Source organism: Phyllobates terribilis, unplaced genomic scaffold, assembly GCF_046119375.1.
Source record: "Phyllobates terribilis strain yellow unplaced genomic scaffold, ASM4611937v1 Scaffold_234__1_contigs__length_3078370, whole genome shotgun sequence".
Lineage (NCBI taxonomy): Eukaryota > Metazoa > Chordata > Amphibia > Anura > Dendrobatidae > Phyllobates > Phyllobates terribilis.
The window spans coordinates 1101928-1246106 of NW_027362994.1; positions in this window are offsets into that span (position 1 = coordinate 1101928).

Sequence of the window (144179 nt, forward strand, 5' to 3'; positions counted from 1 at the left end):
CCATGTGAGGCCGGTGTGGGGACTCGCCTCCTCTCCTGCCTGGAGGGCGCACATTAGCGGCCGCTGTAGGCGGATTAGGATGAACGGCTGGAATGTGCCGGATTATAGGGCCCCGGCTCTCACCGCTCCGGGCTGAGACAATAATCGTCTGCGCACTGATTCCATCACTCAGAGGCGAACGCCCAGTAACCCTGTACGGCCGGGTCTGCCAGTCACTATAGCGGCAGGATGGGCCCTGAACACTGTCAGGAGTCAGTCATAGCAGGGGTCCTCCAAGTCACAGCTGCTACCTACAGGGCACCAGGTCCAAGCCCAGAGGCCGGTAACTGACCTCCTCCCAGCGAGTGAGGCCGCACCCAGCGGAGGCCATACAGGAACAGAAGGGAGGCCATTGTAGAGCAAGTGCCCGGAAATGTGGCATCCAGAGAAGTCACCGCATACAAGCGCCCAGAGCTGAGCCCTCATCTAAGCCCAAAACAGGTTTAAGACGAGGAGGGGTTAATGCAGGACAAAAACAGCGCAAATAATGATGGCAATACCGCCACTCATACCAGTATCATAGCAGTTATATTCTTATACAGGGGCAGTATCATAGCAGTTATATTCTTATACAGGGGCAGTATTATAGCAGTTATATTCTTATACAGGGGCAGTATCATAGCAGTTATATTCTTATACAGGGGCAGTATATAGCAGTTATATTCTTATACAGGGGCAGTATATAGCAGTTATATTTTTATACAGGGGCAGTATCATAGCAGTTATATTCTTATACAGGGGCAGTATTATAGCAGTTATATTCTTATACAGGGGCAGTATTATAGTAGTTATATTCTTATACAGGGGCAGTATCATAGCAGTTATATTCTTATACAGGGGCAGTATATAGCAGTTATATTCTTATACAGGGGCAGTATTATAGCAGTTATATTCTTATACAGGGGCAGTATCATAGCAGTTATATTCTTATACAGGGGCAGTATCATAGCAGTTATATTCTTATACAGGGGCAGTATCATAGCAGTTATATTCTTATACAGGGGCAGTATTATAGTAGTTATATTCTTATACAGGGGCAGTATTCTAGTAGTTATATTCTTATACAGAGGCAGTATCATAGCAGTTATATTCTTATACAGGGGCAGTATCATAGCAGTTATATTCTTATACAGGGGCAGTATCATAGCAGTTATATTCTTATACAGGGGCAGTATTATAGCAGTTATATTCTTATACAGGGGCAGTATTATAGCAGTTATATTCTTATACAGGGGCAGTATCATAGCAGTTATATTCTTATACAGGGGCAGTATCATAGCAGTTATATTCTTATACAGGGGCAGTATCATAGCAGTTATATTCTTATACAGGGGCAGTATTATAGCAGTTATATCCTTATACAGGGGCAGTATCATAGCAGTTATATTCTTATACAGGGGCAGTATTATAGCAGTTATATTCTTATACAGGGGCAGTATTATAGCAGTTATATTCTTATACAGGGGCAGTATTATAGCAGTTATATTCTTATACAGGGGCAGTAATATAGCAGTTATATTCTTATACAGGGGCAGTATCATAGCAGTTATATTCTTATACAGGGGCAGTATCATAGCAGTTATATTCTTATACAGGGGCAGTATCATAGCAGTTATATTCTTATACAGGGGCAGTATTATAGCAGTTATATTCTTATACAGGGGCAGTATCATAGCAGTTATATTCTTATACAGGGGCAGTATTATAGCAGTTATATTCTTATACAGGGGCAGTATTATAGCAGTTATATTCTTATACAGGGGCAGTATTATAGCAGTTATATTCTTATACAGGGGCAGTATTATAGCAGTTATATTCTTATACAGGGGCAGTATCATAGCAGTTATATTCTTATACAGGGGCAGTATCATAGCAGTTATATTCTTATACAGGGGCAGTATCATAGCAGTTATATTCTTATACAGGGGCAGTATCATAGCAGTTATATTCTTATACAGGGGCAGTATTATAGCAGTTATATTCTTATACAGGGGCAGTAATATAGCAGTTATATTCTTATACAAGGGCAGTATCATAGCAGTTATATTCTTATACAGGGGCAGTATCATAGCAGTTATATTCTTATACAGGGGCAGTATCATAGCAGTTATATTCTTATACAGGGGCAGTATCATAGCAGTTATATTCTTATACAGGGGCAGTATCATAGCAGTTATATTCTTATACAGGGGCAGTATCATAGCAGTTATATTCTTATACAGGGGCAGTATCATAGTAGTTATATTCTTATACAGGGGCAGTATCATAGCAGTTATATTCTTATACAGGGGCAGTATCATAGCAGTTATATTCTTATACAGGGGCAGTATCATAGCAGTTATATTCTTGTATATAGGGAGTTGTATTATAGTAGTTATATTCTTGTACATAGGAGCTGTATTATAGTAGTTGTATTCTTGTATATAGGTGCAGTATTATAGTAGTTGTATTCTTGTACATAGGGAGCAGTATTATAGTAGTTACATTCTTGTACATAGGATGCTGTATTATAGTAGTTATATTCCTGTACATAGGGGGCAGTATTATAGTACTTATATTCTTGTACATAGGAGCAGTATTATAGTAGTTATATTCTTGTACATAGGAGCTGTATTATAGTAGTTGTATTCTTGTATATAGGGGCAGTATCATAGCAGTTATATTCTTATACAGGGGCAGTATCATAGCAGTTATATTCTTATACAGGGACAGTATTATAGCAGTTATATTCTTATACAGGGGCAGTATAATAGCAGTTATATTCTTATACAGGGGCAGTATCATAGCAGTTATATTCTTATACAGGGGCAGTATTATGGCAGTTATATTTTTATACAGGGGCAGTATTATAGCAGTTATATTCTCATACAGGGGCAGTATCATGGCAGTTATTATTATACAGGGGCAGTATTATAGCAGTTATATTCTTATACAGGGGCAGTATCATAGCAGTTATATTCTTATACAGGGTCAGTATCATAGCAGTTATATTCTTAGACAGGGGCAGTATCATAGCAGTTATATTCTTATACAGGGGCAGTATCATAGCAGTTATATTCTTATACAGGGGCGGTATTATAGCAGTTATATTCTTGTACATGGGAGCAGCATTATAGTAATTATATTCTTGTACATAGGAGCTGTATTATAGTAGTTATATTCTTGTACATAGAGGGCAATATTATAGTAATTATATTCTTGTACATAGGGGGCTGTATTATAGTAGTTATATTCATGTACATTACAGACCAAAAGTTTGGACACACCTCATTTAAAGATTTTTCTGTATTTTCATGACTATGAAAATTGTGCTTTCACACTGAAGGCATCAAAACTATGAATTAACACATGTGGAATTATATACTTAACAAAAAAGTGTGAAACAACTGAAAATATGTCTTATATTCTAGGTTCTTCAAAGTAGCCACCTTTTGCTTTGATGACTGCTTTGCACACTCTTGGCATTCTCTTGATGAGCTTCAAGAGGTAGTCACCGGAAATGGTTTTCACTTCACAGGTGTGCCCTCTCTGGCTTAATAAGTGGGATTTCTTGCCTTATAAATGGGGTTGGGACCATCAGTTGTGTTGTGCAGAAGTCTGGTGGATACACAGCTGATAGTCCTACTGAATAGACTGTTAGAATTTGTATTATGGCAAGAAAAAAGCAGCTAAGAAAAGAAAAACGAGTGGCCATCATTACTTTAAGAAATGAAGGTCAGTCAGTGCGAAAAATTGGGCAAACTTTGAAAGTGTCCCCAAGTGCAGTTGCAAAAACCATCAAGCGCTACAAAGAAACTGGCTCACATGAGGACCGCCCCAGGAAAGGAAGACCAAGAGTCACCTCTGCTTCTGACGATAAGTTTATCTGAGTCACCAGCGTCAGAAATCGCAGGTTAACAGCAGCTCAGATTAGAGACCAGGTCAATGCCACACAGAGTTCTAGCAGCAGACACATCTCTTCAACAACTGTTAAGAGGAGACTTTGTGCAGCAGGCCTTCATGGTAAAATAGCTGCTGGGAAACCACTGCTAAGGACAGGCAACAAGCAGAAGAGACTTGTTTGGGCTCAAGAACACAAGGAATGGACATTAGACCAGTGGAAATCTGTGCTTTGGTCTGATGAGTCCAAATTTGAGATCTTTGGTTGCAACCACCGTGTCTTTGTGTGACGCAGAAAAGGTGAACGGATGGACTCTACATGCCTGGTTCCCACCGTGAAGCATGGAGGAGGAGGTGTGATGGTGTGGGGGTGCTTTGCTGGTGACACTGTTGGGGATTTATTCAAAATTGAAGGCATACTGAACCGGCATGGCTACTTCAGCATCTTGCAGCGGCATGCTATTCCATCCGGTTTGCGTTTAGTTGGACCATCATTTATTTTTCAACAGGACAATGACCCCAAACACACCTCCAGGCTGTGTAAGGGCTATCTGACCAAGGTGGAAAGTGATGGGGTGCTACGCCAGATGACCTGGCCTCCACAGTCACCAGACCTGAACCCAATCGAGATGGTTTGGGGTGAGCTGGACCGCAGAGTGAAGGCAAAAGGGCCAACAAGTGCTAAGCATCTCTGGGAACTCCTTCAAGATTGTTGGAAGACCATTTCCGGTGACTACCTCTTGAAGCTCATCAAAAGAATGCCAAGAGTGTGCAAAGCAGTCATCAAAGCAAAAGGTGGCTACTTTGAAGAACCTAGAATATAAGACATATTTTCAGTTGTTTCACACTTCTTTGTTAAGTATATGATTCCACATGTGTTAATTCATAGTTTTGATGCCTTCAGTGTGAATGTACAATTTTCACAGTCATGAAAATACAGAAAAATCTTTAAATGAGAAGGTGTGTCCAAACTTTTGGTCTGTACTGTACATGGGAGCAGTATTATAGTAGTTATATTCTTGTACATAGGAGCAGTATTATAGTAATTATATTCTTGTACATAGGAGGCAGTATTATAGTAGTTATATTCTTGTGCATAGGGGCTGTATTATAGTAGTTATATTCTTGTACATAGGGGGCAGTATTATAGTAGTTATATTCTTGTACATAGGAGCAGTATTATAGTAGTTATATTCTTGTACATAGGAGCAGTATTATAGTAGTTATATTCATGTACATGGGAGCAGTATTATAGTAGTTATATTCTTGTACAAAAAGAGCAGTATTATAGTAGTTGTATTCTTGTACATAGGAGCTGTATTATAATAGTTATATTCTTGTACATAGGGGGCGGTATTATAGTAGTTATACAGTTAGGTCCATATATATTTGGACAGAGGCAACATTTTTTCTAATTTTGGTTCTAGACATTACCACAATGAATTTTAAACAAAACAATTCAGATGCAGTTGAAGTTCAGACTTTCAGCTTTCATTTGAGGGTATCCACATTAAAATTGGATGAAGGGATTAGGAGTTTCAGCTCCTTAACATGTGACACCCTGTTTTTAAAGGGACCAAAAGTAATTGGACAGATTAAATAATTGTAAATAAAATGTTCATTTCTAGTAGTTAGTTGAAAACCCTTTGTTGGCAATGACTGCCTGAAGTCTTGAACTCATGGACATCACCAGACTCTGAGTTTCCTCCTTTTTGATGCTCTGCCAGGCCTTCACTGCGGAGGTTTTCAGTTGCTGTTTGTTTGTGGGCCTTTCTGTCTGAAGTTTAGTCTTTAACAAGTGAAATGCATGCTCAGTTGGGTTGAGATCAGGTGACTGACTTGGCCATTCAAGAATATTCCACTTCTTTTCTTTAATAAACTCCTGGGTTGCTTTGGCTTTATGTTTTGGGTTATTGTCCATCTGTAGTATGAAACGACGACCAATCAGTTTGGCTGCATTCAGCTGGATCTGAGCAGACAGTATGGCTCTGAATACATCAGAATTCATTCGGTTCCTTCTGTCCTGTGTCACATCATCAATAAACACTAGTGACCCAGTGCCACTGGCAGCCATGCATGCCCAAGCCATCACACTGCCTCCGCCGTGTTTTCCAGATGATGTGGTATGCTTTGGATCATGAGCTGTACCACGCCTTCACCATACTTTTCGCTTTCCATCATTCTGGTAGAGGTTGATCTTGGTTTCATCTGTCCAAAGAATGTTCTTCCAGAACTGTGCTGGCTTTTTTAGATGTTTTTTAGCAAAGTCCAGTCTAGCCTTTTTATTCTTGATGCTTATGAGTGGCTTGCACCGTGCAGTGAACCCACTGTATTTACTTTCATGCAGTCTTCTCTTTATGGTAGATTTGGATATTGATACACCTACCTCCTGGAGAGTGTTGTTCACTAGGTTGGCTGTTGTGAAGGGGTTTCTCTTCACCATGGAGATTATTCTGCGATCATACACCACTGTTGTCTTCCGAGGGCGCCCAGGTCTTTTTGCATTGATGAGTTCACCAGTGCTTTCTTTCTTTCTCAGAATGTACCAAACTGTAGATTTTGCCACTCATAATATTGTAGCAATTTCTCGGATGGTTTTTTTCTGTTTTTGAAGGTTAATGATGGCTTGTTTCACCTGCATGGAGAGCGCCTTTGATCGCATGTTTACTTCACAGCAAAACCTTCCAAACGCAAGCACCACACCTCAAATCAACTCCAGGCCTTTTATCTGCTTAATTGAGAATGACATAACGAAGGGATTGCCCTCACCTGTCCATGAAATAGCCTTGGAGTCAATTGTCCAATTACTTTTGGTCCCTTTAAAAACAGGGTGTCACATGTTAAGGAGCTGAAACTCCTAAACCCTTCATCCAATTTTAGTGTGGATACCCTCAAATGAAAGCTGAAAGTCTGAACTTCAACTGCATCTGAATTGTTTTGTTTAAAATTCATTGTGGTAATGTCTAGAACCAAAATTAGAAAAATGTTGTCTCTGTCCAAATATATATGGACCTAACTGTATTCATGTACATGGGAGCAGTATTATAGTAGTTATATTCTTGTACATAGGGAGCAGTATTATCGTAGTTATATTCTTGTACATAGGAGCTGTATTATAGTAGTTGTATTCTTGTACATAGGAGCTGTATTATAGTAGTTATATTCTTGTACATAGGGGGCTGTATTATAGTAGTTATATTCTTGCACATAGGGGGCTGTATTATAGTAGTTGTATTCTTGTACATAGGGGGCTGTATTATAGTATTTGTATTCTTGTACATAGGAGAGTATTATAGTAGTTATATTCTTGTACATAGGAGCTGTATTATAGTAGTTGTATTCTTGTACATAGGGGGCTGTATTATAGTATTTGTATTGTTGTACATAGGAGCTGTATTATAGTTATTATATTCTTGTACATAGGGAGCAGTATTATGGTAGTTATATTCTTGTACATAGGGGGCAGTATTATAGTAGTTATATTCCTGTACATAGAAGCAGTATTATAGTAGTTATATTCTTGTACATAGAAGCAGTATTATAGTAGTTGTATTCTTGTGCATAGGGGGCAGTATTATAGTATTTGTATTCTTGTACATAGGAGCAGTATTATAGTAGTTGTATTCTTGTACATAGGGGGCTGTATTATAGTAGTTGTATTCTTGTACATGGGAGCAGTATTATAGTAGTTATATTCTTGTACATGGGAGCAGTATTATAGTAGTTATATTCTTGTACATAGAAGCAGTATTATAGTAGTTATATTCTTGTACATAGAAGCAGTATTATAGTATTTGTATTCTTGTACATAGGAGCAGTATTATAGTAGTTATATTCTTGTCATAGAAGCAGTATTATAGTAGTTATATTCTTGTACATAGAAGCAGTATTATAGTATTTGTATTCTTGTACATAGGAGCAGTATTATAGTATTTGTATTCTTGTCCATAGGAGAGGATAGACGTGTGCTTGAGAGCTCTCAGCAGGGCGGAGGCATGGCTTCTGACCCAGGTGGAGGGGAGGGGAGCTGGGCAGATGATCCAGGGAAAGCCCCTGGTCTGGAGTCCGGCCTGCAGCATGCACCTGATGGTAATGGAAAGCTGGAGATGGTGGCTGGTGAGTCTTCTAAACCTGCTTGTTATGTTGGAGGATTAAATGCTAAAGTTACAAGGCAAAGTATATTTAAGCTGGAATTGCATATCAGCAAACTAAAAGAAGAAATTAAGAAAGAGACTGATCCTAAGGTAAAACTGATGAAGTGCGAGTGTCTGGATGATTGCAGCCGAGAGCTGCTGATCAGGAAAGAAAAACTGGAGAAAGGTTTAAACTCTGTGCCCAGAAAGGAGACTTGGGCTAAAGAGAGAAAAAAAGAATCCAGAGCCCAGACTGTGAGCAGAAAACGCTTTATTGGGAATAAGGACATTAAATATAAAACTGTGTACAGCATTGTGGAGCAAGGAAGCCCAGTGAGAAGTGCAGCGCTGATATCAGGGGCACAATGTGAGGGGTTCGAGACACCAGAAAGTGCTGCAGAGGAAAGTGTGCCAGCAAACGAGGGGTTAACTGCAGTGACCTCTCTATGCAGCAATGAAGTGAGCTCAGCTGCTGAGAGTGAGAAAGAAAGTGCACCCTGTACTGATACTGTGAGTGAGACCCCCCTCAGCGCTGTGAGTGAGACCCCGCTCACTGGTGCTAGTGAATGTCTGTCTGCAACAGATAATACAAATATTATAATGGACTCTGAACCCTCCATGTCAGTGAATGGAGATAATACTGTGCAGCAATCAGTGGTAATGGACTCTATGTCATGTATGTCAGCGGATGGAGACCACACTGCAGTGGTAATGGACTCTGAGCCCTCCATGTCAGTGAATAGAGACAATACTGTGCAACCATCAGTGGTAATGGACTCTATGTCAGCGGATGGAGACCACACTGCAGTAGTAATGGACTCTCAACCCTCCATGTCAGTGAATGGAGATAATACTGTGCAGCAATCAGTGGTGATGGACTCTATGTCATGTATGTCAGCGGATGGAGACCACACTGCAGTGGTAATGGACTCTCAACCCTCCATGTCAGTGAATAGAGACAATACTATGCAACCATCAGTAGTAGATCTGGGTGTTGTTGCAGCACAGTCAGGTGTCAGTAATCATGGAGCTAGGGAGAGCTCCAGCACTAATCCTCCAGCAGCGGTGGAGATTTCCAGCACTGATCCACCTGCGGCTGGTGAAAGCTCCGGCACTGACGCATCTGCGGCTGGTGAAAGCTCCGGCACTGACGCATCTGCGGCTGGTGAAAGCTCCGGCACTGACCCATCTGCTGACCATCAGTTCAGGAGACTGTTCTCTAATGTCACCAGACCAGTGAACCCCCCGCCTCAGAGGAGAAACGCAGTCAGGATAAAATACACAGGACCAGAGGAGAACATCCCATCCAGAATTTACATTGGGAAAGTTCTCCTAAAAGACTTCATGAAGTTCAATGCGTCTGAGGTCTACGCTCTGATCCATATCCCATCCAGCAGGATCTATGACATCAGCTTTAAGCTCCAGTGTGATCTGGATTTGTTCTGGAACATCTATAATGACACCAGAGAAGATGAGATCTGGGATCACCTCCATTGTATCCAGCTGTCTAAGCCGCAGGAGATAACGGCCACTGTCCTGTTCCAGTCTGAGGTGGTGGCGGTGGCGGATCTGCAGCACTGGCTGAACCGGCAGTGCATAGTGAGAAGTCATCCTGACAAGATCTATGATGAGGAGCAGATATGGAATGGAGGATATACACTGAAAATCCAGCTGATACAAGAGAGCGGTGTGACCAGACATCTGCCGCACTCCTACCTGGGCTCAGAGAGGGGGATCTGCTACTACCCTGGTCAGCCACGTCTGTGCCATAGATGTGGGGGCCGGCATCTCGCCATAAACTGCTCTCGTATCACATGCTCATTATGTGGACAGTCAGGTCATACAAAGGACAACTGCACAGGACCCGTCATCTGTAATCTGTGCTCAGAACCAGGGCATACGTTCCGGGATTGCCGGCATGCAGAACACAATAAATATAATGGCCAGACCTCCTCAGAAGTTGTACAGGAAGATGTCACCAGAGGTTCTGATGTCCCAGAAGCTGGTATGGATGAGGACAGAAGTCACAGTATCAGTGAACCTGCTCCAGAGTCTGAGGTACTAACGGATGCTGCACTACTAGGACCACCAGCCACTGAAGAACCACCTAAAGGCCCACCAGCCACTAAAGAAAGACCTAAACCGCCATCAGCCAATATAATAAGACCTAAGCTTCGATCAGCCACTAAAGTAGGGCCTAAAATGCCAGTTGTTAAAGAGAGGCCTAAGGGGTCCAGAAAGCCTGCCACCAAACCAACCAAACATCAGCCCAGTACATCTGTGGAAGCAGTTAGTCCGCCTGCACTGTCCAGTGTGGATGAGGAAGGCTTTGTGACCGTAAAAAGAAAAAATGCATCTGTGGATCCCACCAGAAAAGTCACAACAGTACAGAAAACCTCTGAGCCTCCAGTGCTGGCGATAAGTCCTGGACGTTACAATGTGCTGGGAGAAGACCAAGATGAAGAGTCACAAATGGAGCAAAGTCCTTCATGCGTCCTCGAAAACGTCTCTGATGAGGGGGATCCTGACCCTCCCGTGTCCACAAAGAGATGGGGCACTACAGGTGACAGCAGTGGAAGGAGGAAGAAGACCAAAAAGTCTAAGTGATCAGGATGCGGCTGAGAATAAACTCCATTAATGTGAACAGTGTGAGGACTGTGAGCCGGCGGCAGACGATTTACCAGCGTTTGTCTGACGAGAGATCTGATGTCTTCTTCTTGCAGGAGACGTATTTGAAGAGCAATGCTCATGTGTATGCAGCCAAGAGAGACTGGAGACTTGGGCCGTCATACTGGTCCTTCGGTCTGGAGAGAAATGACGGTGTGGGGGTCCTCTTTAATACCATGAATGTCCAGGTGGACAGAGTCCTGGAGATCTGTCCGGGTCGCTGTCTGATGCTGGACTTTACATTGGACTCCATCCATTATAGAGCGATAAACATTTATGCTCCGCAGACCAGGAAAGAGCGGAGGGAACTATTTGACCACATGAAACCATATTGCTTTACATCTAAAGTATTTATATTGTGTGGGGACTTTAATAATGTGTCCTGTAATGTGGACAGATCCAGCAGTCATAAGCAACTAAGATATGATGAGACGTTCCTTAATAATATAGTCCAGCAGGCCCACCTAGTAGACCCCTATGGGTCTCATCATACCAGTAAGACGTACACTTACCATAAGGGTGGTAATGCCAGTAGGATAGACCGGGTGTATATAAAGAGGGAGGTGAGATGCTCTCAGTACAGGATCAGCCCCCTGGAGTATTCGGACCATTGTATGGTGAGTGTGACGCTGGATCTGGCCCAAGCTGTGGTCTGTGGAAAGGGGTACTGGAAGGTGAACAGCTCTGTGGTCCAAGATCCTCGGTTCAGAGAGGCCTTCACCACATTCTATAATAAACGTAGGACCACCCAGTGTATGTGTGATGACACAGCCGAGTGGTGGGAGATCATGAAGAGTGACATCAAGCAGTTTATTATACGAGCAGCCAGGAGACGTAGTAATATGGATTATATGAGATACACAGCCCTGAGACTGCACCTCAGCCGGCTATACAGCAGGATGAATGGTGGTGAGGAGGTGGACGGACGGAGCGTCAGCCATATAAAGCAGCGGATGAGGGAGCTGCAGTACGATCGCCTCAAGTCTCTCAAGGCGGAGGGACAGTTTGATAGTTGGGGCATCCATAACCCAGATCCCTTTATTGCCTGTAAGAACAGGGTTAGTAAGAAGCTGATCACTGGCTTGTTAGATGAGAATGGGGTGGAGCAGTCTGAGCCAGAGAAAGTCCACAGGATCATTGGGGATTATTATAGAGATCTGTATAAAGGGGCTCATATTAATAAGGATGACATTAAAGCTTATCTGAAGGGGGTGTCCCTACCAACGTTAGACCTGGTGCAGGCAGATAGTATGGCCGATCCCATAACTGAGGATGAGGTGAAGAGGAGCATTGACTCCTTAAAGGCCAACAAGAGCCCAGGACTAGACGGCCTGACCAGCGGGTTTTACAAAGAGTTCAGGGACTTGTTGGCTCCGGACCTGGTGCAGGTCTATAATGATTGCCTCTCTGCAGGGAAGCTTCTACAGTCCCAGTATAGATCTGTTCTGGTTCTCTTAGCAAAGAAGGGAAATCTAAAAGATGTAAGGAACTGGCGTCCACTGTCTTTGCTAAACACTGACTATAAAATCCTGGCCAAGATCTTGTATTATCGGCTGAGTGAGGTGGCGGGTGAGCTGATCATCGCCAACCAGACGTGTGGTGTGAAGGGTCGGACGATAGAGGACTCATTGCTGCTGGTGAGAGAAGCTGTGACGTACATTAACCCCTTAATAACATCTGACGTACTAATACGCGTCTGTGCCCTGGGACTTAAGAGCCAGACCCGTATTAGTACGTCATCGCGATCGCCGCCGGGTGTCAGCTGATTGTCACAGCTGACACCCGGTACTATGTGCAGGGAGCGGTCCTGCACCGCCTCCAGCACATTAACCCCTGCGATGCTGCGATCGAAGTCGATCGCGGCATTGCGGGGGCAAGGGGAGGTGATCGCCGATACTCACCTTCTCTTCCGGCTTCCAGCGCAGTCTGCAAAGGCTTCCCGGGTGTTGCCATGACGACCCGATGTCGTCATGACAACATCCGGGTCACCAGACAGCAGGAAGATTGTTTGGACATGCGCAGTGCATCTCCAAACAATCTTCACACTGTGCACCGCTGATAGCCTGCATGGCATAGGGATGGTGCTGCATTCCTGTGCCATGCAGGCGATCAGAGAAAAAAAAGTGAAAGTCCCAGAATGGGACAAAGTAATAAAGTGTATAAACTGTCTGAAAGTGGAAAAAAAAAAAAAAAAAATTGCAAAAATATAAAAAAAAAATAAAAAAAATAATCCACCAAAAATAAAAATATAATGTACCCATCAATAAATATTATTATAAAAAAAAAACAAAAAAAACAATAACAGTACACTTATTTGGTATCGCCGCGTCCGGAACAACCTGACCTATAAAACTGTCCCACTAGTTAACCCCTTCAGTGAACACGGTAGAAAAAAAAAAAAAACGAAGCAAAAAAACAATGCTTTATCACCATACCGCCAAACAAAAAGTGGAATAACACGCGATCAAAAAGACACATATAAATAAAAATGGTACCGCTGAAAACGTCATCTCGTCCCGCAAAAAACAAGCCGCCATACAGCTCCATCAGCCGAAAAATAAAAAAGTTATAGCTCTCAGAATAAAGCGATGCTAAAAAATATTTTTTTCTATAAAATAGCTTTTATTGTGTATAAGCGCCAAAACATAGAAAAATGATACAAATGTGGTACCGCTGTAAACGTACTGACCCGAAGAATAAAGCTACCTCATCAATTTTACCACACGCGGAACAGAATAAAAAAAAAAAAAAAAAAAAACAATTCCTGAATTGTTGGTTTTTGTTTATTCTGCCTCCCAAAAATCGGAATAGAAAGCGATCAAAAAATGTCACGTGCCTGAAAATGGCACCAATAACAACGTCAAGTCATCCCACAAAAAACGAGCCGTCACATGACTGTCTGCCAAAATCTGGAAAAATTATAGCTCTCAAAATATGGCGATGCAAAAACTAGATTTTACAAAAAATGCGTCTTTTAGTGTGTGACAGCTGTCAGTCATAAAAACCCCATTTGATTCTGGCATTGCTGTAATCACACCGACCTGAAGAATAAAGTCGTCTAATCACTTATACCGCACAAGGAACGGCGTCAAAAATAAACTCTTGGGCTGGGTTTGGGGCTAGGGTTGTGCTGGGGCTAGGGTTGTGCTATGGTTAGGGTTGTGCTAGGGTTAGGGCTGGGGTTGGGATTTTTTTCAAAAGTAAGAAAAAAAGATGACGATATGGCGACTAGTGTTGAGAGCAAGTGCTCGCTACTTGAGTTTGCATCGGGTGCTCTGGTATGCATTGAGTATCATGGGTATTTGAGTGACATGCTCGAGTCTCTGCCCCATATGCTTCGCGGCCAAAAAAACTTTACGGGGATTGCCTGCCATGCACGAGCGATCCCCGCATGTTTTTTTTTGGGTGTCTAATAACCGTGAAACATGCGGAGCAGGGACTCGAGCATGTCACTCGAGCACACGCTGTACATGGTGCATACCTGAGTACCCGATGCAAACTCAAGTAGCGAGCACTTGCGCTCAAGAATAATGACAACTTATTCAATATGATGACCTAATGTAAACAAATTCTGTGCCGTACCTCTGGGTTCAAAATGTTCACTATACACCTTAATAAAATCCTTGAGGGGTATAGTTTCCAAAATGGGGACACTTGTGGGGGAGCTCCACTGTTTAGGCACATCACGGGCTCTCCAAACGCGACATGGTGTCCGCTAACGAATTGAATGGAAAATCGGCTCAAATTGTTAGCGGACGCCATGTTGCGTTTGGAGAGCCCCTGTGTGCCCAAACATTGGAGCTCCCCCACAAGTGACCCCATTTTGGAAACTAGACCCCCAAGGCACCTATCTAGATGCATAGTAAGCACTTGGAACCCCCAGGTGCTTCACAAATTGATTCGTAAAAATGAAAAAGTGAAAAAAAAAACAGATGGTAATCTCGCCTGAAGAAGGAGCCTCTGTGCTCTGAAAGCTTGCATATATATATATTTTCTGGTTAGCCAATAAAGGTATCACCCCAAGAATACTTTTGTCATTTTTGGCATACAAGTATTTACATCGATTTTTCTGGCTAGCACGGTGCCACAATATAACTTTGTATTGTACATCATGATAATGGAAGATACCCCAATGTATCGATCACAGATGGATCTGAAAAACCTCCTGAAGAAACTGGCACAAATGAACAGCGACATTTTCTTTCTATCCAGATGCAAAAAAGAAAACTTAATCCCCAAAGGCCTCATAATAAGGAATCCGACTCAGTTTACCTACAATACTCATTTTTCACAGAAACTTTGCTACAGATCATCTGAGAGACTGCGGAATCACCGCATTGGATTTTTCTACAACAAGAAGAAGAAGAGGACCATCCATAAAGAGATAACTTCTCTACAGGGCCGAATACAAGGACCAGATTCATGTCTAATCAAGGAGACATTACAGGATTTTTACAAAAAATTGCAACATCACCTTATTATCAATAAGAAAAAGAAACTTGACAGACTGAGGAAGAAAGCAGGTCTCAATGTAGTTGAAGGTAAGCCCAATTTACAAAATCATTTTAATACATCGTCCTCTGTTGTGAACCTCTCACAGTATGAGCCAAACGCAGGAGAAATGAATGTTTTATCAAAGGGACTAACATTCTGTCCTACAAAACAACTTGATACGGCTCAATTTTGTAGTGATATTGAGGAATTCTTCCGCAGATTACGGCTTAAAGAATTCTTTCACAACCATGCAGATATCACACCACAAGATAATCTGAACAACACATCAAAAAAGAAAAAGAGGACAAACTGGACCCCCCAACCTGGGCACAACCAAACTCTAGATCACTACGTAGACTGTTTCCGTAAAAAAGTTAAATCTGACATTTTGGACAGATGCCACAAAGTGCCGCACAATATCAGTATGGAGGAAAGAAAAGCCATACAGTCTTTAAAAGCAAATAACAATATCATCATCAAACCAGCAGACAAAGGAGGAGCTGTAGTCATTATGAACATGTCAGATTACATCCAAGAAGCACACAGACAACTCTTGGATATAAAATACTACACTCCACTTCAGGAAGATCCCACCAAAAAATACACAGAGGAACTAACACATATCATCAATGGGTTTGATTCTACTTCATCCTCACTACTGGAACTAATACCAGACAATCCCCAAACAGGTACCTTCTACATGTTTCCTAAAATACATAAAGGAGGTAATCCTGACAGGCCAATCATTTCTGGCATTGGGACATTAACGGAAAATATCTCAGGCTGGGTGGAGAACATTCTGAAACCCCTGGTGAGACGCACACCCAGCTATATCCAGGACACCACGGATAGCCTCTGCAAACTGTCAGCTCTCGGCCCACTTCCGGAGGACACAATACTAGCCACCATGGATGTAGAGTCTCTCTACTCCAACATTCCTCATGAGGATGGGATTGTAGCAAGCAAACATTTCCTACAAAAAAACAATCTGGCTACAGAACCAACTCTGCAATTCATCAGGTTTGTGCTCCATCACAATTATTTCTCCTTTGGGAACAATTTATACCAACAATGTATGGGTAGCGACATGGGAAGCAAAATGTCCCCACAATATGCTAACCTATTTATGGCTAAACTACAGGAGGAGTTTTTGTCATCTTGCTCTATTAAACCTCTAGCATACTTCCGCTACATTGATGATCTGCTAATAATCTGGACAGGCTCAAAAGATGATCTGCTGACCTTCCACGATAACTTCAACAGGTTCCACCCAACCATCAAGCTCACCCTCAACTTCTCAAAATCCCAAATACATTTTCTGGACATGACCATATACATCAAAGACAACACCATACAGACATCAATTTACCATAAGCCCACAGGACTAGAGATGAGCGTTGTTCTACTCGAACTGTTCGCCAATCTCAAATTCGAGCTGTTTTGGGCGGTGTTCGAGCCGTTCGGCGAACACGAACAATTTGAGAAAAATTCGGCTGTTCGAGGTTATGTTTGATAACTGTTCGTGCACCAAAATCATAACTGGATTTTTTCTCAGTAATGATGAAAATTAATGTTAATACGCAGTTTGAGTGTACAGCAGGGCGGGGGGAGGGGCAGGGGATGGATCTCTGCAGGAACAATGAAGATCTCCATTTTTTTTTTCTCTTTCCCGCATTTACAGTGGGGAGGTGCAATCTGTCAGCCTATCAGCAGCGCACACACGGAGCGAAGTGCTTTTTTTCACACAAGCAAGGGCATGTGTCATTGGCAGTGTATGTCACATGTCCTTGCCCTATAAGACCAAGCCATTTTCCCCGTCGCCACCATTTTCTCACTGCTGCAGCTGCGTGTTAGACGGCACCGCTGTTGCTGTGTGTGCTATACCTTGTTAATTTCAAGCCAATTTTCGCACAAATCTACAGATAGCTTGGGAGTAGGGAATAGTTGTGATTGCAGTCCTTTTAAGGACTAGGTTACAGCATTTCCTACGACTTTTATCAGGCAGGTCTGTGCTCTTAAATAGATAGATTGTGGGAGTAAAGACTAATTGTAATTGCAGTCCTTTTCAGGACTAGGTTACATCAGTTCCTATCAGTTTTTGCCAGGCAGGTCTGTGCCAGTGCTGTGCAAGTTTTTTTCACAGCATTTGGCTGAATCTAGCAAAGCTAATCCTTTTTGGCCTATTGCAGAGTGTGTTAGTCAGTGGAGTAGCCTATCTGTGTTGCAAGATATACCACCTGTGTATAGAATACCAATTTTTTTACTGCACCTAGTGAAGTAAAATCTTTTCGCCATAGCATCATTCTATTAGTCCATCTATACTGACCTCCATCAGGTTGCAAATTAAATATAATTTTTTTCTGCATCTAGCTCTGAAAAAATATTGGGCTTCTAGCTGTGTGTGGGACTTGTTGTATTAGTCCATCTATACTGACCTCCATCAGGTTGCAAACTAAATATATTTTTTTCTGCATCTACCTCTGAAAAAATATTGGGCTTCTAGCTGTGTGTGGGACTTGTTCTATTAATCCATCTATACAGACCTCCATCAGGTTGCAAACTGAATATATTTTTTTCTGCATCTACCTCTGAAAAAATATTGGGCTTCTAGCTGTGTGTGGGACTTGTTCTATTAGTCCATCTATACTGACCTCCATCAGGTTGCAAATTGAATATAATTTTTATCTGCATCTAGCTCTGAAAAAATATTTGGCCTTCTAGCAGTGTGTGGGACTTTCTCTATTAGTCCATCTATACTGACCTCCATCAGGTTGCAAACTGAATATATTTTTTTCTGCATCTACCTCTGAAAAAATATTGGGCTTCTAGCTGTGTGTGGGACTTGTTCTATTACTTCATCTATACAGACCTCCATCAGGTTGCAAACTGAATATATTTTTTTCTGCATCTACCTCTGAAAAAATATGTGGCCTTCTAGCAGTGTGTGGGACTTTCTCTATTAGTCCATCTATACTGACCTCCATCAGGTTGCAAACTGAATATAATTTTTTTCTGCATCTAGCTCTGAAAAAATATTTGGCCTTCTAGCAGTGTGTGGGACTTTCTCTATTAGTCCATCTATACTGACCTCCATCAGGTTGCAAATTAAAAATAGTTTTTATCTGCATCTACAGTACCTCTGAAAAAATATTTGGGCTTCTAGCTGTGTGTGGGACTTGTTCTATTAGTCCATCTATACTGACCTCCATCAGGTTGCAAATTGAATATAATTTTTATCTGCATCTAGCTCTGAAAAAATATTTGGCCTTCTAGCAGTGTGTGGGACTTTCTCTATTAGTCCATCTATACTGACCTCCATCAGGTTGCAAATTGAATATAATTTTTATCTGCATCTAGCTCTGAAAAAATATTTGGCCTTCTAGCAGTGTGTGGGACTTTCTCTATTAGTCCATCTATACTGACCTCCATCAGGTTGCAAACTGAATATATTTTTTTCTGCATCTACCTCTGAAAAAATATTGGGCTTCTAGCTGTGTGTGGGACTTGTTCTATTACTCCATCTATACAGACCTCCATCAGGTTGCAAACTGAATATATTTTTTTCTGCATCTACCTCTGAAAAAATATGTGGCCTTCTAGCAGTGTGTGGGACTTTCTCTATTAGTCCATCTATACTGACCTCCATCAGGTTGCAAACTGAATATAATTTTTTTCTGCATCTAGCTCTGAAAAAATATTTGGCCTTCTAGCAGTGTGTGGGACTTTCTCTATTAGTCCATCTATACTGACCTCCATCAGGTTGCAAATTAAAAATAGTTTTTATCTGCATCTACAGTACCTCTGAAAAAATATTTGGGCTTCTAGCTGTGTGTGGGACTTGTTCTATTAGTCCATCTATACTGACCTCCATCAGGTTGCAAATTGAATATAATTTTTATCTGCATCTAGCTCTGAAAAAATATTTGGCCTTCTAGCAGTGTGTGGGACTTTCTCTATTAGTCCATCTATACTGACCTCCATCAGGTTGCAAATTAAAAATAATTTTTATCTGCATCTACCTCTGAAAAAATATTTGGGCTTCTAGCTGTGTGTGGGACTTGTTCTATTACTCCATCTATACTGACCTCCATCAGGTTGCAAACTGAATATATTTTTTTCTGCATCTACCTCTGAAAAAATATGTGGCCTTCTAGCAGTGTTTGGGACTTTCTCTATTAGTCCATCTATACTGACCTCCATCAGGTTGCAAACTGAATATAATTTTTTTCTGCATCTAGCTCTGAAAAAATATTTGGCCTTCTAGCAGTGTGTGGGACTTTCTCTATTAGTCCATCTATACTGACCTCCATCAGGTTGCAAATTAAAAATAATTTTTATCTGCATCTACAGTACCTCTGAAAAAATATTTGGGCTTCTAGCTGTGTGTGGGACTTGTTCTATTAGTCCATCTATACTGACCTCCATCAGGTTGCAAATTGAATATAATTTTTATCTGCATCTAGCTCTGAAAAAATATTTGGCCTTCTAGCAGTGTGTGGGACTTTCTCTATTAGTCCATCTATACAGACCTCCATCAGGTTGCAAACTGAATATAATTTTTATCTGCATCTAGCTCTGAAAAAATATTTGGCCTTCTAGCAGTGTGTGGGACTTGTTCTATTAGTCCACCTATACTGACCTCCATCAGGTTGCAAATTCAAAATAATTTTTTGTCTGCATCTAGCTCTGAAAAAATATTTGGCCTTCTAGCAGTGTGTGGGACTTTCTCTATTAGTCCATCTATACTGACCTCCATCAGGTTGCAAACTGAATATTTTTTTTTCTGCATCTACCTCTGAAAAAATATTGGGCTTGTAGCTGTGTGTGGGACTTGTTCTATTAATCCATCTATACAGACCTCCATCAGGTTGCAAACTGAATAAAAAATTTTTCTGCATCTACCTCTGAAAAAATATTTGGGCTTCTAGCTGTGTGTGGGACTTGTTCTATTAGTCCATCTATACTGACCTCCATCAGGTTGCAAATTGAATATAATTTTTTTCTGCATCTAACCCAGCCAATAGTTTTGGCCTAATACCACAGTTTGGCCACTCAGCTCTGCTCGGTTCCCATCCATTGTTTTTTTGTGCAAACAACTCCAGAGTTGTGAATTAGTTAACCACCAAAATGAGTGGAAAAAGGCCTGCTGCTGGTGGAAAGGGGAATAGGCGTGTTGGGAAGGGGAAAAAAGGTTGTGTCCGTGGGGTAGGTGTTAAAGCAACAGTAACATCTGCAGAAGAAAGACCATCTTCCAGCCAAACTAAAATGTCTACTTTTAGCGGACAATGTGATAAGATCCCTTTCTTACGGCCACGCCAATCGCTACAAATTCCAGATGAGGCACAAAAACAGCAGGTGCTTCAACGGATATCAAGTGCTCCTTTAAGTGGGCTCTCCTCCACATCAACTTCAACATCACAAATACTCCAGTCCTCAAAGGTGTCACCCCAATCGCACTTGCTTCCTCACAGCTCCCAAATCTCCAGCTGCCCGTCTGAGTATGAGGTAGAACAGATGGTTGAGTCTGCAGAGCTGTTTACTCATACTATAGCCTGGGAATCAGAGGTCGACTCCAGCGCTTCTGTGAATCCAGACGAGGAAATAATCTGCACTGATGCCCAGAATCTTTATGAGTCGGATCCAGGACCAGACGCAGAAGGTTCTGACCATAATGTAGACCCTCATTCCCAAACTGTAACTCCTGTTGGTGGAGACAATGAGGAAGACGATGATAAGACTCAAATACCTGATTGGAGCGACAACTTTAGTTTTTTGTCAGGGCAGGAACAGGTTGGCTCTGAGGACGACGGGTGTGATAACGCACAGGGTGATGATGATGAGGTTGGAGATCCCACTTACTGTCAACCCACAGTCAGCCAAGAGATGAGGTCAGCAGAGGAGGTGGAGGAAGATGCTAGTGACGACGAGGTCAGGTTGCGCCTTCCTGGACAGAGACGTAGTACTGGAAGCACGTCAACAACTGCATCCTCAAACACAACTCTGCCTCTCACCACAAGTCGTGGTGGCTCTTCAGGTCGCATGGGTGCTAAGCCTTGCATAGCCTGGGCATTTTTTCAGATCGATAAAGATGACCCAACTCGTGTTATCTGTAACATTTGTCAGCAAAAGCTAAGTAGAGGCCAAAAAATACATAGTTTGAGTACTTCATGCATGAACCGGCACATGGACATGAAGCATAAGTTGCAGTGGGAAGCTCAGTGTGCTACAATGCGGCCTAGCCGGCCGGGCCAACCACCGTCTGCCATATCTTGTGCATCCGCAGCCTCTTCATCCTCTGTGACTGGGGGGACAGCAGTCACACCTGTTTTGGGGCGCAGACCTGCCACCTCTTTACCCGCAACAGCCAGCGTGATTGGCAGGTCATCATTTTCTTTGGAGGTGGTAACACCAGCTGGTGTTGAGCGCTGTCCGACATCGATAGCACCACCTTTGGATCAAGGCAACCTAACATGTCCGTCTGCATCTTCCTCACAGACCGGCAGTTTGCCGGGGACACCCTTATCAACCCCGTCTAAGCACAATAGCCAGCCCTCGGTCCCTCAGATGTGGACAAGTAAAAGACCATTTCCTCGTAGCCATGAGAAAGCTAAGAGGTTGAATTTCACCATCTGCAAGCTCTTGGCTACAGAAATGCTGCCTTTCCGCCTGGTGGACACAGAGGATTTTCGAGACCTTATGTCCGTCGCAGTGCCCCAGTACCAGATGCCCAGTCGGCACTACTTCTCAAAGAAAGGTGTGCCTGCGCTCCACCAGCATGTCGCACACAACATCACCGCTTCTTTGAGAAACTCTGTGTGTGACAGGGTGCATTTCACCACAGACACTTGGACGAGTAGGCATGGACAGGGGCGTTACATGTCGCTGACTGGGCACTGGGTAACTATGGTGACAGCAGGACAATGGGCTGCTGTCCAAGTCTTGCCGTCCCCACGAGTTGTGCGTCAATCCTCTTTATGTCAAAGTTCCTCCACTGCTTCTGCCTCCTCAACCTCCTCTCGGTCTTCCACCTGCACCCAAAGCCTGTCTGGTCATGCCACAAGCTTTCTAACTGCGCAGAAGGGATCCTGCACACCTCCTTACTATGCTGGCAGTAGGGCTCAACGTCATCAGGCGGTTTTTACATTGAAATGTCTGGGAAATGTGAGTCACACAGCTGAGGAGTTGTGGTCAGCTCTGGAGAACCAATTTCATGAATGGTTGTCTCCACTGGACCTGAAACCAGGGAAGGCCGTGTGCAACAATGCTGCAAACCTGGGTGCGGCCCTTCGCCGGGGCAATGTCACACACGTGCCTTGTATGGCTCACGTGTTGAACCTGGTTGTCCAGCAATTTTTAGCCCACTATCCCAGACTAGATGGCCTTCTGCAGAGGGCACGGTCGCTGTGTGCTCACTTCCGCCGTTCGCATCCCGCAGCTCAGCGACTTACATCTCTACAGAAGTCGTTGGGCCTGCCACTTCACCGGCTAAAATGCGATGTGCCTACCCGGTGGAATTCAACTCTGCACATGTTGCAGCGACTGTGACAGCACCGACAAGCCCTGGTGCAATACGTTCTGACGTATAGCCTGGGCCAACGAGATCCAGAGGTGGGGCAAATCATGCTGGAGGAGTGGTCTCAGATCAGGGACCTATGCACCCTTCTGCACAGTTTTGAAATGGCGACGAAGATGTTTAGTGCTGACGATGCCATTATCAGCATGACTATTCCGGTGATTTACATGCTGGAGCACATGTTAAACAGAATTCGGAGTCAGGTGGTGGCACAAGAGGAGGTGGAGGAAGTAGAGGAGGAGGAGTTGTATGCGGAAGGGCTAACATCTGCAAGGTCCAGACGGTCGGCAGCACCAAGGCGGCAGGCATGTGAGGGTGGGGGAGATGGTTTTACCAGGGCGCATGGTAGCAGCCAAACTAGTGAGGAAGGTGCAGGAGCCCAGGAAGAAGTGGAGGACGAACTGATGGAAGACTCATCAGATGAGGGAGACCTTGATCACATTTCTGTTGTGCGAGGTTGGGGGGAGAGGACAGAGGAAGGAAGCATGATTGTTACCTCGCCACCAACACAACAGGGACTTGGTGCTCCTGGATGCGCAACACACATGAGTGCCTTCTTGCTGCACTACCTGCAACATGACCCTCGAATTGTGAGAATTAGAAATAATCCTGACTACTGGGTTGCACACTGTTAGATCCCCGGTACAAAAGTAAATTTGCAGAAATTATTCCTGCCATAGAAAGAGATGCACGCATGCAGGAATATCAGCAGAGACTGTTGCAGAATCTTACATGTGCTTTTCCACAAAATACCAGTGGTGCACGTAGTGAATCTCACAGTTCCAACTTGCCAACCGTGGGACCGTCAAGTGTTCAGCACTCAAACCGTAACAGAACCACAGTATCTGCTGGTAACATCAATTTTGCGGAATCATTTCACCACTTTTTTAGCCCATCCTTTGCAAGGCCACAGGAGACAAGAAGTCTGACACATAGTCAACGCCTAGAGACGATGGTACAGGAGTATCTCCAAGTAAACATTGAAGCCACGACTGTGTCACTGGACCCTTGCTCTTTTTGGGCTTCCAATCTGGATAAATGGCTGGAGCTAGCCACTTACGCCTTGGAGATCTTGTCATGCCCCGCAGCCAGCGTTCTGTCTGAACGTGTGTTCAGCGCTGCTGGTGGTGTGCTGACAGATAAGCGCACGCGGCTCTCCACTGATAATGTAGACAGACTCACGTTCATAAAGATGAACAAATCATGGATCCGAAACGACTTTTCTACCCCTGTGTCATCCCGGGGAGAGTAAAAGCTTGATGATTGGTTAAAATCACCCTACCAACCGTTTTAAGCTTTCAAATTACTAAGCATGTTTATCTGTATCTTGGCTGGAAAATAATTTGGGCTTTGTAGCAGTGTGCAGCACTGATTCTATTAGGCCATCTATAATAAGCTCCACCAGATTTAAAATTACTAATCATGTTTATCTGTATCTTGGCTGGAAAATAATTTGGGCTTTGTAGCAGTGTGCAGCACTGATCCTATTAGGCCATCTATACTAAAGCTTCACCAGATTTAAAATTAACAATAATTTTTAGCTGCATCTAGCCCGGAAAATAATTTTGGGGCTCCGAGATGCGCAAGACACATAAGTGCCTTCTTGCTGCACTACCTGCAGCATGACCCTCATATTGTCAGAATTCGAAGTAATCATGACTACTGGGTTGCCACACTCTTAGATCCCCCAAACTTTTCGATCAACCTTTTCATTTTAATAAAGACCAAAAAAATGGTCATTTTTGAAATTATAAGCATTAGCAGGTTGTTAGAAACTGAAATCAAACAGTTTTCAACTCAAAACTTTATTCTAGGTGATGTTACATTTTCACATAGGACCCCTTGTTCGAAAGGAGCTTCTGAACTCTCTCGTCCATTGAATTTGTCAGGTTTTGGATGGTTTCTGCTTCAATTGTTTTGCATGAGGACAGAGTACCCTCCCAGAGCTGTTGCTTAGATGTGAACTGCCTCCCGCCATCATAGACACTCCTTTTAATGATGCTCCAAAGGTTCTGAATGGGGTAGAGGTCAGGGGAGCATGGGGTCACACCATAAGTTTGTCCCCTTTTATGCCCATATCAGCCAGAGATGCAGATGTTTTATGTGCAGCATGAGATGGTGCATTATCATGCAAAAAAATGATCTTGCTGTGAAATACACGGTTCTTCTTCTTGAACCATGGCAGGAAGTGCTGTTTGAGAAAATCCACATACATTATGGAGTTCATCTTTAGCGCCTTCAGGGATCCTAAAGGGGCCGACAATCTCTCTCCCCATGATTCCAGCCCAAAACATTACTCCACCTCCTCCTTGTTGGCGCTGTAGCCGTGTTTACGTGGGGTGTCCATCAACCAGCCATCCTCCACTCCATCCATCTGGACCATCGAGCGCTGCACGGCACTCATCCGTGAACAAAACAGTTTTGAAATCAGTCTTCATGTAATGTTTGGCCCACTGGAGCCGTTTCTGCTTGTGTGAAGTGGATAGAGGAGGTCGACAGGATGGCGTATGCACAGCTGCAAACCTCTGAAGGACCCTGCATCTTGTTGTTCGGGGGACGTTGGAGGCACCAGCAGCTTCAAAAACTTGTCTGCTGCTATGACAAGGCTTTTTTGCCGCTGCTCTTTCAACCTGACGTAATTGCCTGTAGGAAAGAGTCCTCAATTTGCCCTTATCAGCACGCACACGTGTGTACCGTGAATCAGCTACATACTTCTTGATTGCCAAGACACTTCATCCTGATCATCGCACAATGTTGATTGTAGTCATGCCTTGACCTAAACACTCCACAATTTGTTGCTTCTCAGCAGCCGACACATCCTTTTTCTTTCCCATTTTGGCAGAAAATGTAGGCTGCTTAATAATGTGAGACAGCCTTCTTAAGTAGTCTTGCCTTTCATTGGACACACCTGCCAAACTAATTAGCACAGGTGTCTGCAATTGCTTACAGTGATATAAAGAGCCCTGACACACATCACCATCAATGAGTTTAACTGACAAACAAACAAATTCTTCCCTTATCACTCCTAAACACTTTTTGCATAATAATTTGGAACACAGTGTACATGTGCTTTTCCACAAAACACCAGTGGTTCACGTAGTGAATCTTACAGTTCTAACTTGCCAACCGTGGTCTGTATGGAGTTGTTCAATAAAGGGCCCAAAATTAAGATAACATAGATGGGAGAGGTCTCTATGAATAGGAATTCCTAAGTATTTGATACCCTGTGAGGGCCAGGCAAAGGGAAAGTTGAACTGGATGGAATCCTATATGGATTTGGGGAGGGAGACATCGAGGGCCTCAGACTTCGCTGCATTGATTTTAAAATTTGACCATGTAACAAAGTGATCTATTTCAGCCATAACAGCATGGATGGATATATGTGATTGAGTGATATATACTAGGACATCATCAGCAAATAGAGAGCACTTGTACTCGGTGCCTTCCACCTAATATTGGGGTTATGACGAATTGATGAGAGCAGGTGCTCCGTCACTAGGATGTATAAGAGAGGGGACAGAGGACATCCCTGCCTTGTCCCATTGGTGATTGTGAAAGGTGATGAAAATGTTCTGACGCGCCCCCTGGGCCTTGGGACACCCGGAGCCGGACCCTTTTTGGTGGATGCTGGTGGTTGTAGTCTCCGTGGCGGCGACCCGGTTCCGTGGCTCAGGGCGGTCAAACCAGTGGCGGAACTATTTATGTGGTTTTGATGTTTAAATATCCGACTACGCCACCCGTGGATTGCGGTCAGAGTGAACCGCCGCTCCAGGGCAGACCGCTGAGGCTGGTGTTGTGGGTGCAGCAGAGCGTAGCATAACTCCCCACGGGAGGAGTATAGCCTCAGGGCAGTGTATGCGGAGGATGGGGGTGATGGTGCAGGGCAGCAGCAGTAACGACACGGAGTCAGTGATGCAGTCCAGGGCCTTTACTCACAGTTCTTATTATCCAGACCACGTCTGCAGGTAACGGCTGCCCACGTCGTACTGTGCTCACCAGGTGAGGGGCTCAGACAACTCCCAGATAACTTTGGAGCGCTTCACAGGACCCCCTTTGTGTGTCCTTTGTCTGGCCTTTCTTACCAACCCTTCTGTCCGGCTGCCTCGGGCCTCCTCTTGGTAAACTTGGCGCCAGTTTCCCTGACCCTATGTGGTGCCTTCCTAGCGGGTGTAGCGAGGGGCTGCGCCACATAAAATGTCACAGCCTCCTGTTTCTAGCTGAGGGTCGTTTCCTGCCTCCACTAGTTTCGGGGACCGGTCTCCCCCTTTGGCCTGACCCCTCCACGCAGGTGGATTCGGGCGTGCGGTGGCGACTGACTCGCCCGTCCGCACCCCTGGGATCCCTTCGTTCCTCGTTCCTGGAGCCTTCTCCGCTCCTCTTCCTTCCTTCTCCCTCTTCCAGGCCTGGGCCTCTGTTACTAGGCCCGCCTCCGGAGCAGAGCTCATGCAGAGCCCCTGCTCCCTGCCACTTCTGCTCAGACTTCTCTGCACTGAACTAAGATGGTGCCCACCTTTTATACTCCCTTCTCAATGCACCCAGGAACTGCTTCCTCCCTGCTCCTGCACTACAGGGTTCCCCTTCCTCAGTGTTCCCTCCCCCCACTCCAGCCAGGGACAGGGACTGTCGTGCCCATCTCAGGGGCATATTGGTCGCCCTGCCCCACGGCAATGTGGTGTAATGCATGCAGGTGTCGGGTCCTGATCCACACTACATCCTTACCTGAGAGTGAGATATCACACCTCTGGGTGAGGTGCAATACCTCTGTAGCAACCGAGCCCTCAGGGTGCTACAGTTCCATTTATCTTCAGCCTAGGTGACGTATTGCGATACAGGGCCGTGATTTTGGCTATAAAAGGGTCCCCTAGACCCCTACCCCAAGCTTTTTAAGAGAATCATATATGGCGTGCCAGGAGACTCTATGGAATGCTTTCTCAGCATCCAACGAGAGTATCTAATTACAAATTTTTAATTGCATCTAGCCCAGGAAATACTTTGTGCCTAGTAGCAGTGTCTGCTAGTCAGCGGATTATCCTGGCTGTTAAGCAAGCTACACCACCTGTAGTTTGGACACTTATTTTTTTCAAAGGAAATGCTTCGGGACCACGGGATACTCAGTGAAGAGCATCAGGAGGCACCCCAAGGCATAGGGGCTGGGACTGGCAGTAGGATACCTTGCGGTGGACCGCCGAGCTCGATCCTTATAAAAGCTTTTTAACTGCAGCAGCTTTAGTGGACGCTACTGGAGCTGGAATTACGCGGCTGCTTGCATGAGACTTGCCCTCCAATAGATCCTTGTAAATGGATTTAAAGTGTATTCATTCAAATTAGAGAGACAATTTAAATTAAAAAGCTTAGAGCTGCCTCCACCACAGGGGGGCTCGCTCGACCCACCAGCGGACAGGCACCAGTATTGGGAGAGGGGGGCTGGCCGTCAGGGTTCACCGCGGCTCTGGCACAAACCCGGCGACGCGGAGGTGGCATGGGCAGGAGCGGACTGAACGTGTCGGCTTCTCACTTTTTGGATTTTAGAAGGGCATGACATGCCTATATCTGTGTCTCCCCCTCCTTTTACTCCTCCACCTCTTTTCTTTTCGCATGACTATATGTACTTGTCACTTTTCCATGTGTTAGTTGTGTCTTCTGAGCAGTTTGTCAGCTTTTGGACACCTTTGAAGGTGTTTTCTATGTGTTTCTATGTGTTTTTGTTTGCCTGCCATTGGTTTTAACGGTGTTCGAAGGTGTTCGACGAACAGTTCGGCGAACACACGGGTGTTCGACGAACCGAACCGAACTCGAACACTACGGGGGTGGCTCAACACTACACAGGACGTCCAGCATATCTTAGATGGAACAGCTTTCATCCAAGACACACAAAAAAATCCATCATCTACAGTCAAGCTCTGAGGTACATTCGAATCTGTTCAGACAGCAAGGACAGAAAACTGCAGCTACTATCCCTGAGGAATACATTCCTACAACAAGGATCCCATCCACTGGTAATAGATGAACAAATTCACAGAGCTACAAGGATACCAAGAAGTAGCCTCCTGGATTACAGACAAAGGGAGGACAACAACAGGCTTCTCTTGTGGTCACATACAACTCCCACATGAACATCCTAAGGAAAATTGGTGCTGATCTCCAACCCATATTCCACAGAGACCACAAACTGAAAGAAATATTCCCAGAACTACCACTTCTCTCCTACAAACAGCCCCCTAACTTAAGGAATCTCCTTGTCAGAAGTGTCCTCTGATCACCATCAGTGACGGGCACATTCCCATGTAAAAACAAAAAATGCAAAACTTGTACCCACATATCACCATCAAATACAGTCTGTATACCTAACACAAATCAGGACTACAAAATCATGGATGTCTTTTCATGTACATCCTCCAGTGTGGTGACATGATACAATGTACAAGGTGTCCGGAAGGAGTTTATATTGGAGAAACGATGCAAAAACTGCAAACAAGAATGAATTTACACAGACACACAATTAAGAATGAACAGGACACACCTGTGGGAAAACATTTCTCTGGCCGGGGACACTGTATGAAAGATCTAAAAGTTTTAATACTAAAAGGTCACTTCAAGGGCAACAGAGAAAGAAAAATTTGGGAATTCAAATTGATAAGGATGTTCAATTCACTGACAACAGAACTAAATATAACACCTGGCTTTATGACTCACTACATGGACACAATTCACACCTCCAGATAATTAAACATTCCCAAGGCCTCTCATTTTGCAAAAAAAAAAAAAACAACTAATTTGCTCTCCCTAACTTATCTGTAGGAGACATCACAACTTACACCTCATGAACAAATGTCTTGTTGTAACATCTCTCAAATGCTGTGCCTTTTGTCTCATGAATTCATTTGTAATCTTGCCTGAAGAAGGAGCCTCTGTGCTCTGAAAGCTTGCATATATATATATATAATTTCTGGTTAGCCAATAAAGGTATCACTCCGAGAATACTTTTGTCATTTTTGGCATACAAGTATTTACATCGATTTTTCTGGCTATCACGGTGCCACAATATAACTTTGTATTGTACATCAAACAGTGTTAGAAAGTTCAGAAAATTCCATTTTGCAATGATTAAAGTTCCGTTGTGAATTTTAGCGTGACTGGACCGTTCTTACGGAAATGTTTCCTGCCTCCTTCACTTAGATTCAGATCATACAGATAGTCAGACACCGCATTATCTCTGATACTATGGCCGATACAGCGCACATATAGATTATACTATAGAGTCCAAAAGTTTTGCTTTTTTTTTTTTAAAATGTGATAACTTCTGTCTGGTTGTTGTGATGTAATTTCCCTGGTGAGGAATTGAAAGTGCATGAAGTTGTCATCATACAAGACCTTAATTGTAACCAAAATGCTTTTGAATATCATTCATATTCTCTGAAACAAGACCAAGAAAGGAAAAATTCTGCTGGGGTATGTAAACTTTTGAGCACAACTGTATCCTTGTTCATGGTAGCATTCATATTTCCATCAATTCTATGCCAAGGGCCAATGGCAGATGCAGAAAAGCAGCCCAAAACCATGAGATTGCCACCACCATGTTTCACTGTATGCGTTTGGTACCTTACATCATTACGTTTTCCAACTCTGCAGTATATACAGTGCTGCCATCACTACCAAACAGATTGAACTTGGATTCAACCGACCCCAACACCTTAGACCAATCTGTCTCTTTCCGTTGGCTGTGTTCTTTGGCAAACACAAGTTGGACCTTCCGGTTCTTTGCAGAGATGAAAGGCTTCTTGACTGGAACTCGTGCATTCAGCCCTACTGCTTAGTCGTCGCGACTCACTTTGACCCCATATTCTTTGTTCATTTTGTGGACATCAGATACTGACTTTTTCTTTATAATGTGATCAACTCTGGAGGAAGTTCTCCTTGGTCGTCCACTTCTAGGTTTGCCGGCTGTTCCAGAACCTTCTTTTTCTTTCTTTAATATACCTGACACTTGACTCTGAGAACAGGTGAATTCCATAGCTGCCTCTTTATGGCTTTTCCCTGACTTCACTCCCAGAATAATAAGCTTCCTGACATCTGGTGATAAATTTGGCTTTGTCTCTGCCATGTTTTTAACCTTAAAACGCAAAAAAAAAAATTTAGGCAAAATTCGACTGCCCATAACAAAATATGCAAAACATTTGGCCCAGCAAATGTTGAAAACTAACACATAAAGGGATAAAACAATGTCCAACACAATTTTTGTCCTGATAGCTGACAATCATTTGCTTCCAGTTAACTAAAATCACCAGAAAAATGGCCTCACAACAACCAAACAGAAGCAATCACAATTTAAAAAAAAAATGCTAAACTTTTGGTGGCTACTGTATTCATACAGTCAGGTTTAGCTGAGCTGCCTTTATCATTTGGCACAAAGTACAGTATCACAACATTTAATGTGGCTGCAGGGAAACTAGGCTGTACTTTTGGAGATGCATATAAAAATATTTTTGGTTTTGTCACTCGGCCTCAAAAAATTTAGTTACATATCTGGTAAAAATCCCTGAGCTCTCCTGAACCCTGCTGCTTTTTTGCCGTTTTGCACTGCGTCGCTCCATTGCAGAGATACTCACATTTGTTGCTTTCGGAGTGCAGTATGTGAAATCTCTGCTTTGCAGTCCAACTTTGCATTTTTTCAGTCTTATTTGGGAGTGCGCACTTTCAGCCCTCCCTCCAAGACGCTGCCAATGATCACATGCTCGACTACTAGATCTTCTCCTGATCTGTGGAAGCAGAGAAGAAACAGCCCGTTGCACTACAAGCAGAGATTTCACATGCAGTGCTCCAAAAGACGCAAATGTGAATATCTCTGCAATGGAGCGACGCAGCGAAAAACGGAAAAGAGCTGCAGAATCAGGGGAGCTCAGGGACTTTTACAAGGTATTTAAGGAATCACCCTGTAAGAATTGAATTTTATCGTTCTGGGTCCAATTACTGGAAAGTGGATTGTATTATGTGTTGTGCACAGATATTACTCAGTATTGCAGGGTCTGATTACTGCACACTGGGGTCAGGTGGCTTTAGTGGTCCTATCACTGTCTTATTACAGTTTTTGTGGAGCATTATATGGCGGCACACGCAGTTTGGTACATGTGATGGGTCTCCTAACCATTTTCCTTCTGTATTTTTTTACAGAGAAGGACGGGAAGGCTTTCCATCCAACCTACGAGGAGAAGCTGAGGCTGGTGGCTGTGTACAAACAAGTCCTCCTGGGACCGTACAACCCCGACACGTGCCCCGAAGTCGGCTTCTTCGATGTCCTGGGCAACGATAGGAGGTAACGAACGTCGTGTGGTTTGTTTCACTGTATCACATTCCTATAAAAAAGTAGCCACTTTGTAAATAGCCTAACGTTTTCTTACCGTTTTGTATACACAGCACTGATGCAGATCTGTGTGTCTCCATGGTTACAGACTACACTACATATGTAGTCTGATCCTGCCATTGTATATTTTTCACCACTAAAGTAGCCGTCAGTGACTGCAGGGTGAACCTCATTACCATGAGCATTTATGGGAGCTGTGTACGCAAAACGGCAACAGATTTTCCATCATGGGCATGCATCGATCTGATGTGTCCAAAAAAAAAAAATAGGAATTGAAATGCAAAGTTTAATAGAAAACTGCAGACTGTTTCTTGCATAAAACTGAACGACGATGCGTTTCTAACCTCTTCATAGAAGCCTTTGCTCCCTCTGAGTGTCGTTCACACACTGTCGTCTTTCTCACAGGAAAGAATGGGCGGCCCTGGGCAACCTGAGCAAGCAGGAAGCCATGACGGAGTTTATCACCCTCCTGAACAGATGCTGCCACCTCTTCTCCACATACGTCACATCCCATAAAATAGAGAAAGAAGAGCAGGAGAGAAAAAGGTACTAATCCCTACAATCCGTACATCCGGCATCGGTGGGGCACGGTAACTGCTGGTTTCCTCCAGAAACAGCGCCACACGTGTCCACAGGCTGTGCCTGGTATTGCAGCTCAGTACTATTAAAGTGAGTGGGGCTGAGCGGCACGGTGACGCACAACCTGCAGACAGGTACCTGAAAACAACTCCAGCACTAATAGTTACTGGAGACGTTCTTAAAGGGACCGCTCTGCAGATTGTGCAGTGAACCCACCCCAACTCTACCAGAAGAGGCGCTGGTGATGCTGATAGATAGGAGATGGTTTGCAGCGGTTTTCTATGGATGCCGGACCTGGGTCCTGCAAATCTTTCTGCTCCAGTCTATAGCAGAGGTTAGCGGCAGTCGCTATCTCACAAGATAGATGATGATCGACATCTGGGTCACGTTTTTCCACACTTAAAGGGGTTGTCTGTTAGTTTAAAGGAGCTTTCTGTTTCCTGCAGGGATAACGTCACGTCACTCTATCAGATTGCTGCAGCCAATCACTGGCATGTACAGCATGAGACCGTAGAAACCAGTGATCGACTGCAGCAGTCACATGGATTATACAACATCATCGCTGCAGGAAAAAAAGTGATGGCCGCCAGAGTGTGAGCACGGGAGAAGCGAAGGAGTCATCAGGCGAGAAATATTTGTTTTTTATGGGTCAATTTTGTAAAATTTCCAACTGCCTTAAGTGGTATCAAATCCCTATCATATCACTAACTTAAAGCCGCAGCAGTTCTTAAACTTTGACTAAGTTTGATACATAGCATCCAACCTGCAGTGTAAAGCATGGGGGACAAAACAGCAGTATGAGACTGACAGGACATGAGGCATCTTTCAGGTTACCTCCTACTCCAGTACTAATTGCAGTATAGCTGGAGTCAGTGATTATGGATTTACGGAGCAGTCGGTATGTAAGACCGGAGGGATCATGGACCGGACTTCTGCTTTAAGTCCCAGGAAGTGAGAACGGTTGACGCTGCTGCAAAAATCATGTCCGACATAGTTCAGTGTAAAGCGTCATCTGCTGACTTTACTGGAGAGAAGAGAAGGAGCGGAGACGGCGGGAAGAGGAGGAGCGGCAGCGGCTGCAGCGAGAGGAGGAGAAGCGGAGGAAAGAAGAGGAGCAGAGGCTGCGGAGAGAGGAGGAAGAGAGGATGCGAGCGGAGGATGAACGGTTTAGAATGGAACAGCAGAAGTAAGTACTCCCATCGGAAGTCACTCATCTTTCTTAAAGGATATTTTTGGGTGGGTCACTCATTCAGGACCCTCGTAGTATGAGCCATAGTGCAAGGAGCAGTCTGTTGTATGCAATGCTGGTGACCGGTTGGAGGGTACATGCGCTGGGGTCACCAACAATGGGGTCCACGGAGCCCTGTCACATTCATTTTAATGGAAAATTACTAAAGCTCTGCCGGCCACAGGCAATGGCGGGTGCAGCAGTCATTAGGGCAGGATCGTGCATTTGTGTTTCAAATCTTAATTCTATTTTTTTTTTTTTGCAGGCAGCAGATCACGGCCGCCCTGAACTCGCAGACAGCGGTGCAGTTTCAGCAGTACGCAGCGCAGCAGTACCCGGGGAACTTCGAGCAACAGCAGCTCCTGATCCGGCAGCTGCAGGAACAGCACTACCAGCAGTACATGCAGCAGCTGTACCAAGTGCAGCTCGCTCAGCAACAGGTAGACGCAGCGCACAGACCCCCGAGCCTCGCTGCTCTGAGCTGCATTTACCTGTCGGACCATGTTCCCACGTAGCATAAATGCTGCAGGGTTTGGTTTTTTTTGCAGAAAATCCCCTGTGTTTAAAACGGTGTTTCCCAAACTCCAGTCCTCACGGCCCCCATAGGTCATGTTTTCAGGATTTCCTTAGTATTTCCATCACCTGTGTAATACTATCAAGGCATCAGGAATTCTCTCACCTGTGTAATACGAAGGAGATCCTGAAACATGACCTGTGGGGGCCGTGAGGACTGGAGTTTTGGAAACACTGGTTTAAAAGTTTGAGGAAACTTCTTGTGCTTCCCGGAAAACTCCTGGCCGCTGTGCATCTAAAGACGTTGCTGAAATTTGTGTTTTTTTGGTTTGTTTATTTTTTCCTGTGGAGCCGAAAAAATGCATGAAAAAATGCCCTCGCTTCTTGTACAGAATTAATAAAACCTTCAGATCTTCAACAATAAATGGGGTAAAAACACCTGTAAAAATACGATAATCAGAGTAGATTGCTATTGCGGGTTTTGATGTAGAAAATAAACCCTGCACTTTACGCTCCCTGGAACCTGAACTAATTAACTAATTGTTTTTAGTAAGAAAAAAATAAAAAAATTGCGCGGCTGAGTCTTGCTCTTGATGGTGGTGGTGCGCTGAGTAGCTGGTTGATTAGATGCAGCGTTTATAAGTGGAAGACAGTGGGATTTGTGTGCAGCGTCTATTGGAGCCTGTGGTTGTCTGAAACGCTGCCTCATTAGAAGTTAAGCTTCTTTGTTCTTCCCCTCATGCTTTACACTGCAGTTTTGCTTTGCAGCATACAAGAAATGAAGAATGCTCATAAATGACGTGGTGTTACCCTCTCCTTACCCTCTCGGCCTTACAGAAACAGCAGGAGGCACTTTCGGCTGGAACCAGCTCCCCTGTCAGTTCTCCATCCAAGATGAACATGGGAAGCATCACCGGCTCCGGAGAAGCCCCCTCGGTCAATGGACAAACCCACCCACACATAGACAATGCTGAGAAAGAACTGGAGGCCGACCCCGCTGGAAGACCTGCTGGAGAACGCGCCTAAAGGTGCGTCCTATTGACCCCAGTGGGGTTGGGGTCTGTTGGGTGGACAAACAGACGATACCTGGACATTGGCTAATGGTTTATGTTTGCTCATTATTTTTCCACTTCCTTCTCTCTACAGAGTCCACGCCGGTCATTGCTGCCCCATCCATGTGGACAAGACCCCAAATTAAAGACTTCAAAGAGAAGATCCGGCAGGACGCGGATTCAGTCATCACCGTCGGAAGAGGAGAGGTGGTCACAGTCCGGGTCCCCACACACGAGGAGGGCTCCTATCTTTTCTGGGAGTTTGCCACAGATAACTTTGACATTGGTTTTGGGGTTTACTTTGAATGGACAGACTCCCCAAACACGGCTGTGAGCGTGCACGTCAGCGAGTCCAGCGAGGACGAGGACTAAGGTACTTTGTACAATTTTCATACTTCATTCCTGTACAATAAATACTGTAGCAGGTCTTCACTGCATCTCACCCCCTCTTCCTGAAGAGGTCGGGGGTCTCTCGAGAAGCAGCATCTTACCCCCTCGTTTTAAGGAGGTTGGGGCCTCTCGAGAAGCAGTGTCTTACCCCCTCGTCTTAAGGAGGTTGGGGCCTCTCAAGAAGCAGTGTCTCACCCCCTCGTCTTGAGGAGGTTGGGGCCTCTCGAGAAGCAGCGTCTCACCCCTTTGATTTGAGGAGTTTGGGCCTCTTGAGAAGCAGCATCTCACCCCTTCGTCCTGAGGAGGTCGGGGGGTCTCTCTAGAAGCAGCATCTCACCCTTTCGTCCTGAGGAGTTAGGGGGTCTCACCCCCTCGCCCTGAAGAGTTCTGGGGGTCCTATTGAAGCAGCGTCTCACCCCCTCGTCCTGAGCAGGTTGGGGGCCTGTTGAGAAGCAGCGTCTCACCACCTCATCCGGACGAGGTAGGGGGCCTTTCGAGAAGCAGCGTCTCACCCCCTCATCCGGACGAGGTAGGGGGCCTTTCGAGAAGCAGCGTCTCACCCCCTCATCCGGACGAGGTCGGGGCCTCTTGAGAAGCAGCGTCCCACCCCCTTGTTCCGAGGAGGTCGGAGGCTTCTGGAGAAGCACCAGCTGGTCATGGATGTTCACCTCTGCAGGAGATCAAAAACCAACAATGTGCTCTCTGGGGCGTTACTGTGGTCTCTCTTGCTTTCCGTAGGTTAAGATTGACCTATCAGACTGGCGGGATGGTTGAGTCGCTGCCTAATTTATCCTCTCCCCAATGCCAGTAGTGGAGGAGCTGTGCCTCTGCAGAGGGAAAACGGGCCGCATCTAGCGTCAGAGAGGCTCATTCACACTTTAAAGTAAAAAGCTTGCGAGCGTGCTCTCCTTGCCAAGGAAACCAGTCACCACTGATAGTTTGTAGAGGTGGCCGGTATCCTAGGCAACCAGCTGTAAACTATAGAATTAAGAATACCTCCATATTTGACAACAGAGATACTTTTTAATAAAGAGTGAAATGTAAAGTTGCTGGTGTTTACAAGCACTTTGCAATTTTACCCAGCGAAGATGGAGGAAAAACCGCACCAAAAACGGATCAGATCAGCATGAGTCGCCCTGTACTCTCTCTGCGGGATTTCTGTAAGACTGCTTGTTTCCGGATTATTCCCGGAAGACCCCTTTATGCTTCTGTTTTAGCTCCGCGCCCATGACTTGTCCCACTCTGATATCCTGGACTCACTCCTGACTTGTGTCTGTTCTTTACAGAGAATCCCAACAACGAAGAGAAAGCCGAAAAGACGCCAACAAGCCTCAGCTGGAGGAGATTGTGCCGGTCTACAGGCGGGATTGTCACGAAGAGGTGGACGCCGGCAGCCACCAGTACCCCGGCCGGGGGCTCTACCTGCTCAAATTTGACAACTCTTATTCCTTGTGTCGTTCAAAATCTGTGTACTACAGAGTGTATTATACTAGATAAAGGAGGGGCCTGCGGTCAGGGGGAGGAGCCGGCAATCAGGGGGAGGGGCAAGTGATCATGGGGCGGGGCCTGCAATCAGGGGGAGGGGCCAGGGCAGTAAGTCGCTCACATGACCTGGATCCTTTTCGATAAGTGTCGCCTCCTCATCGCTCCTCGTGGCGGCCGACACTAATTCAGAGTGCTGTGATTTAACCCGTTCTTTGCCACTACGATTGGTGGACATGAAAGGGGTTAAACATAATTTGGCTGTGCCTGCACTTTTGTGTTTTGTGTTTTTTTTCGCACTTGTTTGGGATTTTTAATTCTATTCTATGTGCGCCCACTCGGGGGCATTTCATGATCTGTTCAGAAGATGAACGCGCATGAGAAGCGTCATGGAGGAGGGGGCACCTTTGTGTTGGGTACCAGGGTAGTGGGCGCCCCCTCAAGACTGGTGGAAGGGTAAAGGTCCCATGCGTTCCCCTCGGTCTGCCCTATTCTGTACCACGCGCAGGTAGCTCAGCGCCATCGCAAACAGCAACGGTTTCTCCTCCACTATAGGTCAGGGCAAATCCGAAATGTGCTGTTGCCTCTCTGGTATCAGCCGTCTGTAGCGGGCAGGAGAGGGTAGTGGGGAAAGTTTCTTATCTCTTCTCTCATCAGTCTGATTTGTCTGATCTTGTACCATGTAAAATATGTAACAAATATGAGAAATGGTTTATAATAATAATAATCATATGGAATAATCTGTCCTGTGTGATCTGGTGGAAACACTGCACCTCCCCCAATGCCCCGCAGCAGAGCATGCGCTATGTGAGACCACCAGGGGTGGGCCGCAGGGCGGAGGGGGGGGTTCACGAAGCCTGAGAAGCTAGGAGGAATCTGGCAGACTTGCGATTGCTGCTCTGGAGGTGATAACAGCATTTCCTATAGATTTTACCTGTATGATGCTGCACTACGCCTTGTTGCCGTATAAGGGTAAGTCACAGGGCAACGGTCTCTGGTTGTTGTGAAACTACAACTCCCAGCATGCCCGGACAGCTCCTTGACTTTAGTCTGACTTGCACTAATACATTATGTAATTTCGGTTGTTTTCTATGAAGGCGTCGCTTTTCTATATCGCGTCCAATGAGCTGGATGAGGGCAGAATACGGCCGCCATACATTTACCATGGGAGATGGCTGATCGGCTCTGTGTATCGCTCAGTGCACCTATGTGGGAGCAGTCAGGGCGGCCATATTGCTCATCACTCAGCTTTCCCAGAAACTGAACGGAGGGATAGAATTTGCCCCTGCAAATGATACTATGAGCTGTAGGGATTAATGGCCAGACATTTAGATCCAGACTGTAGAGATTGTGGACGGTGGGGATCAGGCTGGTCACAGGACAGGGCCGTGCAGATGGTTTCCGCTCTGCATTGGGGGTGGCCGGTATCGTATACGGCTCCTATTATAAGGCGCTATACAGGTCGGGTGTTGGACTTTGCTGCCAGCAGCTGCACTTCTCCCTGCAGAAATGAGACCACCCATCCCCTTCAGCAGAGCAGTGATCAGAGCTATGGACGGGTGGGCTGTAACATTAGGGGCCCCTGGTACTCAACTTTCAGCCTGGAAGCAAGAAAAATCTCAGGTGCCAGTTTCTGATCATGTGGTTCAGTGTGATGTGAATGTTCAGGAATCTGCACCAATTTATTTACTATGTCTAAAGTCTGTCTTCTAATACAAGAATTAAGGTGCTGCCAGCAGCCACCACTAGAGGGCACCAGTGGTGTATGCACTGAGCTCTGCGCTGGCAGCAGCCTCCACTAGAGGGCACCTGTGGTGTATGCACTGAGCTCTGCGCTGCCAGCAGTCTCCACTAGAGGGCGCCTGTGGTGTATGCACTGAGCTCTGCGCTGCCAGCAGCCTCCACTAGAGGGCACCTGTGGTGTATGCACTGAGATCTGCACTGCCAGCAGCCTCCACTAGAGGGCACCTGTGGTGTATGCACTGAGATCTGCACTGCCACCAGCCTCCACTAGAGGGCACCTGTGGTGTATGCACTGAGATCTGCACTGCCAGCAGCCTCCACTAGAGGGCACCTGTGGTGTATGCACTGAGCTCTGCTCTGCCAGAAGTCTCCACTAGAGGGCGCCTGTGGTGTATGCACTGAGCTGTGCGCTGCCAGCAGTCTCCACTAGAGGGCACCTGTGGTGTATGCACTGAGATCTGCACTGCCAGCAGCCACCACTAGAGGGCACCTGTGGTATGTTGAATGCACTGAGCTCCATACCACCATCAGCCACCACTAGAGGGCACCTGTGCTGTTGTATGCACTGAGCTGTGCCTTTCCTGTGCTGTTGTATGGACAGAGCTCTGCGCTGCCAGCAGCCACCACTAGAGGGCGCCTGCGGTATGTTGTATGCACTGAACTCTGCGCTGGCTGCTGCCACCACTGGAGGGCACTTTCGTTATGTACTGAGCTCCATGCAGCCAGCGGTCACCATTAGAGGACGCCTGTTGTATGTACTGAGCTCCGCACTGCCTGCAGTAACCACTAGAGGATGCCTGTGGTGTATGCACTGAGCTCTGCGCTGCCAGCAGCCTCCACTAGAGGATGCCTGTGGTGAATGCCCTGAGATCTGCGCTGCCAGCAGCCACCACTAGAGGGCGCCTGTGGTGTATGCACTGAGATCTGCACTGCCAGCAGCCTCCACTAGAGGACGCCTGTGGTGTATGCACTTTGATCTGCGCTGCCAGCAGCCACCACTAGAGGGCGCCTGTGGTGTATGCACTGAGATCTGCGCTGCAAGCAGTCACCACTAGAGGGCGCCTGTGGTGTATGCACAGAGATCTGCGCTGCCAGCAGTCACCACTAGAGGGCGCCTGTGGTATGGTGTATGCACTGTGCTCTGCGCTGCCAGCAGCCACCACTAGAGGGAGCCTGTGGTGTATGCACAGAGATCTGCGCTGCCAGCAGTCACCACTAGAGGGCGCCTGTGGTATGATGTATGCACTGTGCTCTGCGCTGCCAGCAGCCACCACTAGAGGGCGCCTGTGGTATGGTGTATGCACTGTGCTCTGCGCTGTCAGCAGCCACCACTAGAGGGCGCCTGTGGTGTATGCACTGAGCTCTGCGCTGCCAGCAGCCACCACTAGAGGGTGCCTGTGATGTGTTGTATGCACTGAGATCTGCGCTGTCAGCAGCCTCCACTAGAGGGCGAATGTGGTGTATGCACTGAGATCTGCGCTGCCAGCAGCCTCCACTAGAGGGCGCCTGTGGTGTATGCACTGAGATCTGCGCTGCCAGCAGCCTCCACTAGAGGGCACCTGTGGTGTATGCACTGAGATCTGCGCTGTCAGCAGCCTCCACTAGAGGGTGCCTGTGGTGTATGCACTGAGATCTGCGCTGCCAGCAGCCTCCACTAGAGGGCGCCTGTGGTGTATGCGCTGAGCTCTGCATTGCCTGCGCTGTTGTATGGACAGAGCTCTGCGTTGCCAGCAGCCACCACTAGAGGGCGCCTACGGTATGTTGTATGCACTGAACTCTGCGCTAGCTGCAGCCACCACTGGAGGGCACCTGCTGTATATAATGAGCTTCATGCTGCCTGCGGTCACCACTAGAGGGCGCCTGTGGTGTGTTGTATGCACTGAGCTCCCCCTAGTGGTGGCTGTGAGTAATCAGCATTTTAAAGTCTTATGTAAAAAGATAAAATAAATTAAAATTGTGTACAACTTGGAAAGGTGGACAGGTCACTAATGGGCTCCAATATTGAATTTGCCCTGAAAAATCAGCTATTCCCATCAATGAGCTCTCGCTGAGCAGCACATATGTGCTTAACCCCTTATTAGTCAATCATTCCTGAAAACCCCCCCATTACCCTGCAGTAACCCTAAATCCCCGTAGCCTTTGCAGGGCGTCCGTGTGTTATACCTGCACTGAATCTGTATTTCAGCCTCTCGTCCTTTGGGGCCTCAGGATCTTGACGAGTTCCCCTGAAGACCCCCAGATGCAGAATGTCCCCATGATGGAAGGTTTCCCAGCATATAGCATCCATCGCCCCTTGTCAGCGCTGCCTGCCGGGGCCGGACGTTAACCCTTTCTTTCCCCGTGAGCCCCCTCTCGTCTCGTTGCTGCCTTCCAGCTCTTCACCAATCAGCGAATCGTATTGGTGAGGACCGGGGAGCGCCGCTGCCTGTGCGGATACTTCCACTGCAAGAAGCCGAGAGATGAGCGACTGCTCGCAGCAGAAGTATCCCGACCCGCAGCGCCGCTCCCCGGTCCTCCCTTCACACCCTAGCCGCTGATGTCCCCACAGTATCCGCATGGTGTTACAAAGGTCCGGACATTTGTGTTAAAAATCGCTGATTGGTCGCTGGCGCTGCCCGCGACCAATCACCGATTTGGGCGCCAAATTTAAATATCGGCCGCGACCAATCACCGATCTTGGCTCCACATTTAAACACCGCTCTCGGCTTCTCGGAGTGGAAGTATCCGCACAGGCAGCGGCGCTCCCCGGTCCTCACTAATACGATTCCGCTCCCCGCTCCTCACCAATACGATTCGCTGATTGGTCGCGTGCGGAGAGCGCGACCAATCAGTGATGTTGGCGCTAAAGTTAAACACCACTGTGCTGATTGGTCGCCGACGCTGTGCGCGACCAATCACCGATTTGGGCGGCACATTTAAATAGCGTCCGCGACCAATCAGTACAGCGGTGTTTAAATGTGGAGCCAAGATCGGTGATTGGTCGCGGCCGATATTTAAATTTGGCGCCGAAATCGGTGATTGGTTGCGGGCAGCGCCAGCGACCAATCAGCAATTTTTAACACAAATGCTGACATCCATGCGGCTAGGGCGTGAAGGGAGGACCGGGGAGCGGCGCTGCGGGTCCAATTGGTCGCGGCCGCTATTTAAATGTGCCGCACAAATCGTTGATTGGTTGCGGACTTGGCCCGCGACCAAGCACTGATCTTGCGGCCAAAGTTAAACACTACTGTGCTGATTGGTCGCGGACTCTGCCCGCGACCAATCACGGATTTGGGCGCCAAATTTAAATATCGGCCGCGACCAATCACCGATCTTGGCTCCACATTTAAACACCGCTGTGCTGATTGGTCGCTGCCGATATTTAAATGTGGCTCCCAAACCGGTGAGTGGTCGCGGGCGGCGTCGCCGACCAATCAGCACAGCGGTGTTTAAATGTGGAGCCAAGATCAGTGATTGGTCGGGTCCGAAGACCGCGACCAATCATCGAATCTTCTTGGTGAGGACCGGGGAGCGCTGCTGCCTGTGCGGCTACTTACGCTGCGAGAACCCGGGACATAGTGGGCGCTGGCAGCAGAAGTATCCCGACCCGCAGCGCCGCTCCCCGGTCCTCCCTTCCGCATGGAGGTCAGTGGCACCGGCGGTCCTTCCGCTGCTACCAGCCGGGAGATGAGCGCCTTGCGCCGCTCATCTCCCGGCTGCATCTCCGTCCCGCAGATGGGTCCGGCGGTCGGGTTCCTTCTGCTGTTGCTGGCCGGGAGATGAGCGCCTCGCGGAGCTCATCTCCCGGCTGCATCGCCGCTCAGCTCCGTCCCCCAGATGAGCCGCTAACGGCCGCCATCTTTTTTCAGAAATCCCACAGCGCTGATTGGCCGCTGCCGGACCAATGAGCGACGCGGGATTTCCTGGACAGACAGACAGACAGACAGACAGATGGGATAAGACGATTATATATATATAGATAATTTACCTTTCTCCTCATTAAAGATGGAATTAGCGGCTTTTTGATTTTCTTATGATGTAAAAACTGCGCCTGAGATGATTCATTACGGTGTAATACAATCACCCCACGAGGAGCTTTTACAATCTGTTATAGAGACCTGATGCTTAAAGGGGTTGTCTACTTTTATATACCCCCCCCCCTATAAGGGGATGGGGGGCAGTGATGGCATTTAATGGGGGTTGGTCATGCTCCCTTTATTAGTACGACACCAGCTTGTCTGTTCTGCTTAAAAGCCTCTCTATATGCCCTATTACTTCCTATGGCTATCATGCAGAATATTTGTAACTTTTAGGTTGTTCTGTGCTATATTATTTTTTAATAGCATCAAAATTCCCCATGTAAATTATAAATTTCTTTCTGCTTTGCTCATAGCCACCACTAGAGGGTGCCACATGCATACAGATTTGTGTTCCTTATATAAACAGAATGCAAAGAACTCCCCCTAGTGTTGGCTGCAGGTACCTAGAATGTAACATCAATGACTTGGGTTGAGGAAATAAAACGTACAATTATGTACTAAATGGTAAAACAATGGGTAAAATAGTCGCTATAGACTTGCGTGTATGGGCGGAAGTTGAAGTCCACTTTAGTGACCAGTGGCCGGCAAATAAAATGATGGGATGCATTAAAAGAGGCCGAGCTGCTCCTGAGGAGAACGTCCTTCTGCCTTTATACAAGTCCCTATTGCGGCCACACAGGACTGGGGACAATTTTGGGCTCCAGTCTATAAGGAAGATATAGATGAACTAGAGCGGGTGCAGAACAACCAAGGTGATGAAGGGAATGAGGGACTGCAGAGGACGAGGGATCAGACTGGGGGTTATTCAGTTTGGAGAAAAGACGGCTGACGGGAAATCTCATTACAATGGAGAAATGGATGAGGGGACAGGACCCAGATTTTCTGATGATCTTTCTACACCTTGATCTGCAACAATGACAAGGAGGCGTCCTCTCCATCTTCTATATATATAATTCAGTCAGTCAGTCAGTCAGTCAAGGAAATCCCGCGTCGCTCATTGGTCCGGCAGCGGTCAATCAACGCCGCGGGATTTCTGAAAAAAGATGGCGGCAGTTAGCGGCTCATCTCCCGGCCGGCAACAGCAGAAGGAACCCGACCGCCGGACCCATCTGCGGGACGGAGATGCAGCCGGGAGATGAGCGGCGCGAGGCGCTCATCTCCCGGCCGGTAGCAGGGGAAGGACCGCCGGCGCCGCTGACCTCCATGCGGAAGGGAGGACCGGGGAGCGGCGCTGCGGGTCGGGATACTTCTGCTGCGAGCGCCCGCTATGTCCCGGGTTCTCGCAGCATAAGTAGCCGCACAGGCAGCGCTGCTCCCCGGTCCTCACCAAGACGATTCGATTATTGGTCGCGGTCTTCGGACCCGACCAATCACTGATCTTAGCGCAAAAGTTAAATACCGCTGTGCTGATTGGTCGCCGACGCTGCCCGCGACCAATCACCGATTTGGGCGCCACATTTAAATATCGGCCGCGACCAATCAGCACAGCGGTGTTTAAATGTGGAGCAAAGATCTGTGATTGGTCGCGACCGATATTTAAATTTGGTGCCCAAATCGGTGATTGGTCGCGGGCAGCGTCCGAGACCAATCAGCACAGTAGTGTTTCACTTTGGCCGCAAGATCAGTGATTGGTCGCGGGCCAAGTCCGCGACCAATCAACGATTTGTGCGGCACATTTAAATACCGGCCACGACCAATTGGATGTCAGCGCCGCTCCCCGGTCCTCCCTTCACGCCCTAGCCGCATGGATGTCAGCGGCGCTGCCTGTGCAGCTACTTCCGCTCCGAGAACCCGGGACATGAGCAGGCGCTCGGAGCAGAAGTATCCCGACCCGCAGCGCCGCTCCCCGGTCCTCCCTTCACACCCTAGCCGCTGATGTCCCCACAGTATCCGCATGGTGTTACAAAGGTCCGGACATTTGTGTTAAAAATCGCTGATTGATCGCTGGTGCTGCCCGCGACCAATCACCGATTTGGGCACCAAATTTAAATATCGGCCGCGACCAATCACCGATCTTGGCTCCACATTTAAACACCGCTGTGCTGATTGGTCGCGGTCGATATTTGAATTTGGCACCCAAATCGGTGATTGGTCGCGGGCAGCGCCAGCGACCAATCAGCGATTTTTAACACAAATGTCCGGACCTTTGTAACACCATGCGGATACTGTGGAGACATCAGCGGCTAGGGTGTGAAGGGAGGACCGGGGAGCGGCGCTGCCGGTCGGGATATTTCTGCTGCGAGCGCCCGCTCATGTCCCGGGTTCTCGCAGTGGAAGTAGCCGCACAGGCAGCGGCGCTCCCCGGTCCTCACTAATACGATTCCGCTCCCCGCTCCTCACCAATACGATTCGCTGATTGGTCGCGTGCAGAGAGCGCGACCAATCAGTGATCTTGGCGCTAAAGTTAAACACCGCTGTGCTGATTGGATGCGGACGCCAGACGCGTCCAATCACCGAGATTGGCGCCAAATTTAAACAACGCTCTGCTGATTGGTCGCGGACTCCAGCTGCGACCAATCAGCGATTTTGGCGCCAAATTTAAACACCGCTCTGCTGATTGATCGCGGTCGCTGGCCGAGATCAATCAGCAGTATTGGGGCCAAATTTAAACCTCACTCTGCTGATTGGTCGCAACCACCGGCCGCGACCAATCTGCGTTATTTTGTGCCAAATTTAAACAACGCTCTGCTGATTGGTCGCGGCCGTCAGCCGCGATTAATTAGCGATTTTGGCGCCAAATTTAAACATGCTCTCCAGTCCTCACTAACACGGTTTGCTGATTGGTCGCGGCCGCCGCCCGCGACTAAGCGATTTTGGCGCAAAATTCAACCACCGCTCTGCTGATTGGTCGAGGCCACCGGCCGAGATCAATCAGCAGTATTGGTGCCAAATTTAAACACCGCTTCGCTGATTGGTCGCGGTGGCCGGCCGCGACCAAGCAGCGAAATTGGCACCAAATTTAAACGCTCTGCTGATTGGTCGAGGCCGCCGGCCGTGACCAATCAGCCATATTGGTGCCAAATTTAAACACCGCTTCGCTGATTGGTCGCGGTGGCCGGCCGCAACCAAGCAGCGAAATTGGCGCCAAATTTAAACACCGCTCTGCTGATTGGTCGCGGTTACCGGTCTCGAATAATCAGCATTATTAGTGCCAAATTTAAACACCGCTGTGCTCATTACTCGCGACCAATCTGCGATATAGGCGCCAAATTTTAACACCGCTTTGCTGATTGGTTACGGTTGCCGGCCTCGACCAATCAGCGATTTTGCCGCAAAATTGAAACACAGCTCTGCTGATTGCGCCCGGTCGGCCGCATACCTATTCTAGAATACCCGATGCATTAGAATCGGGCCACCATCTAGTCTAATCATAATAACAGACGGGGATTCTTTACTGTAAGAGCATTAAGACTATGGATCTCTCTGTCACATGATGCTGTCATGGTGGATTCACTACCAGTATACAAGGAGGGCCTGGACACCTTTCTTGAAGAATATAATCTTATAGTTTCTAGATTGTGTGATGATGGTGATCCAGGGAACTCGCCTGATTGCCGTTTGTGGAGTCAGGAAGGAATTTTCCCCTGATATGGGGCAATTAGCATCTGTCTCCCGGGGTTTTTGTTTTCTTTCCTCTAGATCAGTGTTTCCCAAACTCCAGTCCTCATGGCCCCACAGGTCATGTTTTCAGGATCTCCTTAGTGTTACACAGGTGATGGAAGTATCATCAAGACATCAGGAATTCTCTCACCTGTGCAACACTATGGAAATCCTGAAAACGTGACCTGTGGGGGCCGTGAGGATGGGGTTTGGGGAACACTGCTCTAGATCAACGTGTTATTGTACTGGTTGAACTTGATGGACTTGTGCAGTCAACCTAAAAGGGAGTCAGCACAGAATGACTGTTCAAACCAAGCGCAGGCGCTTAGTGCATCATGGTGCAGCCAAACATTGAAGGTCGCCTTCCCACGTGCTTGTTTTCTCTCCATTTGCACACCTCGCCCCCCCCCACCTTTGATGATAGCTCTGGCTTCATAGAGCAATGTTTGGCCAAATCACGGTGCACCGAGGGCCGGTGCTTGGTTTAAACAGTCGTTCTGTGCTGTCAGACTCGTTTTAAATGTTTGGCCTCGCCAAAGGTGCACTAAGCGCCTGTGTTATCACAGAATAGTGAGGACCGGTGTAGAGCGTGAGGCGTGGACATGGTGGTATCACAATAGTGAGGACTGGTGTAGAGCGTGAGGCGTGGACATGGTGGTATCACAATAGTGAGGACGGATGTAGAGCGTGAGGCGTGGACATGGTGGTATCACAATAGTGAGGACGGGTGTAGAGCGTGAGGCGTGGACATGGTGGTATCACAATAGTGAGGACGGGTGTAGAGCGTGAGGCGTGGACATGGTGGTATCACAATAGTGAGGACGGGTGTAGAGCGTGAGGCGTGGACATGGTGGTATCACAATAGTGAGGACGGGTGAGATCGTGAGGCGTGGACATGGTGGTATCACAATAGTGAGGACGGGTGAGATCGTGAGGCGTGGACATGGTGGTATCACAATAGTGAGGACGGGTGTAGAGCGTGAGGCGTGGACATGGTGGTATCACAATAGTGAGGACGGGTGTAGAGCGTGAGGCGTAGACATGGTGGTATCACAATAGTGAGGATGGGTGAGATCGTGAGGCGTGGACATGGTGGTATCACAATAGTGAGGACGGGTGTAGAGCGTGAGGCGTGGACATGGTGGTATCACAATAGAGAGGACGGGTGTAGAGCGTGAGGCGTGGACACGGTGGTATCACAATAGTGAGGACGGGTGTAGAGCGTGAGGCGTGGACATGGTGGTATCACAATAGTGAGGACGGGTGAGATCGTGAGGCGTGGACATGGTGGTATCACAATAGTGAGGACGGGTGTAGAGCGTGAGGCGTGGACATGGTGGTATCACAATAGTGAGGACGGGTGTAGAGCGTGAGGCGTGGACGGGTGTAGAGCGTGAGGCGTGGACATGGTGGTATCACAATAGTGAGGACGGATGTAGAGCGTGAGGCGTGGACATGGTGGTATCACAATAGTGAGGACGGGTGTAGAGCGTGAGGCGTGGACATGGTGGTATCACAATAGTGAGGATGGGTGTAGAGCGTGAGGCGTGGACATGGTGGTATCACAATAGTGAGGACGGGTGTAGAGCGTGAGGCGTGGACATGGTGGTATCACAATAGTGAGGACGGGTGAGATCGTGAGGCGTGGACATGGTGGTATCACAATAGTGAGGACGGGTGAGATCGTGAGGCGTGGACATGGTGGTATCACAATAGTGAGGACGGGTGTAGAGCGTGAGGCGTGGACATGGTGGTATCACAATAGTGAGGACGGGTGTAGAGCGTGAGGCGTAGACATGGTGGTATCACAATAGTGAGGATGGGTGAGATCGTGAGGCGTGGATATGGTGGTATCACAATAGTGAGGACGGGTGTAGAGCGTGAGGCGTGGACATGGTGGTATCACAATAGTGAGGACGGGTGTAGAGCGTGAGGCGTGGACATGGTGGTATCACAATAGTGAGGACGGGTGAGATCGTGAGGCGTGGACATGGTGGTATCACAATAGTGAGGACGGGTGTAGAGCGTGAGGCATGGACATGGTGGTAGCACAATAGTGAGGACGGGTGTAGAGCGTGAGGCGTGGACATGGTGGTAGCACAATAGTGAGGACGGGTGTAGAGCGTGAGGCATGGACATGGTGGTAGCACAATAGTGAGGACGGGTGTAGAGCGTGAGGCATGGACATGGTGGAAACACAATAGTTAGGACGGGTGTAGAGCGTGAGGCGTGGACTCTGTGTTGTCACACAATATAATCACATCTAGTAACAGAACCTTTAATGGATGTTTTATACAAAAGTGAACATTCGCTCTGAAGTCTTAAAACCCTATAATTCAAGAAACTATTTCCTCCATACGAAATGCACGTGTAGATAGTGAGTCGTGGACACGGTGGTATCACAATAGTGAGCACGGGTGTAGAGCGTGAGTCGTGGACCCGGTAGTGTCACAATAGTGAGGACGGGTGTAGATCGTGAGTCGTAGACGCGGTGGTATCACAATAGTGAGGACGGGTGTAGATCGTGAGTCATGGACACGGTGGTATCACAATAGTGAGGACGAGTGTAGATCGTGAGTCGTGGACGCGGTGGTACCACAATAGTAAGGACGAGTGTAGACCGTGAGTCGTGGACGCGGTGGTATCACAATAGTGAGGACGAGTGTAGAGCGTGAGTCGTGGACGCGGTATCACAATAGTGAGGACGGGTGTAGATCGTGAGTCGTGGACGCGATGGTATCACAATAGTGAGGACGAGTGTAGATCGTGAGTCGTGGACGCGGTGGTATCACAATAGTGAGGACGGGTGTAGAGCGTGAGTCGTGGACGCGGTGGTATCACAATAGTGAGGACGGGTGTAGAGCGTGAGTCGTGGACACGGTGGTATCACAATAGTGAGGACGGGTGTAGAGCGTGAGTCGTGGACGTGGTGGTATCACAATAGTGAGGACGGGTGTAGAGCGTGAGGCGTGGACATGGTGGTAACACAATAGTGAGGACGGGTGTAGATCGTGAGTCGTGGACACGGTGGTATCACAATAGTGAGGACGATTGTAGATCGTGAGTCGTGGACGCGGTGGTAACACACAATAGTGAGGACAGGTGTAGATCGTGAGTCGTGCACGCGGTAGTGTCACAATAGTGAGGACGGGTGTAGATCATGAGTCGTGGACGGGGTGGTAACACACAATAGTGAGGACGGGTGTAGAGCGTGAGTCGTGGACATGGTGGTATCACAATAGTGAGGACGGGTGTAGATCGTGAGTCATGGGCGCGGTGGTAACACAATAGTGAGGACGGGTGTAGATCGTGAGTCGTGGGCGCGGTGGTAACACAATAGTGAGGACGGGTGTAGATCGTGAGTCGTGGACGCGGTGGTAACACACAATAATGAGGACGGGTGTAGATCGTGAGTCGTGGACCCGATGGTATCATACAATAGTGAGGACGGGTGTAGAGCGTGAGTCGTGGACGCGGTGGTATCACAATAGTGAGGACGGGTGTAGATCGTGAGGCGTGGACATGGTGGTACACAATAGTGAGGACGGGTGTAGATCACGAGTCGTGCACGCGGTGGTAACACACAATAGTGAGGACGGGTGTAGAGCGTGAGTCGTGGGCGCGGTGGTATCATACAATAGTGAGGACGGGTGTAGATCGTGAGTCGTGGATGTGGTGGTAACACACAATAGTGAGGACGGGTGTAGAGCGTGAGTCGTGGGCGCGGTGGAGTCACACAATAGTGAGGACGGGTGTAGATCGTCAGTCGTGGATGCGGTGGTATCATACAATAGTGAGGACGGGTGTAGATCGTGAGTCGTGGGCGCGGTGGTATCATACAATAGTGAGGACGGGTGTAGAGCGTGAGTCATGGACGCGGTGGTAACACACAATAGTGAGGACGGGTGTAGATCGTGAGTCGTGGACCCGGTGGTATCACAATAGTGAGGACGGGTGTAGGTCGTGGGCGCGGTGGTAACACACAATAGTGAGGACGGGTGTAGATCGTGAGCGCAGTGGTAACACACAATAGTGAGAACGGGTGTAGATCGTGAGTCGTGGACCCGGTGGTATCATACAATAGTGAGGACGGGTGTAGAGCGTGAGTCGTGGACGCGGTGGTATCACACAATAGTGAGGACGGGTGTAGAGCGTGAGTCGTGGACATGGTGGTATCACAATAGTGAGGACGGGTGTAGATCGTGAGTCGTGGGCACGGTGGTAACATACAATAGTGAGAACGGGTGTAGATCGTGAGGTCGTGGGCGCGGTGGTAACACACAATAGTGAGGACGGGTGTAGATCGTGAGTCGTGGACGCGGTGGTAACACACAATAGTGAGGACGGGTGTAGATCGTGAGTCGTGGACCCGATGGTATCATACAATAGTGAGGACGGGTGTAGAGCGTGAGTCGTGGACGCGGTGGTATCACAATAGTGAGGACGGGTGTAGATTGTGAGGCGTGGACATGGTGGTACACAATAGTGAGGATGGGTGTAGATCATGAGTCGTGGACGCGGTGGTAACACAATAGTGAGGACGGGTGTAGAGCGTGAGTCGTGGGCGCGGTGGTATCATACAATAGTGAGGACGGGTGTAGATCGTGAGTCGTGGATGTGGTGGTAACACACAATAGTGAGGACGGGTGTAGAGCGCGAGTCATGGACGCGGTGGTAACACACAATAGTGAGGACGGGTGTAGATTGTGAGTCGTGGGTGCGGTGGTAACACAATAGTGAGGACGGGTGTAGATCGTGAGTCGTGGGCGCGGTAGTGTCACAGTAGTGAGGACGGGTGTAGAGCGTGAGTGGTGGGCGTGGTGGATTCACACAATAGTGAGGACGGGTGTAGATCGTGAGCGCGGTGGATTCACACAATAGTGAGGACGGGTGTAGATCGTGAGTCGTGGGCGCGGTGGATTCACACAATAGTGAGGACGGGTGTAGATCGTGAGTCGTGGGCGCGGTAGAGTCACACAATAGTGAGGACGGGTGTAGATCGTGAGTCGTGGGCGCGGTGGTAACACACAATAGTGAGAACGGGTGTAGATCGTGAGTCGTGGGCGCGGTGGTAACACACAATAGTGAGGACGGGTGTAGATCGTGAGTCGTGGGTGCGGTGGAGTCACACAATAGTGAGGACGGGTGTAGATCGTGAGTCGTAGGCGCGGTGGTAACACACAATAGTGAGGACGGGTGTAGATCGTGAGTCGTGGGTGCGGTGGAGTCACACAATAGTGAGGACGGGTGTAGATCGTGAGTCGTGGGCGCGGTAGTGTCACAGTAGTGAGGACGGGTGTAGAGCGTGAGTGGTGGGCGTGGTGGATTCACACAATAGTGAGGACGGGTGTAGATCGTGAGCGCGGTGGATTCACACAATAGTGAGGACGGGTGTAGATCGTGAGTCGTGGGCGCGGTGGATTCACACAATAGTGAGGACGGGTGTAGAGCGTGAGTCGTGGTCGCGGTGGATTCACACGGTGAATATGCACTCTCTTTAGTAGCGGGCACTGTCAGCAGGATCTGCGGCTCAACGCTTCTCTGTGTCCGCTACTAAAGAGAATGAATATTCATTCTTCTCCACGCCCATGGGAGTGGAGAAGAGGGAATATTAATTTCTCTTTAGCGCGGGCACACGTGGTAGCTGCAGCAGCGGCTACTGCGTGTGCCCCGCTCCTCCACCGTCGCAACCTCCCCCAGCACTATCCACCACCAGAATTTCTATATACTCGAGTATATACCAGAGTATAAGCCGAGAGGGGCTTTATCAGAACAAAAAATGTGCTGAAAAACTCGGCTTATACTCGAGTATATACGGTATATTAAAAATCTGGTGAATTACATGATGATTGGAAGAGATGAGATCAATCATAACCTATGCAGCGGATACCACCACTGGCGGCCTCAGTATTCCTGTAGCCAGAAGACCACCGCCAGGAGGAGTTAACAGAGCGGCCGGTCATACATGCACCCTGCCTCCGCCAGGAGGAGTTAACAGAGCGGCCGGTCATACATGCACCCTGCCTCCGCCAGGAGGAGTTAACAGAGCGGCCGGTCATACATGTGTAGCACCCTGAGGGCTCGGCTGCTACAGGGGTATTGCACCTCGACCCAGAGGTGTGATATTCCACTCCCGGGTAAGGATGGAGTGTGGACCAGGACTCAGTAAGCTGCATACACCACACACACCCCATTTCCGAGGGACAGCTCTACGGGGCTCCCATTTATATATATATGTAGGCACAACTGACCATGTCCCTGGCTGGAGTGGGGAGGGGGAGGAAAACCCAGTGGTGTAGGAGCAGATAGGGGTGGCTCTCTGGGCATAGGTAGGAGCCCATTGGTTGCTAGTCACCTGGGCTCACACATAGAGGGAGGTATATAAGGTGGGCACCATCTTAGAGTAGTCAGTTCAGTCCAGTCAGGAGGAGAAGAGAGAAGGAGAGTTCAGCCAGAGAGGGCTGACAGGGAGCTGTGGCTCAGTCTGGGCCCAGCTCCACGAGGCCGGCCTGGAGTGGAGGCCAGAGCCAGAGGAGAGGAACAGAAACAGCAAGGAACTGGAACAGAAAGGAAACAAGGAACAGCACATTAAGAGAGGCTCAGAGACACCAGAGAAGAAGGGACCCCATAGGCCCAGGAGAGTGCGGGTGAAGGGTTGGCAGAGCAGGGTACCGGAACCCAAATTGGTGGAGGCAACAAATTCCTCAGCCAAAGACCGAAGGTTGTGACCACATCTTGGTGCGACCCCTCACTACATCCACCAGGAAAGCATACCACATAGGGTCAGGGAAACCGGAGAGAGGTTTCGCCAAGAGAAGGCCCGAGGAAGCTGGACAAAGGTGGGTCACTGGTGGGGACGGCCAGAGCAAGAAAGAGAAGGGAGCCCTGTGCCACGCTCTGGAATTGCCTGGGAGTTGGTCGAGCCCCTTGCCTGGTGGACGCAGCACGGCTTGGGCAGTCACCGCCGGTACAGACGTGACTAGGACCAGTAAAGAACTGTGAGTAAAGCATTGGAAACTGCAACCACACGTCTCTGTGTTTCATCGCCGCACCAGCACCATTAGTACTGGGACGCTCACACCATCACTCCCATCATGCACACTAGCTGCCCTGAGGCAATGCTTCTCCCGTGGGGAGTTATCCCATACTTGGCTGCGCATACAACATCAGCAGTCTGCGGCACAGCGGCGGTCTCCACTGACCGCAATCCACGGGTAGCGTAGTCGGACACTTATTATTACACTAAGACTGCCACTGGCTTGAAAGCCCTGGGCACGGACCGGGTCACCGCCACTGAAGACTACAACCCCCAGCGATAGTCTTCCGTGGCGATAGGTGATATTACAGCTCACCTCCTCCTCCTGTACAATGACTGATAACACCTCTATATATAGTAGATTACACAGGATCCACCATTCACAATAGGTGATATCACAGCACACCTCCTCCTCCTGTATAATGACTGATAACACCTCTATATACAGTAGATAACACAGGATCCACCATTTACAATAGGTGATATCACAGCTCACCACCTCCTCCTCCTGTACAATAAATGATAACACCTCTATATACAGTAGATAACACAGGATCCACCATTTACAATAGGTGAGATCACAGCTCACCCCCTCCTCCTCCTGTACAATGACTGATAGCACCTCTATATACAGTAGATAACACAGGATCCACCATTTACAATAGGTGAGATCACAACTCACCTCCTCCTCCTCCTCCTTTATAATGACTGATAACACCTCTATATACAGTAGGTAACACAGGATCCACCATTCACAATAGATATCACAGCTCAACTCCTCTTCCTGTATAATGACTGATAACACCTCTATATACAGTAGGTAACACAGTATCCACCATTCACAATAGGTGAGATCACAGCTCACCCCCTCCTCCTCCTGTACAATGACTGATAACACCTCTATATACAGTAGATAACACAGGATCCACCACTCACAATAGGTGAGATCACAGCTCACCTCCTCCTCCTGTACAATGACTGATAACACCTCTATATACAGTAGATAACACAGGGGACCCACCATTCACAATAGGTGATATCACAGCTCACCTCCTACTGTACAATGACTGATAACACCTCACCTCCTCCTGTACAATGACTGATAACACCTCTATATACAGTAGGTAACACAGGGGACCCACCATTCACAATAGGTGATATCACAGCTCACCTCCTCATCCTGTATAATGACTGATAACACCTCTATATACAGTAGATAACACAGGATCCACCATTCACAATAGGTGAGATCACAGCTCACCCCCTCCTCCTCCTATACAATGACTGATAGCACATCTATATACAGTAGATAGCACAGGATCCACCATTCACAATAGGTGATATCACAGCTCACCTTCTCCTCCTGTACAATGACTGATAACACCTCTATATACAGTAGATAACACAGGATCCACCATTCACAATAAGTGTCATCACAGCTCACCTCCTCCTGTACAATGACTGATAACACATCTATATACAGTAGTTAACACAGGGGACCAAACATTCACAATAGGTGATATCACAGCTCACCTCCTCCTCCTGTATAATGACTGATAACACCTCTATATACAGTAGGTAACACAGGATCCACCATTCACAATAAGTGATATCACAGCTAACCTCCTCCTCCTATACAATGACAGATAACACCTCTATATACAGTACATAACAAAGGGGACCCACCATTCACAATAGGTGGTATTACAGCTCACCTTCTCCCCCTGTATAATGACTGATAACACATCTATATACAGTAGGTAACACAGGATCCACAATTCACAATAGGTGATATCACAGCTCACCTACTCCTCCTCCTGTACAATGACTGATAACACCTCTATATACAGTAGTTAACACAGGATCCACCATTCACAATAGGCGATATCACAGCTCACCTCCTCCTCCTCCTGTACAATGACTGATAACACAGGATCCAACATTCACAATAGGTGAGATCACAGCTCACCCCTTCCTCCTCCTGTACAATGACTAATAACACCTCTATATACAGTAGATAACACAGAGGACCCACCATTCACAATAGGTGATATCACAGCTCACCTCCTCTTCCTGTATAATGATTGATAACAAATCTATGTACCGCAGGTAACACAGGATCCTCCATTCACAATAGGTGATGTCACAGATCACCTCCTCCTCCTGTACAATGAATGATAACACCTCTATATACAGTAGATTACACAGAATCCACCATTCACAATAGGTGAGATCACAGCTCACCTCCTCCTCTGTACAATGACTGATAACACCTCTATATACAGTAGATAAAACAGGATACACCATTCACAATAGGCGAGATCACAGCTCACCTCTTCCTGTACAATGAATGATAACACCTCTATATACAGTAGATAACACAGGGGACCCACCATTCACAATAGGTGGTATTACAGCTCACCTCCTCCCCTGTACAATGACTGATAACACCTCTATATACAGTAGATAACACAGGATCCACCATTCACAATAGGTGATATCACAGCTCACCTCCTCCTCCTCCTGTACAATGACTATTAACACCTCTATATACAGTAGATTACACAGGATCCACCATTCACAATAAGTGAGATCACAGCTCATCTCCTCCTCCTGTACAATGACTGATAACACGTCTATATATAGTAGATGACACAGAGGACCCACCATTCACAATAGGTGATGTCACAGCTCACCTCCTCCTCCTCCTGTACAATGACTGATAACACCTCTATATACAGTAGGTAACACAGGAGACCCACCATTCACAATAGGCGATATCACAGATCACCTCCTCCTCCTGTACAATGAACGATAACACCTCTATATACAGTAGATTACACAGGATCCACCATTCACAATAGGTGATATCACAACTCACCTCCGGCTCCTGTACAATGAACGATAACACCTCTATATACAGTAGATTACACAGGATCCACCATTCACAATAAGTGAGATCACAGCTCACCTCCCCCTCCTGTACAATGAATGATAACAACTCTATATACAGTAGATTACACAGGATCCACCATTCACAATAAGTGAGATCACAGCTCATCTCCTCCTCCTCCTGTACAATGACTGATAACACCTCTATATATAGTAGATAACACAGGATCCACCATTCACAATAGGTGACATCACAGCTCACCTCCTCCTCCTGTACAATGACTGATAACACCTCTATATACAGTAGATAACAGGATCCACCTTTCACAATAGGTGATATCATAGCTCACCTACGCCGCCTGTACAATGAACGATAACACCTCTATATACAGTAGATTACACAGGATCCACCATTCACAATAGGTGACATCACAGCTCACCTCCTCCTCCTCCTCTACAAGGACTGATAACACCTCTATATACAGTAGATTACACAGGATCCACCATTCACAATAGGTGATATCACAGCTCACCTCCTCCTCCTGTACAATGAATGATAACACCTCTATATACAGTAGATAACACAGGATCCACCATTCACAATAGGTGATGTCACAGTTCACCTCCTCCTCCTGTACAATGAATGATAACACCTCTATATACATTAGATTACACAGGATCCACCATTCACAATCGGTAAGATCACAGCTCACCCCCTCCTCCTCCTGTACAATGACTGATAACACCTCTACATACAGTAGATAACACAGGGGACCCAACAATCACAATAGGTGGTATTACAGCTCACCTCCTCCTCCTCCTGCACAATGACTGATAACACCTCTATATACAGTAGATAACACAGGATCCACCATTCACAATAGGTGATATCACAGCTCACCTCCTCCTCCTCCTGTACAATGACTGATAACACCTCTATGTACAGTAGATAACACGGGATCCACTATTCACAATAGGTGAGATCACAGCTCACCTCCTCCTCCTTTACAATGACTGATATCACCTCTTTATACAGTAGATAACACAGGATCCACCTTTCACAATAGGTGATATCACAGCTCACCTCCTCCAACTCCTGTACAATGACTGATATCACCTCTATATACAGTAGATGACACAGGGAACACACCATTCACAATAGGTGATGTCACAGCTCACCTCTCCAACTGTACAATTACTGATAACACCTCTATATACAGTAGATAACACGGGATCCACAATCCACAAAAGGTGATATCACAGCACACCTCCTCATGCTCTACAATGACTGATAACACCTCTATATACAGTAGATTACACAGGATCCTCCATTCACAATAGGTGAGATCACAGCTCACCTCCTCCTCCTCCTGTACAATGACTGATAACACCTCTTTATACAGTAGATAACAAAGGGGACCCATCATTCACAATAGGTGGTATCACAGCTCACCTCATCCCCCTGTATAATGACTGATAACACCTCTATATACAGTAGGTAACACAGGATCCACCATTCACAATAGGTGATATCACAGCTCACCTCCTCCTCCTGTACAATGACTGATAACACCTTTTTATACAGTAGATAACACAGGATCCTCCATTCACAATAGGTGATATCACAGCTCACCTCCTCCTCCTGTACAAGGACTGATGACACCTCTATATACAGTAGATAACACAGGTTCCACCATTCACAATAGGTGGTATTACAGCTCACCTCCTCCTCCTATACAATGACGGATAACACCTCTATATACAGTACATAACAAAGGGGACCCACCATTCACAATAGGTGGTATTACAGCTCACCTTCTCCCCCTGTATAATAACTGATAACACCTCTATATACAGTAGGTAACACAGGATCCACCATTCACAATAGGCGAGATCACAGCTCACCTCTTCCTGTACAATGAATGATAACACCTCTATATACAGTAGATAACACAGGATCCACCATTCACAAAAGGAAATATCACAGCTCACCTCCTCATGCTGTACAATGACTGATAACACCTCTACATATAGCAGATGACACAGGGGACCCACCATTCACAATAGGTGATGTCACAGCTCTCCTCCTCCTCCTGTACAATGACTGATAACACCTCTATATATAGTAGATAACACAGGACCCACCATTCACAATAGGTGATATCACAGCTCACCTCCTCATGCTGTACAATGACTGATAACACCTCTATATATAGCAGATGACACAGGGGACCCACCATTCACAATAGGTGATGTCACAGCTCTCCTCCTCCTCCTCCTCCTGTACAATAACTGATAACACCTCTATATACAGTAGATAACACAGGATCCACCATTCACAATAGGTGAGATCACAGCTCATCTACGCCGCCTGTACAATGAATGATAACTATATATACAGTAGATTACACAGGATCCACCATTAACAATAGGTGAGATCACAGCTCACCTCCTTCTCCTGTACAATGACTGATAACACCTCTATATACAGTAGGTAACACAGGATCCACCATTCACAATAGGTGAGATCACAGCTCACCTCCTCCTCCTCCTGTACAATGACTGATAACCTCTATATACAGTAGGTAACACAGGATCCACCATTCACAATAGGTGATATCACAGCTCACCTACTCCTCCTCCTGTACAATGACTGATAACACCTCTATATACAGTAGATAACACAGGATCCACCATTCACAATAGGTGGTATTACAGCTCACCTCCTCCTCCTCCTGTTCAATGACTGGTAACACCTCTATATACAGTAGATAACACAGGGTCCACCATTCACAATAGGTGAGATCACAGCTCACCTCTTCCTGTACAATGAATGATAACACCTCTATATACAGTAGATAACACAGGATCCACCATTCACAATAGGTGGTATTACAGCTCACCTCCTCCTCCTCCTGTTCAATGACTGGTAACACCTCTATATACAGTAGATAACACAGGATCCTCTATTCACAATAGGTGAGATCACAGCTCACCTCCTTCTCCTCCTCCTGTACAATGACTGAAAACACCCCTATGTACAGTAGATGACACAGGGGACCAACCATTCACAATAGGTGATATCACAGCTCACCTCCTCCTCCTGTATAATGACTGATAACACCTCTATATACAGTAGATAACACAGGATCCACCATTCACAATAGGTGATATCACAGCTCACCTCCTCATGCTGTACAATGACTGATAACACCTCTATATACAGTAGATAACACAGGATCCACCATTCACAATAGGTGAGATCACAGCTCACCTCCTCCTCCTCCTGTACAATGAATGATAACACCTCTATATACAGTAGATGACACAGGGGATCCACCATTCACAATAGGTGAGATCACAGCTCACCTCCTCCTCCTCCTGTACAATGACTGATGACACCTCTATATACAGTAGATAACACAGGATCCTCTATTCACAATAGGTGAGATCACAGCTCACCTCCTTCTCCTCCTGTACAATGACTGATAACACCTCTATATACAGTAGGTAACACGGGATCCACCATTCACAATAGGTGATATCACAGCTCACCTCCTCCTCCTGTACAATGAATGATAACACCTCTATATACAGTAGATAACACAGGATCCACCATTCACAATAGGTGAGATCACAGCTCACCTCCTCCTGTACAATGACTGATAACACCTCTATATACAGTAGATAACACAGGATCCACCATTCACAATAGGTGATATCACAGCTCACCTCCTCCTCCTGTACAATGAATGATAACACCTCTATATACAGTAGATAACACAGGATCCACCATTCACAATAGGTGAGATCACAGCTCACCTCCTCCTGTACAATGACTGATAACACCTCTATATACAGTAGATAACACAGGATCCACCATTCACAATAGGTGATATCACAGCTCACCTCCTCTTCCTGTATAATGCGGATTGCACATTTTCTGTACAATAAACCTCATTTCAAGGCAGAAACATTACTGTGTCCAACAGTTATTACATAGATCAAACTGAAATAGCTGTTGCAAAAACACCAATTTTAAGAAAGCATTAAGCTTAAGATTAATAGGGGTGCCCAAACTTTTTCATATAACTGTATATATAATTATATACACAGTGGGGGAAATAATTATTTGATCCCCTGCTGTCTTTCTTAGTTTGCCCACTGACAAAGACATGAACAGTCTATAATTTTAAGGGTAGGTTAATTTTAACATTGAGAGATAGAATATCCCAAAAAAAAATGAAGAAAATCACATTGTATAAATTAGATGATTTTTCTGCATTTTGCAGTGAGAAATAAGTATTTGATCCCTCTGGAAAACAACACTTAATACTTGGTGGTAAAACACATGTTGGCAGCACAGCAGTCAGACGTTGTTTGTAGCTGATGATGAGGGTTGTGCACATGTCGGGAGGAATTTTGCTCCACTCCTCTTTGCAGATCATCTCTAAATCATTAAGATTTTAAGGCTGTCGCTTGGCAAATCGGAGCTTTAACTCCCTCCATAAGTTTTCTATGGGTTTAAGGCCTGGAGACTGGCTAGGCCACTCCATGACCTTACTGTAGTTCTTTATGATCCACTCCTTTGTTGCTTTGGCTGTATGTTTTGGGTCATTGCCTTGCTGGAAAGACCTAGCCACGACCCATCTTCAATGCTCTTACTGAGGGAAGGAGGTTGTTGGCCAAAATCTCGCGATACATGACGCCATCCATCTTCCCTTCAATACGGTGCAGTCGTCATGTCCCCTTTGCAGAAAAGCACCCCCAAAGTATGTTTCCCCCACCATGCTTCACGGTTGGAACAATGTTCTTAGGGTTGTACTTCCTTCTTCTTCCTCCAAACACGGCCAATTGAGTTAATGCTAAAGAGCTCAATTTTTGTCTCATCTGACCACAGCACCTTCTCCCAATAACTCACAGAATCATCCAGGTATTCATTGCCAAACTTCAGATGGGCCTGCACATGTGCCTTCTTAAGCAGGGGGACCTCGCGGGCACTGCAGGATTTTTAACCTTTAAAGCGGAATGTGTTACCAATGGTTTGCTTGGTGACTGTGGTCCCAGCTGCCTGGAGATCATTAGCAAGTTCCCCCCGTGTAGTTTTAGGCTGATCTCTCACCTTCCTCATGATCAAGGATACCCCCTCGAGGTGAGATTTTGCATGGTGCCCCAGATCAATGTCTATTGACAGTCATTTTGTATTTCTTTCATTTTCTTACAATTGCACCAACAGTTGTCTCCTTCTCACCCAGAGTCTTACTTATGGTTTTGTAGCCCATTCCAGCTTTGTGCAGGTCTATGATCTGGTCCCCGACATCCTTAGAAAGCTCTTTGGTCTTGCCCATGTGGTAGAGGTTAGAGTCTGACTGATTAATGGAGTCTGTGGACAAGAGTCTTTTATACAGGTGACTATGTAAGACAGCTGTCTTTACTGCAGGTAACGAGTTGATTAGGAGCGTCTAACTGGTCTGTAGCAGCCAGAACTCATAATGGTTTGTAGGGGATGAAATACTTATTTCTCACTGCAAAATGCAAAAAAAATTATCTAATTTATACAATGTGATTTTCTTGATTTTTTTGGGCAGGGATATTCTATCTCTCAATGTTAAAATTACCCTTAAAATTATAGACTGTTCATGTCTTTGTCAGTGGGCAAACTTAGAAAAACCCGCAAGGGATCAAATATTTATTTCCCCCAGTGTGTGTGTGTGTGTGTGTGTGTGTGTGTGTGTGTGTGTGTGTGTGTGTGGGCAGGTGTGTGTGTGTGTGGGCAGGTGTTTGTGTGTGTGTGTGGGCAGGTGTGTATGTGTGTGGGCAGGTGTGTGTATGTGTGTGTGTGTGTGTGTGGGCAGGTGTGTGTGTGTGTGGGCAGGTGTGTGTTTGTGTGTGTGTGTGGGCAGGTGTGTGTATGTGTGTGTGTGTGGGCAGGTGTGTGTGTGTGGGCAGGTGTGTTTGTGTGTGGGCAGGTGTGTTTGTGTGTGGGCAGGTGTGTATGTGTGTGGGCAGGTGTTTGTGTGTGTGTGTGCGCAGGTGTGTGTATGTGTGTGTGTGTGGGCAGGTGTGTGTGTGTGGGCAGGTGTGTTTGTGTGTGGGCAGGTGTGTTTGTGTGTGTGTGTGTGGGCAGGTGTGTATGTGTGTGGGCAGGTGTATGTGTGTGTGGGGGGGGCAGGTGTGTGTGTGTGTCTGTGTGGGCAGGTGTGTGTCTGTGTCTGTGTGGGCAGCTGTGTGTGTGTGTGTGTGTGTGTATATGTGTGTGTGTCTGTGTGGGCAGGTGTTTGTGTGTATATGTGTGTGTGTGTGTGTATATGTGTGTGTGTCTGTGTGGGCAGGTGTGTGTGTGTATATGTGTGTGTGTGTGTGTGTGTGGGCAGGTTAGAAAGTCTTGCCCTGTTGAACACTACACCTGACTTGAGGCCACCACCTCTTGGTTGTCCAATGTTCTTGCTTCTCTAGGGCTCTTCTCAGATATTCATTATACCAGCTCCCCAGAATACCAAAGTTATGGTGGGTGACCGCGAGCCCTGGTGGTGGTCATAACTGCGGCCACCCAGGGGCAATACTCCATAACAACAATCCCCTGAGGTGGTGTAGGATGTAAGGACCTATTCACACTACATTCAGCGCTGCATTCAGGTCTTTACACAAGGCTTACAACTGAATCCCTGAAATTCAGGATTGTGCTGTCTGAAATGAGACATCTGAAAGCAGAGAAAATGGAGCCTAAAGATTCAGACTTTAGCCTCGGTTTGCCTTTGTTCAAATCAATGGCTATGTCAAGGCACATCTGAATGCCATTTTTCAGGGATTTAGATAGAAGCCTGGAAAGAGGAGATGAATGCATTGCAAAATTCAGTGTGAATAGGCCCTTATATCTGGAGTCTTGATATTGATGCCACAAGCATTTTACTTGTTTTTAACTTAAAAAAAAATACACACACACAAATTATACACACACACACACACACTATACATACACACACACTATACATACACACACACTACACATACACACACATTATACACACACACACACACACTATACATACACACACACTACACATACACACACACACACACACTATACATACACACACACACTATACATACACACACACTATACATACACACACATTATACACACACACACACTATACATACACACACACAAATGTGTGTGTGGGCAGGTGTGTGTGTGTGGGCAGGTGTGTGTGTGTGGGCAGGTGTGTGTGTGTGATGTCTGTCTGTTTGTGTGTGTGTTTGTGTGGGCAGATGTCATTGTGTGATGTCTGTTTGTATGTATTTTTGTGTTTCAAATGTGTTTATGCGTGTCTGTATATGTTTGTGTGTGTGTATGACTGCATGCGGCCTACTGCTGAGTATAGTTGGCGCCGTGCGGCCTCCTGATGTCTCTGGGGGGGCTCCGTGCGGCCTCCTGCTGTGTATAGATGGCTACGTGCGGCTCCCCGCTGTGTATAGATGGCTACGTGCGCCCCCCCGCTGTTTATAGACGGCGCCGTGCGGCCCCCCGCTGTGTATAGATGGCTACGTGCGCCCCCCGCTGTGTATAGATAGCTATGTGCGGCCCCCCGCTGAGTATAGATGTCGCCGTGCGGCCTCCTGCTGTGTATAGATGGCTACGTGCGCCCCCCGCTGTGTATAGATAGCTATGTGCGGCCCCCCGCTGAGTATAGATGTCGCCGTGCGGCCTCCTGCTGTGTATAGATGGCTACGTGCGGTCTCCCGCTGAGTATAGATGGCGCTGTGCGGCCTCCTGCTGTCTCTGGGGGGAGCGCCGTGAGGCATCTATACTCAGCAGGAGGCCGCACGTAGCCAGCTATACACGTATACTCAGCAGGAGGCCGCACGTAGCCATCTATACGGTGCCATCTATACACAGCGGGAGGCCGCACGGCGCCATCTATACACAGTGGGAGGTCGCACGGCGCCATCTATACACAGCGGGAGGCCGCACGGAGCCATCTATACACAGCGGGAGTCTCAGTGTTTTGCAAGAGCAGTCAATAAATTCTGCTTGACTAATTCTGAGCACCATAAAGTCTGGTTCGCTTCTAACCTGCTGTCTTCATTTTCAGCTTGCTGAATTCTAACTCATTTACTGTCATTCGAGACGATGCCTTTGCTGGTCTCTTTCACCTTGAATACCTGTAAGTGCTCCACTTAATGTCATATTTTTGATTCTGTTCTTCTTCATCTTTTGGCATGTGCAATTGTATGAGCAAGTATTCATATGAATTTATGACCTACTTAAATCTTGGAGGACCTTAAATTTTATTCAATCAAGTTTTTTTTCCAGTTTAAAACTATGGGACATATATGTGCCTTGGTCCTCAAAAGGTTTTTAAAGGGGCTGCAAACATAAATACGAAAAAAATAATTCAATTAGTGCTTTTTGTGTTCATTTAATTTTTATTTGAAGTCCATTTTTTTTATATACCTTGAAATTAAGCCCTACCCCGTGGAATGAAGCCCTACCTACATAACATCTGAGAGCTACATGGATCCCGCTTGTGAGGTGCCTGTCCGTCACTGCTATTCAGTTTTAGGGTCCACTCACTAAGCCATATATTCTCTCATGCAAGAGAATAGGGCCAATTATGCTAATGACACTGGGCTCAAACTCTGTCAGAGCTTCAACTGAGTGTGATCCGATTCTCTCGCAGCACAGATATGGAGAAGATGGAGAACTTAATTTCTCCATCTTCTCCATAGTCTCTGTGAGTGTTCATCGGACTGCACTTGGATGACATCCGAGTGCAGTCCAATGTTTTACGTGCACCCATAGACTTGTATGGGTGCACATGGTCCGAATATCGAATGAGATTATTTTCTCATGCCAATAATCGCACTGTCCCATAGTATAACATAGAGCCGAGTCCTATCCGATAAAACATCACATAGCATTCGGCCGTGTTATACGACAGTGTGAGCGAGCCCTTAGAGTCAAGGAATATTTACATGTAGATGATGATATTACTCTCCAAGTGTATATTTTTTTAGGCGAGTTCATAGTAAATGCTTTGCATTTTTGACATGTGATCAACTAAAGAACAAGAAAGATTTAGGACCTCGCCTATAGAGAAACGGAAAATAGTTTGGAGGACTTGCATGTCCTTTTTTATTTATTATGAGAAAATCATAAAAGATCCCGTTTTTTAACCATGCTGTGACTTTCTGCTGAGGGAGAGGGAGAGAGCTGCCCTATTCAGAGTCTGTAATAAGACCTGCTGACAAAAGTGTTGAAGATACAGTCTAATGTGAATTAACAATGAAAAAAAGTTAATTTAACAAATGGCTTGTATTTTTTTTAATACAAACTTTTTTGTCTTTACAGCTCCTTTAAAGGGAATCTGTCATCAGGTTTTTGCCACCTAATCTGAGAGCAGCATAATGTAGGGTTAGAGGCACTGATTCCAGTAATGTGTCACTTACTGGGCTGCTTAGTGTTGTTTTGATAAAATCATTGATTTGTCAGAAGGTAATTATCACTAGATGACTAGTAAGTTCTGTAGGACCCCACCCCCATCACTGATCAGTAGATTTCTGTGTACAATGAGCATGGGCAGAAAGCTGCCAATCAGTGGTGTGGGTGGGGCTATACAGAGCGCAGCATTCAGAGAGCTGCTAGATCTGCAGCAGATAAAACAAAACGGTGATTTTCTCAAAATGACAACAAGCAGCTGAAAAAGTGACACATCGCTGGAATCAGGGTATCTGCCCCAATATTGTGCTGCTCTCAGATGAGGCAGCACAATTAATATTATGCCAAATTAATTTCCCGTGAACTATCACATGATCTATCACAGGGGATCATGTGACATGTCACGTGATAAATCAGGTGTGTGGAGGGGGCCCGCGCCTTCTAAACTGCCCGGGGCCCTTGCTACTCTTAATCCACCCCTGCCTATATCCTCGGAGCGGCCTGGCTGCCCCTGTATGCCGGCGAGTCGCATACCTTGGGCGACTTTAAAGAAAGGCTGTATAGCCTGTTCAAAGTTTATCCCCTGACAGAAGAACAGAAGGTAAGCATACTGATAGGGCAGTTAACTGGTGCGGCCCAGCGGGAGGTAAAGTCTTGGACAGCTGAGGAGAAAAGGACTGTAAGGGGGGTTCTGACCCGTCTACGGGACACCTTTGATACCCGTACCTCAGCAGAAATCAAAATGCGGTTCTATGGATGTAAGCAGCGAGCTCAAGATAGCATCCGAGATTATGCCCTAAATTTACAGGAAGCCTTGGGGGCAATTAAGCAAGCTGACCCTGGCAGCGTGCAGGATACAGATAAACTATTGACTGACCAGTTCATAGAAGGTCTGCTGTCCAGCGCCCACAGAACCCAGCTGCGCCTCATGGCCCTACAGAACCCCGATTTGACTTTTGCACAGTTCAAAGATAGGGCCATCCGGGTGCTCCGAGAACCTGCACCGGGTGGCGCTGTAGCTTCCCGGCGCCCTGCCATCCCTTACCACCAGGGGGCGGCGCCCTATCCCGCAGACCTTGTGGGGGCTGATGCGCAGGCCCTAAATCCATCCCCGCCTGCAAACCTGCACCATCAGGTCCAAGAACTAACAAAGAGTGTTGCTGCATTGACCAGGACCATACAGTCATTACAAATGGACCCGTCAGGACCAATCAAGCTGGCTTCCAGTCCGGAGGATGTCCCGTGGCGTCGACGGAGGAGGATCCCGTCGTTCAGAGGGAGGCCCGCCGATCATTACACTGAGGATGGACAGCCGATTTGCCGCTGTTGCAGCTAGCCGGGACACGTAGCCAGGTACTGTACTTTAAATGGGTCCGACCTGGGGCAAAGGGCCAACCCCCAGGCATAAGGTCATCAGGCCCATCTAATTGGCGTGATAAGTACGTAGGGGGACGCCCGGTTTTACCCGTAGTGCTGGACGGTATCCCCATAAGTGCACTGCTGGACACCGGGTCCCAAGTGACTACCATCCCCTATGTACTTTTCAAGCAGTACTGGAGTGACACTGATATAACTCGTTATCCAGACGATGACTTGAGCATCATCGCCAGCAATGGTCAACCCGTGCCGCAGGTGGGGTTCAGAGAGATGACCATTAAGATTGGTAAACTTGAACTGCCGGCACAGGGAGTGATCATTGTGGACATTGACCGTCGAGAAAGTCACCCTAAAATAACCTTGGGTACTAATGTGATTGAAAATTGTCTTTCAGAAGTAATTGTAATTTTGCAGCAGGTGGCGATGAATGCAAGCTCCAGCCAACAGAGGGTCCTCCAGAAGGAGATAAGAGCCCTGATGAGATGGCAACAGGTAGAACTGTCTGGTGGTGAGATCGGTAGCGTGAGGATGAGCGACCCGTTCCCCATTGCCATGCCCCCCAAAAGTGAAATGATCTGGTGTCGGACTGCAATCGGGTTAAGAGGGAGAGACTACCAAGCCATGGTAGAACCCGTGTACTCAGACAGCAGGCCCACCATTTTGACAGCCCGGGGGGTGGTCGATGTCCGCCATGGAAGGGTGCCCGTCCGGATCTTAAACTTTGGGGAAAGGGAAGTACACTTGCCCCGGTACGCTACACTAGCCAAATTGTATACTGTTGAACACAATGCTGTCAGGGCCATGGAACCCTTGCCTCCATCTCCCCAGGCGGAGGGTAATGGTTCCCAGAAACCCAAGGAGGACTGGTGCCAGAAACTCCACGTGGGTGCTGACTCCACTCCCTTGCACCAAAAACTTGGAGTCTATCGGGTGTTTCAAGAGTACGAGAGAATCTTTAGTAAGCACCCGCTAGACTTCGGCAGAGTGAAAGGGGTAGAACACCACATCCCCACGGGGAGCCACCCACCAATAAAAGAAAGATACAGATCTGTACCACCCCGCACACTATCAGAACGCAAAGGGCATGCTGAGAGAAATGAAGGAAGCCGGGGTCATTAGAGACAGTTGTAGCCCCTGGGCAGCCCCCTTGGTTCTGGTAAAAAAGAAAGACTGTACTATGAGAATGTGCGTGGACTATAGAGAAGTCAATCGTATCACCCATAAAGACGCATACCCGTTGCCTAGAATAGAGGAGTCTTTGGTCGCACTAAAATCAGCTAATTTCTTCTCTACTTTGGACCTTACTAGTGGGTACTGGCAGGTTCCTGTGGCAGAGGCTGATAAGGAGAAGACCGCCTTCACCACCCTGATGGGATTAAGTAAATTCAACTATATGCCGTTCGGGCTCTGCAACGCACCCGGGACCTTCCAGAGGCTGATGGAATGCTGTCTAGGGCACCGAAACTTTGAGACGGTCCTACTTTACCTGGACGACGTGATTGTCTATTCGAAGACTTACGAGGACCATCTAAAGCACCTGGCCGAGGTGTTCGAGGCCCTGGCAGGCTTTGGCATGAAAGTGAAACCCTCCAAGTGCCATCTGTTAAAGCCGAAGGTACAGTACCTGGGACACGTGGTGAGTGCAGAAGGAGTAGCCCCCGACCCTGACAAAATCATGGCAATAAAGAACAGGCCAAGCCCCTCTAACATAAAAGAAGTGAGGCAGTTCGTCGGGTTGGTAGGCTACTACCGAAGGTTCATCCCCAGGTTCACCAAGATGGCAGCCCCTATGCAGGACCTCCTTATAGGACAATCTAAGACCAGAAGCCAAAAGCCACCCTTCAAGTGGGACAAGCCGGAAGAGGAGTCCTTCCGCCAGCTGAAGATGGCCCTCACGGGGGATGAGATCCTGGCATACCCTGATTATGGCCAGCCTTTTATCCTCCACACAGACGCCAGTAATGTGGGGCTGGGAGCCGTACTGTCACCGAACCAACAGGACAGAGAAAGGGTGATCGCGTACGACAGCCGAGAGAAACCCGGAGAATTACAGCTCCTTTAAGCTGGAGTCCTTGGCAGTGGTGTGGGCCGTAACAGAACGTTTCAAGCATTACCTGGCCTCTGTGAAGTTCACTGTGTACACGGACAACAATCCGTAGACACATCTGGACAATGCGAGACTTGGTGCCCTAGAGCAGCGGTGGATGGCCCGGCTAGCAAACTATGACTTCACCATCAAGTACCGGGCAGGCCGAGCCAATGCCAATGCAGATGCCCTATCGAGAATGCCCCACTTGCCCGATGAGGGAGAAGATCCAGATGAGTTGGAGGAAATAGAGCTCCCTGCATTCCACCGGTACGGAAGGAAGGAAGGTACCAGCCAGAAGACGCCCTTGATGCCCATCGTCACCAGGCAGCCTCTTGAGCTGGTAGCTCTGGACCATGTGAAACTGGCTCCAAGCCGGTCGGGCTACGTCTATGCCCTGACAATAGTGGACCACTATTCCCGGTTCCTGGTGGTGGTTCCTGTTAAAGACTTGACAGCCCAAACAGCGGCCAGAGCCTTCCAACAACACTTCTGCCATCCACACGGGTATCCGGAACAGGTCTTGACAGATCAAGGTCCAGCGTTTGAGGCTGAAATCTTCCAGGAGTTCTGCAACCTCTACGGCTGTAAGAAGATTCGGACAACATCTTACCACCCACAAACCAACGGGCTATGTGAGAAAATGAATAATATCGTCATTGATCTCCTCAAAACGTTGCCCCTGGAAGAACGCAGCCTGTGGCCGGAGAAGCTGCCAGACCTGATAGACTTATACAACCATATCCCGGTGAATGCTACAAATTGCACCCCGGCTTACCTGATGAGGGCAAGACCAGGTAAGCTGCCGATAGACCTGGAGATGGGAGTCCTCCCCACCTCCCCAGACGCGGACTGGGATACGGAACGGCGGCTACAGTACAAGAAGGTACAGGAGAATGTGGAGAGGAGTCTGGCTCAAGCGAGAGAAAAGCAAGAGAGGCTCTTCAACCAACACGCCCCTGCTGGTCCCCTGGAACCTGGTGAGCAGGTCCTGAAGCGGAAGAGAAGGCTTCACAAGCTAGATGACCAGTTGGAGAGCGACCCGTACACAGTACTGCAGTCCAACCACAACAACCCGAAGGTATGTGTAATTGCCAAGGATGGAGGAGAAACCACTAGCACCGTCTCCAGAGACCACCTAAAAAGGTGCCCCAAGCAACTACAGAGTGCAGGAGAAGATCAAGATGACCTTGAACCCGCAGAAGACAAGAAAGAAATGATCAGCACAGTTCTTGGAGAGTTCCCCCGGTCCTGGACTCGGATAAATGATGCAATAGTGGTACCCGTCCTACACTTCCTTCAACCAACCCAGCAGGAACCTACAGGAGAGCAGGAGGAATCAGAAGACCAAGCAGCCCTAGAGGCAGAAGAACCCATGCCAGCAGCCCAGGAGAGTCAACCCTCTGCTGACAGTGAGCCTGCCATACCTGCGGTAAGCCAAAGGACCCGCAGATAGCTGCCTGCACTGCCTGTAAACCCAGCTAGTAGCTGTACCCTGAATGCTAGTGGGGAAAGTCAGGTTAGACCACCACCAGACAGTGGGTTACGCAGGTCAACCCGGAGCACTAGGGGGCAAATACCAGCTCGCTGGAAGATCTAAATGCTGTATATTGTAAATGTTTTATGTTTGTTGCCTGGTTGCTAATTATGTTTTTCCAGTCTTTCTAGTTCATGGACTAACAGGTTATGGACGCTGAATAACCGGAACTGTCTTGTTGATAGTTGCACTTGGTGCCCTCTTTCGAAGATGGCCACGGAAGAAAAATCTGTCCGGTGTGGCCTCCTTGTGGCCCAAAGTAGAGAGCTCAGCCTTGTCGCCACGCCCAAGGCGAGGAACTTGGGGTTTATGGAAACAGGTCCCCACACCGTGGAAAACTTCACACCTTGTTGGGTGACATGGACACCCGTCACGGAAGCGCCGTGACCTCAAGGACAAAATATACTTGTATATATGTTATGTTGTCATTTATACCCTGCATTTGTGTTTCCTGTTTAGTCCGGAGTAATACATTTTACTAGGGGAGAATGTGTCACCCCAGGCCTGGATGCCACAAACAATAATCTGTGTCTGAGAGCAGGAGGGAGGTCCCCTGGTTAGGGACAATTAGCATACAGCACCTCCTGTCCCAGGCCAGCAGGGGGAGCTGGCTGCCCCTATAAAAGCTGGAACTGGGGGCAGGGTTAGAGAGAACTGGAAGACCTAGCTCAGGAGTGAGACTAGTCCCAGAGAAGGAGGGACAGTTCAGCTGTAGCTGAGGAGTCCGTGAGGCAGAGGAGAAACTGCAAGCCAGGGACAGAGGTGACGAGAGCCGGTCCTGGAAGAGAACCAATCTACCGGGCATTGGGGTCCGGGGCTGTCAGGGTTACAAGCCCAGCAGCAGAGAACCAACCTGCGAGGGATTTCAGGTCCCTTGGCCTAAGAAGCCTGGAGGCTCCGCCACACAGAGTGACCAGTACAGCGAGGAGCAAGCAACAGGTACCCAAGGCCCTAGTCGCATGCCATACAGGCGAGAAGTACACGGCCAGCTCAGAGACGTGGGCTATTACACCACGAAAAGGGGGATAGTCAGAAAGAGCATAGAGAGAACGGTAGGCCTACACACTCACCCTGACCAGTGGGGCTCGCCCGAATGCTCTCAGACACCCAGGCCCATTCCTAACCGGTACTGTTGGGTCATTAATAATATCTACAATAAAGACCCTGAACTGTTTGAAGCGGACTCTGAACTCTTACTATTGCGGCCTGCACTATCACCCCCAACATCCACCTACACTGCCCTGAGGCTACACTCTTCCCGTGGGGAGTTATCCTACACCTGTGCTGCACACCAACACCAGCCTCAGCAGTCTGCCTCGCAGCGGCGGTTATCCCTGACCGCAATCCACGGGTGGCGTAGTCGGACATTCAAAACACTGATAAATAGACTGCCACCATTTGGTCTGACCACCCTGAGCCACGGGATCGGGTTGCCACTACTACCCCCATCAGCACCGTACACTAGAAGGCCCGGTTCCGTGTACCCCACGGCCCAGGGGGCGAGTCATGTGCATCAAATTATACATACACATATGGGGCAGTGGGGCTTCATACTATATACAGGTGCTTCTCACAAAATTAGAATATCATCAAAAGTTAGTTTATTTCAGTTCTTCAATGCAAAAAGTGAAACTCCTATATTATATAGAGTCATTACACACAGAGGGATCTATTATATAGACTCATTACACACAGAGGGATCTATTATATAGAGTCATTACACACAGAGGGATCTATTATATAGAGTCATTACACACAGAGGGATCTATTATATAGAGTCATTACACACAGAGGGATCTATTATATAGAGTCATTACACACAGAGGGATCTATTATATAGAGTCATTACACACAGAGGGATCTATTTTAAGTGTTTATTTCTGTTAATGTTGATGATTATAGCTTACAGCCAATGAAAACACAAACGTCATTATCTCAGTAAATTAGAATACTTCATAACAACAGCTTGAAAAATGTTTTTAAAATCAGAAAAGTTGGCCTACTGAAATGTATGTTTAGTAAATGCCCTCAATACTTGTTCGGGCTCCTCGTGCATCAATTACTGCATCAATGCGGCAATGTGGCATGGAGGGATCAGCCTGTGGCACTGCTGAGGTGTTATGGAAACCCAGGTGGCTTTGATAGCAGCCTTCAGCTCATCTGTATTGTGGGGTCTGGGGTCTCATCTTCCTCTTGACAATACCCCATAGATTCTCTATAATAGATTCTCTATGGGGTTAAGGTCAGGCGAGTTTGCTGCCAATCAAGCACAGTGATACTGTTGTGTGTAAACCAGGTATTGGTACTTTTGGCAGTGTGGACAGGGGCCAAGTCCTGCTGGAGAATGACATTTCCATCTCCATAAAGCTTGTGGGCAGAGGGAAGCATGAAGTGCTGTAAAATGTCCTGGTAGACGGCTGCGCTGACTTTGGTCTTCATAAAACATAGTGGACCTACACCAGCAGATGACATGGCTCCCCAAACCATCACTGATTGTGGAAACTTCACACCAGACCTCCAGCAGCTTGGATTGTGGCCTCTCCACTCTTCCTCCAGACTCTGGGACCTTGATTTCCAAATGAAATGCAAAATTTACTTTTCATCTGAAAACAACACCTTGGGCCACTGAGCATCAGTCCAGGTCTTTTTCTCTTTGGCCCAGGTAAGACGCTTCTGGCGTTGTCTATTGGTCATGAGGGGCTTGACACAAGCAATGCGACACTTGTAGCCCATGTCCTGGATACGTCTGTGTGTGGTGGCTCTTGAAGCAATGACTCCAGCAGCAGTCCACTCCTTGTGAATCTCCCCCAAATTTTTGAATGGCCTTTTCTTAGCAATCCTTTCAAGGCTGCGGTTATCCCAGTTGCTTGTGCACCTTTTTCTACCACACTTTTTCCTTCCACGTCCATTAATATGCTCGGATACAGCACTCTGTGAACAGCTGCTTCTTTAGCAATGACCTTTTGTGGCTTACCCTCCTTGAGGAGTGTGTCAATGACTGCCTTCTGGACATCTGTCAAGTCAGCAGTCTTGCCCATGATTGTGGAGCCTACTGAAACTGACTAAGGGACCTTTTTAAATGCTTAGGAAGCCTTTCCAGGTGTTTCTTGTTAATTCTAATTTACTGAGATAATGACTTTTGTGTTTTCATTGGCTGTAAGCCATAATCATCAACATTAGCAGAAATAAACACTTAAAACAGATCACTCTGTTTGTAATGACTCTGTATAATATATGAGTTTCACTTTTTGGATTTAAGAACTGAAATAAATTCACTTTTTGATGATATTCTAATTTTCTGAGAAGCACCTGTATGTAGCAGTGCGGCAATTATACTATATACAGTCAGGAGTATAAGTACTTGATACACTGATAATTTCGAAAGTTTTTCCACCTACAAAGAATGAAGAGGTCTGTTTTGTTCTACTTAACTGCTGCAACTTGGACCTTTAACAGGATTTATATTTCACCTATGAGAAAGCATACTATGTGTATTTGGCAGATTAACTCAGGCATGTTTATGATAAACTGAATACCTGGATTGGAGTCCTATTTGTATACAGAATATTGACTATTAATGCTGGCAGAGTAAGTCTTAGGCTATATTCACACTAGGTGTTTTTTTCTGCAGCAAAACATAATCTCTTGGCAGGAAAGAAGTAGCGTCAAAAACGCAGGTTTTGGTGTGTTTTTTTGCAGTGGCTCTTGGTGCATTTTTGGTGCGTTTTTCAGGATCCCAAAGTTCAGCTTTGCTTCCACCATAGACACATGAGAACAGGTCACCATTGCAAGACATATGTTCATGAAAAAGTACACATTACAAATGTAACAGGGGGCGGGTGGGGGGTGAATTGGTCTGGAATGGTTTATCTAAGACCCTGGCAGTGCATTGAATTTGTAGGACACTATTTACTTTCACATTATGGTTTGCCATTGAGTTGCTCAGGCATTGTTCATTTTCACACCTCCCTGGGCCACACGTGTTGTTCAATCTCACACCTAGCTCAACCAATGTTTACTTTGTAGGCATCACTAATTTAATTAAACTGTAATAATCCAAGCTGCTATCTCAGGTGACCAAGACAAGATGGTTTAAACTTGGGAAAATCACAAGAATAAATGTGTGTCACATACTTGCTTTTTTCACTAAAAACGCAGCAAAATGTTCGCACTAGGCTTTTTTTCAGCATTTTTTTCCACCACCCTTTTTTTTAGTGGGTGAAAAACGCTGAAACAAGTGACATACTCTATTGCAAAAAGCCATGGAAAGCACAAAATACTGAGGACAAATAAGCAAGCTTTGTGCATGAGATTTCGGAAATCTCATAGACTTTGTTGGTACTGTAAAACGCAGCTGAAAATTTGCATAAAAAAGCCCGCTAAAAAAACGTCTAGTGTGAATATAGCCTTGTATAACGGTTCGCCAATGAGTTAGGATATATGACCACGATGCAGAAATGCTGCGGATTTTTCCTAAGCGTTTCTGCATCTCCCTGGGTTGTCAAGCGCTTTGCCAAGTGATTTTAGCATCACTTGGAAAAGTGCTTGACAACTTGGTCACACTATATAATTTCATGCAACCGGCATGGATTTATATAGTGTGACCAAGTTACCATGCTGCAAATGCAGCATCAATAATGAAAAAAAAGAATAATAATGGTGAAAAATAAAAAAAAAACATTATACTCATCTTCCGATAGTCCTCGATCTCCTTCTCCGGTGCGTCCGGTGTCTTTGGCGGATCACGGTGCTGTAAAAGGACCTTTCATGACGTCATTTAGTCATGTGACAGGTCACGCAACCGCCGATGTCAGCGGTCACGTGACCTGTCACATGACTAAATGGCATCATGGAAGGTCCTTTTACCACCGCGAGCAGCCGAAGAGCCAGCAGCACCGCCGGGAGCAGACAGGGGCCATCAGAAGGTAAGTATATGTTTATTTTTTATTTTAATTCTATTTTAACTACAGGTACTATGGTACCCGGGTCTGGAGGAGAGTCTCTTCATCTCCAGACCCGGGTACCATCCACGCATTGAGTCGCATAATATCCACATGTGTATTTGTAGTCATGCGGATGTTATGCGTTCCAATGCAAGTCAATGGCGGCTAAATCGCAGCGACTCTGCAAAATTAAAGGACGTGCTGCGGATTTTTCCGCAATGATAATCCGCAGCGGAAATCTCCGCGGCATGTGCATAGCACATGCGGATTATCATTGGGGACCATTGCAGACCTATCACCAAGCGTTTTTTAAGTGTTTCCGCAGCGAAAGTTACGCTGCAGAAACGCCTAAAAAACGCATAGTGGGCACACAGCCTTAAAAGTTCTATGGTGAAGAAAAACACGTGAGATAATAAATGCGAAATATACAATATTTCCCATAATATGACTGAGGATATCTTTAGGGTGTATTCACTGTTTTTTCTTCTGCAGCAATAAATGCTGTGTTTTACAGCACCATCTTAGTGAATGACATTTCTGAAATCTCATTCACATGCTGTTTTTTTTGCATTTTTTTTTAAATCTGCAGCTTGTCAAGTCTTTCAGAGGTTTTGCAGCATTTTTCACCCATTCAAATGAATGGAAAAAAAAACACAAGTAAAAACACCTGAATTTTAAGCAGCGTTTTTCCTGCCTCCTTTGATTTTTGAGGTAGAAAAAAAATACTGCCAAAATACAACTTGTGAACACACCTTTATCCTGGTTGTGTTCTAATTGGATATAAAATAGAACGGCCATGATAACATGGGTAGTTAATTGTATGGTGTTTTCACTTTAAATATTACCAGGCCGCATTCTATTTGCGCAGAGCTGCTCCGTGAAGATTCTATCACAAGATTCCGTGATGACATCACAGGTGATGGTGACATCACTGCTCACAGTCGCTATATATGCAATGCACATAGGCTCACCCGTGCCTTTCTTGGCTCTATAGTGACTGATAGCACTTGCAGTTTTTCACTATGGCTGGAATTGTTTTGGACATTCCTCAGGTAAAAGCACTATTGATGATCCTTATGATCAATCGTCCTAACAGTGTGCTTCTACCACCCGATGGCGTCCTCAGCTTCACTCACCGGCTGGTGATGGAGCTAGTAAAGGATTGCCTGACCAAACACCGACAACGTCGTCTAACGTCAGACTATCTGACGGATTTACTTCAGAACATCAGGACATTACTACACCAGGTAAGTGGCGGACACTCTGCACAGAACATCTCAATATTAACAGATAATAATGGAGGGATAGAAGCTTTTTCTTCTAATATATCGTATTTTGCAGACCATAAGACGCACCAAAATTTTTTGGGAGGTAAATAGGAAAAACATTTATTATAATAAAATGGGGGTCTGTCTTATAGTCCGAATTTTCGGTTGCTTACTGAGGGGGGGTGGTGGCAGTGGAGCGAGGTCACAGGAGGCAGAGTCACTGCTGCAGGAAGTCGGCAGTAGGAGTGGGGCGCTGCTGCGGGCTCCAAGCTGGGAGGAGCGGGGTGTCCAGAAGGTACGAGGCTGCGGGCCCTGGGCTTCAAGGAAATGTTAGCGGTAATTCAGGAGGGGAGGCCCTGCTCTGCTTATTGATTTCTCTGCAGTGGGCTTCAAGAAGTAGGCTGCTGGAGATGGCCAATACGCAGTTTGAGATCTCAGCTCCTCATTGAGCCGAGATCTAAATCTGCACATGCACTGCCTCCAGCGGCCATTTGCCTGAAGCCCACCGCCAGAAATTCAATGGGCAGAGCGGGGACTCCCCTCCTAAATCACCGCTAACATTGCCTTGAAGCCCAGGGCCCGCAGCCTCGCACCTCCTGGACACCCCGCTGGCCCGCAGGAGCGCCCCACTTCTACTGCTGGCTTCCTGCAGCAGTGACCCTACTTCCTGTGACCTCACTCCACCACAGCCACCCCCCTGGTAAGCTACATTCAGACAATTATTATTATTAATAATCTGTCTGATATGCTGGGGTGGAGAGTTCCAGAGTAGGGGGGATGCACGGGAGAAATCTTGTATGCGATTGTGGGAAGAGGAGATAAGAGGGGAGTAGAGAAGAAGATCTTGTGAGGATCGGAGGTTGCGTGCAGGTAAGTACCGGGAGACTAGGTCACAGATATATGGAGGAGACAGGTTGTGGGTGGCTTTGCATGCCAAGGTTAGGGTCTTGAACTGGAGTCTCTGGGTAATGTGGAGCCAGTGAAGGGATTGGCGGAGCGAGGGGAGAAGCCAGGGAATAGCGGGGGGATAGGTGGATTAGTCAGACAGCAGAGTTTAGGATAGATTGGAGGGGTGCGAGAGTGTTAGAAGGGAGGTCAAAAATTTTGGAAAAAAAGGCATCTTATAGTCCAAAAAATACGGTAAAACACAACGAGTCCCCAAATACAGTATGTAGTCATTGTATCTGCAGACAGAGAACCGATGTCACATACAATTTCCGCCTCCATTCTGATCGCTCTCATCTCAAAATTCTCCTTTCCATTTTTCCTTCTTTATAGGCTGAAGAAAGATCTCAGACTGAAGATTTGGCTGTCTTTAAAGAACTGGCCGAAAAAGTCCTGTCTATACTAGAACGCTCATTGGAACGCCCGGTAAGGATCAATATTAATAGACGTATCTTAATCCACCGTATCTGAGGAGACTTTCTGAGAAAAGGTCTGAAGATGGCGCGGGATTTGTATCGTTACAATTGGTGCATCTGTAAATGTTGGTTTAGTCCTTCATGATTTATGTATTTGGTGATTTAGTGAAATCTTCCACATATTAATTATATACATTATATCTATCAGGAAACAACAGGAGGCGACGCCAAATATGGGCAAAATGTGACCCCGAAAATCCCTGACCCTAATAGGAGTCAGCCGGAGCTGAACAGCGATCTGATTACAGGTGAGCGATCACCCGACCTTCTACAAGGAATATCCAGATATTACAGAGGACGGAGGATAATGTTAGATTTACTCTCTACTCTGTGTAATGGGAACCTGGCAGCACATTGTTACATATAGAAGTAGTGGTGTGACGGTATAGGCCATTGTCCCCTAATAATAATTGTTTGTAGAAATCCAATGTGCTAGTCAGGAGAAATGTAAAGTAGACACCATATTCAAATTAGAATGGAAGTGCGCTGGGGGCGTGAAAGAAGAAATCCAAGTGCAGTGACACGCCCCCAGTGCACTTCCAGGCTAATTTGCAAATCTCTCCTATGTTTCAGCTCTCTTACCATCACTCATATGTGCAGCGTGGGTGGGGGCTTCCTCATTCATGTGATGGAGGGTCCATTCTGCAGTGCTATAGCAAGTAACATGAAATAAATTAAATTTAAATTGCATTACTGCTCTAGAAAATGGGAAAAAATTAAGATACTGAGCACATAATTTGGCCAATTCATGAATGCCCAGCAGCCAATGACAAGGCGATCTTTTTGTTGGAATCCTCTCCTAATGTGAATCCTCTCCTAGGCTGAAGCCTACATTTATATGGGTAGGTAGGATCCTGTTGTAATTAAAACCACCCCGGGCTGATGGGTGGAGATAGGTTCCCAGCAAAAAAGGTCGCCTTGCCGTGACTGCTGGGCATGCATCGAGCAAAAGAAGGTCGCCTTGCTGTGGCTGCTAGGCATGCACCCAGCAAAACAAGGTCGCCTTGTCGTGACTGCTGGGCATGCACCCAGCAAAAGAAGGTCGCCTTGTCGTGACTCCTGGGCATGCACCCAGCAAAAGAAGGTCGTCTTGCCATGACTGCTGGGCGTGCACCCAGCAAAAAAAAAGGTCACCTTGCCGTGGCTACTTGGCATGCACCCAGAAAAAGAAGGTCGCCTTGCCGTGGCTGCTGGCTATGCATGAATTGGCCAAATTATGCGCTAAGTATCTTCCTTTTATCCTATTTTATACAGCAGTAATGCAATTCAAATTTCATTTATTTCATGTTTACATGCTATAGCGTTACAGAGTGCAACTTTGTTAGTTATGTATTTGGATGGCTACTCTTAGTATGCACCTGTTCACACCCATTTTCTTTTCGGAAGTGATGGTCAGTCTTTTGTTATTTATGAAGGGGTTCCTCCATCATTTACATTACATTTATCTATGGATTCCCCGTATATTCTCATATTTAGAATCCCCATATAACGAGTATTAATCCCATTTACAGACATCTTGTCATTTCTCCGTTTTATTGCTGTATTATCTATGTAGGAATAATATCCTCTAATACATTTCATTTCTTCATCATTATTTTAGAAACAACTGAGCTGTCGAATCCTAACAATGGAATTTGTGAGATCCCGGAGATCCAAGAATCCGTAAGTATCATAGAGGGGGATGCGTGTGTGTCATCAGATCATGGGGTGTGAATGACTCGTCCAGTATTATCCCCCATACAACCGTGGGACGTCTCTATTCTAAGTGTAGATGACCCTATGGTGTTAATTACATGTGAATTACAGGGAATCTGTCACCAGGTTTATGCTATTTGGTCTGAGAGAAGCATGATGCAGGGACAGAGACCCTGATTCCATGTGTTGATTACTTTACTCGGTGGAGCAGTTGTGATAAAATCACAATTTTTTTCTGCTGCAGAGCTCTGAATGCTGAGTCTTGTATAACCCCGCCCACACCATTGATTGGCAGCTTTCTGTGTACACTGTGCATAGGCAGAAAGCTGCTAATCAGTGGTGGAGGCAGGGGTACAGAGCAATAGGACTACCTGGCTAGACAGATAGTCTTCTAGTGATAATCTACTGATTTTATTGAAACAGCCACACACAGCCTAGTAAGTAACACATCACTGGAATCAGGGTCTCTGCCCCTACATCATGGTGCTTTCAGAATACATAGCAAACACCTGGTGACAGATTACCTGTAAGTCCTCCTCTGTGTGATCTCCCACATTATCCAGAATGTTATAGTAATGTATGATGACCGTTGCAGGACGGCTCCAGGATTTCGTGGGCCCTGGGCGAAAGAGTCTCAGTGGCCCCTTTAACACATACCACGATTCATGATGCACAGATACCGCAGATAAATATATATACATATACATATATGTATATATATATATATATATACATATATATATATATATATAGTACAAGCCCGAAGATTTCACTTCTTACATTACATGAGCGATATCTATTGTAAATTCCACAATAACTCAGAAAGCGGCGAATCCTCACAGCTCACAGTGCAGACCGGACAGTAATGTCCTCCACACAGTATAATGGCACCACATAGTCCTCTATACCGTATTATGAGCTCCATATATTGCTCCATATAGAATAATGGACCCCATAAAATGCTCCACGCAGTCTGTGCCCCCATATAATGCCCCATGCAGGCTGTGACCCCACACATAATGCCACATGCAGGCTGTGCCCCCCACATAATGCCCCATGCAGGCTTTGACCCCCCACATAATGCTCCATGCAGGCTGTGACCCCCACATAATGCCCCATGCAGGCTTTGACCCCCCACATAATGCCCCATGCAGGCTGTGCCCCCCCCCACATAATGCCCCTTGCAGGATGTCCCCCTCCCACATAATGGCCCATGCAGGATGTCACCCCCCATATAATTCCCCATGCAGAATGTCCCTCCCACATAATGCCCCATGCAGGCTGTGCCCCCCACATAATGCTCCATGCAGGCTGTGCCCCCCCACATAATGGCCCATGCAGGATGTCACCCCCCATATAATTCCCCATGCAGGATGTCCCCTCCACATAATGCCCCATGCAGGATGTCCCACCCCACATAATGCCCCATGCAGGATGTCCCCCACACATAATGCCCCATGCAGGATATCCCCCCCACATAATGCCCCATGCAGGATGTCACCCCCCATATAATTTCCCATGCAGGATGTCCCCCCCCACATAATGCTCCATGCAGGATGTCCCACCCCACATAATGACCCATACAGGATGTCACCCCCCATATAATGCCCCATGCAGGATGTCACCCCCCCATATAATGCCCCATGTAGGATGTCACCTCTCACCCCATATATTGGCCCATGCAGGATGTCACCTCTCACCCCATATAATGCCCCATGCAGGATGTCACTTCTCCCCCCATATAATACCCCATGCAGGATGTCACTCCCCCCATATAATGCCCCATGCAGGATGTCACCCCCCATATAATGCCCCATGCAGAATGTCACCTCTCACCCCATATAAAGCCCTATGCTGGATGTCACTCCCCCCCCCCATATAATGACCCATGCAGGATGTCACTTCTCCCCCTCATATAATACCCCATGCAGGATGTCACCCCCCTATATAATGCCCCATGCAGGATGTCCCCCCCATATAATGCCTCATGTAGGATGTCACCTCTTACCCCATATAATGCCCCATGCAGGATGTCACTCCCCCCCATATAATGCCCCATGCAGGATGTCACTTCTCCCCCCCATATAATACCCCACGCAGGATGTCCCTACCTCCCCCCCATATAATGCCCCATGCAGGATGTCACTTCTCCCCCCATATAATGCCCCATACCTCCATACATAAAAAAAAAAATCAAATGCTCACCTCACTGCTCACCAGCTGTGGAGAGGTAAGTATTGTGCCGGCCGTGGTCCTGGGCAAGCATTGAGGTGGGGGGGAGCAAGGCCCGCCTACTCAGGGCCCCGGCACTTGCCTGGGTGTGCTGGGTGCTAGCGCCATGTCTGCCCAGCGTCCGGTTTGTATCCTCCCAACATCATATCAGTGTAAATCATCTGGGACATAATATGGGGGGAGAAGTTTTTGCATCTGTAACTTTTTTCCTGCATCTTCAATAAATCAGTATTATTTCTTATTCTTTTATAGAGCGTGATGGATTCATTGGTTCCGGCGAGAAAGCCGCATATGACCGACTATGAAACTTCCAAACTCATCAGCAGTGGAAATTTTGGGTGAGATTTCTGTTGCCATAATCCACATTTCTCAGGGTTCCCTATGACAATGCTTCTGCCCCTGCACTCTGCCATTCAGTGTTATCATAGGGAAATTATGTGATCTGTAGCAAATCAAACTGCAAGGAAAGTGATTTAAATAATATAATTACATATAATATAATATATAATAATATAATATTATTACATTCGCCTGTGCTAGACTCTCATCTGTTCTTATGCTGCCTCCTCCACCTGAGCTTTTCTGCTCTCCACTCTGATCTTTGTTTTGATGGGGGGGGCTCCATTATGAAGCTGATCAGAGAAGTTGGCTACACATGGTCACATGAAGGGTGACACCATATTGACGTCAATGACATCTACACCCTCCACCATGACCATGTGGGCCCAATCACTGGCCTCAGCAGCAGAAGAGAGACCTGGAGCACATTCATTTTGGACCAATTTTATTTGCACTAAATTGTATTTGGTCAGTTATAGCGAATCTGCCCAAAGAGAATTTCAGTAGATTCTCGTATCTATAATGTGACCTGGGTGATGGCTCCGGCAGAAGTGGCATTGTGGAGACCTCGCATAGGTGATCTATGTAGTGCTATTTTATGTATTTCTAGATGTGGATTTATAGCGGCGGCCAGACTTCTAGTATTAAACATATGCAAATTGTCTCTTCTGAGAGGAAGCAAACTAGAACTCCACCTATAGGAAGTAGCAATCCTAAAAGTCAATATCGACCCTTTAACAAGCCTTGTCACATGACTTAGGATAATAGCCAAAACCAAAATCTCAATTTGCAGGAACTGTGTTCTGGGGTACTGCCCCTCTTCAGTGCAAAGTGTGAGATATGGTTTGACTGGGTGAGAGGTGTCTGACCGGTATCCAAGGGGTTGACATTTCTCCTTGCGGACATGAGGAGACTTTTAAGCCACAATGCTCCTCTGGGAAATAGGATTGCTACTTCCCATAGGTGGCACTAGGGTGCTAGTTCTCTTCCTCTCTGAAAAGAGACAATTTGCATATTTCCCAGAAGAGCATTGCAGCTTAAAAGTCTCCTCACCTTGACATGCTTAACATGGCTTTTTCCGCAAGGAGAAACGTTACCGCTTGGATCCCGGTCAGATGCCTCTTACCCAGCCAAACCATATCTCACACTTTGCACTTATGAGTGCTTGTACCCCAAAACATAATGTCCGAAAATTGAGATTTTGGTTATGGCTATTATTCCATGTCATGTGATAAGGCTCGTTAAAGGGTCGATATTGACTTTTAGGATTACTACTTCCTATAGGTGGCACTAGAGTTCTAGTTCTCTTCCTCTCCGAAGAGACAATTTGCATATTTCCCAGAGGATCATTGAGGCTTAAAAGTCTCCTCACCTTGACAAGCTTAACATGTCACTCTCCGCAAGGAGAAATGTTACCAGGATACCAGTATTAAACATATAATGATTTCTATAGATGGATTATTAATAAGGATTTATTATAACCGATGGATTCTCCTTCTCTCCAGGGCCGTCTACTTAGTGCATCATAAAGACTCACACCAGACCTTTGCTATGAAGAAAATGGCTAAGCGGAACCTAAATACTGCACAGAGATTGGAATGGGCCTTTCTGGAGAGGGACATCTTAACATTTGCTGATTGTCCCTTTGTGGTCTCCATGCTCTGCTCCTTTCCAACTAGATCTCACCTGTGTATGGTCATGGAGTATGTAGGAGGTAAGACACATCTATTGTATTATATTCAGCCCATGTCTGCTTTCATCTTATCACTGCTCATATCATTAGGACATTGTTGGTTACATCCCCGCAGAGCATTTACTATAGGTTATCTATTACCAAGATGCTCGTAAATTCATTGATCTTGGTGCAGGGGCGCTATGGGGCTCATCAGTCGGAGGGGGTCTGTCGACGCTCAGCAGTGGGCAGCATCCCTCCACCTGTCATCACAATTTCAGCGGTATTTGCTTCTTCAAGGAGGTGGGGCTGGTGGGGGCAAAAATACTGAGTAGGTGGCTAGTAGGGGCCAAAATACTGAAAGGGGGCCGTATGACTAGATATGGGGGGACTGTGAATGCTGAGTGGAGGTCATCATATTAAGTGGGGTGCTGTGGGGGTCCTCACTCTGTATGGAGGCCCCCATTCTGTGTGGGGACATCATACTGAGTGGGGAGTTATGCGGACCATTATATTGTGTGAGGGACTGTGGGAACCATTATCCTGAGTGGGAGGGTTGCTGTGGGTGCCATCACACCGAGTAGGGGGTTGTGGCTGGCCTCCTTCTAAGTGGTGGCCTCCTTAGGAGGATTCACTGTGGGGATACCATACTCATTGAGTGTGGGTGTGGGCATTTTTGGGAGCATCATACTCTAAAATGGCCATAAAAGTTGTATTGCTGGTGAGAACACCAAGCTGCTTCAACAGGGATATAAATATATTTCTTTTTTATTTTTTAGGGTGGGGGGCAATTACAACTTTTGATATGGGGTCTTGTGATTTCTATGTACGCCACTATCTGTGTGATCTCCCCAGGATGTTTCCGCTCACTGCTCATTATACATCATGGTTATCTGCTCATGGTATATCATGGTCATCTGCTGTATAAACCCCTCACTGGTCATATTTCCTTTCTTCTATAGGTGGAGACTGTGGGACCCTTCTAAGCACCAGGGGTCCTTTCTCTGTCCCCATGGCCCGCTTGTACTTTGCAGAGGCGGTACTTGCCGTGGAATACCTGCATAGTTACGGTGTGGTGCACAGAGACCTGAAGCCGGAAAAGTAAGTGCCCCCGTAGTATAATAAAGTGGGGAAAGTTGTCATTTATTATCATTCAGTCTGTGAGGCTAAAACCATCTTCTCTTTTGCAGCCTCCTGATTACATCTACTGGACATATTAAAGTTACCGATTTTGGGATTTCAAAACTTGGTCTAATGATACCGAAAACCAACACCTACAAGGAATTAGCAGTGGACATCTCCAGAGAGTTCCAGGACCGTGAGGTCAGCATCACCTACAAGAACTTAGCTTGTTATTTGCAAATCTCATCACACTATTGTCTCTTCTCTACGTTCTTCCTTTCTAGAGAACTTTTCCACTAATATTTTATCTTCTGCATTGTGTTTTAACGATGATATCTTGTCATAATAATTGTTTCATCGATTCTCATCTCTATGTTCTGTTGGTTTCCAGTTCTGTGGCACCCCATGTTACATAGCCCCAGAGATCATCCTGAAAGAAGGCTATGGAAGACCTGTTGACTGGTGGTCATTGGGGATCATCCTGTATAAATTCCTGCTGGGATGTGTACCATTTGATGCTGATTCCCTCACTGAGCTTTATAAAAGGGTTGTCATTGGTGAGTAGAATAATTCGATCATTGCGTTGATTGGTTACATTTGTTTAGTTATTTCCTTTGCTTTATGTTACAGTCCAGTAAAGAGGTTTTATTTTCTGTAATTTTCTATGTAACAGGAGAACTAATTTGGAATTGTGATCGCGCTCCACCCCTGGATGCTCAGAATCTCATCACTGAGCTGCTCAGAAGAAATCCTGTGCGTAGACTTGGGACAGGTAACAGATATACTAGTATTAATATTCCCTTATTAGACCAAGGACATATCGCTCATGTCCATGAAGATCAGCATTTCTCTATCAGCTCATCTACTGTATTTCTAGTTCTCCACACTAAGACTTTCAGTTTATTTCCTTCATGTCGGCTCAGTTTTGTCATTAGTTCAGATTACGATAAACTGTTCAGATATGGAGCCATCCCTGACTATGTCCGCATCACTTTTGTTTTTCTTTTTCTAGGAGGAGCATTTGAGATCAAGGTTCATCCATTCCTGAGTGACTTGGACTTTGACAACATTCTGAGCCAGGAGCTGGAGTATGTTCCTCAGCTTGTTTCAGATGCAGACACCAGCTTATTTATCAGTAAGTAGAAGGAGACGTCATCTAGACTAAGCGACTGTTTGTCTCATCTTCCCTAATATGTGATCATCTGTTCCCATTAATATTAGTGATAAATAGTGACTGTGTTATACTGACAACCTCTAATAATACTTCATTACCTATTTCTTGTAGATCATTCTGATATAAACAAACATCTGGTCTCAAAGGATGAGGAAGGCACAAGTGAGAACAATGAGAGCCTTGACTTCCAAAATTTTACGTCATCTTCTGAAAAGCTTTGTAAAGTAAGTATGTGATTAATAAATCCAAAATATGTAAAAAAAATGTAAAACAACTCTAAAAGTACATAAAAAAAATATTTTATATCTTATTTTTATCCGTATTTAGCTCTGTATCATCGCTACCAGGATGGTGAACAATGAGGATCCCAATGCCCCTCCAGAGTATACACCAGAAACCAACACAAACATCTCAGAAATGTGAGTAGATTATAAAGGGTCATTACTTCATTACTGGGAGTTCCAGGCTGATCTATGTACACAACACCAAATATAGGACATAAATATCAGAATATCAAATGCAGCATTCACCGCTTCATGGTTAACGGTCATTGTACTTTTGGCTTCAGAAAATGCAGAAGATAACAGCCCATAATTGTGGCAGGTCATGCATTTTTAGCACTGCCTACTCTGTAGGAGAGCTGTAGTATTACTTGCCAGCCATTCTTGGTAGTTGTGTTCTGATCCATGGAAGGTAGTTTTGAGCAGAAAACCTTCCCCACTATGACAGTCATATGTCCTATTAGGCCTTATAGTCAGTGTTCTTATAGTGAGACAACCCATTTTATACTGTGTTTACTTACGATTTACATGTTTTTCTTCTTCAAACAGGCAGAAAGAATCTGTTCCTGTATGTAATACAGACGATGCTGTTACCATCTTGCCACCCTCATCCCCATTGCCAGGTATGTACATGTCTACAGCACCAACAATGTGAATGTTGACTTCAAGGCTCAAATATTTCCACATGGTTTTTCTGGTCTACTATGTTATCCATGTTTCATGGATCTCAGCTATGTTGACCATGGGTTCGTACTGTATCCCTATTTCCTTAATTTTGTACAGGAGTTTTTTTTCATGTATTCTGTATATTACGTTGCATCATCTATTAACCTAGTGAGATATAGCGACTGTGTTATACTGACACCCTCTAACAATCCTTCATTACCTATGTCTTGTAGATCACTCTGATGAAAACAACCATCTGATCTCAGAGGATAAGGAGGGCACAAGTGAGGACGATGAGAACTTTATCTTCCGAATATTTGCATCATCATCTTCTGAGAGGCTTTCTAAAGTAAGTATGTGATCGATAAATCCAAAATATGTACAAAAAAAGGATCTATAAAATTAAAAAGTATGTATATTTAATAACTTATTGTTATCCACATTTAGCACTCTACCACCACTAACGGGATGGTGAACAACGAGGATCCCAAGGCCCCTCCAGAGTGTACACCAGAATCCAACACAAACATCTCAGAAATGTGAGTAGATTATGGGGTCATTACTGGGAGCTCCAGGCTGATATATGTGCACAACACCAAATATAGGACATAAATACCATAATATCAAATGTAGCATCCACCGCCCCATGGTTATGGGTCATTGTGCTTTCAGCTTTCGGAATTGTTGGAGATAACAGCCCATAATTGTGGCCGGTCATGCACTTTTAGTGCTGCCCTCACTGTAGGAGAGATGTAGTATGAAATGCCGGCCATTCTTGGTAGTTGTTTTCCTCTCAGCTCTCTATAAAAGGTAGTCTTGAGCAGAAGACCTTCCCCACTATGACAGTCATATGTCCTACTAGGCCTTATAGTCGGTGTTCTTCTAGTGAGACAACCCCTTTTATATGGAGTTTACTTGAGATTTACATGTTTTTCTTCTTCAAACAGGCAGAAAGTATCTGTTCCTGTATGTAATACAGACGATGCTGTTACCATCTTGCCACCCTCGTCCCCATTGCCAGGTATGTACATGTCTACAGCACCAGCAATGTGAATGGTGACTTCAAGGCTCAAATATTCCCACATGGTTTTTATACAATACTATAGGTCTCTTATGTTATCCATATTATGACAAAGCAGATCCTATAAGAATATATTGTTACTGATTTTTTTTTTAATTTTTCATCAGAATTTCCATCTCATGAAGAAAGAAAATCGGCAATAAATCTGAGTATGGAGCAACAAAACTCAGAAAATGGAAAAAATGGGAAAAAGAGACGAGGTAAGTGTGAGAATCAACTCCATGTTGTGTGATGTCAGTGAGAATAATTCATGTGGAGTAGATGTCATCTGTCAGTGATGGGATTGTCACATGTATGATTGCTGACAATGACCCCTGACCTCTGTATGATAATATTCCTCTGCCGTCCGGCCACAGTGACTGCACAGCATTATCATGTAATATGGAGTCCCATCACTTACATTATATTTATTTCTCTTCTCATAGGTTCCATCTTCCGCCGGATCTTATCATCCTGCCGGCGTGGATTATCCAGGGCTGCTCGCGCATTTGCATGCTGTCACTGTTGCCCTAAAACCATCTAAAAGACGGGACACCTAAGCATCCAGCGCCCTGAAGTCCAGCAGATCCATCATCACTGCTGGAGCTGTATAGAAGGACCTTCACCATCTACCTGTGGCCTTCTGACTGGTCAACCTGGACAAGTTTCAGTAACGCCTCTGTCATCGGGCTCCGCGGTATTCATACTGCTCGTCTGACTTGTCATTTACTGATCACCTGGTATCTGACCTCGGCTATCTTCCTGACTTTGATTTATTCTATTGACAATGTTCACGATTTTATTCATCCCATTATTAATTAAAAAAAAGTAAAATCTGTTACTGTTGCTCTGATTCCTTTTTGTCTTGAATTCACAAATACTTGTAACTCACTAATTGCTCTTCTTCCCACTAAATGTATTTCTCATTATCCTTAATGCAGCAGTCAGTCTCATATTTCTGTCCAGCAATTACACTGGTGCATCCACCCTGTACCAGTCATTACACTCATCCACAAACCTCTCCACACTGCTGCACAGTCCTGCATCTCTACCATATCTACACTCCAATGAGCTAAGATTAACATCCTCCATAATCAGGACCTCCCACTCTCATGTCCAAGACATTTTCTCTGCTGCACCAGCTCTCAGGAGTGCACTACTGCAGGCAATCAGGTTCATTCCCACTATCAGAGATTTTAAGTGTGCAGTAGAAACAGATTATTTGTGGCAGGACTGTCAAATCACCTCACTATTCTAAGTTTTTCCTACAGCACTCAGTAGCACTTAATATTTGTACATATACAGATAATGGTTGGTGACTGGTTCATGCAGTGTTAATTCCACAAAGATAGAAATAAAAGGTCAACATGTTTCATACATCCAAACCATCCTTAATCATGGCAGAAAAACATAATTTTAAGTTCCCACTATGAATATTTGGTGAGATATCACAGCTGTGTATTTTCACAGCACAAAGAACGCATCTTACAGATCAGCAAATCACAGTGTGCTGACGCTTAGTGTTGTAGTTTTGAACAACACCATTCATTTTATCATATAATGTGTTGAAAAATGAGAAAAAATGCCAGGTTTGGGCTCCTTCATTTTACAGTGTGTATTGTGTTGTAAAAACAAACTGACAAAATGATTCAGAGTCAGTAGTACGATTACTGTGATACCAAACTTATAAGGTTTATACATATATATATATATATATATATATATATATACAGTACAGACCAAAAGTTTGGACACACCTTCTAATTTAAAGATTTTTCTGTATTTTCATGACTATGAAAATTGTACATTCACACTGAAGGCATCAAAACTATGAATTAACACATGTGGAATTATATACTTAACAAAAAAGTGTGAAACAACTGAAAATATGTCTTATATTCTAGGTTCTTCAAAGTAGCCACCTTTTGCTTTGATGACTGCTTTGCACACTCTTGACATTCTCTTGATGAGCTTCAAGAGGTAGTCACCGGAAATGGTCTTCCAACAATCTTGAAGGAGTTCCCAGAGATGCTTAGCACTTGTTGGCCCTTTTGCCTTCACTCTGTGGTCCAGCTCACCCCAAACCATCTCGATTGGGTTCAGGTCTGGTGACTGTGGAGGCCAGGTCATCCGGCGTAGCACCCCATCACTCTCCTCCTTGGTCAAATAGCCCTTACACAGCCTGGAGGTGTGTTTGGGGTCATTGTCCTGTTGAAAAACAAATGATGGTCCAACTAAACGCAAACCGGATGAAATAGCATGCCGCTGCAAGATGCTGTGGTAGCCATGCTGGTTCAGTATGCCTTCAATTTTGAATAAATCCCCAACAGTGTCTCCAGCAAAGCACCCCCACACCATCACACCTCCTCCTCCATGCTTCATGGTGGGAACCAGGCATGTAGAGCCATCCGTTCACCTTTTCTGCATCGCACAAAGTCACGGTGGTTGAAACCAAAGATCTCAAATTTGAACTCATCAGACCAAAGCACAGATTTCCACTGGTCTAATGTCCATTCCTTGTGTTCTTTAACCCAAACAAGTGTCTTCTGCTTGTTGCCTGTCCTTAGCAGTGGTTTCCTAGCAGCTATTTTACCATGAAGGCCTGCTGCACAAAGTCTCCTCTTAACAGTTGTTGAAGAGATGTGTCTGCTGCTAGAACTCTGTGTGGCATTGACCCGGCCTCTAATCTGAGCTGCTGTTAACCTGCGATTTCTGAGGTTGGTGACTCGGATAAACTTATCCTCAGAAGCAGAGCTGACTCTTGGTCTTCCTTTCGTGGGGTGGTCCTCATGTGAGCCAGTTTCTTTGTAGCGATTGATGGTTTTTGCAACTGCACTTGGGGACACTTTCAAAGTTTTCCCAATTTTTCGCACTGACTGACCTTCATTCCTTAAAGTAATGATGGCCACTCGTTTTTCTTTACTTAGCTGCTTTTTGCTTGCAATAATACAAATTCTAACAGTCTATTCAGTAGGACTATCAGCAGAGTATCGACCAGACTTCTGCACAACACAACTGATGGTCCCAACCCCATTTATAAGGCAAGAAATCCCACTTATTAAACCTGACAGGGCACACCTGTGAAGTGAAAACCTTTTTCGGTGACTACCTCTTGAAGCTCATCAAGAGAATGCCAAGAGTGTGCAAAGCAGTCATCAAAGCAAAAGGTGGCTACTTTGAAGAACCTAGAATATAAGACATATTTTCAGTTGTTTCATACTTTTTTGTTAAGTATATTATTCCACATGTGTTAATTCATAGTTTTGATGCCTTCAGTGTGAATGTACAATTTTCATAGTCTTGAAAATACAGAAAAATCTTTAACCGAGAAGGTGTGTCCAAACTTTTGGTCTGTACTGTATATATATATATATATATATATATATATATATATATATATATATATATATATATACAGTGTTTAGCATAAATCAGTACACCCAAATAGATTTGTCAGCAAACCTGTAGTTTCCTTTCAGAATCATCATTTTATATGGGATACCATACTACAAAATACTCTCGCAAATTTGAGCCATTGAATGCAAACAAGATTTGGTATTTTGCAGACCCCAAAAAAGTAATTTTCTTAACAAACTCATCAAGATCATGTTTCAAAAATGAGAACATCCCAGTAACAGTCTTAAGAGAAAAGCTAAGTTTAGACAACAAAATTCTAATTAACAAGAACTGAACCACAGGTAAGTGTAATTATTCATTAAACAGATGTCCAGCAGACAGGTGTCTGTAAAAGGAAGTTACTTAATAAAGAAAACTCCTTCCCATTTCATGCTATCAGCAATGGCACCACATAGAAGGGAAATGTCACAAAACCTGAGAAAGAAAATAATTTCTTTGCAATAAATGTAAAGTCTACAAGAAGATCAGCAAAACTTTACTTATCAGTCAGAATACTGTAGCAAAAGTGATGCAAAACTATAACAAAGATGGAACTGCAACCATCTTACAGAGACGTCCAGGCCGACTATGGAAGTTAACACCTAAACAAAAGCGTCCTCTGATGAGAAGGGTAAGTGGCACCACATAGAAGAGAAATGTCACAAGACATTTCTGAGAAAGAAAATAATTTCTTTACAAAAAATGTGAAGTCTACAAGAAGATCAGCAAAGCTTTTCTTATCAGTCAGATGGAAGTTAACATCTAAACAAAAGCATCTTCTGATGAGAAGAAAATCGACAGGCAAATTCATTGCTATTAGCTGAAGAAGTAGAAAGCCAAACTAAGGTGAGTGTTTTCCATGACACGACACGGTGTACACTGCAAATGAATGGCATTCATGAGTGTCCTCCACAAAGGAAGCCTCTCTCCCTTAAAGCCCATGAACAATAAAAGTCCGTCTACAGTTTGCCAGGGTCCATGCTTAAAACTATGAGGACTACCGGGACTCTATACTGTGTATGTGAATCTTATGTGTATGTCCGTATTTTATGTTTGTGTGCACTATGTATATGTGACGCGCCCTGGGCCTATGTGACGTAGCGTTGCGCACGCAGGGACTACCCGGAGCCGGATCTGATAGGGGTAGTAGTCTCGTGGCGGTGACCCGGTCCGTGCCCAGGGAGTCAGACTAAGTGGCGGTATATTAGCAGTAGATGTAGGATGACTACGCCACCCGTTGAATGCAGCTATGGAGCTGCCGCTGCAGGGCAGACCGCTGAGGCCGGTGGAAGGATGGTGCAGCGTGGATGGTATAACCCCCAACGGGAGGGGTATGGCCTCAGGGCAGCCGACGTGGAAGATGGGGGTAGCAGGAACCACTCAGAGACGATGCGGTGTAGTTCAGGGTCTTTACTGGTGACAAAGACAGACCCTCCCGGAGTACTTGCTAGCGATCGGGGCCTGGTCAGTCCTTGAGCAGATGGGATCTCCCCTGGCCAGGTGGAGTTGTAGGCCTTCCCAACTAACTGTACTCTTCTGGCTACCTTGCTAGAGGCGGGTAAAAGTAGCCCACGTCCCTGAGTGTACCGTGTGGTGCTCACCCGTATGGCCGGTGACTCGGGGCCTTCTAGTGCCTTCCGCTCCACGACGGCGGTGCTGGTCCCACGCGTGTGACCGTGCCTTCGGGTTTCTGGGCCAGAGGACTTGAAATCCCCTGCCGGACGGTTTCTGCTGCTGGGTAAGGGTTAGTCCCCACAGCCTCGGACTCCGGGTCCGGTGATAACTTCTCAGTCAGGGCGAGCTCTGCAGCTGCTAGCCCCTGACTCCTTGTAGCACTGCTCCCACAGAGCTCCTGTTGTTTCTTCCTATGCTGCTTCTCTTCTCTGTCTCTACTTCTGGCATGGCCCGGGAGCTGGGCCCAGCCGGAGCCACAGCTCCCTGTCCGCCCTCCTGGCTCAACTCTCCCTTTGAACTCTCTAACCCTGCCTCAGCCCCAGGTTTATATAGGGGAAGTCCTTCCCCTCCCAGGACTGGGCAGGAGGTGTGGCATGCATAGGATTCCTGACCAAGAGACCTCCCACCTGCTCTCAGACATAACATTGCTGTTACTGTGGAAACCAGACCCCTGGGGTGCCACATTCCCCCCTAGTGAAATTTAGTACTCCGGGACTGAACATACTTTTGTCAACATAACAAGGCATAAAAAAAAAAATAACATTACAATAAGGAAACACATAAAGACGGTCACGGCGTGTCCGCAACCGGGTGCAGTCTTTGAAGAAAACAAAGGTGTCCATTTCACCAAAACAGGGAGACGTAACCAGGTAGGGGTCTGTCCTGCCCCGAGTCCTTAACAGTCTTTAGTCCATCCTGGGTTACGCTCCACTAACTGTACAAGGATTCCCGGTAAATCCACCAAGGACTCCTAAAAATAACTAGAAACACATAATTATTTACAGGATATGGCCGCTCTCAGGCCTCGGCCAGTGGGGATAAGGATTGGCTGCTCACAGTCCTCAGCCTGGTAAGGGATAGGGACACACGGGGAACAATTCACTAATCCCAACGGGGACCATATTTTAATTAGCAGCAGTCCTTGTACCCTAACGGGTAACTATGTACAGCTCTTTATTCACGCTACTTCCCTTCAGCAGCTATGTCCTCTTTGTGCTCCCTCCTGAGGGTAGTCCTCAGACCCGTCCGGGTCCTCTTGGCTTTCCTCGTATTGGTAGTACTGCAGCTCCTCCTCGGTTAGCCGGGTTAGTATCTCTGCGACAGTCCTCCTCCCAGGTGGCCAGGACTTTACCTCCCTTTGGGCTGCCCCGGTTAATTGGGCCACCAGGATGCTCACTTTTTGCTCTTCTGTGAGGGGGTACACCTGGAAGAGGCTATCCAGCTTTTCTCTAAAGTCATGTAGGGTATGTGACTCCCCTGAGTACTGGGGTAGCCAGGCCGCTCCCGGGATATAGGGCATGGTGAAAGGCATGACTGCAGCAGCGGTGGCGCTGGCGGGGGTTGAGGCAGTGAAGCTCTCCTCCGTATCCGACATCTTCCTCGCCCCTAGTGGACCGTGGCCTACCTTGCGATGATCCTCTTCCGTAGGCCGCGGCTCCGCAGTGGATCGTCAGGGTTGAGGACCTCTCGTCGCGCTCCTGTGACGTCAGCGTCTGCTGGGCTCCTTCCAGGACCTTACGCAACGTCCGGACGTGAGGCGGGGCTTCAGTTCTCGCGGGCTTTTCGGAGTCCACGCCCCTCTTCTTCCCGCGCGGCGTCCTCAAAATGGCGTCCAACGGCGGGAAAACTCCAGAGATGGCGGGAAGAAGGCTGAAGATGGCGCCGGATGGCGGGAAAACTTCACGGATTGCGGGAAGAAGGCTGAAGATGGCGCCGGATGGCGGGAATCTTCACCACAGGTAAGTTTTAAAAGTCTCTCTTTCAGGCACGCAGTACCCGGTGGTTGCGGGCACGAAATCCTGCCGACTACGCCAAAAGTTGACGCGCCCTGGGCCTATGTGACGTAGCGTTGCGCACGCAGGGACTACCCGGAGCCGGATCTGATAGGGGTAGTAGTCTCGTGGAGGTGACCCGGTCCGTGCCCAGGGAGTCAGACTAAGTGGCGGTATATTAGCAGTAGATGTAGGATGACTATGCCACCTGTTGAATGCAGCTATGGAGCTGCCGCTGCAGGGCAGACCGCTGAGGCCAGTGGAAGGATGGTGCAGCGTGGATGGTATAACCCCCAACGGGAGGGGTATGGCCTCAGGGCAGCCGACGTGGAAGATGGGGGTAGCAGGAACCACTCAGAGACGATGCGGTATAGTTCAGGGTCTTTACTGGTGACAAAGACAGACCCTCCCGGAGTACTTGCTAGCGATCGGGGCCTGGTCAGTCCTTGAGCAGATGGGATCTCCCCTGGCCAGGTGGAGTTGTAGGCCTTCCCAACTAACTGTACTCTTCTGGCTACCTTGCTAGAGGCGGGTAAAAGTAGCCCACGTCCCTGAGTGTACCGTGTGGTGCTCACCCGTATGGCCGGTGACTCGGGGCCTTCTAGTGCCTTCCGCTCCACGACGGCGGTGCTGGTCCCACGCGTGTGACCGTGCCTTCGGGTTTCTGGGCCAGAGGACTTGAAATCCCCTGCCGGACGGTTTCTGCTGCTGGGTAAGGGTTAGTCCCCACAGCCTCGGACTCCGGGTCCGGTGATAACTTCTCAGTCAGGGCGAGCTCTGCAGCTGCCAGCCCCTGACTCCTTGTAGCACTGCTCCCACAGAGCTCCTGTTGTTTCTTCCTATGCTGCTTCTCTTCTCTGTCTCTACTTCTGGCATGGCCCGGGAGCTGGGCCCAGCCGAAGCCACAGCTCCCTGTCCGCCCTCCTGGCTCAACTCTCCCTTTGAACTCTCTAACCCTGCCTCAGCCCCAGGTTTATATAGGGGAAGTCCTTCCCCTCCCAGGACTGGGCAGGAGGTGTGGCATGCATAGGATTCCTGACCAAGAGACCTCCCACCTGCTCCTAGACATAACATTGCTGTTACTGTGGAAACCAGACCCCTGGGGTGCCATATATGCATACGTTAAAATGTGTATAGAGTATTAGCATGTGCAAATTTTATATGTGTGCCTAATATAAATATACATGGAAATGTATATGTAGGTGGTGCCTGATGGAGGGTGGGGGGCCCAGATCAGAAGTCCTGATTAAGGGCCCTTCACTGTCATTGTCTGCCCCTTATATAAACAGTAAAATCCTCTTTAATAACTGGACTTCCATTGGGGTGGACTTCTCATAGATGGCCAGTATGCATACTATATTGTGAATCTGGGCATCTCTCACAGAAAATCTGATCTGGATATGAGGGTGGTCTTCTATAAGCGGTGATGTTTTGGAGAGATTTAGGGAAAAGTCCCAATTCTTATCCATCGATCTGGTAATTTGAGTAAAATATTTGTGTTGATAACTGATCACAAAGTCACAAAATATGTAAGATTTGGCATAACCTGGTTCATTTTTCAAAAAGTTATGCTCAATTTTTTTAGCACCAAGTTTTGTTGCTTTTTTGTAGACTTACACTAACTTAGTATATTGTGTGAGAATTAAATGAATTATGAATTAGTTGGCGCATTTTACCACACTCTGGGGGTCCCTGACAGTCCTTCTTTACCGGCCCTGTAGTGATGCCAATGTAAACTTCCAAGTGACCGCGCAGTCAATCACTGTCACGAATGCAGGACAACCTATAATTAGCTAATTTTTGGGAAATCCTTATAACAAAAGGGGATTGAAAATATTTACAATTATTTTAAAAGCATTAAAAAAAAAACAGACCCAATACTTATAATTAGTTTGTTGAAAGTAGTCTAATTAAAGGGAGCTGAAAGGATTAGAGATTATGAACCCGATTCACCAGTGTTTTTGCCAGAAAACTGGCATAAAGCTCTTGAAAAGTTGCAAAGTTTTGTGACTTTTCCCATTTTCACATAATTTTAACTTCTTTAAAGCCCAAGACGTACTGATACGTATCTGCGCCCTGGGACTTAAGAGCCTGATACGTATTAGTACATCTTTGCGATCGCGCCCGCACACAGGCTGTGCGGGCGTGATCGCCGCCGGGTGTCAACTGATTGTCACAACTGACACCCGGTGCTATGTGCTGGGAGAGGTCCCGCACATTAACCCCCGCAATGCTGGGATCGAAGTCGTTCGCAGCATTGCGGGGGCAAGGGGAGGTGATCGGGATAGTCACCTCTCCTGCCGGCGTCCAGCAATGTGTGCCGCGGCTTCCCGGATGTTGTCATGATGACCCGATTCACTGAGGGGTGCAGTTTTAAGAATGGTGTCACTTTTGGGTATTTTCAGTCATAAAGACCCCTCAAAGTGACTTCAAATGTGATGCGGTCCCTAATAAAATGGTTTTGTAAATTTTGTTGGAAAAATGAGAAATCGCTGGTCAATTTTAACCCTTATAGCTCCCTAATAAAAATAAATTTGGGTTCCAAAATTGTGCTGATGTAAAGTAGACATATGGGAAATGTTATTTATTAACTTTTTTTGTGTGACATATCTCTCCGATTTAAGGGCATAAAAATTCAAATTTTGAAAATTGCAAAATTTTCTAAATTTTCGCCAAATATCTGTTTTTTTCACAAATAAACACAAGTGATATCGAAGAAATTTTACCACAATCATAAAGTACAATATGTCATGAAAAAATATTCTCAGAACCAGGGGGATCCGTTGAAGCGTTCCAGAGTAATTACCTCATAAAGTGACAGTGGTCAGAATTGTAAAAATTGGCCTTCTCATTAGCGTGCAAACCACTTTGGGTTGTAAAGGGGTTAAGGACTCTACTTGCATATACAGTCATGGAGGAAAGTGCTGGCACCCTTGAAATTGTTTCAGAAAATTACACATGTTTTATTACACGCATGTTTATTTCCTTTGTGTTTATTGGAACAACACAAAAAAACTGAGAAAAAAAAGGCAAATTGGACATAATTTCACACAAAACTCCAAAAATGGGCCGGAATACATATATATATTTTTGATGGGACAACACTGAAGATGCGACACTTTGATACAATGTACAGTAGTCAGTGTACAGCTTGTTTAACTGTAAATTTGGTGTGCCTGCAAAATAACTCAACACACAGCCATTAATGTCTAAACAGCTGGCAACAAAAGTGAGTACACCCCTAAGTGTGTTCTCAGCTGATGTTATTTGTGGGTTTTTCTTTGCATCCCGAACAATTTTCTTGGCAGTTGTGGCTGAAATTTTTGTTGGTCTACCTGACTGTGGTTTGGTTTTTACAGAGCATCTGATTTTCCATTTGTTAATCACAGTTTGAACACTGCAGACTGGCATTATCAATTCCTGGGATATCTTTTTGTATCCCTTTCCTGTGTTATACTCTTTTTGCCTCCCTTTCCTGTGTTATACAGTTCAACTACCTTTTCCCGTAGATCCGTTGATAATTCTTTTGCTTTCCCCATCTCAAAATCCAGAAACGTCAGTGGCTGGATCCCAGAAACTCACTCAGCTTTATGCACACACACTGATTACAAGCAAACAGGTCATAGGTGAGGATGTTACCTTTAGTAGCCATTCAAACCCATTTGTGTCAAATTCTGTGCATGTTATCAGGCCAAAATCACCAGGGTATGTAAACTTTTTGATCAGGATTATTTGGATGTTTTTGGTTGTCATTAGTGATGAGTGAGCACTAAAATGCTCGAGTACTCGTTGCTCGGGTCGAGCAAATTGAAATACTCGGGTGCTCAACCCGAGCAATGAGCCCAATATAAGTCTAGGGGAAACTTGAGCATTTTTCAGGTGGCTCCCCACGGCGGTCTGCAGAGGGCCTAAAAATTGCCCAAATCGATGGGAACTGTGCTCAAATGACATGTGAACAGCATGGGGAAGACCCCTGGAAGCATCTCTGACTCCCAGATCACTGCTGTCAACAACGTCGTCAGAGTATTACGCCACTTTTACGGCGTAAGGAACATCCTTTCCAGGGTGATGACTTGTATATAAGGCAAAATAAATAAACAAAAACACAAATACTCCTACACACCTTGGGCTATGTTCACACGTAGCATTTTTGACACGTTTTTGCACTTTTGCATTGCTTTCAACCAAGACAAATGCATTCACCAGGAAATGTCATTTTAACATTTTACAACCTTATCTGGCCATGTGGTGTGTGACACATCATCAGACACATGCATACAGTGCTGAAAAGACATGGGAACAGCAAGGGGAAGACCTCTGGAAACATCTCTGAATCCCAGGTCACTGCCTAAATGTGTGCCCATCATAAGTGATCCTTGGCACATGCGAAGATGCCTCCCGCCATGCACCTGTCGTTGCAGACTTGCAACAATCACCGTCCACGTCCTTGTCCCACTGCAGTGTTCAGTTGTCCCTACCCCATTCCTTGGAATGCAAGCACAAGAATGCCGGCAGCCACCCACCCACAGGCTGCAATACTATACTGCCAAATTTTTGACAGCTGCTTGCACTTGAAATGTGGCCTTTTAGGCTCGTGGAGGCGGAAGCTTTTCATAACCTCATGCCGGCGGCGGCCGGGTGTCCATACTCGGTCCCCAGTCGCCACTATATTTCCCGGTATCGCCTCCGCCTTCCACAACCACGGGTCCAATAACATTACCCGTGCCCTCCCCAGTGCACTTACTGGGAAGGACCGCCTAACCACAAACACGTGGACAGGTGAATGTGGCCAGGGACGGTACGGAGCCAGTCCACAACTTTTTTTGCTAAGAGTTGTATTTAGCTCGGTGAAAGGACTGGCATAGAGGGAAACCGTATCTACCCTGCGTGTCATTTCTCCCAGAAAATCCTGTAATTGAGCTTGTTGCAGAAGCAATGGCAGCCCATCCAACATCAACTCGCACTTGTCAATGGTGCTTTGACACACACACATCTTTCTTTGCGCATTTAATTTCTTGAATACAGAATTGGAAAATGGCCTGATCCGTAATGCGTTTTGAGAAATAACATGCATAAGCATGGCCGATCCGCATTAAAAAAGCAGCCATAGAGTGTCCAGGAACCTTCCCCCACACTTTTCTTAGCCAGGGCTGCTTTTCGGCAGGGTTGCACGGGCCCACCAGAGAACCAGAGACTCCTCCGGCGGGCCCTGGCTTCTCCTTCAGGAGAGTTCATAGTGCCGAGGTGAGGCCATGATGATGATAGAGGCCATCATCTGCTTAGTTTTCTGTTACTTGGAATGCAATTGCAAGTATGCAGCCAGCCACCCACCCACCCACAGGCCGCAACACTAAACTGACAGATTTCTGGGCAGCTCTTTGCACTTGAAATATGGCCTTTTAAGCTTGTGGAGGTGGAAGCTTTTCACAACCTCATGCAGGCGGCGGCCGGGTGTCCATACTTGGTCCCCAGCCGCCAGTATTTTTCCCGGTATCGCCTTCGCCTTCCACAAGCACGGGTCCCACAACATTACCCATGCCCTACCCAGTGCACTTACTAAGAAGGACTGCCTAACCACAAACACGTGGACAGGTGAATGTGGCCAGGGACGGTACGGAGCCAGTCCACAACTTTTTTTGATAAGAGTTGTATTTAGCTCAGTGAAAGGACTGGCATAGAGGGAAACCGTATCTACCCTGAGTGTTATTTCTCCCAGGAAGCCCTCTAAAGCTGCTTGCACTTGAAATGTGGCCTGAACATTACTGCTGGTACTTTTCTGTGGCAATTTTCTTGCCTCCTACCAGCCTGGAATATTTCCAGCAAACTATGGTACAACACCATGGTATTAGCACTGCCCCCAGTACCAGCAGCGAAGCCATCCTCAATTTCCTTCTCTGGAATTTTATTTGGTAGACTGAGTGGCTGCCAAAATAAATTTTCTCACAAAGGAGCTGATGATAGAGTGGCAGTAGGTTCAAGTTTCTCCAGCCTGCTAGATATTAGAGGGTGAACGGCAGCACATTGGATCAGTGGTTAGCACTGAAGTCTTGCAGCACTGGGATCCTGGGTTCAAATCCCAGCAAGGACAACATCTGCAAGAAATTTGTATGTTCTCCCACAGGGTTGGACAGTCCCACCAGAGAATTCTCTGGTGTGCCTTGGCTTCTACCTCAGGAGAGTTCATGATAGCGCTAACTTTGCAGCTGCTATGGGGCTCTTGAGCGGGTGAGAAAGGTTAGCCCTCAGAAACAAATCCTCTGGTGGGCAGAATGTTTTTCAATCTGAAACAGCTTCTCAGTGGGAGTTGTATTTCACAGCATGCCATATTCTTTAGCTCTGTGAAAGGACTGGCATATAGGGAAACCTTATTTACCCCGGTTGTCATTTCTCCGTCACCAGGTTCCGCCCATTGTAACACACGACCATGCCTGGCTGTATGTTCAGCGGTGAGAGCCACAGATCAAGCTGCTGTGTTACAGCTTTCAACAACTATGCAGCGCTGGGCGGTTTGTTAATTAAGCATTAAGCATGTTATCTTCAGCACAGCCTGCTGCTGTTTGGCCAAGGCAGTGCAGCAGTGCTGTCAGCTTGTGACTGATGTGGTCATTTCGGAGATGGAGGAGGAGGTGCATGAGCTGAACAATGTGATTACATTGAGGTTAAATTGGTGATGCTGTTTTTTATACTAAAGAAAGATCCTATTGTTATGTTTTTTTATGTTATTTTTTATGACAAATGCATTCACCGGGAAAAGTCATTTTAACATTTTACAACCTAATCTGGCAATGTGGTGTCATCAGACACATCCTGTTTTATTTATGATGGAGGGACTCTGAAAGTCATAAAGCCTATTTTTATAGGAACATCAGACGGCCCTTACTATTCTTAAAAGGCCAGCAGTCGGCCCTAGCTATTGTTAGAGAGCCATCAGAGGGCTATGCTTTGTTGTTCCCATTATTAACAAGTGGGTCTCCTATACTGTTATTGCGCATCCAGTGACTGCAAGGGTTGTCAAAAATTTGGACGCAACCTAATACCCCTTTGAAGAGACATAGAGGAGGGTCTCAGTAAAAAAAATGTTCCCATTATAAAGGAGCGGGTCTTCTATAGTGGTAATGCCCATGCTGTGACTGCAAGGGTGGGCAAAATTTTTGAATAAAACACTAACAATTTAAAGACACAAAGAGCATGGCCACAGTAACAAGGTACGACATGTTCCCGTTAGAAAGGAGAGGGTCTGCTATACAGTTATAGGGTATGCAGTGAATCCAACGGCTGACAAATTTTAGGAAAAACCCCACTAAGAATTTAAGGACACACAGAGCAGGGCCACATTAACAAGGTACGACATGTTCCCATTAGAAAGGAGAGGGTCTGCTATACAGTTATAGGGTATGCAGTGAGTCCACCGGCTGACCAAGTTTAGGAAAAAACCCACTAAGAATTTAAAGACACATAGACCAGGCCACAGTAATGACAAATTCCCATTAGAAAGGAGAGAGTCTCCCATAGTGTTGGACTATGCAGTGACTGCAAGAGCTGCCAAAAATTTGGAGGCACTTCAATGGCCCTTGGAAGAGACGTGGAGGAGCGCATCATAAAAAATTGTTACCATTAGAAAGGAGCGGGCCTCCTATACTTGTAATGCCATGCACTAAGTGTATGGGCTGACAAACATTTACTCCTGGGGGGTATACATGAACATACTGTATACAAATTTTTTTTTAAGGGCATCATAAAAATGTAGCGCCCCGAGGGCTCGACCGCTACAGGGGTATTGCACCTCTGCCAGAGGTGTGATATTCCACTCCCGGGTAAGGATGGAGTATGGACCAGGGTTCAGTTAGCTGCATACAGCACACTCACCCCATTTCCGAGGGACAGCTCAACGGTGCTCCCATTAGACAGAAATGCAGGCACGACAGACCATGTCCCTGGCTGGAGTGGGGAGGGGGTAGGAATACCCAGTGATGTAGGAGCAGATAGGGGTTGGTTCCTGAGCGTAGATAGGAGCCCATTGTTTGCTGGTCACCTGGGCTCATGTTCTAGAGGGAGGTATAAAAGGTGGGCACCATCTTAGAACAGTGTTCAGTCAGAGAGAAGAAGTGACAGAGTGGGGGCCTCTGCAAGGGGCTCTTCTCCGTAGGCGGGCCTAGCCTCTGAGGCCCAGCCAGCACAGAGAGAAGAGAAGAAGAGAAGTTCAGTGAGTGGAGTAAGAGAAGGAGTTCAGCCAGAGAGGGCTGACAGGGAGCTGTGGCTCAGTCTGGGCCCAGCTCCACGAGGCAGGCCTAGGATGAAGGCCAGGAACAGAAAGGAACAAGAACAGAAAGGAACAAGAACAGAAAGGAACAGAAGAGAAAGAGAAAGAGAGAAACAGAAGGGCTCAGGAACAAGACGGCAGAAGGGACCCTAAGAACCAACGAGAATACAGGGTGAAGGGTCAGGCAGATTAAGGGTACCGGATCCCAAGTTGGTGGAGGAGAAACAGCCCTCAGCCAAAGACCGGAGGTCGTGATCATTTATTGGTGCGACACCTCATCAAACCTGCTAGGAAGGCACCATATAGGACAGCGGGGAACGGGAACCACATTTACCCGCACAAGTCCGCGGCAGCTGGACAAAAGTGGGTCACTGGTGAGGCAGGCCAGAGAAAGGATTGAAGGGGTCCTGTGTCATGCTCCTGAACTGCCTGGGGTTGACCGAGCCCCTCACCTGGTGGACGCAGCACGGCTCGGGCGGTCATTGCTGACAGAAGTGACCCGGAGTACATGAACTGTGAGTAAAAGACATTGGACTGCAGTACGTTGTCTGTGTACTCTTTCGCTCCTCCAGCACTAACGGCACTGGGACTCTCTGCACCATCACCCCCACCATCCACTACACTGCCCTGGGGCTGCACTCTTCCCGTGGGGAGTCACACTACCTCAGCTGCATACATCATCAGCCCCAGCGATCTGCCTTGCAGCGGCGGTTCATAATAACCGCAATCCACGGGTGGCGCAGTCGGACATCACTTAGGACGGCTAAAGGACTACCACTGGTCTGACCACCCTGAGCCACGGAACCGGGTCGCCACTACTACCCCCACCGTCTCCCTATTGCCCGGCTCCGAGTGCCCCACGGCCCAGGGGCGAGTCAAACACCCTTAAAAAAAATTATGTGGGTGTTGCATCATGGACCACGGTCACCCTGGTGATATGGTGGTGGAGGATGAGGAGAAGGAGGAGGACAAGAGCAAATAGCCAAAATCAGGAAGCGTATACCCATGTGTGGGTGTGAAAAGGTGCATGGGAATACACCTCCCAAGAAAAGACACTGGATTTGAGTTTATGTTACGCTGCTATTGTAGCACCCTGAGGACTCGGCTGCTACAGGGGTATTGCACCTCAACCCAGAGGTGTGGTTTTCCACTCCCGGGTAAGGATGGAGTGTGGAACTGAGCTTAGTAGGCTGCATGCACTACATACATCCCATTTCCGGGGGACAGAACTACGGTACTCCCACCAAGTATATATGTGCAGGTACGACAGCGTCTGTCCCTGGCTGGAGTGGGAAGGGGGGTGGAACATCCCAGTAGTGTAGGGGCAGATAGGGGGAGCACTCTGGGTAAAGCTAGGAGCTCATTGGGTGCTGGTCACCTGGGCTCACACATAGAGGGAGTATATAAGGTGGGCACCATCTTAGGACAGGGTCTTTTTAGGAGCTGAGGAAGAGTTCAGCCAGGAGGGCTGACAGGAGCTGTGGCTCCGTCTGGGCCCAGCTCCAGGGCTAGGCCTGCAGTGAGGAGAGAGGAAGAAGGAAGGCCCAGAGTGGAAGACAAGAGGGAACCCTGAGAACCCAGAATTAAGCCAGAAGGGTGAAGGGTTGGCGGACACGGGTACCGGAACCCAAGCTGGTGGAGGTCAATCATCCTCAGCCAGGAACCGGAGGTCATGGTCAAGATTTGCCACGACCCCCACCAAATCCACCAGAAAGGCACACCAAGTATAGGGTCAGGGAACCCAGAGAAGGTTTAACCACCAAGAGACCCGAGGGAGCCGGCCAAAGGTGGATCCCTGGTGGGGACGGCCAGGAGAAAGAGAGGAGAGAGGGAAGCTCAGGACCACGCTCCGGAACTGCCTGGGGGTTGGCCGAGTCCAGGACCTGGTGGACGCAGCACGGCTCGGGTGGTCACTCAAGGCCAGAGTGACCAAAGGAACACCCGTGAGTTAAAAACCCTGAAACTGCATCCCACGTCTCTGACTCTCCTTTCTACACTACAACTACCCCCATCATCCGCATCTGCTGCCCTGAGGCCATACCCCTCCCGTTGGGGGTTATACCACCACGCTGCACATCCTGATACACCTGGCCTCAGTGGACTGTTCTGCAGCGGCGGCTTCAAAGCCGCACTCAACGGGTGGCGTAGTCGATCAAGTTAACATCTACTGCCATAGACTGCCACTTAGTTTGACACCCTGGGCACGGACCGGGTCACCGCCACAAGGACTACTACCCCTATCCAGATCCGGCTCCGGGTATCCCCTGAACATGGCCCAGGGGGTGCGTCAACTTTGGCGTAGTCGGCAGGATTACGTGCCCGCAACCACCGGGTACTGCGTGCCTGAAGAAAAGTTCACATTTACCTCAAAAAGAAGTCTCCCGCCGGTTCCGGAGGGTCCCCGCCATCGGACGCCATCTCGGATCGTTTCCCGCCGTTTGCCAGTCATCTGCAGTCTTTTCCCGCCATCCACGGAGTTTCCCGCCACTGGGAGACGATTCCCGCCATCTGAGAAGATTTCCCGCCCTGGCAGAGCGGACGCCATTATGGGCGTGCCAGAGGGTGGCAAGAGGCCACCTCCCATCGTGGGCCAGGTCCAAGAATGGCGCCAAAAGCGGAAACCGCCCCCACCAGCAGAGACTGTAATGATAGAGATGTCCATCAGCGTGAGGGGACTGCCCCTGGAACTGACAATCACCGAGTTGCCCCGGGACCGCCCTCAGTATGGGCGGATACAGAACAAAAGAGCGAGGATGGGTGCAGCCTGGAGGAGTCTGGAGAGGTCGCACCCGGAGATGGAGGGAGAGTCAGGCAGCACCGACCCTGTGGTCAGGAGCCTGTTGCAAGCAACCACCCCACTAGGCCTGGTGGAGATCCTGGCACAGCTCCCCCAAGACCGGGAGCGTGCACAGACCGCGCTGGAGGGCCTCGCACGGAGGATGGCCCGGGTGCAGCGAGAAATGCTGACTGAGTGGAGTAGGGAGATGGCCCAGCAGGCTGGAACCCGCCAGCGGAGCACGCCACCCGAGACGAGGAGTCTGACCGCCTCTGAGGATGGTGCAGGAGGAATGAAGGCCGGAGACGACGCCGAGGAAGGAGCTGAAGAGACGGAGGCAGGTAAAGGGGACGTCACAACCCCAAGCCTAATAACCGTGAACCTGCCCCAGCTCCCCGTCGCAGAGCCCGAAATTCCCCCTACCGTGCCTGTCGCTGCACCGCCACCGTTCCCAGCTAGGCCTCAAGCGGCAGGAGCCGCGGCCACGCCCCCTGTGACGTCACGCGCCTCAACCCTGAGCGCGGCCAAGCAGGAAATGCCACCGGCCTGGTCGCAGGGCCGAGTACCCCCGGGCGCCGCAGACCCAACAGCGCCCTCTACCTCCACTAAGCCACCGGCCTGGTCGCAAGGTCAAGTACCCCCGGGCGCCGCCGTCTCCACGGTGCCCTTTACCTTCAGGGTGCCCCAAGCCTGGTCGCAAGGCCTGGAAGACCCGGGCGCCGCTGCCACCACCGCGCCCTCAACTTCCACAGTGCCGCACCTGGGTGAAGACCTATTCGCCCAACACACTTGCCCGGATGGGCAGCCCTTTGTGTGGCCACCGGAGTACTACCATCTCCGACTCCGGAAGGAAGGACCCCTGTGCGAGCCCCTGATTCCGGCTCCGGCGCCTGTCAAGATCACCCCACTCTCGTTGGAGGAGGCGCAGTTCGCGTGGGACCCCACTGGAGGAGACCTCATCAGGTTCACTCAAGAAACCCGGGCGGCCGCAGCTGAGCGTGCGGAGTGCTGCCGGCAGCAATTGGAGGTCTTCGACAGGGAACGGAGAGAGAGGCGGGTCCGCGAGGAGCGGCTGCAAGTACAGAGTGCAGAGCAGAAGAGCCGGACCCGACGGAACCCCCGTGCAGCCCATGGTCCCCGTGCCACCGGGACTGTAATCAAATTCCAACTGCAGCATGGTTGGGGCTTCATCCGGGACCACCGCACCCCCGGCGACGTCTTTGTGACCCGCAGGGACGTCGAGAGCCATCTGCCGGAGGGACACAGAGGTCGTGACCTATACCTGGGTGACGAGGTCACCTTTACCCGGCATCAATGTGCCAAAGGACCCTACGCCCTTCATGTACACCGGTTGACGGAGGAAGAGCTGCGGTGTGAGGAAGGACAAGAGGACCCGGACGGGTCTGAAGCCTACCCGCGAGAAGGAGCAGGAGGACGCCGTTACTGAAGTACGGTAAAGTGGAACTGTAAATAGTTACCCGTAAGGGTACAGGAACTGTTGCCAGAAAAGTATAGTCCCCGTTGGGACAAGTGTGAACTGTTACCCGTGTGTCCCCTATCCCTTAACAGGCTGAGGACTGTGAACAGCCAATCCTTATCCCCACTGGCCGAGGACTGAGAGCGGCCATAACCCCTTGTATATAGTTGCGCTTCCTAAGGCGCCCCCTACCGGTTTTATAGGAAACTGTGTTTTTTCTAAAAGAGACTGTTGCACTTTACCCGGTCACAAGTTGCACCGTGGCCGGAGGAACAAGAATGTTTACAATGAAAAGTTTATTATGAAAAAGTTTTATGCTGCTGATAATGTATATAATGTTTTATATGTTTATGGATGTTATGAAAAAAAATTGTATGTTTTGGTATGTTTTTATTCTTTTACAGCCCGAGGACGTGCTGTGATTTACCAGGGGGGAATGTAGCACCCTGAGGACTCGGCTGCTACAGGGGTATTGCACCTCAACCCAGAGGTGTGGTATTCCACTCCCGGGTAAGGATGGAGTGTGGAACTGAGCTTAGTAGGCTGCATGCACTACATACATCCCATTTCCGGGGGACAGAACTACGGTACTCCCACCAAGTATATATGTGCAGGTACGACAGCGTCTGTCCCTGGCTGGAGTGGGAAGGGGGGTGGAACATCCCAGTAGTGTAGGGGCAGATAGGGGGAGCACTCTGGGTAAAGCTAGGAGCTCATTGGGTGATGGTCACCTGGGCTCACACATAGAGGGAGTATATAAGGTGGGCACCATCTTAGGACAGGGTCTTTTTAGGAGCTGAGGAAGAGTTCAGCCAGGAGGGCTGACAGGAGCTGTGGCTCCGTCTGGGCCCAGCACCAGGGCTAGGCCTGCAGTGAGGAGAGAGGAAGAAGGAAGGCCCAGAGTGGAAGACAAGAGGGAACCCTGAGAACCCAGAATTAAGCCAGAAGGGTGAAGGGTTGGCGGACACGGGTACCGGAACCCAAGCTGGTGGAGGTCAATCATCCTCAGCCAGGAACCGGAGGTCATGGTCAAGATTTGCCACGACGCCCACCAAATCCACCAGAAAGGCACACCAAGTATAGGGTCAGGGAACCCAGAGAAGGTTTAACCACCAAGAGACCCGAGGGAGCCGGCCAAAGGTGGATCCCTGGTGGGGACGGCCAGGAGAAAGAGAGGAGAGAGGGAAGCTCAGGACCACGCTCCGGAACTGCCTGGGGGTTGGCCGAGTCGAGGACCTGGTGGACGCAGCACGGCTCGGGTGGTCACTCAAGGCCAGAGTGACCAAAGGAACACCCGTGAGTAAAAACCCTGAAACTGCATCCCACGTCTCTGACTCTCCTTTCTACACTACAACTACCCCCATCATCCGCATCTGCTGCCCTGAGGCCATACCCCTCCCGTTGGGGGTTATACCACCACGCTGCACATCCTGATACACCTGGCCTCAGTGGACTGTTCTGCAGCGGCGGCTTCAAAGCCGCACTCAACGGGTGGCGTAGTCGATCAAGTTAACATCTACTGCCATAGACTGCCACTTAGTTTGACACCCTGGGCACGGACCGGGTCACCGCCACAAGGACTACTACCCCTATCCAGATCCGGGTATCCCCTGAACATGGCCCAGGGGGCGCGTCACTATCATTCGGTGGTGTTGAGAAGTCTGGCCCAATCCAGCCCTTGTTCATTTTTATAAGAGTCAGCCTGTCAGCATTTTCAGTTGACAGGAGGATGCGCTTATCAGTTATAATTCCACCAGCGGCACTAAAAACCCGATCTGATAAAACGCTGGCAGCAGGGTAGGCCAGGACCTCCAAGGCATAGAGAGCCAGTTCATTCCACATATCTAGCTTGGATACCCAATATTTATAAGGCACAGAGGAATCACGGAGGACGTTGGTACGGTACGGCAAGGTACTCCCTCAGCATCTTCCCAAACTTTGCACTCCTTGTGAGAGTACCCTGCGCCTCAGGGCCTGTGCGATGGGAGGGTCTGAGAAAACTCTCCCAGAACTTTGACAGTGTTCCCCTGCCTCTGCTGGATTGAAGTTGTGTCTCTCTCGCCTGTACTCCTTGGTTGTCGAACGAAGTGTGCCCTCTGCCTCCAGCGTTTTCAGATGGGAATTTTTTTAATAGGTCCGCAACAAGGGCCTTCTGGTACTGCCTCATTTTTGTACACCTGTCCGCCTCAGGAATAAGAGATATAAAGTTCTCCTTGTAGAGTGGGTCTAGAAGTGTCACCAACCAGTAATGACCTAAAATTTTGAGAATGCGAGGGTCATGGGAAAGGCAGCATAACATAAACTCAGCCATGCGTGCCAGACTACTAACAGGCAAGACTTCCGTGTCCTCACCAAGAGGATGACTGACCATGCTCTCCTCCTCCTCCTCTCTGTCCTCTGGCCATCCACGCTGAACAGACGGTATGACAGCTGTGCAGATAGCACCGTCTATAGTGCATGAAACTAGTTCCTGTCCTTCCTCCTCCTCCTCTTCCTCATTGTCACCCAATCCACGTTGGGATGAGATGAGGCTTGGCTGTGTGTAATCACCCTGTATGGTTAATTGCTCCATCTTATCATTCTCCGCCTGCAATGCATCATCTTTGATTGTGAGCAGAGAGTGTTTCAGAAGACAGAGAAGCGGGATGGTGACGCTAATTATGGCGTCATCGCCGCTCACCATCTTGGTGGAGTCCTCAAAGTTTTGGAGGATGGTACATATGTCTGACATCCACGTCCACTACTGAGGTCTTATGTGTGGAGTCTGAACTGAATACCGATAGCCTTTTTGATGCTGGTACTCAACAACTGCCCTCTTCTGCTCACAAATCCTTCCCAACATCTGCAATGTAGAGTTCCAACGTGTGGGGACATCACACACCAGTCTGTGAGCCAGAAGCTGCAAACGCTGCTGAAACACTGCAAGGGCAGCGGAAGCTGTAGCTGACTTTCTAAAATGGGAACACAGGCGGCATACTTTAACAAGCAGATCCGGCAGCTCCGGGTAGGATTTGAGTAACCGCTGAACCACGAGGTTAAGCACATGGGCCAGGCATGGTACGTGTGTGAGCTCGCCTCGCCTCTGAGCCGCCACCAGGTTCCAGCCATTGTCACACGCGACCATGCCTGGCTGTAGGTTCAGCGGTTTGAGCCACAGATCTGCCTGCTCTTTCAGAGCTGTCCATAACTCTTCAGCATTGTGTGTTTTTTCACCTAAGCATATTAGCTTCAGCACAGCCTGTTGCCGCTTGGCCGAGGCAGTGCTGCAGTGCTTCCAGCTTGTGACTGATGTGGTCATTTCGGAGATGGAGGCTGAGGAGGAGGAGCAGGCTGAGGAGCATGAGGTTCAGGAGCTGTAGACCGTGGGGGCAACCCTGATTGACCTAGGGCCTGCAATCCTTGGCGTCGGGAGGACGTGTTCCGTCCCAAGGTCCGACTGGGTCCCGGCTTCCACTATGTTAACCCAGTGTGCCATCAGCGAGATGTACCGTCCCTGCCCACAAGCACTTGTCCACGTATCCGTGTTTAGGTGGACTTTACCGGTAACTGCGTTGTTGAGGGCACGGCTAATGTTTTGGGACACTTGCTTGTGTAATGTGGGGACGGCACACTGGGAGAAATAGTGGCGGCTGGGGACAGAGTACAGAGGGACGGCCGCCGCCATCAGGTTGCGGAATGCTTCTGTTTCCACAAGCCTAAAAGGCAACATTTCGAGCCAAGCAGTCGTGAATTGTGAGAATTTAGTAGTGTGGCCTGTGGGACGTTGGCTGCATATTTGCGCTTGCATTCCAAGGACTGGAGTATGAACAACTGAACGCTGCGCTGGGACAAGGACATGGACGTGCTTCCTGATGCTGCTACTTGAGAGTGTGCAATGACAGGAGCAGGGCAGGAGGCATCTTTGCATGCACTATGGACAGGGGATTGACTTGCATGCACAACAGCAGAAGAAGCAATGGTGCCACCTGTAGACACTGTTCCTGGACCCTGGTGTTCGGCCCACAAAGTCGAGTGCTTTGCTGCCATGTGCCTCATCATGCTGGTGGTGGTCAGGCTGGTCGTTTTGCCACCCCTGCTGATGCTGGTCTGGCTCGTGATGCAAATGGCCTTTTTGGAGTTATCGGCAGAGTCTTTAAAAAACAACCAGACTCGGGAAGACCTAACAGTTGTAGTGGCAACTTCCTTCATGTTGGTGTTACGGGAAACGGTAGCCTGCCTTCTGTCTGCGGCCACCACACTGCTTCTTCCTGCCTGTTGGGGTGCTCTGCCTCCCTCCCCCTGTGTGCTGCTGTCCTTGCTCTGCATGTCCTCCTGCCAGGTTGGGTCAGTTACTATATCATCCACCACCTCGTCTCCCACTTCTGCACCCTGGTACTATTCCTGACTTTCTGTCAATTGTGTCTCATCATCGTCCACCTCTTATGACAGTTTCCCACCGTCGCCTTCGTGTGACCGTGGCTGCTCAAATATTTGGGCATCGCTACACGTGATCTCCTCTTGCCCCGCTTCAAGTGGACCGGGCGAGAGGCCCGAATCTATAAATGGAAAAGTGAACAGCTCTTCAGATTGTCCAAGTGTGGGATCAATTGTCTCTGGGTACTCGGCATGGTGGGAGGAAGGAGGATCAGGGTGAGGAATATGAGGTCCAGACTCATGGCTACTGAGACTTGACCGTGTGGAAGACAGGGTGGTGGTGGTGGTGGTGGCTAAGTGACTGGAAGCATTATCCGCTATCCAACCAACAACCTTTTGACACTGATCTGGGTTCAATAGTGGTGTGCTGCGGTCCCCTAGAAATTGGGACAGGAAGGTCAGGCGAGAAGATGTGGGTGTTTGTTGTGGCACAATTTCGGCTTGCCCACGGCCTTGTCCTCGGCCTCTGCATGCACCATTACCATCACGTCCAGTTCCCCGTCCCTTGCCACGTGCCTTGCCCATTTTAAATGGAGGACAGTATCTTCCACGCTCACTACAAATGATTGAGTTTGAAGCGAAGTTATATGTGATCGGTGTGATGGAGAAAACAGAGTTTTAAATTCCTGGCCTGTAGGTAAGTAGTGTGAACAGCAAACTGCTGTGAATTGCTTCACTGACACACTGAAAAAATGGAGGCCAGAAATGGCAGTATTTTCTGACAACGTATATGTGATCTGTGTGACGGAGAAAACACAGTTTTAAATAGCTGGATTTCTAGCGCTCTAATATGGAAAGGACCTGGCTGTATTCTGCAGTGCCAACAAGCAAATGGTGCAGAAAAACGGTGTTCTCTGGATTGCTTTATAAGCAAATAATGAGGATTAAGATCCAAAGAAAAGTATTCCTCGCCCCTGAGACCTGGGCCTTTGTATAGAAATATCTAACAGCAGCAGAAGGCAGAATTGGAATGGAGCCTCTTGTGCTATATGCACTGCAGTCTGCTATATACACTGCCTGCCTGCCTATTTACACTGCCTGCCTGATATCTCTGCAGATGGATTAGTCCTCAGAAGGACTGTTTGTTGAGATGTATATGTGTAATGTGCGGTTTTTCTCACTACACTACCTAATGCACGATCAAATCTCTCCCTAACGCAGCAGCAGCTCTCCCTACACTGTCTGATCCGGAGTGACTGTGATGAGCATGGCGGTGCCAGGTCAGATATAGACCTGATGACGCTGTGCAGCCAGCCAATCACTGTAATGCCCACAACCAACATGGCTATGGCATTACAGTGCATGGCAGGCAATCCCTGCATGTTCATTGGCTCTGTAAAGAGCACCAAACATGCAGGGATGGGTCCCGACTTCCCGCCCGACCAACCCGGAAATACTCGGTGAGCGCAGAGCATCTCGAGCAGTGAGATACTCGGGCGAGCACCGAGCAGTAGCGAGCATGCTCGCTCATCACTAGTTGTCATTAAGATTTAAAAAGAGAAAACACAGAAATGTGACAGTAAATGGCTTCACCCAACCAATAACCATGAGTGGAGAAAAAGTGTTTTTGTTATCATTCATTTTTTCTGAAACAAGGCCAAGAAAGGAAAAATTCTGCCGGGGTATGTAAACTTTTGAGCAGAACTGTATATGCGCCAGCCCCAGTGTCTCCTATTCTATATACTCCAGCCCCAGTGTCTCCTATTCTATATACTCCAGCTTCTTCTGTGATGTATATGCTCTAGCCCCAATGTATCCTGTGATGAATATACGCCAGCCCCAGTGTCTCCTATTCTATATACTCCAGCCCCAGTGTCTCCTATTCTATATACTCCAGCTTCTTCTGTGATGTATATGCTCTAGCCCCAATGTATCCTGTGATGAATATACGCCAGCCCCAGTGTCTCCTATTCTATATACTCCAGCCCCAGTGTCTCCTATTCTATATACTCCAGCTTCTTCTGTGATGTATATGCTCTAGCCCCAATGTATCCTGTGATGAATATACGCCAGCCCCAGTGTCTCCTATTCTATATACTCCAGCTCCAGTGTCTTCTGTGACGTAGCTAATGTAGCCCTAATGTCTCTTATGCAGAGGCGTCGCATGATAAAGCAGTGGGACACAAGCTCCCTGCCCTATCACTATCTCTTTCATATGCCACAGATCGCCATAGGCCTGCGGTTAACGAGATGTCAGCATCCTCACGCAGGTGGCTCGGTGACATCATTGCATCGCTCTGCTCTGCTGTCCCGCCATGGAAGAGGAGACAGAGGCCGTGATGTAGGGAATCAGGATTAAGTGAGATATTTTTTTAAATGATCGGGCAGTGGAGCCATCCTACTATATATCTGGAGTAGTGGGTCCATCATACTACATATGGAGTAGTGGGGCCATTATACTATATGTATGTGGGGCAGTGGGACCATCATAGTATATACAGGTGCATCTCACTAAATTAGAATATCTTCAAAAAGTTAATTTATTCCAGTTCTTCAATACTGTTTCAGTATGCTCCACAATCATGAGGAAGACTGCTGACTTGACAGATGTCCAGAAGGCAGTCATTGACACACTCCACAAGGTCCTAGAGTTCCAATTTTCATTTGGAAATCAAGGTCCCAGAGTCTGGAGGAAGAGTGGAGAGTCCACAATCCAAGCTGCTTGAGGTCTAGTGTGAAGGCTCCACAATCAGTGATGGTTTGGGAGGCCATGTCATCTGCTGGTGTAGGTCCACTGTGTTTTATCAAGACCAAAGTCAGCACAGCCGGCTACCAGGACATTTTACAGCACTTCATGCTTCCCTCTGCCGACAAGCTTTTTGGAGATAAAAATGTCATTCTCCAGCAGGACTTGGCCCCTGTCCACACGGCCAAAAGTACCAATACCTGGTTTACACACAACAGTATCACTGTGCTTGATTGGCAGCAAACTCGCCTGACCTTAACCCCATAGAGAATCTATTATTGAGAATCTATGGGGTATTGTCAAGAGGAAGATGAGAGACACCAGACCCAACAATGCAGATGAGCTGAAAGACAGCTTTTTGTATTGAAGAACTGAAATAAATTAACTTTTTGATGATATTCTAATTTAGTGAGATGCACCTGTATATGGAGCAGTGGGACTATCATGCTATATATATGGAGGAGTGGGGGCATCATACTAAATATAGAGCAGTGTGTGTGTGTCACCCCAGGCCTGGATGCCACAAACAATAATCTGTTTCTGAAAGCAGGAGGGAGGTCCCCTGGTTAGGGACAATTAGCATACAGCACCTCCTGTCCCAGGCCAGCAGGGGGAGCTGGCTGCCCCTATAAAAGCTGGAACTTGGGGCAGGGTTAGAGAGAACTGGAAGACCTAGCTCAGGAGTGAGACTAGTCCCAGAGAAGGAGGGACAGTTCAGCTGTTGCTGAGGAGTCCGTGAGGCAGAGGAGAAACTGCAAGCCAGGGACAGAGGCGACGAGAGCCGGTCCTGGCAGAGAACCAATCTACTGGACATTGGGGTCCGAGGCTGTCAGGGTTACAAGCCCAGCAGCAGAGAACCAAGCTGCGAGGGATTTCAGGTCCCTTGGCCTAAGAAGCCTGGAGGCTCCGCCACACAGAGGGACCAGTACATCGAGGAGCAACAAACAGGTACCCAAGGCCTGAGTCGCAAGCCATACAGGAGAGAAGTACACGGCCAGCTCAGGGACGTGGGCTATTACACCACGAAAAGGGGGATAGTCAGAAAGAGCATAGAGAGAACGGTAGGCCTACACACTCACCCTGACCAGTGGGGCTCGCCCGATTGCTCTCAGACACCCAGGCCCATTCCTAACCGGTACTGTTGGGCCATTAATAATATCTACAATAAAGACCCTGAACTGTTTGAAGCGGACTCTGAACTCTTACTATTGCGGCCTGCACTATCACCCCCAACATCCACCTACACTGCCCTGAGGCTACACTCTTCCCATGGGGAGTTATCCTACCCCTGTGCTGCACACCAGCACCAGCCTCAGCGGTCTGCCTTGCAGCGGCGGTTATCTCCAACCGCAATCCACGGGTGGCGTAGTCGGACATTCAAAACACTGATAAATAGACTGCCACCATTTGGTCTGACCACCCTGAGCCACGGGATCGGGTTGCCACTACTACCCCCATCAGCACCGTACACTAGAAGGCCCGGTTCCGGGTACCCCACGGCCCAGGGGGGGAGTCAGCTTTGGCGTAGTCGGCAGAATTGTGACCAACCCGCCACAAACGGGTATTGCGTGCCTGGAAAAGACTCTATACATATCTGAGTGAAGTTTCCCGCCATTTGGGGCCATTTCCCGCCAATCGGAGCCGTTTCCCGCCATCGGGCGCCATCTTCGGGACGACGCGCGGGAAGAAGAGGGGCGTGGACGTCCAAAAACGCGTGAGACCTGAAGCCCCGCCCTACGCTGAGACGCTGCTCAAGGTCCTGGATGGAGATCCAGCGGATGCCGACGTCATCACCGAGCAACGCAAGGTCCTCTCCCAGAGCATCGCGAGGGAAGCCGCGGCCTACAGAAGAGGTTCGCCAGAAGGTAGGCCACGGTTAATTAGGAGGGAGGAAGATGTCGGACGCGGAGGGACCCTCTACCACCAGCGTAGCCGCTGCAGCTGTGATGCCGTTTTCCATGCCCTATATCCATAGGCGGATTATAATGAGGGCAATCCGGGCGACCGCCCAGGGCCCTGAGCCTGCAGGGGGTCCACGGCTCCAGGCGGGGTGTCTAATGCCGGATTGCCCTCATTATATGTGCGGGCCGCCGCGGCACATAGCGGTAGCAGTGGCGGGAGGGGGGGGCCTGGACTGCTCCCCCAGCAGCGGCCACCGCTACTTCTTCATCGGCCGGGCCAGCACTGCAGCAGTTAACTTCCCTGTGTGGCCCGGCCGCGTCACTGCTAGGAGACATGGCCCTGTGCGCGCTGTGTCTCCTAGCTGTGACGTCACACAGTGCGCCCCGGCCTGCAGTGCTGCACCGGAAAAGAGAGAGAGAAGGCAGGAGGAATTGAGGGGATGGTGAGTGTGTGTGTGTGTGAGCAGATGTGTGTGTGGGCAGGTGTGTGTGTGTTTGTGGGCAGGTGTCTGTGGGGGCAGGTGTCTGTGTGGGCAGGTGTGTGTGTGTATATGTGTGTGTGTGTATATGTGTGTGTGTCTGTGTGGGCAGGTGTGTGTGTGTATATGTGTGTGTGTGTATATGTGTGTGTGTGTGTGTGTGTGTGTGTGGGCAGGTGTCTGTGTGAGCAGGTGTGGGTGTGTGTGTGGGCAGGTGTGTGTGTGTGTGTGTGGGCAGGTGTGTGTGTGGGCAGGTGTGTGTATATGGGTGTGTGTATGTGTTTGCGGGCAGGTGTCTGTGTGGGCAGATGTGTGTGTGGGCAGGTGTGTGTGTGTGTGTGGTGGCAGGTGTGTGTGTGTGTGTGGGCAGGTGTGTGTGTGTGGGCAGGTGTTGGTGTGTGTGTGTGGACAGGTGTGTATGTGTGTGGGCAGGTGTGTGTGTGTGTGGGCAGGTGTGTGTGTGGGCAGGTGTGTTTGTGTGTGGGCAGGTGTGTGTGTGTGTGTGGGCAGGTGTGTGTGTGTGTGGGCAGATGTGTATGTGTGTGGGCAGGTGTGTGTGTGTGTGTGTGGGCAGGTGTGTGTGTGTGTGTGTGTGTGGGCAGGTGTGTGTGTGTCTGTGTGGTCAGGTGTGTGTGTGTGTCTGTGTGGGCAGGTGTGTGTGTGTATATGTGTGTGTATATGTGTGTGTGTCTGTGTGGGCAGGTGTGTGTGTGTGTGTGTGTGGGCCGGTGTGTGTGTGTCTGTGTGGGCAGGTGTGTGTGTGTGTCTGTGTGGGCAGGTGTGTGTGTGTATATGTGTGTGTGTGTGTGTGTGGGCAGGTTAGAAAGTCTTGCCCTGTTGAACACTACACCTGACTTGAGGCCACCACCTCTTGGTTGTCCAATGTTCTTGCTTCTCTAGGGCTCTTCTCAGATATTCATTATACCAGCTCCCCAGAATACCAAAGTTAGGGTGGGTGACCGCGAGCCCTGGTGGTGGTCATAACTGCGGCCACCCAGGGGCAATACTCCATAACAACAATCCCCTGAGGTGGTGTAGGATGTAAGGACCTATTCACACTACATTCAGCGCTGCATTCAGGTCTTTACACAAGGCTTACAACTGAATCCCTGAAATTCAGGATTGTGCTGTCTGAAATGAGACATCTGAAAGCAGAGAAAATGGAGCCTAAAGATTCAGACTTTAGCCTCGGTTTGCCTTTGTTCAAATCAATGGCTATGTCAAGGCACATCTGAATGCCATTTTTCAGGGATTTAGATAGAAGCCTGGAAAGAGGAGATGAATGCATTGCAAAATTCAGTGTGAATAGGCCCTTATATCTGGAGTCTTGATATTGATGCCACAAGCATTTTACTTGTTTTTAACTTAAAAAAAAAATACACACACACAAATTATACACACACACACACACACTATACATACACACACAGTATACATACACACACATTATACACACACACACACACTATACATACACACACACAGATGTGTATGTGGGCAGGTGTGTGTGTGTGGGCAGGTGTGTGTGTGGGCAGGTGTGTGTGTGTGTGATGTCTGTCTGTTTGTGTGTGTGTGTGTGTGTGTGTGGGCAGATGTCATTGTGTGATGCCTGTTTGTATGTATTTTTGTGTTTCAAATGTGTTTATGCGTGTCTGTATATGTTTGTGTGTGTGTATGACTGCATGCGGCCTCCTGCTGAGTATAGTTGGCGCCGTGCGGCCTCCTGATGTCTCTGGGGGGGCTCCGTGCAGCCTCCCGCTGTGTATAGATGGCTACGTGCGGCCCCTCGCTGTTTATAGACGGCGCCGTGCGCCCCCCCGCTGTGTATAGATGGCTACGTGCGCCCCCCGCTGTGTATAGATGGCTACGTGCGGCCCCCCGCTGAGTATAGATGTCGCCGTGCGGCCTCCTGCTGTGTATAGATGGCTACGTGCGGTCTCCCGCTGAGTATAGATGGCGCTGTGCGGCCTCCTGCTGTCTCTGGGGGGAGCGCCGTGCGGCATCTATACTCAGCAGGAGGCCGCACGTAGCCAGCTATACACGTATACTCAGCAGGAGGCCGCACGTAGCCATCTATACGGTGCCATCTATACACAGCGGGAGGCCGCACGGCGCCATCTATACACAGTGGGAGGTCGCACGGCGCCATCTATACACAGCGGGAGGCCGCACGGAGCCATCTATACACAGCGGGAGTCTCAGTGTTTTGCAAGAGCAGTCAATAAATTCTGCTTGACTAATTCTGAGCACCATAAAGTCTGGTTCGCTTCTAACCTGCTGTCTTCATTTTCAGCTTGCTGAATTCTAACTCATTTACTGTCATTCGAGACGATGCCTTTGCTGGTCTCTTTCACCTTGAATACCTGTAAGTGTTCCACTTAATGTCATATTTTTGATTCTGTTCTTCTTCATCTTTTGGCATGTGCAATTGTATGAGCAAGTATTCATATGAATTTATGACCTACTTAAACCTTGGAGGACCTTAAATTTTATTCAATCAAGTTTTTTTCCAGTTTAAAACTATGGGACATATATGTACCTTGGTCCTCAAAGGGTTTTTAAAGGGGCTGCAAACATAAATATGAAAAAAATAATTCAATTAGTGCTTTTTGTGTTTATTTAATTTTTATTTGAAGTCCATTTTTTTTATATACTTTGAAATTAAGCTCTACCCCATGGAATGAAGCCCTACCTACATGACATCTGAGAGCTACATGGATCCCGCTTGTGTGGTGCCTGTCCGTCACTACTATTCAGTTTTAGGGTCCACTCACTAAGCCATATATTCTCTCATGCAAGAGAATAGGGCCAATTATGCTAATGACACTCGGCTCAAACTCTGTCAGAGCTTCAACTGAGTGTGATCCGATTCTCTCGCAGCACAGATATGGAGAAGATGGAGAACTTACTTTCTCCATCTTCTCCATAGTCTCTGTGAGTGTTCATCGGACTGCACTTGGATGACGTCCGAGTGCAGTCCAATGTTTTACGTGCACCCATAGACTTGTATGGGTGCACATGGTCCGAATATCGAATGAGATTATTTTCTCATGCCAATAATCGCACTATCCCATAGTATAACATAGAGCCGAGTCCTATCCGATAAAACATCACATAGCATTCGGCCGTGTTATACGACAGTGTGAGCGAGCCCTTAGAGTCAAGGAATATTTACATGTAGATGATGATATTACTCTCCAAGTGTATATTTTTTTAGGCGAGTTCATAGTAAATGCTTTGCATTTTTGACATGTGATCAACTAAAGAGCAAGAAAGATTTAGGACCTCCCCTATAGAGAAACGAAAAATAGTTTGGAGGACTTGCATGTCCTTTTTATTTATTATGAGAAAATCATAAAAGATCCAGTTTTTTAACCATGCTGTGACTTTCTGCTGAGGGAGAGGGAGAGAGCTGCCCTATTCAGAGTCTGTAATAAGACCTGCTGACAAAAGTGTTGAAGATACAGTCTAACGTGAATTAACAATGAAAAAAAGTTAATTTAACAAATGGCTTGTATTTTTTTTAATACAAACTTTTTTGTCTTTACAGCTCCTTTAAAGGGAATCTGTCATCAGGTTTTTGCCACCTAATCTGAGAGCAGCATAATGTAGGGTTAGAGGCACTGATTCCAGTAATGTGTCACTTACTGGGCTGTTTAGTGTTGTTTTGATAAAATCATTGATTTGTCAGAAGGTAATTATCACTAGATGACTAGTAAGTTCTGTAGGACCCCACCCCCATCACTGATCAGTAGATTTCTGTGTACACTGAGCATGGGCAGAAAGCTGCCAATCAGTGGTGTGGGTGGGGCTATACAGAGCGCAGCATTCAGAGAGCTGCTAGATCTGCAGCAGATAAAACGGTGATTTTCTCAAAATGGCAACAAGTAGCTGAAAAAGTGACACATCGCTGGAATCAGGGTATCTGCCCCAATATTGTGCTGCTCTCAGATGAGGCAGCACAATTAATATTATGCCAAATTAATTTCCCATGAACTATCACATGATCTATCACAGGGGATCATGTGACATGTCACGTGATAAATCAGGTGTGTGGAGGGGGCCCGCGCCTTCTAAACTGCCCGGGGCCCTTGCTACTCTTAATCCACCCCTGCCTATATCCCCGGAGCGGCCTGGCTGCCCCAGTATGCCGGCGAGTCGCATACCTTGGGCGACTTTAAAGAAAGGCTGTATAGCCTGTTCAAAGTTTATCCCCTGACAGAAGAACAGAAGGTAAGCATACTGATAGGGCAGTTAACTGGTGCGGCCCAGCGGGAGGTAAAGTCTTGGACAGCTGAGGAGAAAAGGACTGTAAGGGGGGTTCTGACCCGTCTACGGGACACCTTTGATGCCCGTACCTCAGCAGAAATCAAAATGCGGTTCTATGGATGTAAGCAGCGAGCTCAAGATAGCATCCGAGATTATGCCCTAAATTTACAGGAAGCCTTGGGGGCAATTAAGCAAGCTGACCCTGGCAGCGTGCAGGATACAGATAAACTATTGACTGACCAGTTCATAGAAGGTCTGCTGTCCAGCGCCCACAGAACCCAGCTGCGCCTCATGGCCCTACAGAACCCCGATTTGACTTTTGCACAGTTCAACGATAGGGCCATCCGGGTGCTCCGAGAACCTGCACCGGGTGGCGCTGTAGCTTCCCGGCGCCCAGCCATCCCTTACCACCAGGGGGCGGCACCCTATCCCGCAGACCTTGTGGGGGCTGATGCGCAGGCCCTAAATCCATCCCCGCCTGCAAACCTGCACCATCAGGTCCAAGAACTAACAAAGAGTGTTGCTGCATTGTCCAGGACCGTACAGTCGTTACAGATGGACCCGTCAGGACCAATCAAGCTGGCTTCCAGTCCGGAGGATGTCCCGTGGCGTCGACGGAGGAGGATCCCGTCGTTCAGAGGGAGGCCCGCCGATCATTACACTGAGGATGGACAGCCGATTTGCCGCCGTTGCAGCCAGCCGGGACACGTAGCCAGGTACTGTACTTTAAATGGGTCCGACCTGGGGCAAAGGGCCAACCCCCAGGCATAAGGTCATCAGGCCCATCTAATTGGCGTGATAAGTAGGTAGGGGAACGCCCGGTTTTACCCGTAGTGCTGGACGGTATCCCCATGAGTGCACTGCTGGACACCGGGTCCCAAGTGACTACCATCCAATATGTACTTTTTAAGCAGTACTGGAGTGACACTGATATAACTCGTTATCCAGATGATGACTTGAGCATCATCGCCAGCAATGGTCAACCCGTGCCGCAGGTGGGGTTCAGAGAGATGACCATTAAGATTGGTAAAGTTGAACTGCCGGCACAGGGAGTGATCATTGTGGACATTGACCGTCGAGAAAGTCACCCTAAAATAACCTTGGGTACTAATGTGATTGAAAATTGTCTTTCAGAAGCAATTGTAATTTTGCAGCAGGTGGCGATGAATGTGAGCTCCAGCCAGCAGAGGGTCCTCCAGAAGGAGATAAGAGCCCTGATGAGATGGCAACAGGTAGAACTGTCTGGTGGTGAGATCGGTAGCGTGAGGAATGGATGAGCGACCCGTTCCCCATTGCCATGCCCCCCAAAAGTGAAATGATCTGGTGTCGGAATGCAATCGGGTTAAGAGGGAGAGACTACCAAGCCATGGTAGAACCCGTGTACTCAGACAGCAGGCCCACCATTTTGACAGCCCAGGGGGTGGTCGATGTCCGCCATGGAAGGGTGCCCGTCTGGATCTTAAACATTGGGGAAAGGGAAGTACACTTGCCTTGGTACGCTACACTAGCCAAATTGTATACTGTTGAACACAATGCTGTCAGGGCCATGGAACCCTTGCCTCCATCTCCCCAAGCAGAGGGTAATGGTTCCCAGAAACCCAAGGAGGACTGGTGCCAGAAACTCCACGTGGGTGCTGACTCCACTCCCTTGCACCAAAAACAAGGAGTCTACCGGGTGGTTCAAGAGTACGAGAGAATCTTTAGTAAGCACCCGCTAGACTTCGGCAGAGTGAAAGGGGTAGAACACCACATCCCCATGGGGAGCCACCCACCAATAAAAGAAAGATACAGATCTGTACCACCCCGCACACTATCAGAACGCAAAGGGCATGCTGAGAGAAATGAAGGAAGCCGGGGTCATTAGAGACAGTTGTAGCCCCTGGGCAGCCCCCTTGGTTCTGGTAAAAAAGAAAGACTGTACTATGAGAATGTGCGTGGACTATAGAGAAGTCAATCGTATCACCCATAAAGACGCATACCCGTTGCCTAGAATAGAGGAGTCTTTGGTCGCACTGAAATCAGCTAATTTCTTCTCTACTTTGGACCTTACTAGTGGGTACTGGCAGGTTCCTGTGGCAGAGGCTGATAAGGAGAAGACCGCCTTCACCACCCCGATGGGATTAAGTGAATTCAACTATATGCCGTTCGGGTTCTGCAACGCACCCGGGACCTTCCAGAGGCTGATGGAATGCTGTCTAGGGCACCGAAACTTTGAGACGGTCCTACTTTACCTGGACGACGTGATTGTCTATTCGAAGACTTACGAGGACCATCTAAAGCACCTGGCCGAGGTGTTCGATGCCCTGGCAGGCTTTGGCATGAAAGTGAAACCCTCCAAGTGCCATCTGTTAAAGCCGAAGGTACAGTACCTGGGACATGTGGTGAGTGCAGAAGGAGTAGCCCCCGACCCTGACAAAATCACGGCAATAAAGAACTGGCCAAGCCCCTCTAACATAAAAGAAGTGAGGCAGTTCCTCGGGTTGGTAGGCTACTACCAAAGGTTCATCCCCAGGTTCACCAAGATGGCAGCCCCTATGCAGGACCTCCTTATAGGACAATCTAAGACCAGAAGCCAAAAGCCACCCTTCAAGTGAGACAAGCCGGAAGAGGAGTCCTTCCGCCAGCTGAAGATGGCCCTCACGGGGGATGAGATCCTGGCCTACCCTGATTATGGCCAGCCTTTTATCCTCCACACAGACGCCAGTAATGTGGGGCTGGGAGCCGTACTGTCACAGAACCAACAGGGCAGAGAAAGGGTGATCGCGTACGCCAGCCGGAAGCTGAGGCCCACCGAGAGAAACCCGGAGAATTACAGCTCCTTTAAGCTGGAGTCCTTGGCAGTGGTGTGGGACGTAACAGAACGTTTCAAGCATTACCTGGCCTCTGTGAAGTTCACTGTGTACACGGACAACAATCCGTAGACACATCTGGACAATGCGAGACTTGGTGCCCTAGAGCAGCGGTGGATGGCCCGGCTAGCAAACTATGACTTCACCATCAAGTACCGGGCAGGCCGAGCCAATGCCAATGCAGATGCCCTATCGAGAATTCCCCACTTGCCTGATGAGGGAGAAGATCCAGATGAGTTGGAGGAAATAGAGCTCCCTGCATTCCACCGGTACGGGGCCACTCAGTACTCCCACCGTGTAAGAGACAAAGACTTGACCACTGTCATGTTCAATCCCTTACCTCACCACGGCTGGGCTGAAACGCAAGATAGTGACCCTGCAATTCGCCTGGTGAAAGACCTGTTGACCCAGGCAGACGCTAGCCCTGGCTCGGACGCTCCAGAGGAAGCCAAGCAGTTATGGAAGGAGAAAAGCAGGCTATTCCTCTACGAAGGTAAGCTGTGCAGAAGGCTTGTCAACCACCGGACGCACGAGCTGACCTGGCAGGTAGTGGTCCCGAGACGAGATGCAGCAATCGTCCTGGAGGCCTACCATGACAGAGCGGGACACTTCGGGTGGAAGAAACTGGAGTTCCTACTGAGAGAGCGGTTCTACTGGGTCGGAATGAGAGGGGCCATAGAGAAGTGGTGCAGGGACTGCGGCCCATGTAACCTCAGAAGGAAGGACGGTACCAGCCAGAAGACGCCCTTGATGCCCATCATCACCAGGCAGCCTCTTGAGCTGGTAGCTCTGGACCATGTGAAACTGGCTCCAAGCCGGTTGGGCTACGTCTATGCCCTGACAATAGTGGACCACTATTCCCGGTTCCTGGTGGTGGTTCCTGTTAAAGACTTGACAGCCCAAACAGCGGCCAGAGCCTTCCAACAACACTTCTGCCGTCCACACGGGTATCCGGAACAGGTCTTGACAGATCAAGGTCCAGGGTTTGAGGCTGAAATCTTCCAGGAGTTCTGCAACCTCTACGGCTGTAAGAAGATTCGGACAACGTCTTACCACCCACAAACCAACGGGCTATGTGAGAAAATGAATAATATCGTCATTGATCTCCTCAAAACGTTGCGCCTGGAAGAACGCAGCCTGAAGCCGGAGAAGCTGCCAGACCTGTCCGTCACTAGTATTCAGTTTTAGGGTCCACTCACTAAGCCATATATTCTCTCATGCAAGAGAATAGGGCCAATTATGCTAATGACACTCGGCTCAAACTCTGTCAGAGCTTCAACTGAGTGTGATCCGATTCTCTCGCAGCACAGATATGGAGAAGATGGAGAACTTACTTTCTCCATCTTCTCCATAGTCTCTGTGAGTGTTCATCGGACTGCACTTGGATGACGTCCGAGTGCAGTCCAATGTTTTACGTGCACCCATAGACTTGTATGGGTGCACATGGTCCGAATATCGAATGAGATTATTTTCTCATGCCAATAATCGCACTATCCCATAGTATAACATAGAGCCGAGTCCTATCCGATAAAACATCACATAGCATTCGGCCGTGTTATACGACAGTGTGAGCGAGCCCTTAGAGTCAAGGAATATTTACATGTAGATGATGATATTACTCTCCAAGTGTATATTTTTTTAGGCGAGTTCATAGTAAATGCTTTGCATTTTTGACATGTGATCAACTAAAGAGCAAGAAAGATTTAGGACCTCCCCTATAGAGAAACGAAAAATAGTTTGGAGGACTTGCATGTCCTTTTTATTTATTATGAGAAAATCATAAAAGATCCAGTTTTTTAACCATGCTGTGACTTTCTGCTGAGGGAGAGGGAGAGAGCTGCCCTATTCAGAGTCTGTAATAAGACCTGCTGACAAAAGTGTTGAAGATACAGTCTAACGTGAATTAACAATGAAAAAAAGTTAATTTAACAAATGGCTTGTATTTTTTTTAATACAAACTTTTTTGTCTTTACAGCTCCTTTAAAGGGAATCTGTCATCAGGTTTTTGCCACCTAATCTGAGAGCAGCATAATGTAGGGTTAGAGGCACTGATTCCAGTAATGTGTCACTTACTGGGCTGTTTAGTGTTGTTTTGATAAAATCATTGATTTGTCAGAAGGTAATTATCACTAGATGACTAGTAAGTTCTGTAGGACCCCACCCCCATCACTGATCAGTAGATTTCTGTGTACACTGAGCATGGGCAGAAAGCTGCCAATCAGTGGTGTGGGTGGGGCTATACAGAGCGCAGCATTCAGAGAGCTGCTAGATCTGCAGCAGATAAAACGGTGATTTTCTCAAAATGGCAACAAGTAGCTGAAAAAGTGACACATCGCTGGAATCAGGGTATCTGCCCCAATATTGTGCTGCTCTCAGATGAGGCAGCACAATTAATATTATGCCAAATTAATTTCCCATGAACTATCACATGATCTATCACAGGGGATCATGTGACATGTCACGTGATAAATCAGGTGTGTGGAGGGGGCCCGCGCCTTCTAAACTGCCCGGGGCCCTTGCTACTCTTAATCCACCCCTGCCTATATCCCCGGAGCGGCCTGGCTGCCCCAGTATGCCGGCGAGTCGCATACCTTGGGCGACTTTAAAGAAAGGCTGTATAGCCTGTTCAAAGTTTATCCCCTGACAGAAGAACAGAAGGTAAGCATACTGATAGGGCAGTTAACTGGTGCGGCCCAGCGGGAGGTAAAGTCTTGGACAGCTGAGGAGAAAAGGACTGTAAGGGGGGTTCTGACCCGTCTACGGGACACCTTTGATGCCCGTACCTCAGCAGAAATCAAAATGCGGTTCTATGGATGTAAGCAGCGAGCTCAAGATAGCATCCGAGATTATGCCCTAAATTTACAGGAAGCCTTGGGGGCAATTAAGCAAGCTGACCCTGGCAGCGTGCAGGATACAGATAAACTATTGACTGACCAGTTCATAGAAGGTCTGCTGTCCAGCGCCCACAGAACCCAGCTGCGCCTCATGGCCCTACAGAACCCCGATTTGACTTTTGCACAGTTCAACGATAGGGCCATCCGGGTGCTCCGAGAACCTGCACCGGGTGGCGCTGTAGCTTCCCGGCGCCCAGCCATCCCTTACCACCAGGGGGCGGCACCCTATCCCGCAGACCTTGTGGGGGCTGATGCGCAGGCCCTAAATCCATCCCCGCCTGCAAACCTGCACCATCAGGTCCAAGAACTAACAAAGAGTGTTGCTGCATTGTCCAGGACCGTACAGTCGTTACAGATGGACCCGTCAGGACCAATCAAGCTGGCTTCCAGTCCGGAGGATGTCCCGTGGCGTCGACGGAGGAGGATCCCGTCGTTCAGAGGGAGGCCCGCCGATCATTACACTGAGGATGGACAGCCGATTTGCCGCCGTTGCAGCCAGCCGGGACACGTAGCCAGGTACTGTACTTTAAATGGGTCCGACCTGGGGCAAAGGGCCAACCCCCAGGCATAAGGTCATCAGGCCCATCTAATTGGCGTGATAAGTAGGTAGGGGAACGCCCGGTTTTACCCGTAGTGCTGGACGGTATCCCCATGAGTGCACTGCTGGACACCGGGTCCCAAGTGACTACCATCCAATATGTACTTTTTAAGCAGTACTGGAGTGACACTGATATAACTCGTTATCCAGATGATGACTTGAGCATCATCGCCAGCAATGGTCAACCCGTGCCGCAGGTGGGGTTCAGAGAGATGACCATTAAGATTGGTAAAGTTGAACTGCCGGCACAGGGAGTGATCATTGTGGACATTGACCGTCGAGAAAGTCACCCTAAAATAACCTTGGGTACTAATGTGATTGAAAATTGTCTTTCAGAAGCAATTGTAATTTTGCAGCAGGTGGCGATGAATGTGAGCTCCAGCCAGCAGAGGGTCCTCCAGAAGGAGATAAGAGCCCTGATGAGATGGCAACAGGTAGAACTGTCTGGTGGTGAGATCGGTAGCGTGAGGAATGGATGAGCGACCCGTTCCCCATTGCCATGCCCCCCAAAAGTGAAATGATCTGGTGTCGGAATGCAATCGGGTTAAGAGGGAGAGACTACCAAGCCATGGTAGAACCCGTGTACTCAGACAGCAGGCCCACCATTTTGACAGCCCAGGGGGTGGTCGATGTCCGCCATGGAAGGGTGCCCGTCTGGATCTTAAACATTGGGGAAAGGGAAGTACACTTGCCTTGGTACGCTACACTAGCCAAATTGTATACTGTTGAACACAATGCTGTCAGGGCCATGGAACCCTTGCCTCCATCTCCCCAAGCAGAGGGTAATGGTTCCCAGAAACCCAAGGAGGACTGGTGCCAGAAACTCCACGTGGGTGCTGACTCCACTCCCTTGCCCCAAAAACAAGGAGTCTACCGGGTGGTTCAAGAGTACGAGAGAATCTTTAGTAAGCACCCGCTAGACTTCGGCAGAGTGAAAGGGGTAGAACACCACATCCCCATGGGGAGCCACCCACCAATAAAAGAAAGATACAGATCTGTACCACCCCGCACACTATCAGAACGCAAAGGGCATGCTGAGAGAAATGAAGGAAGCCGGGGTCATTAGAGACAGTTGTAGCCCCTGGGCAGCCCCCTTGGTTCTGGTAAAAAAGAAAGACTGTACTATGAGAATGTGCGTGGACTATAGAGAAGTCAATCGTATCACCCATAAAGACGCATACCCGTTGCCTAGAATAGAGGAGTCTTTGGTCGCACTGAAATCAGCTAATTTCTTCTCTACTTTGGACCTTACTAGTGGGTACTGGCAGGTTCCTGTGGCAGAGGCTGATAAGGAGAAGACCGCCTTCACCACCCCGATGGGATTAAGTGAATTCAACTATATGCCGTTCGGGTTCTGCAACGCACCCGGGACCTTCCAGAGGCTGATGGAATGCTGTCTAGGGCACCGAAACTTTGAGACGGTCCTACTTTACCTGGACGACGTGATTGTCTATTCGAAGACTTACGAGGACCATCTAAAGCACCTGGCCGAGGTGTTCGATGCCCTGGCAGGCTTTGGCATGAAAGTGAAACCCTCCAAGTGCCATCTGTTAAAGCCGAAGGTACAGTACCTGGGACATGTGGTGAGTGCAGAAGGAGTAGCCCCCGACCCTGACAAAATCACGGCAATAAAGAACTGGCCAAGCCCCTCTAACATAAAAGAAGTGAGGCAGTTCCTCGGGTTGGTAGGCTACTACCAAAGGTTCATCCCCAGGTTCACCAAGATGGCAGCCCCTATGCAGGACCTCCTTATAGGACAATCTAAGACCAGAAGCCAAAAGCCACCCTTCAAGTGAGACAAGCCGGAAGAGGAGTCCTTCCGCCAGCTGAAGATGGCCCTCACGGGGGATGAGATCCTGGCCTACCCTGATTATGGCCAGCCTTTTATCCTCCACACAGACGCCAGTAATGTGGGGCTGGGAGCCGTACTGTCACAGAACCAACAGGGCAGAGAAAGGGTGATCGCGTACGCCAGCCGGAAGCTGAGGCCCACCGAGAGAAACCCGGAGAATTACAGCTCCTTTAAGCTGGAGTCCTTGGCAGTGGTGTGGGACGTAACAGAACGTTTCAAGCATTACCTGGCCTCTGTGAAGTTCACTGTGTACACGGACAACAATCCGTAGACACATCTGGACAATGCGAGACTTGGTGCCCTAGAGCAGCGGTGGATGGCCCGGCTAGCAAACTATGACTTCACCATCAAGTACCGGGCAGGCCGAGCCAATGCCAATGCAGATGCCCTATCGAGAATTCCCCACTTGCCTGATGAGGGAGAAGATCCAGATGAGTTGGAGGAAATAGAGCTCCCTGCATTCCACCGGTACGGGGCCACTCAGTACTCCCACCGTGTAAGAGACAAAGACTTGACCACTGTCATGTTCAATCCCTTACCTCACCACGGCTGGGCTGAAACGCAAGATAGTGACCCTGCAATTCGCCTGGTGAAAGACCTGTTGACCCAGGCAGACGCTAGCCCTGGCTCGGACGCTCCAGAGGAAGCCAAGCAGTTATGGAAGGAGAAAAGCAGGCTATTCCTCTACGAAGGTAAGCTGTGCAGAAGGCTTGTCAACCACCGGACGCACGAGCTGACCTGGCAGGTAGTGGTCCCGAGACGAGATGCAGCAATGGTCCTGGAGGCCTACCATGACAGAGTGGGACACTTCGGGTGGAAGAAACTGGAGTTCCTACTGAGAGAGCGGTTCTACTGGGTCGGAATGAGAGGGGCCATAGAGAAGTGGTGCAGGGACTGCGGCCCATGTAACCTCAGAAGGAAGGACGGTACCAGCCAGAAGACGCCCTTGATGCCCATCATCACCAGGCAGCCTCTTGAGCTGGTAGCTCTGGACCATGTGAAACTGGCTCCAAGCCGGTTGGGCTACGTCTATGCCCTGACAATAGTGGACCACTATTCCCGGTTCCTGGTGGTGGTTCCTGTTAAAGACTTGACAGCCCAAACAGCGGCCAGAGCCTTCCAACAACACTTCTGCCGTCCACACGGGTATCCGGAACAGGTCTTGACAGATCAAGGTCCAGGGTTTGAGGCTGAAATCTTCCAGGAGTTCTGCAACCTCTACGGCTTTAAGAAGATTCGGACAACGTCTTACCACCCACAAACCAACGGGCTATGTGAGAAAATGAATAATATCGTCATTGATCTCCTCAAAACGTTGCGCCTGGAAGAACGCAGCCTGAAGCCGGAGAAGCTGCCAGACCTGATAGACTTATACAACCATATCTTGGTGAATGCTACAAATTGCACCCCGGCTTACCTGATGAGGGCAAGACCAGGTAAGCTGCCGATAGACCTGGACATGGGAGTCCTGACCCCCGAGGACACCTCCCCAGACGCGGACTGGGATACGGAACGGCGGCTACAGTACAAGAAGGTACAGGAGAGTGTGGAGAGGAGTCTGGCTCAAGCGAGAGAAAAGCAAGAGAGGCTCTTCAACCAACACGCCCCTGCTGGTTCCCTGGAACCTGGTGAGCAGGTCCTGAAGCGGAAGAGAAGGCTTCACAAGCTAGATGACCAGTGGGAGAGCGACCCGTACACAGTACTGCAGTCCAACCACAACAACCCGAAGGTATGTGTAATTACCAAGGATGGAGGAGAAACCACTAGCACCGTCTCCAGAGACCACCTAAAAAGGTGCCCCAAGCAACTACAGAGTACAGGAGAAGATCAAGATGACCTTGAACCCGCAGAAGACAAGAAAGAAATGATCAGCACAGTTCTTGGAGAGTTCCCCCGGTCCTGGACTCGGATAAATGATGCAATAGTGGTACCCGTCCTACACTTCCTTCAACCAACCCAGCAGGAACCTACAGGAGAGCAGGAGGAATTAGAAGACCAAGCAGCCCTAGAGGCAGAAGAACCCATGCCAGCAGCCCAAGAGAGTCAACCCTCTGCTGACAGTGAGCCTGCCATACCTGCGGTAAGCCAAAGGACCCGCAGATAGCTGCCTGCACTGCCTGTAAACCCAGCTAGAAGCTGTACCCTGAATGCTAGTGGGGAAAGTCAGGTTAGACCACCACCAGACAGTGGGTTACGCAGGTCAACCCGGAGCACTAGGGGGCAAATACCAGCTCGCTGGAAGATCTAAATGCTGTATATTGTAAATGTTTTATGTTTGTTGCCTGGTTGCTAATTATGTTTTTCCAGTCTTTCTAGTTCATGGACTAACAGGTTATGGACGCTGAATAACCGGAACTGTCTTGTAGATAGTTGCACTTGGTGCCCTCTTTCGAAGATGGCCACGGAAGAAAAATCTGTCCGGTGTGGCCTCCTTGTGGCCCAAAGTAGAGAGCTCAGCCTTGTCGCCACGCCCAAGGCCAGGAACTTGGGGTTTATGGAAACAGGTCCCCACACCGTGGAAAACTTCACCTTGTTGGGTGACATGGACACCCGGTCACGGAAGCGCTGTGACCTCAAGGACAAAATATACTTGTGTATATGTTATGTTGTCATTTATACCCTGTATTTGTGGTTCCTGTTTAGTCCGAAGTACTAAATTTTACTAGGGGAGAATGTGTCACCCCAGGCCTGGATGCCACAAACAATAATCTGTGTCTGAGAGCAGGAGGGAGGTCCACTGGTTAGGGACAATTAGCATACAGCACCTCCTGTCCCAGGCCAGCAGGGGGAGCTGGCTGCCCCTATAAAAGCTGGAACTGGGGGCAGGGTTAGAGAGAACTGGAAGACCTAGCTCAGGAGTGAGACTAGTCCCAGAGAAGGAGGGACAATTCAGCTGTAGCTGAGGAGTCCGTGAGGCAGAGGAGAAACTGCAAGCCAGGGACAGAGGCGACGAGAGCCGGTCCTGGAAGAGAACCAATCTACCGGGCATTGGGGTCCGGGGCTGTCAGGGTTACAAGCCCAGCAGCAGAGAACCAACCTGCGAGGGATTTCAGGTCCCTTGGCCTAAGAATCCTGGAGGCTCCGCCACACAGAGGGACCAGTACAGCGAGGAGCAAGTGACGCACCCCCTGGGCCAGTGTTGTTTGGGGGATACCCGGAGCCGGATCAGATGGGGGTTGTAGTCTCCGAGTGGCGGTGACCCGGTCCGTGCCCAGGGTGTCAAGCTCAGTGTGTGGCAGTCCTTACAGATGTTATTAGTGTTCTTTTGTGTCGACTACGCCACCCGTTGATGTGCGGTCAATACGGCCGCCGCTGCAGCAGGGTCCGCTGAGGCTGGTGGTGTGTGCGCAGCTTGGTAGTAGTATAACCCCCAACGGGAGGGGTATAGCCTCAGGGGGTCAGTCGCAGAGGATGGGGGTTGTGGTGGTGCAGTGAGAGTGGTAATAAGACTCCGAGTCGGGCTGTGCAGTTCAGGGTTTTTACTTACTGCAGATGTTCTGGTCACTCCGGCCTTGAGTGACCACCCGAGCCGTGCTGCGTCCACCAGGTCCTGGACTCGGCCAACCCCCAGGTGATTCTGGAGCGTGGTCCTGAGCTCCCTTTCTGACTTGTCCTCCTCTCTGGCCTTCCCCACCAGGGATCCACCTATGTCCGGCTCCCTCGGGCCTCTTGTTGGTAAACCCTTGTCTCTGGGTTCCCTGACCCTATGCACGGTTTGCCTTCCGGGTGGATTTAGTGGGTGGTCGTGACAGATTCTGCCCACGACCTCCGGTCTCTGGCTAAGGATTAGTGCCCTCCACCAGCTTGGGATCCGGTACCCTTGTGCCAACTCTTCACCCTCTGGTCTAATTTGGGCTCTTGGAGTTCCTTCTTTCTCCCCCTCTGGGTCCTTCTTTCTCCTCTCTCTCTCTGGGCCTTGGAGCTGCTCTGCTTCTCTGCTCTCTTCCTCTACAAAAGACAGGCTGACTGACTGACCCTGATCTAAGATGGTTCCCACCTTATATACTCCCTCTATGTGTGAGCTCAGGTGACCAGCACCCAATGAGCTCCTAGCATTACCCAGACTGCTCCCCCTATCTGCCCCTACACTACTGGGATGTTCCACCCCCCTCCCACTCCAGCCAGGAACAGACACGGTCGTACCTGCACATTTCTTAAGTGGGAGTACCGTTGGTCTGCCCCCCCGGAAATGGGATGTATGTAGTGCATGCAGTCTATCTGAGCTCAGTTCCACACTCCATCCTTACCCGGGAGTGGAATACCACACCTCTGGGTTGAGGTGCAATACCCCTGTAGCAGCCGAATCCTCAGGGTGCTACATTCCCCCCTGGTAAATCACAGCACGTCCTCGGGCTGTAAGATACAAAAACATCCAAAACATACAATTATTTTTCATAAACATCAACATATAAAACAACATATAAAACATCACATATATTATCAGCAATAAAAACTTTTTCATATAAAACATTCTTGTAAATATTCTTGTTTCTGGTTCCTCCGGTCACGGTGCAACTTGTGACCGGGTAAAGTGCGACAGTCTTTTCTTGAAAACAAAACTCGGCTTTCCTATAAAACCAGTAGGGGGCGCTTTAGGAAGCGCAACTATATACAAAAGGGGATATGGCCGCTCTCAGTCCTCGGCCAGGTATTAGGAATAGGGACACACGGGTAAACAGTTCACTCTTGTCCCAACGGGGACATATTTAAAGCAGCAACAGTTTTTGGTACCCCGACGGGCAACTATATACAGTCTCTTCTCTACCATACTCAACGACGGCGTCCTCCTGCTCTTTCTTTGGATTCAGTTTCTGTTTCAGACCCGTCCGGGTCCTCTTGCTCCTCCTCACACCGCAGCTCCTCCTCCGTCAGGCGATGCACATGGAGGGCGTAGGGTCCTTTGGCACACTTGTGCCGGGTGAAGGTGACCTCGTCCCCTAAATACAGGTCACGACCTCTGTGTCCCTCCGGCAGATGGCTCTCTACGTCTCTGCGTGTGACAAAGACGTCGCCGGGGGTATGATGGTCTCTGATGAAGCCCCACCCATGCTGCAGATTGAACTTTATCACAGTCCCGATGGTGCGGGGACCATGCGCTGCACGGGGATCTCTCCTGGTCCGGCTCTTCTGCTCCGCGCTCCTTATTTGGGCTTGCTGTTCCCGGACCCGCCTCTCTCTCCGCTCCTTCTCGAAAACCTCGAGCTGCTGCCGGCAGCACTCTGCACGCTCCGCTGCGGCCGCCCGAGTCTCCTGAGTGAACCCCATGAGGTCTTCTCCGGTGGGGTCCCACTCAAACTGTGCCTCCTCCAGCGGGGGCGAGGTCCTCTTTACGGGCTTCGGAGCCGGAATCAGGGGCTCGCACATGGGCCTTGCTCTCTGGAGCTCCAGTTGAATGTACTCCTCAGGCCATATGAAGGGCTGCCCATCCGGGCACGTGTGCTGGGCAAATAGATTTTCGCCCAGGTGCGGCACTCGAGATGCTATAGGCGCTGTGGTGGTAGCGGCGCCCGGATTGACCAGGCCTTGCGACCAGGCCGGCGGCACCTTAAAGGCAAAGGGCACCGTAAGAACGGCGGCGCCCTGGGTTATTCGGCCCTGCGACCAGGCCGGGGGCTCCGCGGAGGTAGGGGGCGCTGTTGGTATTGCGGCGCCCGGGGGTACTAGGCCTTGCGACCAGGCCGATGGTACTTCCTGCTTGGCCACGCTCGAGGTCGAGGCGTGTGACGTCACAGGGGTCGCGGCCGCGGCTTCCGGTTGAGGCCTAGTCGGCGGCGGTGACGATGCAGCGACGGGCACGGCAGGGGGAACTTCGGGCTCTGCGACGGGGAGCTGGGGCAGGTACGCGGTTTCCCGGCTCGGGGTATAGACGTCCCCTTTACCTGCCTCCATTCGTTCGGCTCCCTTCTCGGCGCCGTCTCCGGCCTTCAGTCCTCCTGCACCATCCTCAGAGGCGGTCTGTCTCCTCGTCTCGGGTGGCGTGCTCCGCTGACGGGTTTCGGTCTGCTGGGCCATCTCTCGGCTCCACTCCGTCAACGCCTCCCGCTGCACCCGGGCCATCCTCCGTGCGAGGCCCTCCAGCGCAGTCTGTGCACACTCCCGATCTCGGGGGAGCTGTGCCAGGATCTCCACTAAGCCTAGTGGGCTTGTTGCTTGCAGCAGGCTCCTGACCACTGGGTCGGTGCTGCCTGTCTCTCCCTCCATCTCCGGGTATGTTCTCTCTGGACTCTTCTCCAGACGTCTTGTCTCCGGGTGCGCTCTCTCTAGACTGCTCCAGGCGGCACCCATCTTTGCTCTTTTGTTCTGTCTCCGCCCACATCGAGGGTGGTCCCGGGGCAACTTCAGTTCCAGGGGCAGTTCTCTCACGCTGATGGACACTTCCAGCATCACAGTCTCTGTTGGTGGGCGCGGTTTCCGCTTTTGGCGCCATTCTTCGACCTGGCCCACGATGGGAGGTGGCCTTTTGCCACCCTCTGGCACGCCCATAATGGCGTCCGCTCTTCCAAGGCGGGAAATCTTTGGAAATGGCGGGAATCGTCTCCCAGTGGCGGGAAACTCCATGGATGGCGGGAAAAAGCTGCAAATGGCGGGCAACCGGCGAGAAACGACTTGTGATGGGGCCCGTTGGCGGGGACCCTCCGGAACCGGCGGGAGACTTCTTTTTGAGGTAACGGTGAACTTTTCTTCAGGCACGCAGTACCCGGTTGTTGCGGGCACGTAATCCTGCCGACTACGCCAAAGTTGACGCACCCCCTGGGCCAGTGTTGTTTGGGGGATACCCGGAGCCGGATCAGATGGGGGTTGTAGTCTCCGAGTGGCGGTGACCCGGTCCGTGCCCAGGGTGTCAAGCTCAGTGTGTGGCAGTCCTTACAGATGTTATTAGTGTTCTTTTGTGTCGACTACGCCACCCGTTGATGTGCGGTAAATACGGCCGCCGCTGCAGCAGGGTCCGCTGAGGCTGGTGGTGTGTGCGCAGCTTGGTAGTAGTATAACCCCCAACGGGAGGGGTATATCCTCAGGGGGTCAGTCGCAGAGGATGGGGGTTGGGGTGGTGCAGTGAGAGTGGTAATAAGACTCCGAGTCGGGCTGTGCAGTTCAGGGTTTTTACTTACTGCAGATGTTCTGGTCACTCCGGCCTTGAGTGACCACCCGAGCCGTGCTGCGTCCACCAGGTCCTGGACTCGGCCAACCCCCAGGTGATTCTGGAGCGTGGTCCTGAGCTCCCTTTCTGACTTGTCCTCCTCTCTGGCCTTCCCCACCAGGGATCCACCTATGTCCGGCTCCCTCGGGCCTCTTGTTGGTAAACCCTTGTCTCTGGGTTCCCTGACCCTATGCACGGTTTGCCTTCCGGGTGGATTTAGTGGGTGGTCGTGACAGATTCTGCCCACGACCTCCGGTCTCTGGCTAAGGATTAGTGCCCTCCACCAGCTTGGGATCCGGTACCCTTGTGCCAACTCTTCACCCTCTGGTCTAATTTGGGCTCTTGGAGTTCCTTCTTTCTCCCCCTCTGGGTCCTTCTTTCTCCTCTCTCTCTCTGGGCCTTGGAGCTGCTCTGCTTCTCTGCTCTCTTCCTCTACAAAAGACAGGCTGACTGACTGACCCTGATCTAAGATGGTTCCCACCTTATATACTCCCTCTATGTGTGAGCTCAGGTGACCAGCACCCAATGAGCTCCTAGCATTACCCAGACTGCTCCCCCTATCTGCCCCTACACTACTGGGATGTTCCACCCCCCTCCCACTCCAGCCAGGAACAGACACGGTCGTACCTGCACATTTCTTAAGTGGGAGTACCGTTGGTCTGCCCCCCGGAAATGGGATGTATGTAGTGCATGCAGTCTATCTGAGCTCAGTTCCACACTCCATCCTTACCCGGGAGTGGAATACCACACCTCTGGGTTGAGGTGCAATACCCCTGTAGCAGCCGAATCCTCAGGGTGCTACACAAGCAACAGGTACCCAAGGCCCTAGTCGCATGCCATACAGGCGAGAAGTACACGGCCAGTTCAGGGACGTGGGCTATTACACCACGAAAAGGGGGATAGTCAGAAAGAGCATAGAGAGAACGGTAGGCCTACACACTCACCCTGACCAGTGGGGCTCGCCCGAATGCTCTCAGACACCCAGGCCCATTCCTAACCGGTACTGTTGGGTCATTAATAATATCTACAATAAAGACCCTGAACTGTTTGAAGCGGACTCTGAACTCTTACTATTGCGGCCTGCACTATCACCCCCAACATCCACCTACACTGCCCTGAGGCTACACTCTTCCCGTGGGGAGTTATCCTACACCTGTGCTGCACACCAACACCAGCCTCAGCAGTCTGCCTCGCAGCGGCGGTTATCCCTGACCGCAATCCACGGGTGGCGTAGTCGGACATTCAAAACACTGATAAATAGACTGCCACCATTTGGTCTGACCACCCTGAGCCACGGGATCGGGTTACCACTACTACCCCCATCAGCACCGTACACTAGAAGGCCCGGTTCCGTGTACCCCACGGCCCAGGGGGCGAGTCATGTGCATCAAATTATACATACAGATATGGGGCAGTGGGGCTTCATACTATATACAGGTGCTTCTCACAAAATTAGAATATCATCAAAAGTTAGTTTATTTCATTTCTTCAATGCAAAAAGTGAAACTCCTATATTATATAGAGTCATTACACACAGAGTGATCTATTATATAGAGTCATTACACAGAGGGATCTATTATATAGAGTCATTACACACAGAGGGATCTATTATATAGAGTCATTACACAGAGGGATCTATTATATAGAGTAATTACACACAGAGGGATCTATTATATAGAGTCATTACACAAAGAGGGATCTATTATATAGAGTCATTACACACAGAGTGATCTATTATATAGAGTCATTACACACAGAGGGATCTATTATATACAGTCATTACACACAGAGGGATCTATTATATAGAGTCATTACACACAGAGGGATCTATTATATAGAGTCATTACACACAGAGGGATCTATTATATAGAGTCATTACACACAGAGGGATCTATTATATAGAGTCATTACACACAGAGGGATCTATTATATAGAGTCATTACACACAGAGGGATCTATTTTAAGTGTTTATTTCTGTTAATGTTGATGATTATAGCTTACAGCCAATGAAAACACAAACGTCATTATCTCAGTAAATTAGAATACTTCATAACAACAGCTTGAAAAATGTTTTTAAAATCCGAAAAGTTGGCCTACTGAAATGTATGTTTAGTAAATGCCCTCAATAGTTGTTCGGGCTCCTTGTGCATCAATTACTGCATCAATGCGGCAATGTGGCATGGAGGGATCAGCCTGTGGCACTGCTGAGGTGTTATGGAAGCCCAGGTGGCTTTGATAGCAGCCTTCAGCTCATCTGTATTGTGGGGTCTGGGGTCTCATCTTCCTCTTGACAATACCCCATAGATTCTCTATAATAGATTCTCTATGGGGTAAAGGTCAGGCGAGTTTGCTGCCAATCAAGCATAGTGATACTGTTGTGTGTAAACCAGGTATTGGTACTTTTGGCAGTGTGGACAGGGGCCAAGTCCTGCTGGAGAATGACATTTCCATCTCCATAAAGCTTGTGGGCAGAGGGAAGCATGAAGTGCTGTAAAATGTCCTGGTAGACGGCTGCGCTGACTTTGGTCTTGATAAAACACAGTGGACCTCCACCAGCAGATGACATAGCTCCCCAAACCATCACTGATTGTGGAGACTTCACACCAGACCTCCAGCAGCTTGGATTGTGGCCTCTCCACTCTTTCTCCAGACTCTGGGACCTTGATTTCCAAATGAAATGCAAAATTTACTTTTCATCTGAAAACAACACCTTGGGCCACTGAGCATCAGTCCAGGTCTTTTTCTCTTTGGCCCAGGTAAGACGCTTCTGGCGTTGTCTATTGGTCATGAGGGGCTTGACACAAGCAATGCGACACTTGTAGCCCATGTCCTGGATACGTCTGTGTGTGGTGGCTCTTGAAGCAATGACTCCAGCAGCAGTCCACTCCTTGTGAATCTCCCCCAAATTTTTGAATGGCCTTTTCTTAGCAATCCTTTCAAGGCTGCGGTTATCCCAGTTGCTTGTGCACCTTTTTCTACCACACTTTTTCCTTCCACGTCCATTAATATGCTCGGATACAGCACTCTGTGAACAGCTGCTTCTTTAGCAATGACCTTTTGTGGCTTACCCTCCTTGAGGAGTGTGTCAATGACTGCCTTCTGGACATCTGTCAAGTCAGCAGTCTTGCCCATGATTGTGGAGCCTACTGAAACTGACTAAGGGACCTTTTTAAATGCTTAGGAAGCCTTTGCAGGTGTTTCTTGTTAATTCTAATTTACTGAGATAATGACTTTTGTGTTTTCATTGGCTGTAAGCCATAATCATCAACATTAGCAGAAATAAACACTTAAAACAGATCACTCTGTTTGTAATGACTCTGTATAATATATGAGTTTCATTTTTTAGGATTGAAGAACTGAAATAAATTCACTTTTTGATGATATTCTAATTTTCTGAGAAGCACCTGTATGTAGCAGTGCGGCAATTATACTATATACAGTCAGGAGTATAAGTACTTGATACACTGAAAATTTCGAAAGTTTTTCCACCTACAAAGAATGAAGAGGTCTGTTTTGTTCTACTTAACTGCTGCAACTTGGACCTTTAACAGGATTTATATTTCACCTATGAGAAAGCATACTATGTGTATTTGGCAGATTAACTCAGGCTTGTTTATGATAAACTGAATACATGGATTGGAGTCCTATTTGTATACAGAATATTGACTATTAATGCTGGCAGAGTAAGTCTTAGGCTATATTCACACTAGGTGTTTTTTTTCTGCAGCAAAACATAATCTCTTGGCAGGAAAGAAGTAGCGTCAAAAACGCAGGTTTTGGTGTGTTTTTTTGCAGTGGTTCTTGGTGCATTTTTGGTGCGTTTTTCAGGATCCCAAAGTTCAGCTTTGCTTCCACCATAGACACATGAAAACAGGTCACCATTGCAAGACATATGTTCATGAAAAAGTACACATTACAAATGTAATAGGGGGGGGTGAATTGGTCTGGAATAGTTTATCTAAGACCCTGGCAGTGCATTGAATTTGTAGGACACTATTTACTTTCACATTATGGTTTGCCATTGAGTTGCTCAGGCATTGTTCATTTTCACACCTCCCTGGGCCACACGTGTTGTTCAATCTCACACCTAGCTCAACCAATGTTTACTTTGTAGGCATCACTAATTTAATTAAACTGTAATAATCCAAGCTGCTATATCAGGTGACCAAGACAAGATGGTTTAAACTTGGGAAAATCACAAAAGTAAATGTGTGTCACATACTTGCTTTTTTCACTAAAAACGCAGCAAAATGTTCACACTAGGCTTTTTTTCAGCATTTTTTTCCACCACCCTTTTTTTTAATGGGTGAAAAACGCTGAAACAAGTGACATACTCTATTGCAAAAAGCCATGGAAAGCACAAAATACTGAGGACAAATAAGCAAGCTTTGTGCATGAGATTTCGGAAATCTCATAAACTTTGTTGGTACTGTAAAACGCAGCTGAAAATTTGCATAAAAAAGCCCGCTAAAAAAACGTCTAGTGTGAATATAGCCTTGTATAACAGTTCGCCAATGAGTTAGGATATATGACCACGATGCAGAAATGCTGCGGATTTTTCCTAAGCGTTTCTGCATCTCCCTGGATTGTCAAGCGCTTTGCCAAGTGATTTTAGCATCACTTGGAAAAGTGCTTGACAACTTGGTCACACTATATAATTCCATGCAACCGGCATGGATTTATATAGTGTGACCAAGTTACAATGCTGCAAATGCAGCATCAATAATAAAAAAAAAGAATAATAATGGTGAAAAATAAAAAAAAACCATTATACTCATCTTCCGATGGTCCTCGATCTTCTTCTCCGGTGCGTCCGGTGTCTTCGGCGGATCACGTTGCTGTAAAAGGACCTTCCATGACGTCATTTAGTCATGTGACAGGTCACGCGACCGCCGATGTCAGCGGTCGCTTGACCTGTCACATGACTAAATGGCATCATGGAAGGTCATTTTACCACCGCGAGCAGCCGAAGAGCCAGCAGCACCGCCGGGAGCAGACAGGGGCCATCAGAAGGTAAGTATATGTTTATTTTTTATTTTAATTCTATTTTAACTACAGGTACTATGGTACCCGGGTCTGGAGGAGAGTCTCTTCATCTCCTGACCCGGGTACCATCCATGCATTGAGTCGTATAGTATCCACATGTGTATTTTTAGTCATTCGGATGTTATGCGTTCCAATGCAAGTCAATGGCGGCTAAATCGCAGCGACTCTGCAAAATTAAAGGACGTGCTGCGGATTTTTCCGCAATGATAATCCGCAGCGGAAATCTCTGCAGCATGTGCACAGCACATGCGGATTATCATTGGGAACCATTGCAGACCTATCACCAAGCGTTTTTTAAGTGTTTCCGCGGCGGAAGTTACGCTGCAGAAACGCCTAAGAAACGCATAGTGGGCACACAGCCTTAAAAGTTCTATGGTGAAGAAAAACACGTGAGATAATAAATGCGAAATATACAATATTTCCCATAATATGACTGAGGATATCTTTAGGGTGTATTCACTGTTTTTTCTTCTGCAGCAAAAATGCTGTGTTTTACAGCACCATCTTAGTGAATGACATTTCTGAAATCTCATTCACATGCTGTTTTTTTGCATTTTTTTTAAATCTGCAGCTTGTCAAGTCTTTCAGAGGTTTTGCAGCATTTTTCACCCATTCAAATGAATGGAAAAATAAACACAAGTAAAAACACCTGAATTTTAAGCAGCGTTTTTCCTGCCTCCTTTGATTTTTGAGGTAGAAAAAAAATGCTGCCAAAATCCAACTTGTGAACACACCTTTATCCTGGTTGTGTTCTAATTGGATATAAAATAGAACGGCCATGATAACATGGGTAGTTAATTGTATGGTGTTTTCACTTTATATATTACCAGGCCGCATTCTATTTGCGCAGAGCTGCTCCGTGAAGATTCTATCACAAGATTCCGTGATGACATCACAGGTGATGGTGACATCACTGCTCACAGTCGCTATATATACAATGCACATAGGCTCACCCGTGCCTTTCTTGGCTCTATAGTGACTGATAGCACTTGCAGTTTTTCACTATGGCTGGAATTGTTTTGGACATTTCTCAGGTAAAAGCACTATTGTTGATCCTTATGATCAATCGTCCTAACAGTGTGCTTCTACCACCCGATGGCGTCCTCAGCTTCACTCACCGGCTGGTGATGGAGCTAGTAAAGGATTGCGTGACCAAACACCGACAACGTCGTCTAACGTCAGACTATCTGACGGATTTACTTCAGAACATCAGGACATTACTACACCAGGTAAGTGGCGGACACTCTGCACAGAACATCTCAATATTAATAGATAATAATGGAGGGATAGAAGCTTTTTCTTCTAATATATCGTATTTTGCAGACCATAAGACGCACCAAAAATTTTTGGGAGGTAAATAGGAAAAACATTTATTATAATAAAATGGGGGTCTGTCTTATAGTCCTGTCTTATAGTCCGAATTTTCGGTTTCTTACTGAGGGGGGTGGTGGCAGTGGAGCGAGGTCACAGGAGGCAGAGTCGCTGCTGCAGGAAGTCGGCAGTAGGAGTGGGGCGCTGCTGTGGGCCCCAAGCTGGGAGGAGCGGGGTGTCCAGAAGGTGCGAGGCTGCGGGCCCTGGGCTTCAAGGAAATGTTAGCGGTAATTCAGGAGGGGAGGCCCTGCTCTGCTTATTGATTTCTCTGCAGTGGGCTTCAAGAAGTAGGCTGCTGGAGATGGCCAATACACAAATTGAGATCTCAGCTCGTCA